The sequence below is a fragment of the Ailuropoda melanoleuca genome, chromosome 11 (genome assembly GCF_002007445.2).
Source record: "Ailuropoda melanoleuca isolate Jingjing chromosome 11, ASM200744v2, whole genome shotgun sequence".
Taxonomy (NCBI): domain Eukaryota; kingdom Metazoa; phylum Chordata; class Mammalia; order Carnivora; family Ursidae; genus Ailuropoda; species Ailuropoda melanoleuca.
The window spans coordinates 67393313-67504472 of record NC_048228.1 but is presented as its reverse complement, the minus strand read 5'-3'; the positions used below and the strand labels follow the sequence as shown (position 1 = coordinate 67504472).

At 36.8% G+C, this 111160-nt stretch overlaps 2 protein-coding genes across 13 annotated transcripts; both read left to right on the top strand.

Annotated features, from left to right (window-relative positions):
• Positions 1–15861: 15861 nt before the first annotated feature.
• Positions 15862–30117, top strand: EXOC1L (exocyst complex component 1 like). Its single transcript, XM_034671425.1, has 3 exons — positions 15862–15982; positions 24483–24613; positions 29851–30117. The coding sequence occupies exons 1-3, from the start codon at positions 15862–15864 to the stop codon at positions 30115–30117; spliced, it is 519 nt and encodes a 172-aa protein (XP_034527316.1).
• Positions 30118–48175: 18058 nt separating this feature from the next.
• On the top strand, positions 48176–107487 carry EXOC1 (exocyst complex component 1). Of its 12 annotated transcripts, none has more exons than XM_034671773.1 (23): positions 48185–48326; positions 48703–48862; positions 50048–50137; positions 52519–52652; positions 58135–58265; positions 61020–61179; positions 64083–64103; positions 65625–65812; positions 67671–67898; positions 68105–68237; positions 68886–68995; positions 69778–69831; positions 76392–76541; positions 82206–82311; positions 86610–86654; positions 87961–88124; positions 88690–88797; positions 90126–90202; positions 90753–90981; positions 98090–98273; positions 100687–100886; positions 104598–104792; positions 106443–107487. In XM_034671773.1, the coding sequence occupies exons 4-23, from the start codon at positions 52529–52531 to the stop codon at positions 106593–106595; spliced, it is 2760 nt and encodes a 919-aa protein (XP_034527664.1). In that variant the 5' UTR covers positions 48185–48326; positions 48703–48862; positions 50048–50137; positions 52519–52528; the 3' UTR covers positions 106596–107487. The 12 variants fall into 12 exon arrangements, with proteins under 12 accessions (XP_019653990.1, XP_034527668.1, XP_019653994.1 ...); XM_034671772.1 differs by having other exon boundaries at positions 50048–50141; XM_034671774.1 differs by lacking the exon at positions 50048–50137.
• The last annotated feature ends 3673 nt before the right edge of the window (positions 107488–111160 follow it).

Sequence of the window (111160 nt, the reverse complement as noted above, 5' to 3'; positions counted from 1 at the left end):
TTCTATCCATACTGTTAAAACCTGGAAAGCAACCAAGATGTCTTTCAGTAGGTGAATGGGTAAATAAACTCTGGTACATCCACACAATGGAATATTAATCAGTGCTGAAAAGAAATGAGCTATCAAGCCATGAAAAGTCATGGAGAAATCTTACATGTACATTACTAGGTGAAAGAAGCCAATCTAAGAAGGCCATATACTATATGATTCCAATGATAGGACATTCCAGAAAAGGTAAAAATATGGAGACAATTAAAAAATCAGTGGTTTGGGGTGGGTGGAGGTTGGAATGGGAGAGGAATAGGCAGACCACAGAGGATTTTTAGGAGAGTGGAAATACTGTGTATGATATTACAATGATGGATACATGGTATCCATCTGTCCAGATCTGTAAAATGCACAGCACCAAGGGTGAATTCTCAGGTTAACTATGGACTTTGGATGATTCTGATGTGTCAGTGTAGGCTCACCCTTGGTAAGAAAAAAAAAAAAAAAGCACCATTGTGGTAAGTGGTGTTGATAATGAGAAAAGCTATGCAGATGTAGGACCAGGAGTTCTATGGGAAATCTCTGTACCTCCCTCTCCATTTCATCACACACCTAAAACTGCCCTAAAAAAGAAAATCTTTTTTAAAAAGCAATCCTTAAAAAAAAAAAAAGAATAAGCTGTTCTTTTAAAAAAAAGAACATTCAGAAAATCAAAAGTTCTTGGAAATTACATGTGTAAGAGCAGAAATTAGAACTCAGTACAAGAATTGGGAGATAAAATTGAAGAATCCTTCCACAAAGTATAAAGCAAAGGCACATAGACTGCTCATTTCAGCAACACATATATTAAAAGTATTTAAATTTAAATATAGGGAAGATCAGCACAGCCCCTCCCAAACGTGACAACACATAAATTCACAAAGCATTCCATATAACAATAATAATAATAATAACAGAAACAAGTACTAGTGAGGAGGTGGAGAAATCAGAACACTTGTGCACTCCTGGCAGAAATTTTAAATGGTGCAGTCACTATGGAAAATAGTCTCGCAGTTCCTCAAAAAAGTAGACACAGAGTTCCCATGGGGCATCTAGGGGGCTCAGTCAGTTAAGCATCCGATTCCTGATTTCAGCTCAGGTTATAAACTCAGGGTGGTGGGATCAAGCCCCGCATCAGGCTCCATGCTTAACACAGAGTCTGCTTCTCCCTCTCCCTCTATTCCTCCTCCTGCTGTTGTTCTCTCTCTTTCTCTCAAGTAAATAAATAAAATCTTAAAAAAAAAAAAGTAGACACAGAGTGGCCATATGATCCAGCAATTCCACCTCTCTGTATACATCCAAAAGAATGAAAAGCAGGGACTCCAACAGATATTTGTATAGCTTTATTCACAATAGCCCAAATGTAAAAGCACCCCAAATGCCTGTTGGTGGATAAATGACAAACAAAACATTGTATGTACATGCAATGGAATATCATTCATCCTTAAAAAGGAAGGAGATCTGACACATGCTACACCATAGATGAACATTGAGGACATGATACTTAGTGAGGTAAGCCAGACAAAAGGGACAAGTATTATATGATTCCACTTACATGAGGCACCTAGAGTAGTCAAATACATAAAGACAGAAAGCAGAATGGAGGTTACCAAGGCCTGGGGGTAAGTGGTAATAGGGAGTTAATGAACCACAGAGTTTCACTTTGGGATGATGAAATAGTTCTGGAGATAGGCAGTGATGATGATTCCACAGCACTATTAATATCCTTAATTCCACCTCACTGTGTACTTAAATGGTTAAAATGGTAAATTTTATGTTATGTATATTTTACCACAATTTTTGAAACTAGCAATTCAAGTATATCTTAGAGATACAGAAGCAAATATTAAAAGTAACAATTCTGAGAGTTAGAAATGTTTTCCTCTGATCATAGGAAAATGATGGGGGAAGGGACGCTGATTTTCAAACAAGCTTTGTTAAACTACTTATCTCTTTAAGTTTAGTGCATGTAAAATTTTGATAAGACTATAAAAAACAACAATCAAAATACATTAGAAATAATTTAAGTCTCTCAATTTTATGGATAACTGAATCGTGGAGTGGGTAGGACTGCTGGCCAAGGTGATCTAAAACAGTAAGTAGCAGATTAAGAAGTCGAACCAACATGTTTTAAATCAAAGTTCAGCATCTTACCACAACATATTGCACCCCATAATAGCATCTTCCTGAATGTCCTAAAATAAACTTCTGGGAGTCCTGCCGTAAGCCTTCTTAAATTACTTTTCTTCATGTTTTATTAAATGCCTAATAATACTACAGACTTTTCCATTTTGCCTAGCACTATTCGTTAAAAGTGAACTTTTTTCTAATCCAAACACATTTCTGAAGTAACATACTTTTCCCAATTTTTTTCTCTGTCTTCATAATTCAAAGTGAATGGAATTTTTGAGGCAGAACTTACTGTCACTCCTTGAATAGTTGGAGAGTCTTTGCTATTGATGAAGAAGACACTGTCCTTTATTTCTTGCAGGTAGTATTTCGTATTGAGTCTAAAAGCCTAACCATGGTAACCTTTATGGCAACAGAAAGCATGTCCATTTCAATTCAATGCAAATCACCAATTTAATAGTAATTTTAATGTTATTTTTTTCCTTTAGAAATATGATATCATTATAAAGAGCAGTTAGACTAAGCAATGATATATAATTTACCATGCTTCAGACTTTAGAATAAAACCCTATGTGGACACTTCTTCCAATAATACCCCATTAGTTATCAGTTGAACATATACTGGGCATCTATAGAAGAATTTTTTAAAGAACTGTAAGGACCTGTCATAAGCATCTTCTTCAACGCTGACAAAGTGCTTTTTCCCAGAATAATGTGCTTGACAAGTCATCAATCTTAGAACTCTAAATGAGATTTGTTACACTTTATGATGCAGTGGTTCCATAAAGCCCATCTGAAGACATCCTATTTGACCAAGCACAAGCTGTGTTTTCTTTTGACGTTTTGTCCAGTGCAGTAACGTTCCACCCCTCTCTCTGCCTCACACTCCCTCTCCTCCTCTTGCTACCTTGGGATTACATTGCCCAATAAGACATTCTCATGAACACTTTGTCTTGGGTTCTGTTTTCTATCCAATTCATATCATAAAAGCTCAATTTTTGGAGGAATAAAACTCTTACAAACTCAAAATAGCCTTTCACAAATTCAGCTGGCAATCATTCAGATGAAGACTTTTCTGAGATCTCCTGAGTCCTGGCAATGGGGAGTGGAGACATACAGGAGGAAGGAGGAGGGGTAGAAGGTGGTGCTAATGCTTATCTCAAGCCTCACTTTACTTTCCACTTTAAAAGCAGTTAAACATCTCTGCTATCAGCAGATATTTGATATTTATTAATGAACCTAGAGCCTTGAAGATCTTCAAGTGAGGTGAGGAAATGGATGCGTACATTACTCTAAAATATCTAGAGTATCTATGCTAGTGTGAACTCTTTGGATTGTTGCTAAGTCCAATGACAAGGGCCAGAAACTCCCTTTCCTTTGAAAGCTAGATGTTAGCCACCCTCTCTGTGCTTGGAGAAGGAAAGAAGTTTAATCTATGGGAAGAAAGGCCCAGGAAAGCAACTGGCAACCCTCAGAACTCAAAAAACACCAGCCTAGCTATATTAATCATGGTTTTTATATTCTCTATGTTATAATGTTTTGACATTGTGGGAGACTTCAGACTTCCCTCCTAGCGTTAGCTGATTTCTAAGGACTATTTTTTTTAAGACTTTATTTTTAAGGAATCTCTACATTCAACATGGGGCTCAAACTCACAACCCTGAGATCAAGAATCGCATGTTCCACCAACTGAGTGAGCCAGGTGCCCCAAGGTTAGCTAATTCTAAAGATAGTAAACAACTCACCCCTGAGCATGCCCCTATATGCAAAGCAACCAACTCATAGCCCACACCCCAATCACTTTCTTTATCAAACTCTCACTCACCAAGCCAATAATTCCCCTGTCCTAAATCACTCCAGGGCCAGGTACTTGATAGCTAGAAACTACTTCCCGTAGCCCAGAGCCTATAAAACGATTCAAACCATCTAATCGTAATAACATGGCCTGCCTTGTCTTTCCCAAAGATACCACAGCAAAGGCTTGTGCCCATGGTTTCTCCTCCTCCTTCTGCTTCCTAACCCACCCTGGTGTTTCCCATGTTGTCCTGCACGGAATGTTCTATCTCCTTTTTCCAGAGGTCTGTGAATATGAACTTCTTCCTTCATGAAAGTCGTGTCTGTGTGTCTTACCGTACCTGATTAAAAACGATCCCGAGTACATTTTTCAAGACACCAGCCAAACAGTGCTACTCCTCAGAGACCTGATTTTCATTTGAATGGGGCCTTTCTGTAAGTTCCTAAGTTTTAATAATTTCAGCCTCCTTCCTTTGTTTCCCTAGACCTAGAGAGTGGTAGTTGCTTTCTGTGGCTGTTACATCCGGGACACAGTGCTTCTTGCAGCTTTTCAGCTAAAGATTCTTCTTACCTAGTTAACAATTCTTCATATTAAGTCTTCTCTGTCAAAATAACTGTGTTTCTGCTTCTTGACTAGACCTGATGAATACACAATTTTATGGTTAATCCTGGCACTTGGGTTTGCATCAGGTTAATAATTTATCAATAGCTCATGAGATATTACCAAGGTGGGCGGGGTGGGGAGTTGAGGTATGTGTGAAATAAGCCCAGCCAGTGAAAATTCTGGGAAATCAAAGAGATTCAGATCAACTTATGATGTGTCATTCTCAAGAAAATAATGCTAAATTCCTCATACTTACCAATTCCTCATCTTAGGCAGCAATGATATTCTAAGTCTTCACCTTCTATTAAATCAATACAGAGACATATCCAAGTCTCTATTGTCAACAGAGGTCGTGATACACTTCTAATCTTATGAAAATCAGGAGGGTTTCAAAAACAAATGCCTTTGTCATTGGGCTGCTATAACAAAATACTATAAACTGGGTGACTTATCAACAAACACTTATTTTGTGCAGTTCTGGAGGCTGAAAGTGTGAGCTCAGAGTGCCAGTATGATCAGGCTCTGGTAAGAGCCCTCTTCTGGGTTGCAGACTATAGAACAGACTTCTCTTTGTATCCTACAATGGAGGAAAAAGAGAAAACTATCTCTCTAGTCTCCTATTATAAGGGCATTATTCCCATCATGAGGGCTCTACCCTCATGACCTAGATAACCTCCAAACAGCCCCCCTCCAAATACCATCACACTGGGAGTGAGGATTTAACATATGAATTTGGGACATAAGCATTCAGTCCCCAACAGCGTGTATAATGCAGAACAAGATTGTGCCCTGACATCCTTATGTTCTAGCACATGAGAATCGCCCAGTTATACCACCAATTATTGTGTTCATGGGTAACGGGAAATACAGTTAAACCCTGCTTATTGAAAGTTTGCATTAAGCCACTTGGCTTTTTATGAAAGACCTACATTATTACCTGTTTCTGCTAAATGAGAGAAATCCAAAGAGTAGTTTTGCTTTTACGCAAAGGGGGTGAAACAAAAATAGCATTCAGCATTGGCTCTGCTGCAAGCCATTACAGAGGCAACACACACCCCAAGCAGCAAAAGTGGAACCACCAAGCTCCTTCCCCAGAAACTACACTCAGCATCTCAGCTTCAAGCTGCAATGGTTTTGAACTGTGCCTGGGAGCATCTGTGCTTTATCATGGCTTATTTTGTGTATCTGCCAGCAAGATGTGTCCTAAAGTATAAGAATGCCAAAGAGAGGTTATTTTGGGGGGTCTGAAAATGCTCAAAAATTTCTCCATATAAATTAAAAACTGCCTCACTGCTTTTCACCATTTTGGCTTCTAAAAGCTTTCATAGGAATATTCTAGTTTGAGACAGGCGAGGGTCGTACTCTGGAGCAGGTGGCAAAGTACCTGGGTTCTAATCCAGCATTACTACTGCATACTGACTTGATAACCTTGGGAAAAGCATGAATTTCGCAGAGCTTCAGTGTCTTTATCTGTCCAGTGGGATTATTAACACTAATTATTCCACCTACTTTATACGTTTACTCAATTCACTAAATATTTCTAGATCATCTATAGGTGATAGAAGTAAAACACGTTTCCTGCCCTCAAGGAGTTTATAATCCAGTATTTTTCTATCATTCAACAAACAGTTGTAAAATACCTCCTACCAGGCACTGTACAAGGAGCTAAGAATATAGAGATGTTTAAAATATGGTTCTTTCCTTCAAAGGGCTTAAAATCTGATAGATAAAATAAAACCACAGATATCTAGAACAAGAAGTAGAGTGGGCAATGAAAGGTTGAAATAAATCAGCGTGGCAGTTACAGGAAGAGAAGCTACACCTAGTTGAGAAAGTCAGGAGAGGCTTGGTGGATCTGGTGGCATTTGAACTGACCATGAACACAAACCGGAAAGAAGAGAAGATGAAGGGAATGACCAGAAGAGTGAGCCTAGTCAGCTGTCATAAGAGCCTGAAAAGGAGTGGAGGTGGTAGAAATCAGAGCTAAGGAATGAATATAAGAGATATTAGATGAACAATGCTTGGAAATCCACATGGGACAATTGTGATAGTAACTGAGAGTTATGGATGAGTATACAACAGTGTATAAGGTGGGTGTGGCCTCTGTTTTCAAGGAACTTTAAATTGAGTGGGAATATAAAAAATTTTTAAAGTTCCCCTAATACGGTCTCTGGTTTAAAATAGAGTTTAGAAATGGAACATTGGAAGTTCAGTAAGGCTGACAGATCAGAACACAATTGCCATTAAAAAGATGGTTTGTTATATTCACAGATGCCAAGAGAGGGGCCGTGAATGCCACACCACAGAGAGACACACAGAGAAGCCCCAGGGTCTGTTAAGAGGCAGAGGAAGAGGGGAACACATGGGCAAGAATCTTTACTATGATTTGCGTGGGGAGAAATCGGTGAGGCAGGGTAAGCAGGTTTGGGATTGGCTAGTCTGATTAGTTACAGTGGGCTCTGGGGCTTAGGTGCTGTCCCCAGATGCCTGGTACTCGGCCCTGGGTTGATTATGACAGGTGGCCTTGTGTAAGAAAGCCTGATAAGGAAGGTGATGGGGTTATGACCCCTCCAGGGCCAACAAGGCTCCTATGTCAATGGATCAGAATACAGAAAATAAAACACATGGTTCATACAATCTCTTTAAAAGTAGGGAAGTTTATTTAGTTTTGTATCCCTGGCATCCCCCACAATACTTTGTACATGATATGGAAAGACTCCATAAGTGTTGAATGATCAGGTTAATATATCCCTTCCTTGACTCTTTACCTTTGTTGAAGTTGAATAACTGTAACACATCCTTGGGCATCAGCTCGGAGGTCACTTTGTTCTGGAGCTGGAGGTCCTCTTCAGATTCCTCGGACTCAGCTGGGCACCCCTGCAATGGGTACCGCAATGCATTGCCCCAATCCCCCTCCAGCAAAGGAGGGCTGCTAGCAGACAGCCTTCAGAAATTGCCCTCAGGAGATTGTGAATAAAAGTTAAATAAATAAATGACCCTTTTAAAAATTAAAGATACTGTTAAAACCAAAAATGAAAAGTGAGTAATATTTCTTTTGTGGCAAAGCTACTTCATATTCTGGTTAGTGTTCTTTCAATTTCAAGAGACAGAAATCCAACTTGAACTTGCTTAAGAAAGAAAAGGGAATTTATTGGTAATATAACTGGAAAACGGTTTTCGGTCATGGCTGCTCTCCACTTTCCTTTGTCTCTCATATCTATTTATCTCTATGTATGACCTCATCTTTTTTTTTTTTTTAACTGAAAATAGCCTCTCTGTGTTTGGGGACAATGGCCTCACACAGCTTCAGCTTACCTTATACTTATAGCTCTTGATCCAGTAAGGAGAGAAAAATCATCTTTTTTTTTCCCCCAGAATCTCTACATAAATTTCAGAGGAAACTACTGAATTCAGTCTGGAGATAGAAACCATACCGGTTCCTTGAACAGGGAACAAATACAAAACAGCAATTACTAACTTTAGACTAAGGATGGGTGAACAATAAAATACTAAGAACTAAAGGGGTCCCCTCCCCATCAAGAATGAGATTCAGGCCTTTTGAAGAGGGCATGGTTAACACAGGAACCAGAAACTTACTGGTGGTAAAAGAAACTTGCCACAGGGTGCTGGCCAGGGCCAGTCTCCGGTAGCAGCTTGCCATTGTGGAAGGGTGTGGACAGGCGGCAACTGGTCTGTAGAAGAAATCAGCTGCTGCCAGAGGGTACGGGTGGCTGCTGATGGGGAGAGCATGGCCCGAGGGTATAGCAAGAATTCCCCTCCGTAGGCACTAGGCTTCCACCCTGAGTAACAGTAATAATGAAGAACTAGAACCCAGAAGGGACTTACCTTCCTGCTGCTATTGCCTTGCAGGGTCACTCCATGGCTCTCTGCTAATGAAGTTTAACTTTCCACTAGCTAGCAGGTGAAAGAGGTATGTTTACAGGGCCCAGCTGCAAGATCACAAAGCAAGGCAAAGAAGGATGGATTTGGAGCTGAGAGACAATCAGTGAGGCTCTATCCTGCTTGGATTATATGCACAGTCCTGAGCCAATCACTGTGACCAGGGGAAGGAGTATTCTCATTTGCTAAGAGGAGGCCAGGGTCATGCACTTTTGCCTGTGCAGTGGTCAAGCAAATGGCAGGGGAAGCCGCCCCACTGCCACACATGGAATGGCTTCTGCATGGAAAAGATGGATTCTTCTACTGGAAGAAAGGAGAGTGCTAGGCAAAGAGAAAAAAAATAGGTATCCTTTGTATGTTGTATGTTGACCTGTATGTGTCCAGTTTCACTCGGAGTTGTTGGTATAGGCAAGGGAAAACCATGCCCTTTTTCTAGGACTGATAACTGCATTTTAATTCATTTAAGAGACATTTATTAAGGACCTACTATGAGAGGAGCTCATCCTTCCTAGTCCCAAACTACTGGCACCTTTGTGGACACAGGTTGAATTGAAAGGCCTAAAAATGAAAAGGTAGTTAAAAAACAAGTTGAGACAAGAATATAATACCTTTATTTACAGATTAAAATGTCCTAAGATGTGTATCTACAACTTCATAGCAAAGTTTTTAAACACTACTCAAGGTTAAGTTGGAACAAGGCAGTATGACCTAGTGGTTCAGAGCACAAATGTACAGCAAGACTGCCTGTGTTCAAACGCAGCTCCACTACACTGTGAGATTGGGCAAGGAACTGGCAACTTGTGTGGAAGTTTTCTCATACGTAAAACTGGAATAACAATAATACCCATCTATTGGGAAGATTAAAATAAGCTAACATCTATAAAGTTCTTAGAACAGCACCTGGCACCCAGTAAGCACAATACAACTAGCATGCACTTATTATGAATTGGCCATTATTAGTTGGAGAAGAAGTAATGTGAGTTTCTCTCTATTAACTAATTTGAAATCCTCTTATCTGCAAAATATGAAAAAAACTTGCTTAAATAAAAAAAAAACTTGCCTAAAACTTGTTTAAAACATCTAACTGCTACACATATCTATACATATTTATTAGCACCCATTCTAGAGAAATAATTTCATTATTTTCACTACCTTATAACGTTGAGGTATTCTCCCTATTTCATGGAATAAATCATTTATTCCACGGAACCAAATAAAGCCAAACATAAACTTGTTCTTGGTGTTATTCTGAAGCATACAGAAGAAAATAGAAACCTTTTCTTTTCCTTTCTTTAAATGTTTGTAAAATTGTATGAAAAGACAAAATCTTCCCTGAAAGTAAATTTGTGTATATAGCTTGTCAAAAGAATATTTTTTAAGAGTACTTTTAGAATTTCTTTTTCTTTTTCGCTTTTAATAGGAAACTGCTTCTATAAATCCAATGTTTTAAAATGACACTAGAACATTCTGAGCAAGAAATGTACTCCACCTCTGGCTGAGTCAGAGAAACCCTTTCTTAATGAGGACTCTGGCACTGACTGTGAACCACTGAAGCCTTCCTACTGTGACATATTCTGCAATATTAGTGATAAACTGAAGTCCGAGATATCAAGTATCTCAGCAAGTCCTCATCAGTGTTACAGTGTCAGGGAAGGGCAGGCACAAAAAGAGGGAATTGCATTTCTTTTCCTTTCGGGATAGGGCCGTATTCTCCGGTAACTCTTACAACAGTGCTGTGGAACTATGAGGAGCATCCATAAGAGGAAGAAAACAAATGGAAACCAGAGAAAACACCAGACAAAATACATCTATTTGGTATTTATCCGAAATCATCAAAGTGTGTGTGTGTCTTAGTCCATTCAGGCCACTATAACAGAATACCATAGATTGGGTGGCTCAAACACAAAACATTTGTTTCTCACAGCTCTGGAGGCTTGGGAAGTCCAAGATCAAAGCATTAGCAGATTTGGTGTCTGGTGAAAGCCTACTTCGTGGTTCTTTTCCCTGTGTCCTCCTCATGGAAGGAACAAGGGAGTTCTCTAGCATCTCTTTCATAAAGATAATTCCATTCATGAGGACTCCACCCTCATGACCTAATCAACTCACAAAGTCTGTACCTCCTAATTCTATCACATTGGGAGTTAGGATTTGAACATACGAATTTGCGAATTTGCAGGGGAAGGACATACATTCTAGACCATTGCACACTCACATACATATGCACACACACACAAAGTATTTCTAGACTAGAAATACCAAGAACTGCAAGAACAAATATTTCTTGTATTAAGTAAAATATATGATACAGTAATAGAATTTTTTTATGTATAAAAAAGATTATTTTGATACCAAGATTGTCGTGATTCCTACAATAGAAGTTTAAGAAATATAACACAGATCGGACAATTTTCAATTTGCACGTAAACTAACATAAAAAGGCCTGTTCAGGGCTCTCATAATGAAAGAGATTTAGTTACAATAACATATTATTACTAAAGACATTCTTACCAAAGGTAGAAGTAATAAATGTGGGACAGAGATGCACTACTCTCCTTGTCAAGCATTAAGGAGGGCTACCATGTTTCCACAGAATACTGTTTCCTCCTAGAGAAAATGGGGATAATCATAGACCTACCTCTTAGCTTTGTTGGAAGATGAAATTAGACAATGTATATTGTAAAGGCCAACACTCAAGAGTCTGGCATTGATTAGTCCTGATAAATAGTATTTTCTCTTCTCTCCTGGAGGCCATTCCAGGACTTAGTGATATGAGGGCATACACAACCACGGCCTTTTGTTTAATCAAAGGGCTTCGGGATGTGGGTCTAGAAAGACAACACAGAGTTGGGGCCTAGCCTGTATCCACAGTGTTTACCACTACCTCATCATGCACCTACCGAGCAGCCTTGAGAAGAGCAGAACTTTGGTCCACAAACTCCCAATTAGGCCAACTCTGTAATTCCAAGGAACAATTACCTTAGCCCTGAGCTCTGTGCAAGCCAACACTCCCATAATTTGTGAATGTGCAAAAGGGAAAATAATATTATCCCTTGTACACATTATTATCCTGTTACTTATGGAAAGGTAGGACACTTACTCCTAGGTACCTTTAGCAAATAAATAATTTTATGGTTGCAAGAGAATGTAAAACTTTTAAAGACTAGGTTGGGAATTGATTAAAGCAAAATTTCAAAACTTAAAATTGAAAGAAAAATAGTTCCTTGATCTCTGAAAAAGAAAGTTGTGAGAATAAAATAGATTTGGACTGTTTATAGACTTAGAAATTATAGTCCACTCTTCTAGCTGTGGGTCGTGTAGAATACAGGCTTCAGTTCCTCAGTTAACACAAAAGTTAACAAATCTGTGAGTCTTATAGGACTCACAAGGAGGCCTTTTCTTCTGAGTAATTTGCCTCCCTGTACACCAGCTGGGCTATACCTACATAGACATAAGCTTCATTATTTTACCCAGGATGATGGACTGGCTGGACCTCATAATGAAAGAGTAGCTATTAAAAATTCCTTCTCTGGGGGCACTTGGATGGCTCAGTAGGTTGAGTGTCAGACTCTTAATTTCAGCTTGGGTCATGATGTCATGGTCATGGAATCAAGCCCTGTGTCAGGCTCCATGTGGAGTCTGCTTGGGATTCTCTCTCCCTCTCCCTCTGTCCCCCCCCCCCACTCACTCTCTCTCTCTCTCTAAAATAAATAAACAAATCTTTCTAAAAATGTTGCTTCTCTGTAGGAAATACATTTAGCTGATGTTGGAGTTTTAAAGATAAGGGTTTCCAGAAAAACAGCATTTTTTTCCAATGGTTTCCACCTCATCATCCCCACTGACAATTCCATAGCATTTCAGAAAATAGATTATAGACTAGTATAATCTTTGGCCATGAAGAAAGAATGTTTTTATAGCTCCATTAAATATGTTTTTTAAAAAAAATTTAAGTAATCTTTATGCCCAGCATGGGGCTTGAACTCATGACCCCAAGATGAAGAGTTACATGCTCTACCAACTGAGCCATCCAGGAACCCATTACAGTTCTCTTAAATATCTTAGAGAACACTTTCGGGGGTCTATTTGTTATTTTTCTATAACCTCTTCCATTGATGTTAGTTTCCAAAGGTTTAGTACTGTATTCCTCTTAATTGACAAAGAAATTAGGGTATCTAGAGGTTTTCCTTGTTTCCATTTTTTTTATGTATTGCCATTTGTAATTCTTTTAAGGTTGAATCCTTTGATTCTTTATAACTTAGATAATGTTTTGATAGATTGGTCTCATAGAATGATTTAGAATCTTTAAAAAGACATTCATTAGCACTTTAATGTGACTTCTCCCCTAGGACTGTCAAACAAATCAATACAATAAGAACATTCAAACCAATTGGCAAATCGTTCCTGAGCACGCTTGTTGATAGCAAACATTTCCATTTGGAACTAAAAGGTCACTATGTCAGTTCCTGAGCCTCTAATTTCAACATTACTTAAGACCATACAGGAATACACAGCTACTCTTCTCTTAAGAACTTTCACAGAAAGTTGTAGTAATTCCCTTCAGAAGTGCAGTTGAGACTCTCACAACTAAAGTGAGTGCATTCACGGCCACAAGAGCAAATGGATATTGATACAGGGTAAGTCATTGGTAAGACTAGTAACTGTCAAGACCAGCTATAAGAATAGTAACTGCAAAATCAGCTATGCAAAAAAAAAGAAAGTCATTATAAGACTGTTTGATTCACTTATTTATTCTTTTTGTAAATATTTACAAATAAAGAAAGAATGTTGAGATGTCTAGACACTGCAGATCACATATCCTGGTTGTATGGTGAGCAGGAAAAACGTGGCTCCTGCCCTCATAAAACTTTCAGTCTAGCAGGTGAGAAAAACATTTTTAAAAATCATGTAAGTATCTCATTAAATTTCAATGACAATGCTCTTGATGAGTGTTCTGACTGTCATACCAGTTTTTTTGTTCTCCATAAGAGGACTAAAACACCTGGGAAATAATTTTTCAAGTATAAAAGCTGGAAATAATGTCTTCTCTGAAAATCTCCCTCCTGTGATGTGGGTCCATTATCTCATGCCCTCGGTGGAAGAGGAAAGTTGTGTCATATTGCCCCTACCTTCCACCTTTCACATCCAATTAAGTACCATGGCTTATTGATTTTGTCATCCAAATATATCTTGTATTCATGCCCTCTTCTCCATTTCTTTTTAGAGAGGGAGGTAGAGAGAGAGGCAGAGAGAGGAGAGAAAGAACCTTAAGCAGGCTCCACACTCAGTGTGGAGCCTGATGCAGGGCTCAATCTCATGACACTGAGATCATGACCTGAGCTGAAATCAAGAGTCAGATGCTTAACCAACAGAGTCACCCAGGCGCCACACCCTCTTCTCCATTTCTATGTCCAAAAGCATAGTACTAATTCTCTGGTACTCTACCCAAATTGTTTTACTAGACTCACAAACAGAGCGGGAGATACAAAAGTAGGAAAGGACCGTAGAGATCATTTTTCAGATGGGGAAACTGAGGCTCAAAAAGACAAATGTCTCACCCAGGACCCCACAATTCAGCCTAGCCAAAGCCACGCCATTATTTTTTCTCTAGAGCAGCTAATATGGAAGCCATGGAACACTATTCATTGCCTGCTTACAGTCATTCTCAGCCTCTTCCTCCTTGTTAGAGAATCCCCTTTCCCATGGTGGGAAACACAAATGACAAGTACTTGTTTCCTAGGAATGGCCATGTGACCCAGTTTTGGCTACCAAGACATAAAGGGAGGTCTCTGGCTGATTTCTGAGAAAGAGTTTGTTTCTGACATAAAGAGAAGTCAAGAAGAGCTACCAACCCCTGGCCCCCTTTCTTCCTGTCGGCTAAACAGCAATAGCCTAAGGACAAAAAGCCAACAGCTAAGGATTGGAAGAATCAAAGAGCTTGGGACCCTCATCTATGAGCCCTGAGCTAACCTCGAAACTGCCTACTTGCTGCAGACCTTTTATTACGAGAGATGGTTGGAATCTTTCCTACCTACAACTTTACATCACGTGTTCTGTTACTTGCATCTAAGTGCACCCTAAATGGTCACTGGCTTATTTCTTTATTTTCCCTCTACCCCTCTAAGCTCTGCAGGCGCAAGGAAATGACCTATTTTCTTAAATTGTGCATTCCCAGTTCCTAGAACAGAGCCTCACAAAAAAATCAGCCCTTGAGAAATAGTTGTTGATGAATGAATGCCCTAAAATCTTCACTGGCTTTCTACTTCTACAGAGTAGAAGTCCAGAGAATTAAGTCCAAAGAATTAATCTGGCATTCAAGGCCCTTCCTGATCTGGTCCCAAACTATCTTTCCAGCCTTATCTTTTACTTTTGCACATGCTACCACTCAGGAAAACTGCCTACTTCCTTTCCTCCCAAAGGCCCCTGAGCTTTCTGTTGCAGGATTTTGGCTCACAGAGTCTGTCTGTGGATTTAGGCTCCTTCGGTTCCTCGGCTTTGATACTTTTCACTCATTCTTCAAGCTCCGGATAGATCTTCTCCTATAGCACTTCCTCTGGTACTTTTCAGGTACAAATATCTTTTCTATGTTCCCTTTTCTTTCGTGCCATTTATCACTTTTAAACATTCATGCTAATGATTATGGTGTTCTCATCTCTATCAGATTATAAATTCCTTGGGGAATAGAAAATTCACCCTCCCAAGAAACAAAAGAAAGCTTCGCCCCAGAAGATACCTAGTACATTTTTTTTTGTGAGTAGGAGAATAAACAAGATCAAAGTGAGCCCATCTAAAAAATAATTCGGACCCAGGAATTTGTGCTGACTCTCACAGAAGCAAAGGTCTGATGAATTGCGGGGCGGGGGGTGGGGAGAAGGAGGGCAAGAGACTTGTTGGAAGTGTCAGGAGCGAGCACTGGTGCTTTGTCTCCTGCCGATGACAGCAAAGTTCTTAATGGAAGATGATCCCAATCGATAGAGCCAGACAGCTGATTTATATAATGGAATCAAGCAGAGGCAGTGGTCTTCCTCTGCAGTGGGACGCGAAAGGGAAAAGGCTACTAGACTAAATAACCAAGGGACTCCCCAAGTAGAGCGGCTGCCGGTGTTCAGAATGTTCTCCCCATCAGCAAACCACAGGAGAGCTCCAGAGAGCAGCCTCCTTGAGCCTGGATGCTGAGGAGTGACCGCGGGGCGAGTGCTGCTGAGGGATTTTGGCCGCTGCCGCTGCCCTGGGCACGCAGCGCAGTGAGGGGTCTGACCGCGCAACCGCTCCTGGAGCCTGGGTCTGGCTGGGAATGAGAAGTTAAGGGAGAGACGGCTGGGAGGCGCACACCCCAACAAGAAATCAAGAGGGCTAAAGGAGAGCAAGGGTGATCTTGAGCCAAGACATCAGGCCAAGTGGAACTGGAGGAAATGTCATCGTTGGTAAAGGAGGACTTGGAGAAGAAACTGTTTAAGCCACTCTCGCAGAATCTGTACGAGTTTATTGAAATCGAGTTCTCGGTCCAGGACAGGTATTACCTCTGTGTGTCAGGTAATCTGTTCTTTCTGTTATCACTTCAAAATGTAAATCACTCCAAGAGGTGTGGGTGGTGGAAGGACATGTTTATATTTATTTTCCTGAGTAATAACAGCACGTGTTATCTCTGGATAGAGTTTAACTATGCCAAGTTTAGGAATTTGGATTTCGCAGGATTTTATTTTCAGTGCTAAAATGGAAGACAGAAAAATAATATCGTAGTAAGAATGTTTGGGTTAATTGTTCAGATTTTCCTGCTTTGATGATTTTGTCTCCAATCGTTTATTTAATTCACTTGCATGGTATGCAATCTTCATGTGTAAGAGCTCATTTTTAGAAATTCAACAGAGAGCTTTCTGTATATTTTTAAATACACTGGAGAAGTGGGTTATACAGCTCTATTCCCAACCAGCCTGGACAACTAGGAGAGTTTCCTTTTTCATGCTAGGAAGGAAAAAAAGACCTTAGATTTTCTTCTCCGGGCTTCTTTAGACTTCCTGGTGGTTTATTTTGAAAAGAGAAAGATCTTCTAAAAATTCTTTCTCTTCTAGGAAGTATGCTTACAGTAACAATACTTTAATCGTAGAAATTAGTTCATGAAGATGGAACTTTAAGGATAAGGGGCTGCTCTCTAAACTACTTAACCAAAGTACAGATTTTCCCTCATGCTCTTAAAATTCACGAAAATTTTCTGTACGGGGGAATAGGCTTTTGCACTTGATTATGATTTGCCTAAACTGCCATGTTTGTGAATTTAGACAGAAATGTGTGTGCCATTATTGAATTTAATATACAGCGTTCCCTTTTCCCAGTCTATGCCTTTTACTACTTCTCAGGGGTTAGGAGGAAGGAGCTCCGAAACTCTAAGTGTTCATTGTGGACTTTCTTTTCATAGCATTTTCAGAAAACAACTTATTATAATTCTCTTCCTTATAATTGCCTCAGAAGGACTCTCTAAAGTTGTCAAGATGGAGTACTATAAGGGAAGTAGACAGCCTTAAATAAAGTGCTAAGAATTTTTAAAAATTCTATCATTCCTAATAAGAACAGTATTTACTCCATAATAAGCATACTAATATTTATCTAATACTTTACCTAGCATATGTTGCTGCATATAAATACAAAGTTTGAGAACTTGGCATATCAGCAAGATAAAAAACTTAATTGGCCAGGAAAAAGAAAGAAATCAAATGGGAAAAAGTCAAATGAAATAATTTTAGAAACTGTATTGTATCCTAACCACAAAATCACTGTAAGTATTTTGACTTAATATATTAGAGATGATGCTTATTTCAACATTACTATTTAGTCATTTTATTCCTATCATGACCCTCTTTATAAAGTTAATTACTCATTATGTAACATTAGTATACAAGGATTTTTTTTAAAAACTCATAAAAATAAAATAATCTGAACAATGTCTAACTTACCAAATATATTTTAATTCCTTTCTCCAATCATATAATTAAGTAAACTTTTCTTATCTGGCATAAAAAAAAAAGTCCCCTAGAATTAAACTTTTGGAAATGGATAATGTCTTTTTTTCTATTGTCCTTGAGTTCTAAGAAAGGTACTGTGGGCTGGGGTTACCTGCTGTCTTTTTTCATAAATCACCTGAATCCTTTTAACAAGAATCAGAAGGTCAAGGGGTTAACATTCATAATATGTATGAAGGCGACCTCTTTAGGGTTCAATTTTCTCATCTGGAAAATGACCAAGTAGAGTAGGTGATCGCTTTCATTAGTAAAATTCAGTGATTCTCTTCTGTAAGAAGGAAGAAAAACAAAAAACAAGGTCCTCTCAGATGTGAAGAGAAAGCAAGACTGTGATATTCCAGATAAAAGTTAACATTATAAGTCATACTTATTCCTAATTTTTCATAACTCTTCTTTATATCACGTCCATCAATTTGAGAGCACTTTCCCTAAATATAACATCCCCTTATGACCCTTTCAAATACATTTAGTCAGAATGGTAATTTAAAATGAAGTCAGTGTGATGATTGATAGACCTTAATCTTTGATCATGCTTTACTCAGAAGATTTCTATTGATAGGAATCAAACAGGTCATATCACAATTATTGAGGCAGGTAACTCCAAATTTTGAATGTTGGACACCTTCACAGAATAGAGACTCTCTTTATATCCTACAATCTAGCAATTCTAAATTTGTAAGAATTAAAGGCTAGGCTGGCTGAATTCCATCAGGCATTTTTCAACTAAAGAAGATAAGTTTAGATAAGTTAAATTTTCTACTTATCTGATCAAAATCTGTCTTTTGCAGGGGTTGATCTCACAACCAGATGATTGTGATTTACTGTTAGCTTGGTATTTCACCTGATTGATGTCAAAAATCAGATGTCATAAACCCAATCTCCCTCTCTGTATTTTGATAGGATTCACATTGAGGATTTCCTGGCACCTTAGTCTCCTCCCAACTCAATTTGCATGGTCATTTCTCCTTGGGATTAGCTTCCCCTAGCCTAGAACATCATTATCCCTGTCAGTTAAAAGCAGCATATTCTTACAGAAGATAGAGGAGTCCTATTTTATGCAGGCACTAGAAAGGGATAAGTCACTGTGCAATGGGTGCAAATAAATTAAAGAAATTCTGGAGAACTTGAAATAGTATATCCAGCATTCACCATAATTGAATGGGAAGTAGCAGGGCCTGGTAGAATGGACCCTGGAATGTTCACAATCAGACAGATCTGTCTACCCACCAGCTGCGAAATTTGAGGCAAGATAATTAACCTCTCTGGCCTCAGTGTTGGCATCCCTGTAATAGAAGTTATAACACCTGCATTTGCATGTAATTCTCTCCTGTTAAATCCTAACCAGGAAAAAAACAAACAAACATGATAAATTATGTTCCAAAGAAATGAAATAAAAGGTATGGTTATATATTTTAAATGTATAGAAAAATATATTTACAGTGAAAACATGCTGAAATGTATTTGTATAAATTGTATAAATAGTATATGCTATAGGGGTGCCTGGGTAGTGCAGTCGTTAAGCGTCTGCCTTCAGCTCAGGGCGTGATCCTGGCATTCTGGGATCGAGCCCCACATTGGGCTCCTCCGCTGGGAGCCTGCTTCTTCCTCTCCCACTGCTCTGCTGTGTTCCCTCTCTCGCTGGCTGTCTCTCTGTCACATAAATAAATAAAATCTTTAAAAAAAAAGTGTATACTATAAATATTTATAATAAAAATAAAATAGACACTAAACATATATAAATATTATATTTAATATATAATGAAAATTGAGATATTTTATTACATATTTTATAAATATAAATTATGTGCATATTCAGATACAGATTATATTAAGTATTCTCATATATTTAAATATTAATTTTAAAATAAATGTTATTTTCTAGAATTATGAAAACTGTGTGTATAAATTATCCACACATATTACATTTAAATGTCAGAACAGAGCTTCTCTGTGAACCAGGGAATCTAACAATTTTGTCAAACCATTTACAGGGAAAATGATAACAATGAAAATATTAAATAAGAATAAATTAGCAAGAAAAAGAAACAAAATATTAGGGTCTTGGTGCCTTATAAACAACAAACATTTATTTCTCACAGTTTTGGAAACTGGGAAGTCCCAGATCATGGCCCCAGTAGATTCAGTATCTGGTGAGGACCACTTCCTCAGAGACTACCATCTTCCTGTAACCTTACATGGTGGAAAGGGCAAGGGATTTCTCTGGAATCTTTTTATAAGGGTACTAATGCTACATCACCTTCCCAATGTGCCCACCTCCTAATACCGTCACTGTGGGGGCTAGGATTTCAAAAATGAACTTTGGGGGGGCACAAATATTCAATCTACAGTGCTCAGTATAGCCCCAAAATGGATTTTATAAAAATATTTCTAGAAAAAAATATGATTTGAAAATTGCTTTTTTAATGAAATCAATAATAACATTCTCAATGACCCCAAGATATCATCAATACATTGAAACATTTTTACTGAGCCTTCCTATCTTTGATATCTCATGGTGGTTTTTTCATATTATTTAATTTCAATGATGAAAACAATTATGTAATATTAAGACTGTAAAATAGCAGTCATTTGTTTAAAGCATTTCTTTATAGTTTATTTGTGAGCTATTGTTTTTCCTTTATTCTGCAAAATCATATTGGTTCAATTAATTAGCCTTCTTTCCATTTAGTCTTAAGAATTATAGTGACTGTTTTATCATGGTAATAGAGGCAGTTATTAATGAGTGTTTCTTTTGAAATTAAAAGTGAAAATAAATGGTGGGCATGAAGTTGAGATTGTAATTCTGAAAATGCTATCTCAACTACTAATATGGGAGCAGGTTGTTTTGAAATTCCCTGAGTCTATAGATATTACTCACTAAATCATAATTATATAACGGCACCTCTGATGTTACTGAAACCAAGTCAAACACTTTGACTATATAAACACATTTCTGTTTTAAGACAATGTGATAAGTTTCCATTTTGCCACTGCATTAATGTGGACATGGCCATTTAATTTTAGCAGGCAGCAGAGCCCAAGCGTGAAAATTAGAGATTGGGTCCACTCCAGCGTGAGTAGACTTCTTTGACTCTTGGCTAAGGACAATTCTTGGAGCCTCCTTGACTCCAGAGGAGGCTGCTTTTGCCAAATTAAAGAGTCTGCATTGTCTCTGTGCTGCATCATTGTATCAAAACGTTGGCATTTAAAGGGTGTTCGTTTTCTTAGTTTGGTGTTAGTGGGACAGTAATCATTAATGTAAGAAAACTTGATAACTGGTAGGTCCTACCTTCTTAACATCTCTTTCTATCCTTTATAGAATTGCTTAAGAAATCTTCCTAGAATTTAAAGCTCAGCCTATTACTTAAAATCCTTCAGCAACAACCCTCCCCCCAAGTGACCCCTCCACACACACCTAACTTTTAGGATAGCATTTGAACTCCTTAGCCTAGCATTCTAGACCCTTCAGGAACTACCTCCTGCCTTACCTGCTTCCTACCACCTATCCACCCTCACACCTCATGCCAACAATACCAAGTACCTATCACGACTTAAAGGGATCAAGTACTCCATGCTTTTGTACACACGCTGTTCCAGAACCACCTCTACTCCTTTCTTTATCTGTTAACTCCCACTGCCCTTTACAACTCAGATTACCCTGTTCCAAGAAGCTCTCCCAGACCCCACCAGTTGGAAGAAGATGTCCCTTCTCCATTTTCCTATATTACCCTGTCTGTTCCTCATTCACAGCACTGGGATCTTGTGTTTTCTTCCTGAGCCCCTACTCCCTGTAATCTCGGTGAGAGCAGGAATGGTGCCTTATGGGAATTCATTGTTTTCCTGCGTAGCACAGGGCTTTGTACAAAAGGGGACCTCAAAAATTTATCAAATTAATGAAATGAATCAGTGGGCCTATAGGCAATTGGCTGACTACCATAACATGTAGATGAGGCAGTGGACTTTGCTTCAAATTACATTTTCATATAGCATCCAGTTATTTCTCTGCATACCCATCCTCTCCCACACCCGAAATAGCAAGTGAGACAGCGAGTCAGAACAAGAACATTGTCCTTTTGTTCTGGGGTAGAGCCTTTGTCTGAACAGACACAACTGCCTCCTGGTGGAAGGAACAGCCTCCAAGATCTTGTCCTTATGAAGTCTGACAGAATCAACTCTGCCTCCACGTCAACACACCATCCTAATGGCTTCCTTTCTAATCCTTCCTCTTCCCAAAGCTAACATCTAGCCCAGTGGAAATGGACCTTTCTTAGAGCTGGAGAAATGTGCATAAGCAGAAACTCACCAATTTTTGGAGGCTCATAGACTCTGAGCCAGTTTGTTGATGTGGAGTTCATATCTTCTGTTCTGTGTCCTCTCAAGAGCATGCTCTTCAATCACTCCCTTCATCTTCCAAAATACACGATCCCTCCTCTTCCAAACTCTTGGAATGTGTGATCTAACTCATGGCCTTTAGTCTCTTCCTGTTTCTTGTTTTAATCCTACCTAACTCAGGAAGTGGCACACAGTACGCACTCAGTATTAGCGCATGAAGGAGTCCTCTGCAAGTTGTCTTCTACCCTCACCATTCCAGAGAAACTGCCATCGAAAGAAATCAATGACATTCCCCAAGTCTGATTCAGTACCAGGTCTGAACTCTGCTTTACCCAACAAAGTGACTTCATGGGATGGTCTCCAATTTTTTAAATTCCCTGTCCTCTTGATTTCCATAGCATTGCATTGTTGGGCTTGCCTCTTCCCACGGCACCTTCTCAGACCTCTCTGCTCACACCTTTTTCTTCTCTGCTCTGTCTCGCCTCTTTCCTCTGCTCTTTTCCCTATAAACTTGGTCTTGGAAACCTGTCCACACAGAAAAATCCTAAGTCCGTATCTCCGCTCCTAAACTATACATTTCCATCTCCTTCTCTTCCGAGATCGTTTATGGACACCTTGTCTGAATGTCAAAAGCTAACCTCATTATTCTGTCCAACCAGCTCATTGTCCATACTCTCCTGTTCGGGTTTCCATCCAGTGTTGTCAATGCCTCATTTGAAATCTTACTTAGATTTGCCACGTCTATTCCATTGTCTAGGTACATACTGTACCTAGATTATAACAACAGCCTCTTAAAACAAACAAAATAAACTACTTTACCACTTACTGCAAACCAGGCACTATCCTACCTCATCTATATACTTTATCTTTAATCTTTACACCCCATGAGTTTGTAGAACTCTGATGTGCACTTTACAACTTGAGCAAATGGAAGTTTAATCTCTGGACATGAGGTAGTTTACTCAAACCACACTGTAAGAAGCGGTGTCATGATTTGAATCCAAACTGTCTAAAGCCAGAGCCCACTAAGCCACACTGCCTTCTGCAGGGATCTGCAGTGCTGCTTTTTTTCCTTCTCCAATGTATCTTGTGCATCACTGCTCCCAGAAAAATACTCCTTTAACAGGGCACCACCGTACTAGCCTCTGGTTCAAGGAGGAAAGAGACTTATTGAATATGTATTACTGTGTGAGCTTTCACTGAACACCTGTTCACAATCTTCTCACCCTAGTTAATCCTATTGCCTGCCGTATCCTATCACCAACCAAACCACACAGTTCACTTACTCTAATTCTATTGGTGAGGTTCAGTTTCTATTGTCATCCATTTCCTCATGCTGTCTTTCACCTAGAAGTGCTTTCAGTATCATCCCTGCCCTCCCAAACAGGACTAATTTAAATCCTATCTCAAATTCTATTTCTCCCAGAATTCCTTCCTTAACTATTCCAATACTCTCCCTCCTCAGAACTCCTGTTGAACATATAGTCTGCTGCACATTGCTTACCTAGAGTTATGATTATATTGTAATGTACTGTTTTATATCTTCTTAATCAAGAGGACAGGTCAAAGTGGCACTTTCTAGAACCAAAAGAGAGCTCCTCAAAGACAAATTCCAGTCTCACTCTGAAAGGACAGAACCAGTTTGCAACTTTCTAAGTGACGTCTTCTATCTTGAAAGAAGCTTTCAGATATTCAACTCCCACTGCCACCTCTTTATAACATACCTATATGCCATTGTATAATATACCTATATGCCATTATATACCATCACGATATATTTTATGTGACTTGTGTGTGAGCACTGTCTCCTCAACAAAACCATAGTTTCTAGAGGCCAGGGACCAGGTCTCATACTTGTATTCCCTCTGGCATCTGTGATAGCTCTATCAGATTAATAGCGGATACTCATCAAATACTCCTTTATTAATTCATTGATAATTTTCAATCCAGGAGCACTAACATAAAATGTTGATGCTTCTGATGTGTTCACAAGAGACAAAGATTTTAAGGCCAGGAAATTATTTCCCTCCTTTCATTCACATCAAATAAGCAATGATTCTTCCCATGCCCTAGTATCAAGGTATGGTACTAAAGCCTTTTGTCTTGATGGCACATTTTGAAAGCTAGAATTTGGAGACATGCTAAAGAAGAATAAAAATCTCAACCAGCACTAAACAGGTCAACAGTAGCTGTGATGCAAGCACTTCTACATGAAAAATCTCACAGCAACTTTAAAAGAAAGCATGCAGAGTAGTCTTCGTACTGGTCACTCATCAACACTGCGTTGCTGCATGAGCAGAACTGTTTGCTTTCCTGACCTCACTTTCCATATTGTCATAAATGCTAAGCCTCTTATTTCCTGCCATGAGTTGAACCCCACTCTCCACCACAAAGCTCATTGCTGAAAGCACAGAGCTCAGCGCTCCATCTGACAAGACATTTCCACGGCAGGATGTCACCACAATCATAGCAGAAAGTAAGTTAACGTGTGGACCAAATTAGGGGGCATACTCATGAGGGTTCAGATACATCAGGGTTCATCACTGGGGTACAGATAGAATGTAGGCTCAAACCTGTTCTATGAAAAGGAGGTACCTAAATACTGAAAAGTATAAAAAGTATAACTTGATGAATAATTTATTACCTTCTAAGAGTTTATGTAAATTAAATGTTTTTCTGCCCTGCAGTGACCAAAAAGGAAGAAGTAAAAATAATTATGGTGAAACACTACAGAATAGGTTTAGATGAAAAATATGAAGTAACAAAAAAGTGGTCTCTGAACGATCTGCAGATGATTGATGGAAAAGAAGCAGATACCGTAAGTGTAATGTTTTGTAAGGGAGATGTGGGATCAATATGCTAGAAATCTTTGTGTTCAATATCTTACTTCATATTATTCTTGGCATATACTAAGTGTTAAGATGACATATTGCTCTTAAGTGCTATGGGTTTTTCTGCTGGAATAATCCACTGGGGTTTTTGTTCCATTTTTCTGAGTTGAAGTTTGAATTTTTGTCTATTAAATTTAAAAGCATCTTTCCCAGGGGATTCTGAACAGATTAAACATGATCTGCCAGTCAATCCTAAAACTTTATGTGATGCTTCCACCACCATCCTCTCCCCACCCCAAGTTCTTCCATTAAATTTTGGGGATTCCTTCCTCATCTTCTTCAAACTACTGTTTGTTAGCCATTTAATCCTCCAGAAAAACCAGTAACTCTTGGAAATCCTACAACCTTAGAGTTGAAAAGGGCAGGGCGGAGGGAGGGTATATATGCCAAGCTCTCCACTTGACGACTTGACTAGTGGTTTTCTCAGTCTTCTCTTGAACTCGTCCACTGATGGGGAACTCATTATCATGTGAGGAAGTCGATTCAATTTCTGAATTGCCATACTTTATTTTTTAATTTCCTACTATGTTTCACCAAAAATCTGCTTCACATCCACCCATCAGTCCTGGTTTTGCCATTTGGAGCAACTTAGAAAAAAATCCAGTCTTACTTTCACATAGCAGCCTTTCTAATATTTGAAGATGATTATAATGCTCCCTCAAGTTTTCTCTTTTCTAGGTTAAATGTACCCATTTCTTTCTTTAAATAACTTTCATATGAAGATCAAATAAGATAATATGATAGAACAATACAAATGCTAAGAGGTAGTAGCATTGCTGTGATTTCTTTCCCATGACATTGCTTCAACACCCTCACTGCACTGTTTTCTCTCCCCTGGAATGCTCCAGCTTTTCAGAATTAAATACAATGGTTTAGAATTAGTGTGACTGGTTTGTATTTCCTTTGATCTGAGTTCTTTATTTCTATTAAACACTTACCTGAAACCTCAGGTCTTTTGTGCCGGTATTACCGTTTAATCTGATCTGCCATAGTCTCTACTTACATACAATAAAATTTAAATTAGGGCTTTTGGTGATCTGGCTCCTTTATTTCTGGTCATTCCCCCCTAAACTATATATATACACAATGTTTAACTACGACTCTTGAGGTTTAAAATGCCCAGTCACCTCTATCTCTCACCCCATTCCCAGATTCCCCATTGGGTAAAGTCCTACTCATGTTTCCCTTCCCCGAGACCCCCCCCATTGCATTGTGGGTGTAAGTTACAGACATAATTTTACAAATTGCAATTTTTGGCTTACTCTCTCTCTCCTCTGGATGGAAATGTCCTAAAAAACTGAAATGACTTTTCATCCCTTATTATAGCCTTCTGCCTTATAGGTATTAAGCATTCAGTAAGTATTTGTGTTTTTGATGGATCAATTAGAATTTAAGCTTATTTATTCTTTTTTTATTATTATGTTCAATTAGCTAACATATAGTACATCATTAGTTTTTGATGTAGTGTTCAATGATTCATTAGTTGCATGTAAACCCAGTGCTCATCACCACATGTGCCCTCCTTAATACCCATCACTCGGTTATCCCATCCCCTCACCCCCTCCCTTCTGTAATCCTCAGTTTCGTTCCTGGAATCCAGAGTCTCGCGTCGTTTATCTCCCTCTCTGATTTCTTCCCATTCCGTTTTCCCTCCCTTCCCCTGTGGTCCTCCACGCTATTCCTTATGTTCCACATATGAGTGAAACCATATGATAATTGTCTCTCTCTGCTTGACTTATTTCACTTAGCATAATCCCCTCCAGTTCCATCCATGTCGATGTATTTATTTTTAATCCTAGTGAATACTATATTCTTAGTTTGGCCTATTATTCCCACCTACCAGCTCTTTTAACATTTGATTTTTTAGTATTCACTGTAGTATGATGCAAATTTAATGAGCACAACATGTAGGACTTGATTCAAGTCAATAATAAAAATGATGAAGCAGGCAGAGCTAAGTGCCATCTGGGTAACCTCTAGGTAATTGGTAGCTTACTACTACCACCACTTGTAATACCTCTCCCTGCTACCATCTCACACTTAGTAAACTCTTATCAGATGCCAGGAACCACATGAAGCTCTTTTCATATATAATTTCACATAATCATCACAAAACCCTATAGGATTAGAATCTGTTATTACTTCCAATTTACAGATGAGGAAAATGAAACTCAAAGAGATTAATTGACTTGCCCAAGGTCACAAAGCTATTCAGTAGTGGAGCTAGACCTTACCCAGAAATCTATTAATTTGTCTTCTTTGGACTGCTTGTTTAACATCTCTACAAATTCATTCATTTATTCATTCATTCATTCACTCATTCATTCCTTCAGAATTTGTGGTATATCAGGTTCTGCTAGGCTCTGAAGATACGGTGGTGAAATAAACAGACATAAGCACTTAATTCTACCTTACTTACTTATTTACTTAATTATCTAGACTGAATACCTGAATTTTGCCCTTATGATCTTTACTGAAACCAATATATGCTATCTGCTATTACCTTGACATTACCTAGGAATCAACCCTATTTTAAAAACTTGGTATGTTTGGCATGACTTCTTGGTGAAAGCATGCTGGATTTCATTGCTTTTTTTCCCCTGAGTACTCACATAGCATTTTTCTGATAATATATTCGACCTCTCTCTCTCACTGTCCTGTTTAATAAATAAAAGAAATATTTTTTAAAAAAAAATCAATGTCAAGTTCACTAATCTAGTCTCACAAATTAACCATCCCTGTTTCTTTTTTGGCCCATTTTCCTTTTCTTATTTTTCTCTCAAGTTCTCAAATATTACTGATGTCATAATGATTTTCTACAAGCTTGGTCAGTGCCCGGGGTTGTATTCAGCAAGGCTGTCAACTTAGATTCCCTGGAAGCAGCTCACTGTGCTCTATTTTCTACTCACCTTCCTGGCCTTAATTCCATCCCAACCTTGTTGATTCTAGATACAAAAGAGAAATTGAGCATTTCTAATTTTCTCATCCCCACTTTAGGATCTAAAATACTAAACTGCCAGAAAAAAACCTATAATATCTAAAGTACAGTTCTTTTAAAGATTTATTTTCTGTGGATGAAATGAAAATATCCCAGTTGTTCTGGGATTTTCTGTCTTCTCTCTCTTGGAATTGAATCCTCAGAAGTCAGCATTTATTATATTTTTCTCAACAGCAAAGATACGGTTTTAAATAGAACAATTTTGAGCCAGAGAGTTGTCAACTTTAAAATGGAATGAAATTGAAATTGAAGTCAATCTATAAAGCAGAAATCAAAAGGACTGGGGACTTGGAGAGCCATGTGGTATACCAGGAGGGCAGGCAGTGTAGCAAAACATCGGGCTGGGTTGATTGAGATCTCGGTTCTTATCCTGGCTCTGCCAACAACTACACGTGTGACCTGGGCTCCACCTCTCTGGAAACTATTATCCCAGCCATAAACAAGAGGTCACTGAGTGATCCATGAGACCCCCTTCTAGCTCTAGGATTCTATGAAAGAAAGATCGAGAGAAGGGAGGGGGAGAGAAAGAGAGGGAAGGAGGCACTTGTATTCTATGTGCATGCCTGCTCAGGCTTCAATTATTAGTCTAAAGGAGAAAAGTAATCCTCTCTGAGTATCTCAAAGACATAATGGATATTATCTACAGGATAAGGAGCCAATGTTTTAGTGAGAAAACTATATAAAGAGCATGATTAATATGTGGTGATGGAATGGGTGTGATTTCCTTTTACTGAAATTTCCTGCAGAAGTGTCTTTCAAGCTGCAATTATGACAGCCAGGAAAAATTTTGTAAGGCGTGGCTCAAGGGAACACTGCATTTAAAAATCACATCACTTTTGTACATTCTTGTTTGAAAGCATTGTTGTTGTTTTTTTTTAATTTAATGGTGTGAAGCAAGGTAGTATTAACACCAGTATCAAATTTGGGGACAGATTTGGGGAAAAAAAGAGCTATTATTTATTAAACTCTACACATGCAGTTTTTATAATTAATCTCATGTAAATTTCATAGCAACTGTATCTAAAATGAGGAGGAAAGTGAAGGTCAGATCAGATAAGTACTTTGCCCATAGTTACATCAGAGATTCAAAATGGTTATCTAACTTCAAAACTCATGTTCTTTTTCCTGCATCCTGCAAGAATTTTCCTATTTAAAAGAGAAATTGCAAATGCATAAGCTGTTTGTGTAAAATGTTCACACACTACCTGGTAACAAATTATTAATAGTCTGGTTTGGTCTCTCTCCACCTCCTTGTCATTTAGGGCAATGTTTACCTCTACCTCTCTTTTTATAGGACGACTTCTGATCAGTTCAACACACATTTATCGGGAACTTAATAGTCATGGATAAGCACTAGGAACACAGAGATAAATAATTCAAAACGTCTACCCTCAAAAAGAGTTAGGGATTAGGCTGTTAATGAATGTAGAAGCATTTTATAAACTGAAAAGCATTTTATAAAAGCTAGGCATTGTTGTTACTGCTCTTAGTAACAGCAATTATTATTATTTTAACTTATAGGACCTTGATGAGGTTTGCTGTCCACTTTTTCTCAAAACACCTCCACTAGAAATATAGCAACAACCTAGAGCAATCAATAGAGGCAGTCTTAAGTAATTTGACAGTTTCAGTCAAATGATTTCATGATCTCAGCTATTAACATCAAAGATAATTCCTTGCTATTAACTTCAGAGTCAGCAAGCTGGTGATCTATAGCATGCCAAAAGCCGATCTTGTCATCTTGTATTTCCCCCTTCTACCATTGGAATAGCACAAGGGACCAATGTCCTAATAAAGAAAAAGAGAAATCTTTTCTCCCCTCCAGAAGTCTGTAAAGGGGGTTTATTCTTTTTTTCCATCCCTACTTATCCTCTCAAACTCACTACTGTGGGAAGACTTGATAACTGTGCATTCTGAGACATGTTTTATTTGAATAATTGAAAAATCACAGAGGCTTCCAAAATAATCTTCCATATTATTGTTCTCTTTAGAAGCAATTTGCTTAGAGCACATAGCTTTGGAAAGCTCATTTGTAGATTTTAGAAATATGTTTGATACTGATACTTTACAATCAATAAGCATATGTAAGAGAATATGAGAGAATCCCCAGGAAATCTAGCTACTTTCCTGGCTACAAACAAAAACATGTCTCTCTTTTTCTTCTAGGACAATCCGTTTTTTGATCTGCATTTCAAGAAAGTGTACAGTTTGGAAGCATATAGTTGTGCTTCTAAATATGCCTTTGCTCGAACTGTAAATAAGCTGAATCATGCATATCTTAAGAAGGACTTACAGATTGTGAACTTTGATTCTACTTACATTAATGATGATTCCATTTGGTCCTCCAACAACAAGGATTGCTTGGTTCTTATGAGAATATGCTTTTACGCTTTCAACCTAGTGTGCTTGTCCCTGTGTCCCCTGCCACTCTGAGGATGTATACCATGTTCCTTCAACAGTGTTCTATGAAAATGGTTCCCTAGGTAGATGTCAATAGTCGTGATTTTGTTTTTCCCCTTCATCAGTGACCATTATTTATATGAAAATAAAGTGATGCTTTGTGAATTGCAGTGAAATGTGTTTTAATTCAATCATTCAACATTTGGGACTTTTGCCTATGGGTTGGTTGGTAACTTTGGAAGGAGCTGGATGGTTTTGCCCACACTTGTATTCTACTAAAAAATATCAACAAGTATCTTGAAAGGCCTAAGCAAACGGAAAGACATCTGTGCTCATGGATAGGAAGAATTAATATTGTCAAGATGTCTATACTACCCAAAGCAATCTACAGATTCATTGCAATCTCTATTAAAATTCCAACAACACTTTTAGCAGAAATGGAAAAGTCGATCCTCAAAATCATATGGACTTGCAAGGGTTCTTGGATAGCCAAACAATCTTGAAACAGAAGTACAAAGCTGAAGGACTCACATTTTCCAATTTCAAAACTCACTACAAAACTACAGTAATCAAAACAATGTGGTACAGGCATAAGGATAGCCATATAGACCAGTAGGATGGAATTGAGAGTTCAAAAATAAATCCAAACATCTATGATCAACCTATTTTTGACAAGGTTGACAAATTCATTCAAAGAGGAAAGAATAATCTCTTCAACAAATGGTTCTTGGACAACTGGATATCCCCAAGCAAAGGAATGAAGCCCCTATCTTACACCATATACAAAAATCAACTTAAAATGGGTTAATGACTTAAATGTAAAACCTGACACCATAAAATTCTTGGGAAGAAAATATAGGAGTAAATCTTCAGGACCTTGAACTTGGCAATAGAGTCTTGTGAAATCAGAAGTATGAGCAACAAAAGAAAAAATAGATTGGACTTCATCAGAACTACTTTTGTATCGAAAGACATTATCAAGAAAGTGAAAAAAAAACCCTACAGAGTGGGAGAAAATATTCTCAAGTCATATACCTGATAATAATTTAATACCCAGAATATATAAATAACTCTTACAACTCAGAATCAAAAAGACAAACAACCCAATTAAAAAATGGCTTGAATAGATGTTTCTCCAAAGAAGATATCAGTAAGCATAAGAAAAGATACTCAACATCTTTAGTCACAGGGAAATATGTTAAAACCTCAATGAGAATACCACTTCACACCTACTAGGATGGCTTTAAAAACAAAAACAAAAATAGAAAATAACAAGTATTATCCAAGATGTGGAAGACTGGAGCCCTGGTACATTGTTGGTGGGAATGTAAAATGGTACAGTCACTGCAGAAAACAGTTTCACATTTTCTCAAAAAGCTAAACACTGAATTAATAAATGACCCAGCAATTCCACTCCTACGTATATACTCAAAGGAATTGAAAGCAGGGTCTTGAATAGATATTTGCACACTAACATTCATTGCAGCATTACTCACAACAGCCAAAAGATGGAAACAACCCGAGCATCCATAAACAGATGAATGAAGACACTAAATGCGATCTATTCATACAGTGGAATATTTTCCTGCTGTAAAAAGCAATGATGTTCTGGTACATGCTACAATATGGATGAATGTTGAAAATATGCCAAGTGAAATATCAGACACAAAAGAACGAATATTGTATGATTCTACTTATATGAAATATCTAGAATAGGCAAATCCAGAAACAGAAAGTAGGTAAGAGGTTATCGGGGCTAGAAGGAAGCAAAAATGAGGAACTGTTGCTGAATGGTCACAGAATTTCTGTTTGGGATGAAGAAAAATGTTTGAAATAGATGGTGGTCATGGCTGCACAACATTGTGCATGTGATTAATACTGCTAAATTGTACATTCACAAAATGGTCAAAAAGGTAAATTTAATGTTATACATGTATTTTATCATGATTAAAAATAACATGCTAAGAGTCACCGAATTATACATTTTAAATGAGTGAATTGTATGGTATGTAAATTATATATCAATAAAGCTGTTAAAAAAAAAAGGACTACGTTTAGTCTACTAGAAGTCTACTGGAAGAAAACATGAGTGAATTTTTTATAAACTGAGACTGGGAAAAACTGCTAGCTATCACTCAAATCCAGAAATAATAAAGAGAAAAAGTGATGAATTTAACTACATAAATATAAAAAGACTTTGCATGCAAAAATACTATAAATAATCAAATAACATACGACAAAGTTGACAAAAATGCAAATTATAACAATATACTAATAGTTTTCATAAATGGAGTTCTCCTAAACTTGAGGGGTTAAAAAGACCAACAATGCAGGGACACCTGGGTGGCTCAGTTGGTTTAGCATCCGACTCTTGGTTTCAGCTCAGGGCATGATCTCAGGGTCATGGAATCGAGCGCTACATCCAGCTTCACACTCAGTGCTGAGTCTGCTTAGTTTTTCTCTCTCTCTCCCTCTGCACCCCTTCTCTCTCTTTCTCTCTCTCTAAAATAAATAAATAAACCTTTAAAAAAAGATCAACAATGCAATTTGCTAAAAAATTGGAAAATGATATGAACCAACATTTCATTAAGAATTGCAAATGACACTTAAGCATGTGAAAAGATGACTAACTTCCTGGACTGGTTATTGCACCTACTAGGTTGGCTTCCCAAGCTGATTGCTGCAGGTTGTGGGTCAGAGTTCTAGTCCAGCACGTAATCTGGTCATGGTCCATTTGCATATTCAGAAATACCTTAATTATGGTGGTGGTCACATGACTATGTATGCTTGTCAAAGTCCACCGAATCTAAACCGTATTCTGAAGTTTAATTATTACTAGTAATATTGGTAATTTATTTTGACACAATTATGAAAGTATCGAGTATCGTAAGATAAAGCATATGTTATCATGTTAATGTCATTAGACACTGAGATTTCAAGCTTAAAAGAGAGAATACATAAGAATAAAATCAAAGAAATCAAAACCCTGAAGGAGAAATTTAACTGAAAATATTAATATAAACTCATCTTTTAAAAAATAAGCATGCATTTTCTAGATTTGTCCACTGAGACCTTGAAGCAAAGACATCATGAGCAATGATCATCTTAGCTTTTAAGAGTCACCTATAAATGCTATTTCTTACTGAAAAGAATACAGATTGCTTAAAGAAACTATTGATTCTAAGCTTAGAGTAGCAAATGCACAAGATGAACACGGGACATCCTCATACACCAGGAAGAAAGCAAGCTATCAAAGATGACTGGGATCAGCCAAAGGACAAAGGAGCCAACTTGATGTGGCTCCCGCTGGCCTAAGATGGAGAAATCTAAACATAACAAAGAAAATGACTATAATAGAATGAAGTGCAGCAAATATATATATAAGTCCATGAATTTCATAATACTAAAGATCTCATTTATCATCATTGGAACATCTGAAAATTGCCATTTTGTAATCTCTAATGAAATAATGGATTTAGGCAACAATTATCAGTGAATGCTCAAACCATTAGGGGAGAGTTTATGGGGAACTTTATAACAAAAGGACCAGACTGACACCACTTGAACACAATGAGCCATCTTAGTATCACTAAAAGTGGGTCAACCAGCCTTAAGTACTCAGGCAATGAAGCAAGTATGCAACACCACCAAAGAAGGAGTCTCACCTGAGAAATGAATCTGAATCTAATCCATATTCTAGGTCTAGCCACTGAGTTTCAGGAAATATGGAGAGCGAAGGATGAGTTAAATGACACCCAAATACAGAATGTAAAATTCTACACACCAGTGATTCAGTTTCTCTAACAAATCAAAATTTTTTAAAGCATGGGGGTTGGGAAGGAGCACTGTTTATTTTTATCTTATTTCTTAAAAGAGACTTAAGAAATCTAGTGTTCAAATACTACATGTGAACCTGGTTTAGGCCCTGATTTGAATATACCAATATAAAATGACAGTTTTGAAATAGGGAAATATGAATCTGTAGAGTATTAGATACTGAGGAATGGATTGTTGAGTGTGATAAGAATGTGGTGGGTGTGTTTTGTTAAAAAGAACTTATACATTAGGTAAGATAGTTAGATACTGGGGTATTTATTGATAATATGTCATGAAGTGGGGATTTCTTTTCAAATACCAGGGAGAAAAAAAAAATGGAAGATGATAAAAAATAGGATGGGCATAGTCATTATCAAAACTGGATGATGAATCCATGGGAGTTTATTATACCGGTCTCTCTACTTTTGTGTACATTTAAAATTTTCATGATAAAGCATTTAAAAATACCTGCATCTATCATCCTGAAACAAAGGTTGAAGATCATTTTTGAAATACCACTGTCCTATAAAAGAAGCCAAAGTTCCTTGAGAAGGGCCGGACAGGGAAAATACTAGATAAGCCCAGAACATCTCGTTATGCCAGAGGATGAGGAAGCACTCAAAAAAAAAAAAATGGTTGAGGAGGAAAAAAGACCCAGGAGACAACTTGAAATAGCTCCCAATGGCCACAGCTAGAACAATTTGAGCAAAACTAATAATGGAAGTATTGGAACACAACCCAAAGAATAAAGTAAATGTTAAAAAAAAAAATGAAGTAAAGATGAGCACATACTGATAGAAACGAAAGAGTGAGGGGAGATAGGACAATTCTTCCTTACAGTACAATTCCAAATAATAAAGGTAGAAGAAATGAAGGAAACTAATGAATGTAGAAAAATTAGAGAAATAGAAAATCACCAGTAAAACACCACACAGCAATAACTTACAGGCTAGATCAACAGATGAATGCTAAAATTAATGAGTGGAAGTGTGAAGAGAAATAGGATGTTTTCATAGCCTCAGAGTGTTTTCCTTCAGATATTTGTTGACTAAAAAAGGGGAAAATATAGTAACTTTACAGTGACAGATACCTGATATACACCCTCTTAACCAGGGGATCAAGGTTAACACCACCAGCAGCATGATATGTATCAATGTTATGTGTCCCCTGACATGATGCACAGAGAAAGACACATCATTTCTGTAGTATTCTTCCCCCAAATTCATAACCTTATTCTAACCATGAGAAAACATCAGACAAATCCAAAGTGAGAGACGTTCTACAAGATAACACTCTTCAAAAGTATCAAGGTCCCGAAAGGTAAGGAAAGACTGAGTGTGTTTGTTAGGGTTGCCATAACCAATTACCACAAACTGGGGGAAGCAACAGAAATTTATTGTCTCACAGTTCTGGAGGCTAGAAGCTGGAGGTCAAGGTCAGCAGGGTGGCTTCCTTCTGAGAGCTGTGAGGGAAGGATCTGTTCCAGGCTTCTGTCCTTGGGTTGTAGATGGCCACCTTCTCCTGTCTCCATATCATCTTCCCTCTGTGCACATCTGGGTGCACACTTCCTCTTTTCCTGAGGACAACAGTCATATTGGATTAAGACCCATCCTAATGACCCCATTTTAACTTAACTACCTCTAAAAAGACCTTTTCTCCAAATAAAGTCACATTCTGAGGTGCTGGAGTTTAGGGCTTCAACAAATGAATTCAGGGTGTATGGGGAGACACAAATTCAACCCATAATAACACTGACAAACAGATGGAGGAGGCTTAAGGGGATATAACAGCTCAATGCATTATAGGATCTTAGAACGTATCCTGGAACAGAAAAGGGATATTGGTGGGAACACTGGCAAAATCTGAATAAGATCTATAATTTAGTTAGTGATGTTGTCCTAAGGTTAATTTCTTAGTTTTGATAATTGTACTATGGTTGTGTGAGATGTTAGCATTGGGGGGAGCTGGACAAGAAATGTGGGACTCCCTGTACTATCTTCGCATTTGCTCAGGAAAGCTAAATTTTTTCCAAAATAATTTTTTAAAGCCCTTTATGAGTTGATTTCTATGCAGTAGCTAAAAGATGAAAAAGGCCATCATATACAGACAGCATCAAAATGTGGAAAAATGGTATCTCACTCCCTGAAACCAAGTTACCTAGTTATCTAGTTGCGTTGAAAATGGAAATGCCCTCTAGTTGAGTACAACCTTGAGTGTGCCTTTTAATCAAAGCAGGCGGTTCAAATGACGATATACTAGAAAAATCTCATATATCCCACGCCAAGTCTTACGTTGCCCTTTCCAACTAATAAAAACCGATCCATATTGCTCACATGTTTGCTTCTCAGGTAGAGAGTTCAGATTGTGGTTAACAAAAGTGACCACTTCCTACATTGGAGTGATGTCTTTATAGAGAGAATAAAGATAGTATCTCATTCACTTTTGGAATATACACAGGAGGCACTCAAGATGTATGTATTTATTTTCTTGACATGTAATCCTTATAAAGGAAGTCTGACTCTTTAAGTACTTATTGAAAACCTCATCATATTAGCATTATTTTGTGTCTCTTCTCTCTCCCCTTTGCCTTTCCTGTGTTCTTTTTTCCAACTCTTATCTAGTTTAATTCCTCTGCAAGCCAAAATATCTTATTTCTCTATACTTTGTTCTTAGATGTTTTCTTATATTCCTCTTTACCTTAGCCACTGTGAGCAGTTTGAAATTCCCAGAACCTAGTTGCCAAGACCAGCAGAGTCACCCATGTAGGCATTCAGGTTACACACTATACAAGACCACCACATCTAAAGGGGAGTTTCAGATCCCCCAGCCGAGTTCTGCAGCGGTGGGGGAGAGTTCCCTCCTCCGTAAGCCCTCATCTGCACGCATGGAGATTACCTACCACACACTCCACTCTTGACTATGTTCTGAGCATCAACTGGTAATAGCTATTTTCACAATAATGCCATATAACAGACAACTATGAATTGGAATGCCTTAAAGACAACAAGTATTGAGCTCTTGCTCATGCATCTTTAGGTTTTACTGAAATATGGCTGATCTAGGCTCGGCTTGTCTGAACTGGGCCGAGGTGGTCTCCCAGCTTAGATGAGTTCAAGTTTGCTCCACATCTTTCTTCCTCCTTGGACCAATGACGACCCAAACTTGTTCTTCTTATGGTCAAAGACATGAAATTTTTGGAATTTTTTAAAAAAGGGCAAGTCCAACTGTGCAAGTGCATTTCAAAGTTCTGCTCATATAATGTCCACTAGCAAACCATTGGTCAAAGCAAGTCACCAGACCAAGTCCAAAGTCAAAGTACAGGAAAGTATACTCCACTCACCATGAGATCATCAAGAATGTAAATGTATAATAGGACTTCAGGGGAGTAATAGAGGCCAATATCACAGTCTAACAAACCCCTCATGTTGCTTCTCTTGCTCACCTTCTTCTCTCAGAAGCCTGAGCCATTCTTGCGTTGTTTCCTTGCCTAGATAGATATTGGAAGGACGAATGGTAGCACGACATGCATTCTGCCTGTCTGGGCTCTGGAAATTTCTCTCAGGGGGATTTATTCAGGTTTTACAATAATATACTACCTTATTTATTTATTTAAGAGAGAGAGTGCGCAAAAGCAGGAAGTGGGGTGGGCAGAGGGAGAGGCAGAGAGAGAATCTCAAGCAGGCCCCATGATCATTGCAGAGCCTGACACAGGGCTCAATCCCACGACCCTGATATTGTGACCTGAGCCAAATCAAGAGTCGGACACTAAACCAACTAAGCCACCCAGGCGTCCCACACACTACTACTTAAAATTTAATTTTTTTTACTTAAAAAATTTTAAAGGTGTGCTTGATTAATTAAGTTCATATCAAGGCATTGTATGGATGAGAAAGTGATAGCCTCACTGGGTGGATATGCCCAATGGTCATCAGTTTTCATTCCAAGGTCCTTGAAGACATGATAAAAGCTGTTCATTTTTGGGTTCCTCAAGGCACATAGTACAGTGCCTGCTCCCGCAGATGTTTTATAAATATAAAAGCGAGCTTTTATTTGGAAAACCAGATTTATTTTTTATAATAAAGAGACCTAAATTTTAAAGGTATTTATTTGATTGATTGCTGTCATACTTCCCATTTGCAAATGATATACATTTTTTTTTTATCCTTAAGAAAGTAGCAAAGAAGTCTATGATCCTGCAAGTCTGTTAACATGTTACCCTTGAAGGCTGGTTGTGGGGGAAACTTGGAAACCTTCAGTTCTTGAGTAAGTGGAGCCAAGTCCTGATAAAAGAGAACTGATGGACACTTCAGCCCCTTGTTTCCACAGCGTCTGAGAGTAGCTTATTCGTGGTGTGAAAGCAGCCACTTTTCCCTTCTTGGGAAAGTCTGAACCAGAAAATTATTTATTAACATAATTATTTCCCAGATATTATATGTATGGGTGCTTAAAGAGACATATTTTTAAAATCTTACATAATATTTTTAATCATCTAATTCTCTATTTTAAAAAATCCTATTAAAAAAAACATTAGTGAGAATAATGATGATTGGGGCACTTGGATGGTTCAGTCGGTTAAGCGTCTGCCTTCAGTTTAGGTCATGATGTCAGGATCCTGGGATCAAGCCCCCCGCTGGGGTGACTGCTCAGTGGCGAGTCTGCTTCTCCCTCTCATTCTCCCTTTGTGCTCTCCCTCTCCCTCCCTCTCTCTCTCTCAAATAAATAAATAAAACCTTAAAAAAAAAAGAATGTCATGTGATTGCCAGGGACTGGGGGTGAGGGTGATAGAGAGCTATTGTTTAATGGGTACAGAGTTTCAGTTTTGCAAGATGAAAAGTTATGGAGACAGATGGTGGTGCTGGTTGCACAACAGTATGAATGTACTTAATACCCCTGAACTGTTCGCTTAAAGTAGTGAAGATGGTAAATTTTATGTTATGTATATTTTTACCACAGTGTTTAAATATTGGGAAAGAAAGAAAACACTGAAAATATTAAGAAAATGAGTAATCCACTGTGCTTTCAAAATTTTTCCCACCCTTAAGCAAATAACCAGACAATAGAAAAGCCATAAACTGTCCTGATATTTAACACTGATCAGAATATGAAGTCAAGTAAAAGTACTTGTAATTCTCCACCAGTGCAGATATTAACAAGCTCCATTTGTTTTACTGTCAAGAAAATAGGAAATAAATTTTGTAGGCATCCATAGATTTCAGAAACAAATCTTTGATTTCAACAATGCTGATGGAAACTTAGGCCAGGTGAGCTCACTTTCTAGTGATGGCTAGTCCTCGTACAAAGTTTTTGTACATTGTACTTATATAACCATTCCAGGCTGGACAACTTCCCGGAGGCCACTTTTACTGAATTTCTCATAACCGTTGTCTTTCCTATTTCATGGTTTGACTATCCCTTTTTTGCTCACTACCAATTTTAAATATTCTGCCTGAAAGACTGAAAATACCGTGAAAAAAATAGGTAATAAGCTTACTGCAGAAGTACCAGATTTTATGTACATTTCTAAGGGAAAAACAATCTTGGAGACTCATTTCATGCCTCTCCTAGGAAGTCCTTGATCTTCAAGAGACTTCATTAATGGTAAAAATTAATTATCTACACTTTCTGCCACTAAGTGATAACAGTAACAGCAGTCCTACCTTTGTACAGTGTAAGTGTTACTTACTAGAAAGTTATTTGTTGACTGTTGTTTAAACACATTACTTAGTATATGTGAAAATATATCTTTCTGTTGAATTTAATCCATACAAATGATAAACAGTTTAATAATGTCTTGAATTAAAGGAGGGATATAAGTTTGAAGCAGTTGGAGTACTCAATATTAAATCTGATTTTTAGCAAAAATTAATGTGGTCAAGCCCACGTATTCATTTATAGTCATCTTAATCTGCTTACACTTCTAGGATGCAGGTCTAGGTGGCATTGTTCTTGAATTCCCCAAGTGCAAAGAGAAAAATCCTATGTCTGGTGCTTGACCCAAGTATATTAACAAAGTCATACTGAGAATCATTAACTTCAACTTCAAGCCAAAACATGTATATTTTTGTCCATAATGGCCAATTCCCAGAAGAGATTCAGAATTAGATGAGAGATGATCTCTGCACTTCTGAGAGAATCCCTCTGAATGTGTACAGAGAACTTTGAACCATGTCTTTTATTGTAATATCACCCCACAATATGTACATTGAATAAGGCAGCTGCATTAAAAAAGCCTGAGACGCAATGTGATTCTGCAAGCCAAACTTTGCCTTCCTTGTATCTGTACATCTTATTGTATTACTTTCTATGTTGTTCAAATGTGCATCTGTTATCTAGCTAATATTCATTTTTTATATTTACTTAATTAATAGTGATACGGGGAGTTACCACTCTCATTTAGTGGCCCCCTGACTTCCTTCTATAAAGCTGCAAAGAAATGAAAAGTATTATCATGGGATATTGACATCTGTTTCTAATAAAGCCTAAAACAAACACCAATTACTATGCGCACAAGAGTAGACGCTATTCTGTCATCCTGGCACTCCTAAAGCCATTTATAAAGAAAGAATGTGGAAGGTGGAGCACTGTGATTCTCATTGTTCCAAAAAAAAAAAATTACTTGGTTTTCTTTATATTCATACTAATGATCTGACATCTCTGAGAAATTGTTCTTCCTTAGACAGAAATGTGCATAATTGAATTGTGAGAAAACAATGCTAAGAGAAAGAAAAGAGAAAAATCCAAGTAACTGCCATAATCAAAGTCCCCAAAGTTAGGAATAGGAAAAAATGAAATTATATAAACTCATATGATTTTTTTTAAACATATGAAGCGTCTTTGCCTCCTATGCAATTAAAATCAATCAAATTTAAATTAAGGGACAGTGGACCGCAGGATTAGCGGGGTATGTGAAAGTCCATTTCTGTGAGCCTTACGGTTTCTCACTAAACAAAGTCCACAGAGTCAGTTGTGCTATCCACCATTGGTGTGTCATCTAGCAGAGCCCTGGGGACAGCAGGACACTTCGGTTCTCCCTTCCTCAGGGTTTTCAGTCAGAGGAAAAGGGATTCCCCTTCTGCCTCCAAAAGGTGAGAAATAAGTAAATGAGTTACTCTGAGTGCTCCAAGATCATTAAGAATCCTCAAGCTCCACACCTCTGCTTTTTTGGAGCAAGGTAGCAAGAGAAATGTCTCTGAGGAAGCAATTAACTTCAGTAATCCTGCCAATGCTGTCATCATCAATATTCACTCCTCTCGGCTATTTGGAAGAAACTTCTCCCTCAGAGCTTTTTAACAGCAGAAAAATTATTTCATGCTATCCAAACATGAGATTGCCTCATATGTGATGTATATTAATATATGTGGCCTCCTGTCCATGAAAAGGAAGCAGGATCTCAGAGCCTGAGTGACTATCATACATTTTTCAAGAACATCAATCTACCCAATTGAATCTTCTAAACCAACCTGCACGTCATAGCAGCTATCAGTTAGTTATTGAGTGCTTACTATGTGCCAAGCACTGTGCCAAGTGCTTTACAAGAACTATCTCAGCAAATTGCACGAGAGTCCCAAAAGTTGGGGATTATTATTTTGAATTTATGGATGAGGAAACTGAGTCTCAGAAATGTTGAGTAACTTGCCCTGTTGCCATTGAACCAGTAAATACCAGACTTAAACCCAGTTCTGCATGACCCAGTGATGATATATTTCCACCATTTTATGTTTCAGAGGACTATAGTAACATAAAGAGGTATTCATTAAAATACTACCATGTGTTTACTATGCATCCTTGGGCTAAATAACTTACCTGTGCCTCCATTTTTTAGTCTTTAAAGTAAGGATCATGAAGATCCTTACTTCATAGGATTGTTGTGAAGACTGAATTAGTTAATACATGTAAAGTGCTTAGAATAGTATATAGAACATAAGTGCATTGGTATGAGTTCCAGGAACTGGGAATACATCTGTGAACAAAACAGATAAAAGTCCTTGCCCTCATAAAGCTTCATTCTAGAGGAAGAGAAAGAGCAATTAGACAAATACCATATATGACAAGATGTAACGTCATAGTATTCAGGATGTAATAAGAACCATGAAGAGAAAAACTAAGCAAAGACAGAAGATAGAGAATGCTAGGTTGGGACACTATTTTATTTTATTTTATTTTATTTTATTTTATTTTATTTTTATTTTTATTTATTTTTTAAGTAATCTCTACGCCCAATGTAGGGCTTGAACTCACAACCCCAAAATTAAGTGTCACATGCTCTACCAATTGAGTCATGTGCCCCTGGGACACTATTTTAAATAGGGCTGTTATGGAAGCCCTCACCGAGGTAACATTTGAGCAAAGACTTGAAAAGGATGCAGTAGTGAGCCATGCAGATATTTAATGGAAAGTCATTCCAAGCAGAGGAAAAGGCAAGTGCCAAGGTCCAGTTTGCTTGGACTTTTCATGGAAAAACAAGGAGGTCTAAGGAACTAGACTAGAGTGACCAAGCAGGGGTAGTGGACGATGAAGTCTGGTGGGTGGACAGAGGAGCAGATTCTGTAGAGACCTCTAGGTCATTGTATGACCTTTGGTTTTACTCTAGAGCTACTAGGTGATTCTGAGCAAAGGGTAACATAATTTAACTCATGTTTTAAAAAGGATCATTCTGGAGGCTGTGTTAAGAATGGACTGTGAGGAGGTAAGGGTAGAAAAGCAGAGCATAGGATGCTGTAAGAGTTTGGACAGCAGTAATTCAGGAGAGACATGATACTGACAATAATCAAGGAAAGAGTAGCCATGGAGATGGTGAAAAGTAGTCAGATTCTGGATGTACTTTGAAGGTAGAAGCAATAAGATGTCTTGAAAGATTTGATGTAGAATGTGAGAGAGAAGAAGAAGAGAGAGATATCATTAACCCAAATAGACAAAACGGAGGGAGAAGCTATGTTTAGAAGTCTTTCATGCATCATTTTGAATCCTTTCAGCTTCACCTCCTATTCTAAGTGTTGGGCAGGGACCAATTCCGAGCAGGTATCAACCAGCTTCTCTTGAGAGCAATATAACGGCACCTTGCCTTTCTCACTCCCTGCCTATGGCATGGGATGCCTGCAGAAACAAGCCCTCCACACCCACGTGCAACTAGAAGCATGCAGTGTAATCATGACCAATGACAGGTAGACAGGAAGTGATGGATAAATGCTTTCCTTTTCTCCTTCATTCCAGTGAAGAATTCTGAAAGACATTCTATAAGACTTCTCAGAAGGTACCATAAGATCAGTCAAAGTGGCCCATGGCATAGGTCACCTCAGTAATATACTCTTGTATTGGTTTTTCTCCTCTATTTTATTTCCCCTGTGCTCTCATTCTGTTCCTTGAACTCATATTCTCAATAAACTACAAGTACATAAGCCTTCATCTTGGGCTCTGCTTTCAGGGGAACCCTGGGCACTAAAATTGGCTCTAGAAAGGAAACCTTCAATATGGGATTTTGGAGGCTGATCCTACAACACTGATCACAAGACAATAAGGACCCCCGCTGGTGGTAAGTGGTTGGTGGTAAATCGCAAGTGGTGATAACCCCTGGCATAGAGTAACGTCACAATTACCAAGACTCTCAACTCTAGGAGATCAGAATGAGGGGCAGACAGAAAATGAAGCATTGGATTATGTGGTACATATGTTACATCAGAATTATGACAACAATAAGGATTATAAGATGGTCTGATGTCTGTCAACTGCTTTGGAGATCTTACAAACGAAAATGACAGGCTGTGTTCAGTCAATCATGGCTACTGTGAAAGCCACAAGTCCTCTAGGGCCGTGTAGCCACAGAGCCGACTATGCTAAAAATCAGCTCCAACATATAATAATCAGGGTACCAGAGCTACAAAGAAGTCTGAATGCACAGCCTTGAAACCACCCATGTCAAAGCCAGGACCCAAATAGGAAAATAACGGGACCTTGAGATCCAGAATGCGGACATTTGTGTGGACAAGCCTTCTACTCCTGAGCCTTCAGGTTTATTGTTATCCTCTGTGCCAACAGTCTCTCTTTCCTCCTGATAAAGCATCCTCTCCTTGTCCAGAAATTCTGCAAAGAATATATCTGAGGCAAGTGCCTCCTTATATAATCTTATTTCCCTCAATATCCACCCCTATTACCCTCAGTACCTCAAGCCTGTAACCACGGTAGGATCTCAGCACAACTTATGTAAGGGACTGCAATCCCTGCTCTATGGGTAACTAGACCAGGATTCCTCAATCTCAGCACTTGTGACATTTGGGCTGGGTAATTCTTTGTTGTGGAGGGCTGTCCTGTGTATTATAGGTTGTTTGTAGCAACCCTGGCATCTACCCGCTGGATTCTGGTAGAATCCCTCTAATAATGACAGCCAAAAACATCTCCAGACATTACTAAGTGTGCCCTAGGCATCAAAATCACCCCTGGTATAGAACTACTGGACTAGACTAACTCATAAGGAATTGCAAGACTGCTACAACATACCAATATGAACCAGGGGAATATCTGCGAGAGGGAATATCAAGAATGTTAAACCAGAGGGATCAGGTTATAAGGCTGTACAAGGAAGAATTTATATCATGGGACCATTCACCTGTGATTCTGGATTTAATGTTTTGGCAACAACACCTGGAGTCAGTTCTAATACACAACCTTGATGTCTCCTTAAAGCTTGGATGTGGTGATGGCCTGTGCTAAATGAGATGTTAGAAAAATTTTGAATGAGTGTTGAGAAAAAAATCAGAAGACAGAGAAACAGCAATGTTAGAATGAATTTATCAAGGTTCCTGGGTGGCTCATCTACCTTCGGCTCAGGTCATGATCCCAGTGTCCTGGGATCAAGCCCCGCATCGCTCTCCCTGCCCAGCAATGAGTCTGTTTCCCCCTCTCCCTCTGCTCCTCCACTTGCTTGTGCTCTCTTAAATAAATAAATAAATAAAATCTTAAAAAAAAAAGAATGATTTTATCACATGAGACTAAAGAACCACCACAAGAATATGTTTCTCAGAAGTAAGGATGTTGGGGGGCGCCTGAGTGGCTCAGTCGTTAAGTGTCTGCCTTCGGCTCAGGGCGTGATCCTGGAGTTCTGGGATCGAGCCCCACGTCAGGCTTTTCTGCTGGGAGCCTGCTTCTTTCTCTCCCACTCCCCCTGCTTGTGTTCCCTCTCTCGCTGGCTGTCTCTCTCTCTGTTAAAAAAATAAATAAAATCTTCAAAAAAAAAAAAAGAAGTAAGGATGTTGGAATGAACTTGTTGCAAAACTAAGTACCCATCACTTGGATACGCTCCCACAAGGGCTGTTATGCAAGTTACTTAATGCCCAGGTCATTTGTTTGACAAGATCTAACGGTGCTAGAGGGATCTATGATAGATTAAAAAAAAAAAAAACTTTGAAATTTCTGGAAAGCCCCCAGTAAGAGAGTTGCAGTACAGGTCCCTCATGTTCTGCAAGGCCACACCTTCTGAGGCACAGAACTAGGGACTGGGAAAAACGAGAGCTATTTATCATAAGCTGCGTAGTATCAGGTCCATCAAGTCATAAGCACGCAGATACAGCAGGAATGTACGAAGTATGGAAATGGTGTATAGAATTGAGCCTGAGCAGATCCAGGAGACTCAAGTAAACTATATGACTAGGTGAATCTGACTCCTGGCACTTACTTTTACAGCACTTACATCTGTTCATCAACTCACTCCTATGGCCTTTTGGAAGGTCCCTATGTCTACCTGACACAGAATAAAACATTTAAAGCTGGTCCACAGATGAGTTGGCATATTAGGTTGGTAGGCAGGCAAAACTGGACCGCTGTTGCACCCACAGCTCCATGCAGGAATGGATCTAAAGAACAAAAGTGAAGGGGGATCTTCCCAGCTGGCAGAGCTTGGAGGAGTATTCTTCTTGGTTTGCTTTTTAAAGAGAGAGAAGTGGCCTGAAATAAAAATCTTTATGGATGTCTAGGTTTTTCTGTCTTGCCTGCAGTGACTCTGCCAAAATCCATGATCAGCAGAATTACAACATTCATGATCAACATCATCTCAACCCAGGAATCCATTTCAGAGCAAAAACCAGACCAACCGCAACGTGACAATATACACATCACCATGGAATCCACTGATAATGAAATATTCCTCATCACTCAGAAGCAGTCAGGCTCATAAAAATAGTGGAATGGCTTGCTACAAACCCAGTTAAGGCGCCTGCTTGGGATTGAGGTGTTGTCCTACAAGATATGGTAAATTCTCAAAACCAACCAATAAAGAGTATCCCTGAACAGTTAAGAACATGGCTCCAAAACCCAGGAATTGGAGAAGGATTAGCCCATCTTATCAATGACTCACTTATGGATTTATGTTTCCTGACTCTCAAATTTAGGTTTTGCTGGATAATAATAATTAGTTCTACAGGGGTTGGGTGGAGAGAATTTCCACCAGAATACACAGCATGGAATTCAGTGAACTTGAAACTCTCACTATTACTTGGTCACTTTGGGCTCCATTCTTGCCTTCAGTGGGCAGTTTTGAGACTTATCTCATGAAACTTCTCAGAAGGTCTTAAGAGATCAGGAAAACATTCAAATGTGGTGATGACCAACTCAATAAAACATCATTATATTGCCTCTCCTTCTTCCTTGTTTTACTTTTCCTCCCCCTTCTCTTGCTCCCTGGGGTCAAAGTCCCAAATAAACTACTGTACATAAACCTTTGTTTCAGCCTTTACTTTGGGGAAATCCAAGAGGGGAGAGAAGAATTTAATTTTGGACCCATAAGGGTGAGGTGCCTGACAAGACATGCAAGTGGAAATATTGGGAAGGCAGTCTATACACAAATGTGGAGTTTAAGGAAGAAGTCCAGACCTCTGAAATGCAATTCACTTCCCAGCTTTGAAGAGGGTCACAAACATACAGTTGTTTAAAAAAAAAAAAAGCATAATAGGACAAATTAGCACATGCAATTGTCACATAAATAGTGTCCACGGTAAGAGTCTAGTATTGAACATGAAGGGCCAAATGGGTCTTTTTAAAGATAAGACTAGATACAGATCCTGCTCTTAAAAGGAAAATCATTTAATGAAATTGAAACACATTCCAAGTAGCATTAACTAGAGCATATTAATCTCCATAGCAAATAGGTCCTTATTAATTCTGATCTTTTCCAACAAATTATATATTCAGATAAACACTGAAAGATACTTTACACAGCTTATTTTTCTCTTTCTCAGTGACCCCATCCCTGACAGAATGAGTCACTTCTTTTGCAGTCCCATGGTAGTCTCTTCTGTCTACCTTTGTTGTGGATTTACCTCACGAAACTATAATTTATCCGTATATTTCATTCTGCTTCCCCAATGAGAGTGTGCTGTCTTCTGAATGAGATCCCTGCCTTTGTATCTCTAGCACCTGACACCATGTCTGGCATAGAGCTGGCACCGTTTGTCGAGTAAATGAATGCATACACGAATGAATCCCTGCAGAACGCCTGCAAAGGACAGTGCTGAGCAGAAGCAAAGAAGTCACACCTCTGAATTCCCAGCACACCTATGCGATCTGTACATCTCCTTGGTCACTTATTTTGTGTCTAATTTTATATGCATTTGTACCTACCAACCTGTGAACTTGTCAGCGGAAGATTTATGTCTGAATCACCTCTGCATTTGGGTCAAAGTGACCAGCATAAAACCAGAGTTAGGAATATGGAATGTGAATTATCTGTCTTGCAACCAGCAACCTTGGCTTCATCTGTGCTGTTCAAACTTAAATGTGCGTAGGTGTCATTTCGTTAAGACGCGGATGTGAATTCAATAGATCTGAAGTGAACCAGAGTCTGCAGTATCTAAAAAGCCCCCAGCTGATGCCCAAGCAGCTGGTCTGAGAACCACACTTTGACCGTCAAGGCCACTACATCAGCGGCTCTCGACCGTAGCTGCGTTTACGATATTCTCGGAAGATATTGAGTACTTAAGTTTGAGTCCCACCCCTCAGAAATTCTGATTTAAGTCATTTAAACTCAAGGACCTAGGATTAATAGACCTTTACATATACGAAAAAAGAAAATACTTAATCGAATAGCTTCTTAAATGAAATTGCAGAAAATATCTCCATAAATAACTTCTAAGTAATAGCACGCAACACCAAACTCCCGGGTGCCGAGTCACGTCTCCGAGCGCCAGAAGCCCCGCCCCTGCCTATCCTTGACACGCCCCTCCAGCCAGACTTGCCCGCTTCGCCACGCCTATCACCGCCTCTCCTTCCTTTCCACGGGGTTGACTTCCGGCGTGGAGTTTGTCACGTGCCCGGAAATGGGAAGTGGCGGCGGAACGGCTCAGTTGACGGGCTCATTCTAGTAGCGGTGGTCGTCCCGGCCCTGTCCGGTCTCTGTCTTGGAGGACCCGCCTCGGCACAGCCGGGCTCGGTCCGGCCTTGCGGTAAGCCTCGGGCCGTGGCTGCCCAGTAGTTCCCCGCGGCGGTGGACAGATTAGCAGACAGGCGGGCGCCAAGCTCTGCGGCGGCGCTTTAGTCCCGCTGCTGGCTCCGCGTCCGGGGTCGGGTACCTGTCTCTTCGCCGTCTGGCCTCCCTTTCCCCGCCTATCTGGGTAAGGCGCAAAGTCCGCTAGGAGCGTCCACCAACTCGTTGTCTTGGGGGCTGGGAGAGCGGTCCTCACACATCCCTTCCCGGTTTCACCCGTAAGAACCAGATTTCATTTGTGCAGAACGGCCCTGATCATTTGCTCTTTGGCGTAGACCGGGAGAGGAGGGCGTGACAGTGCCTTCTTCTTTGTCTAAATCCACATTTTCTTCTAGATCTCTGAAGCTCATTCCCCTGTCTCTGCACAGTTTTCTCCTCTGGATGACAATGCTCCACTTGCTGAGTTGCCTTGATAGCATACAGGGCCCAACCCACGCGGACACTCACATTGACAAGCTCTTTGTCACGCAGTGTAATGGTCCAACTGAGTTTAAGGTAACAAGAACCAGTACAGAACACAGTGGCTGACTACTACTGGAACGTGGTCAGACATGGATTCTCAAACCTGGAAAACAGTTTTAGAGGATCTCTAGTGATTTATTCACTGACTTGCACAAAAGTACCCTAAAGACTCGACCCTTAGAATGTAAATGCCATTGAGGCATGATGTTCTTGTCTTCCTGAACATGTCTGTCATATTCACCGCTAACGTAGAACAGTGCAGGGCACTTGGTAGGCATCAGTATTTGCTGAATGAATAAGGGTCGCATAGGCTTTACATTATGCCTAACTCCTTTATGAGGTATAACCAGTCCTCTCTTGCTTTACACTTCCCATACACTCATTGTTGCTTTTGACCAAAGAGTGACTGTGTGGGAAAGGTTGGCCACTCATTCATTTGACCAGTTTTTACTATTCAGTTCAGGTTATCTCAAGAGGTATTTGCTGAGTACCTGCTAAGAAAGAACACAGAGCTATACTGGAGTGAGCACCTTTTCCCCTCTTTCTCTCTCTTTCAAGAGAGTTCTTGAGATCTACAAACTTATGATTTCATGAACCAGTTGGACAGCAAGTGCTTGATTATTTAGTAAATACAAAAAGTGCTCTAGCAGTTGAGAGGAGAGATCATTTTGGATTAAGATCATTATTGAATCACTTCACATAAACCATGAAGTGTAATTAGGGTTTGGATAGATGATATTCCCTGCATAGAAAAGCACTAAGCAAAGATGCAAAGACTGCACTGAGAAGAGGGCTTGGACTGGAAGATCTGTATTTGGAAACCTTAGGAAAATGTTGAGCAGGGGCATGTTGTGATGAAAGCTATGTTTTAATATTATTTGTTTATACAGGGTTTGGGGATTGTGGAAATTTGCAAAGAGATAACCAGATACTGAAGTGTTAAATGAGTATAGTTGGTGTGAACCTGGATTAGTGTGTTAGCAGTGGGGACAGAAAGGGAGGGTAAATTATATGTAGATGAGGGGAAATCAGCAGAATGTGGCAGCAGATTTCATGTTGACAATGGAGGAGGAGAATCAAATATGACAGGTTTTGAACCCGGACATTTGGTTACAGATGTGAGAATTGGAAAGGGAGAATCAGGGAAACTATAGTTGTCATGTCATTTGGTGCTGTCATTTTGCTTAATTTTGAAATGCCTGCTGTGTCTTTGCCAAGTTCTAGGAATACAAAGATGAATAAGATACGGTCCTTTCTACAAAGAACTGCTTTTAATGGGAGAGAGAATACAGCTAACTGGAAAATAGGGTGGGTAAGTGCTGTGTTAGCAGAGTAGAGGGGAAATGTTTGAGAAGTTTAAAAGAATGATTCTTTTTGTGTGTGTGACTACTTCACAGAAGAGGTGACATTTTAGCAGGATCTTGAAGAATGAGCTGAAATTTCCTAGGGGGGGAAGAATTCCAGGAAAAGGAAATTGCATGAACAAAGCCCAGAGATAGAGAAGTAAAGTGGCCATGATCCAGTGTAGCTTGGACATAGGGTGGAGTAGAGCTTTTAATACAGTGTCTAGGCCCTAGAACATATTAAGTGGTTAGTAACATGGACACAAAATTTTGCAATAGGTGGAATGGACGTTAGGATGGGTGAAGATGTAAAGAGATGGAGAAGAAAGCAATTGAGGAAAAACGTATTCCATGGCTTCTAAATCTTCTGCAGCATAGATGGTGACATCATTTGCTGACACTGGAGTTGGGGATTAAAGAAGATAAATAAGGATTTGCAATACATTGATGGGGAATAGGAAGAGGAGTCATCAAAGGAAATATTAAAGGGTTGCTGAGCAACAGTGAAAGTCTAGCTTTGAACAGATTTAGATAATTTGTAATGAATGCAATGAACATAGATATATGGCCTTCTTAAATGGTATATGGTAGCCCATAAGAAGTGAAGAAATGTACAGTTCATGGAGATTGATAAAACATGGTGAACTAGTCTACAAACAGAGTAAGATAGTTGAAGGAGATAGTGTGGGTGAACACTGCCTGCAGGCTAGGTTGGAAAAGAAATTAAGCTTGGAGAGACCAGATAGACGATGAGAACAGGAAGGAGGTGGGGGGGAGGTCAGAAGACTAGAGGCTAAGATAAAGTGAAAGGGGATGGAAGTGGGAAGATGTGATTTTTTTTGTGAGAAAAGCAATTTTTTGACTTGGAGCAGACATCGAAGTTTCACAGATTGAGTGAAATATAGGAGATGCCTCGTTTCCAAAAGTGTCATTGTATTATAAAAATTTATTCTATGTCATTTATTTAAAATTTATAATTTCTTCATTTTCCCATAAAAAGGGTGTTAGAAGTTAATTTCCTAACCAAGTTCACATGTCTGAAATACCACACATTTGCGTTGGAAAATATATATATTTAAAAATAAAGTTGGAAAGAAATTTTTAAAAATATTTAAGTTGATATTTGAAAAAAGACATTGAATTTAGTGAGAAGAAGGAGATAAATGGAAACCTCTCTTTATAATAGCTTTATTGAGATATAATTCATATACCATAAAATTCACCCTCTCAAATGTATAATTTAGTAGTCTTTAATATATTCAAAAGGTTATACAACCATCACTACTATCTAATTCAAGGGCTTTTTCATGACCCCAAAAGAAACCCCATACCCATTAACAGTCCTTCTTGCCCCTTGCCCCTGCAACCACAAATCATTTTGTCTGTATGTATTTGTCTACTCTGGACATTTCATGTAAACAGAATCATAAAATATGTGGTCTTTTAACTGGTTTCTTTCACTAAGCATAACGTTTTCAAGTTTCATCAATGTTGTAGCATATATCAGTACTTCGTTCCTTTATTATGGCCAAATAATATTCCACTGTGTAGATATACTTCATTTTGTTGTATCAGTTTATTAATTGGTGGAATCTGAATTTGTTTCTATTTTTTGGCTATAGTCAATAATTCTGCTATGAACATTCATGTACAAGTTTTTGTGTGGACATGTATTTTCAGTTCTCTTGTGTCTGTACTTAGGAATGAAATTGGTGGGTCACATTTAACTTTCTGAGGAACAAACTGTTTTTCCAAAGTGGCTCCACCATTTTACAATCACCAACAATGCATGAAAGAGTTCTTTTTCTCCACATCTTTACCGATGCTTGTCTTTTTAATTTTAGCCATTCTAGCGGGTGTAAAGTGGTAGTTAGCGCATTTGGTTTTGGTTTGCATTTCCCCAGTGGTTAATGATGTTGAACATCTTTTCATGTGCTTATTGGCCATTTATATGTTTTCTTTGGAGAAATGTCTGTTCAAATCCTTTGCTCAGTTTTTAATTAGGTTATTTGTTTTTTTTTTTATTGTTGAGTTGTAAGAGCTCCTTATATAGGAAATTTATATTTAAAGATTGAGCATAGGTTTTTATTTTTTTTCTTAGAATTTTTTTTGTATCATAATATTTGGTAAGCACTTCCAAAGATTTTAGAGTTTGACAATGCTGGTTCTCTAATTTCTTTTCCAATCATACGACTTTTTATTTTTATGAGGTTGGTATGTTGATGTATGAAATCATTCTTCCTATGCTTATTCGCCATACATAATTTTTTAAATCATAAATGGAACAATATGAGATAGAGTGATTTTGAGAATGAGCTTAATATCTATACTCTCAATTTTTTTCAGCTGATTAAAAATGACAGCAATCAAGCATGCGTTACAAAGAGACATTTTTACACCAAATGATGAACGCCTGCTGAGTATTGTCAATGTCTGCAAAGCTGGAAAAAAGAAAAAGAACTGTTTTTTGTGTGCCACAGGTGGGTATTTAGTAAGCAAAAGTGCTTGTTTGGCATTCTTTTATTGTTTTATTCCCCAGAGGACTTTCCCCCTTGTTTTTAATATTCTCATTGTCTCGGGATGCCTGGATGGCTCAGTTGGTTAAGCGTCTGCCCTCAGCTCAGGTCGTGATCCCAGAGTTCTGAGATCAAGTCCTGAATTGGGGTCCTTGCTCAGCAAGGAGCCTGCTTCTCCTTCTGCCTGTTGTTTCCCCTGCTTGTGTTCTCTCTCTCTCTCTCTCTCTGATAAGATAAATAAATAAAATCTTAAAAAATATATATATATTCATATATTCATATTCTCATTGTTTCTATAATTGGAAAAACTGTTGGGCCAACACATTTATTTTTAAAATTGTCTTTAATTAAATATTGAGTAGATACAACAGAATCTATACTGTATATATATATAAGGTGCAAAGACTAACCATACAGGGAACACTCATGTACTTAACCACCCAGTGTAAGAAGATATTACCATTACCTTTGAAGTCTCCTGTGTGCCCTTCCCTAATCCCATTCTCTTCCCTCACTCATTAAGAGGTAACTAGTATCCTGAATTTTGGTTCAGTCTTTCCTTGCTTTTCTTTATCATTTTACTGTGTGTTTGTAATCTCAAATAACATATTGTTTAGATTTGCATGTCTTTGAAATTTACATGAATTGAATCATAGTGCATATATCCTTTTTTGACTTCTTCCATTCAACATTCATGTTCATGTTCGAGAGTTTTATTTCTCTTTTTTCGTATAGCCATAATTCTTTCATTTTCACTCCTATGGAGTGTTCTAATCTATGAGGGTACCAGTTTACTTACGCATCATACTAGTTAGATGAACATTAGGTTCGTTTTCAGACGAACTTTAGGTTACTGTTCAGACAGCACTTCTGTGAACATGTTTGTCCTTGTGTCCTCGTACAAAAATTTTTTAGGGTAGATACTAAATGTAAAATTGCTGGGTCATAGGCATATAAATGTTTAACACTACTATAATACCAAATTATTTTCAAAAGTAGTTACACTGGTTTTCATTCCCACAAGCAGTGTGTGTTTGGAGTTCTTTCTGTACATCCTAGTCAAAACTTGGTTTTGACACTTGGTTTTGACAGACTTAATTGATTCCAACCTGGTGGAAATAGCATGTAAAAAAGTATCTCATTGTGGTTTTAAATTTCATTTCCTGTTAATGATGAAATTGAGCATCTTTTCATGAATTTATTGACCATTTAGTTTCCTTGTTTTAGAAATTTGCCTTAAAGCCTTTTGCTCATTTCTCTGTCGCGTTGGTTGTCCTTTTACTGATTTGTACAAGTTCTACTTACTAATCCTGTGTTGGTTATATGCATCCCAGTTTGTGGCTTGTGTACTTTTTGATACTTTTTAATGAAATTTCTAATTCTAATGAAATCACATTAATCAATCTGATCCTTATGGCTTCCACTTTTTTATCTTATTTAAGATATGCTTCCCTAGAGGGGCGCCTCTCAGTCGGTTAAGCACTCGACTCTTGATCTCAGCTCAGGTCCTGATCTCAGGGTTGTGAGTTCAAGCCCCATGTTGGGCTCCATGCTGGGTGTGGCATCTACTTAAAAAAAAAAAGAAAAAAAAGATATACTTCCCTGGAGTAGCAAAAGTATTCTTCTGTACTGTGTTCTAAAAGTTTTATAATTTTGCCATTCACATTTTAGTTTTTAATTTACCTGTGTCCGTGTTTGTAGTGATGAATGGGAGTGTGCCTATTTCTGGGTTCTCTCCTATATCTGGTTTTTATTTTGTCTTGTTTTGGTTCTTCAATCTTCTACCTAAATTTTAGAATCTGGCAAGTGCCAGATTTTGTTGGGATTTTAATTAGAATTGTTTTGAATATGTATTTCAGTTCAAAGAGAACTTGTATTTTCATGATACTGAATGTTCTTGTCCATAGACATGGTGTAGTTCTCCATTTACCTAGGTCTTCTTTAATGCTTTTCAGTAAGTTTTACAGTTTTAAAGGCTTTCAATAAGATATATAGTTTTAAAGGTTTTGCACATATGTTGTATTCATTCCTAGATTTTTTGATACTATCATAAATAATAACTTACTAGCACTAATACATCTTTAAGATTTTAATTTTTTTTAGGTTTATTTATTTATTTATTTGTCAGAGAGAGAGAGAGCACAAGCAGGGGGAGTGGCAGGCAGGGCAGGCAGAGGGAGAAGCAGGCTCCTGGGTGAGCAAGGAGCCCGATGTGGGACTCGATCCCAGAACCCTGGGATAATGACCTGAGCCCAAGGCAAACGCTTAACCAACCGAGCCTCCCAGGCGTCCAAGACTTTAATTTTTTAGAGCAGTTTAAGGTTTACAACAAAATTGCAGAAGGAGGTACACAGATTTCCCATATATTCCCTGCCCCCACATATGTGTATCCTCCCCCTTTATCAATACTACTGGCAACAGTGGCAACAGTTTGTTACCAAAAATGAACCTACACTGACATGTTGTAATCATCCAAAGTCCATAGTTTACCTTAGGGTTTACTCTTGGTGTTGTACATGGTATGGGTTTCAACAAATGTATAATGAAATATATCCACCATTGTAGTATCATACAGAGTATTTTCCCTGCCCTAAAAATCTTATGTGTTCTGCCTATTCGTCTTTCCCCCAACCCCTACCCTTTTCAACCACTGTTCTTTTTACCATTTGCATGGTTTTGCCTTTTCCTGGATGTCATATCGTTGGAATCATACAGTATGTAGCCAACTCAGCTTGGCTTCTTTGACTTAGTATACATTTACATTTCCTCCATGCCTTTTCTGGCTTGATAACGCATTTCTTTTTAGCACTAACTAATATTCCATGCCTGGATGTACCACAGTTTATCCACTCACCTACTGAAGGATATCTCAATTGTCAATTTGACAATTATGAATAATGCTACTATAAACACCCATGTGTGGATTTTTGCATGGATGTAAGTTTTCAACTCCTTTGGGTAAATACCAAGGAGTGTGATTGCTGGATCATATGGTAAGAGTATCTTTAGTTTTGTAAGAAACCACCAAACTTTCTACCAAAGTGGCTGTATCATTTTGAAGTCCTACCTGCAATGTTTGAGAGTTCTTGCTGCTCCACATTTTTGCCAGCATTCGGTGTTGTCATGTTCTGGAATTTGGCCATACTAATAGGTGTATAGTGGTATCTCATTGCCGTTTTAATTGGCATTGCCTTGATGAAATATGGTGTTGCGTATCTGTTCATATGCTTATTTGTTATCTATATATCTTCTTTGGGGAAGTGTCTGTTAAGGTCTTTGGCCATTTTTTAATCAGGTTTTTTGTTTTCTTATGGTTAAGTTTTAAGAGTCGTTTGTAGGAGCACCTGGGTGGCTCAGTCATTTAAGCGTCTGACTCAGTTTTAGCTCAGGTTGTGATCTTAGGGTCCTGAGATGGAGCCCATGTTGGCTCAGCACTCAGCAGCACAGAGTCTGCTGAAGACTCTGCCTTCCTCTGCCCCTCCCCCACCATGTGCGTGGGCACTCTCTCTCAAATAAATAAATCCTAAAAAAAAATAAAGTCCTTTGTATATTTTGGATAACATTACTTCATTAGATGTGTCTTTGGCAAATATTTTCTTTTTTTTTTTTTTTTAAAGATTTTATTTATGTATTTGACAGAGATAGAGACAACCAGTGAGAGAGGGAACACAAGCAGGGGGAGTGGGAGAGGAAGAAGCAGGCTCATAGCAGAGGAGCCTGATGGGCTCGATCCCACAACGCCGGGATCACGCCCTGAGCTGAAGGCAGACGCTTAACCGCTGTGCCACCCAGGCGCCCCATGGCAAATATTTTCTTGCAGTCTGGCTTGTCTTCTAATTCTCTTAATATTGTCTTTTGCAGATCAGAAGCTTTTAATTTTATTAAACAGTACAGTTTAAAAATCATTTATTGTTAGGATCTAGAAATACAGTTGGTGTTTTATATGGATTTCCATATCAATCTTGCTAGACTTTCTTATTAATTCTAATAATTTGTCCATAGACTCTAAGTAGTGATATTTTCTTCCTTCCTTTATAGTCTGTATATTTTTAATTTATTTTTGTTGCTTTAGTCTACTGGTTAGGACCATCAATACAGTTTTGATCTCAAAGGGAATGGCTTCACTTTTTAGTATTGTAATTACTGTTTTTTGTTTACAGTGCAAAGGAAGCTCCCTTCTGTTCCTGACTTTTTACTTTTTTTTATTTTTGGTCATTGAATGGATGTTCAATTTTATCAAATGCTTTTTCAAATCATCGAGATTATCATTTATTTCCTTAATTTAGTAGTATGGCGAGTAATTGTACTTGGTTTTTCAAATGATAAGTTGAATTCTTGAAATAACGTAAATCAATCATGATGTATCATATGCCATCAATTATACCATATATTATTTTATGTAACACTTAAAAAAATGCTATGATATTGCATCAGTTGTTAAGACATATTCTGATTTCAGAGATGTTAAAATGTGGGGGGAAATGTACATCTCAGAATTGGTGAAATGAAATACTATCTTTTGTATATGCCCTTGGATTAAGTTTGCCAGTGCAGTATTTGTTTGTAGTATTTGTGTATTTGTAGTTATAAAATTTTTCACCCATGTTCATTAATGACATGGTCCTGTAATTTTCTTTTGTACACTATCTTTGTCCTTAAAACCAAAGCAATAAAGTAACTTGGGATTATTCCCTTGTTTTCTGTACAGTGGAATAATTATGTATGTTTGGAATGTTTCCTTGGAAAACTTGGCAAAAGATACCAGTAAAACTGTGTTGGAGTAGGTTTGGGGGAAGAGATTTTTCACTTACTAATGCAGTTTCTTTAATGATTATAGAATTTTCCGTATTTTCTGTTCTTAAGTGAGTTTTGGTAAGTTACATTTTTTAGAGATTCAACCACTTCATCTAAATTTTTTAAAGTACTGGCATTCACTCCAATCCATCCACTATTCTGCTGACAGAGTAATTTTTAGAAATAAATTAGAGCATGTCATTTCCCTAATTAAAATCCTCTAAGAACACCCCCACAACCTCAGATAAAGGCCCTTTGTGATCTGAAATTTCATCTTTTTTTTTTTGTAACTTCATTTCCACCCACTTTATTGCATGAACAATCCATACTGAATCACTCACCGCTGTTCTGAAATGGTATTAGGCTCTTTCAAGCCCCTTTGGCTTCACATATGTCAGTCATTTTAGAGCTCATACTATTCTTTCAACACTGGTCTGAAGTTTTACTTCTCAAGGAATCTGCCTCTGACCCTGTTGTCTGATTTAGATGTTCCCTTTGATGCTCTGTGCATTATTCAGTCATGGCATATATTAGGAAATACTACTTTTAGTATCACGTATGGGCACCTGACAACTGTATTTGCAATGAGTGGATGAATGGATGAAGAATAAGTGAGTGAATATTTCTGATGAAAGTGTGTTTTACTCAACAGTGACAACTGAACGCCCTGTGCAGGTGAAGATGGTCAAAGTCAAGAAATCTGATAAAGGAGATTTCTACAAAAGGCAGATTGCTTGGGCCCTTCGAGACCTTGCTGTGGTAGATGCCAAGGATGCTATTAAAGTATGTTTTTCTTAGTTCTTTGACCCGTGTTCAGAAAGTGTCTTTCATTTTCTAACGTAGTAGTATGTCTTCTAAGATGAGCTAAATGTCTTGTTTTGTAACCCTCTGCTCTACCAACTCAGCAAGAATTAGTCTAAAGTGTATTATTAAACCTTCCATTCTCCCACTCTTCAGTCTCAAGCTAAAATGCATTTTTGTTTCATTGTTTTTGCTTTTGTTTGAGCTATAGTTATGTTTGTGGGCAAGTTATATACACTAGAGCAAAATAACTGTATATTTCAGTATTTGGGTTAGGTGTATCTAGTCTAAAATTCATGTATTAGCACACATTTTTAAGTGTTGTGAGTAGTTTTTTAAACGCCTTCATTGTTTTGGTAAAACCTAGTTCAACATCATGTGTAACAAATAAACCAAAGTGAATCTTCCTTAGTTTGTCTTCACAAAGTAATGTAGAATCATCAGCTGAGGCAACCAGGCTGGCCTTTTGAGGCCATGGTTTCATATTTGTGGCTCAAGTAAAGGAAGTGATGGTGAGTTACACACCTTATTTTTTTAAGGAACTTAAAGAATAAGGTATAAGAATGTAAATATTCCACTTTTCACTGAAGCCACACTCAAACTTTAAGAAAATTGAATAATGTAATAATCATGTTAAAGGACCGTGTTTATTTCTGACAAGTCAAGGCTTTTCACAGCAATACCCTTTTTTCAAAGAAATTTAGTAGAGCTCCTCTGGTGAAATTAGGTGCTCCTTCCCCTCAGCCTCTCTTACCCTGCCCTTCATCTTCCTTCCGCAGGAATGTTTTGCATCACACCCACTTGTGATGGGGCTGATAGCAAGGCTTACCTTAATGTAACTGCAGGTGCCCTTTGATTTAACCCTTCAAGCCTCACGCGTTTACTTAAAAGGCACAAAGAAGTAGAGGCTACCTTTGTAGAGCAATCCAATAAAATAAAAATCTGACTTTCCCCTTACCCTGGTATAGACCTCTGGGGAGCTAAAGTCTGGACAAAATGACAGGCAGTTGTGTCAAGTGTGAAATATTTTTTAAATGAAGCCAAAACAACTTTAGGAGAGCTTTGCATATCTAGAATATGCAATTCAGAATTCCGATTTCTAACAAAGGTGGCCAGTGCTTTTCTTTAAGTAATTTAGGTGCACTGGGCCGCTGCTTTATCCCTAAGGGGCACCCAAAACACTTTAATAACTAATTAAATAAATTCTCTTACCATGGGAAAAGATCAAGAGTAGAGACTTTTCTGGGTAGGTTTCTGTTTAAGAGAAAATACTATAAGGGCTTTTTAGAAATGAGTCTTTATTAAAGAAGCTTTTTCCTTCAATAGTTTTGCACTTTATAACCCCATTGACTTGCATAATTCACTAACGTTGCTGATGCTTATTTGAATGCATTCTCACAGCTGATGCCTCATTGCTGACTTTCTTAATGGATGCTTTTTTTTTTCACCTTATGTAAGCACCTTGGCGTGTGCACACTATATATGGATGTAAAACATAAAATTTTTATACATAGCCTAACATTAGCCATTTAGTGTCACACATTGATTTGTGTGAGCGTTGCCACTGGAGCACTCAGCTTCTTTTATGGCATTATGGGAAATATTCCCAGGAAAGAGATCATTTCCCATCAAGTTTTAGATTAGTTGCCAATACCCTTAGAATTTTTTTATAAGTAATAATGCAATTACCTTTTTATTGGAAATGCAGATTTTTAATCTTTTGATGTTTCAGTTCTGCTTATTGAGCTAATTATAATTAGTAGATCCATGCTACTGTAATATGATTGTTATACCAGGTCAAATCCTGATTCCTCAATTATCCCAACCCTTCACAAAAGTCTGGTATCATCTCCCTTACCTTTAAGGCATTTATTTACATTTTTCCCACCAAATGACACTTTGAATGAATCGGATATATTGTTAGCTTTCTGTAGGACATTAAGAACATTTGAATCTATTTTTAATTCCTCAGATGTGAAGAAAAGCATACATCCATATATTTTCATGTTTTAGATAACAGGCAAGTGATTATACATTCACGTGGGAAATATTAGCCTGGTATGAAATCACGGCTGCAAGGTGGCTTAGGAGACAGGGTACTGCACTTCTCCCACAGACTGGGCTTCTTTGTCATTCAAAAGAACTTCAAGGCTAGCCAGCCTTTTTTATTTTTGAGGCACCTTTGATCATTCTCTGTTTTCAGTCCGTCCCTGCTTCCACCTCATTTGCTCTTGGAAACCACACTAGGATGTAGATTGTATTTTTTCTCATATGTTATAATTAGAAGACATATTCTTTACTAAGGAGTTAGTGTCAGATCACTATGAATAATAGTGCATTATCATCAAAGAATAGGTATAGCTCTAAAACCCCATAGGTAATTTAAAAAGAAAAATTAGGTGCACATCAAAACTGGAGACTGTTGTCATCTTAACTAGGAAGTCTGGCCACAGAGCTTTTACCTAGACATCCTATACTTCTACTCATATACTAAAGGGGCATAAGAGGAAATTACCAAAACATTTTGTTGTTTTTTCATCCAGCTTCTTTTGGGAAGAAAACAAGGTTTTTCCTACAAATTGAATTCTCTGAACCATTCTGTGTAAGTCACTTAGCTGATTTTTAATGGTGATTTTAAGAACAGCTTCAACTTCTTTTCATTCTATTGAAATACAGACTTTATAATAATGAAAAAGATATGATCACAAACAATATCTTTTGCATATTTTATTTCAGGAAAATCCTGAATTTGATTTACATTTTGAAAAAATATATAAATGGGTTGCCAGCAGCACTGCTGAAAAGAATGCATTTATTTCATGCATTTGGAAATTGAATCAGCGATATCTCCGGAAGAAAATTGATTTTGTCAATGTTAGTTCACAGCTCTTGGAAGGTAAAGTTAAATAAAAATGTTTATGTAAAATCAAATATATCTACAAGTGAATATATAATTTGACATTATTCAGAATGATTAGCACTCTGATTTACCTTATATTGCAAATGACTTGAAAAATAATTTTTCTAAAAAAATAATTTTTCTTATTGCAGAAGTGATACTTGTTTGTTATAGAAACTGATACTTTAAACTAAATAAATAAAAATCACTTATAAACTTAATCCTCAGAGATAACTGCTGTTGATGTTTTGTTAGTCTTCTCATCTTTTTCCTATGCATAATTACTTTCTTAAAATAAATTAACATTGTTTTCTAACGTACTTTTTCTTATAATGAACATTTTTCTTATAATGAACATTTTTCATGTTTCTAAATACTTATCCCAACATTATTTTTAGTGGTACCATAGTATTCCATTATATGAATATACCTTGATTTATTTAACTAATCATTTATTTTAAAATTTCCAATCTTTGCTATTTTAAATAATTTTAACATGAATATCCATGTAGTTACATTTTTGTGCAGAGTGTAGGTATAGTGGTTAAGAACATAACTTGAGTCAGACTACTTGGGTTCAAATCCTGGCTTTGTCACTTACGAGTTATGTGACCTTGGATTATTCTATGTTTCAGTTTTCTTTATCTCAGGAATAGAGATATTAGTAGTATCTACTCCATAGGGTTGTTGTGAGGATTAAATTACTTAGTATATGAAAGTGATGAGACGATGCCAGGTGTATAGTAAGTACTCAATAAATGTTAGCTCTTATATTATCAGGATAAAATCCTTAGACATGAAGTTAAATAGGATATTTTTGGTCATTATATCTTCAGGGTTGTTACTGTGGATTATTTTGTGTTACAAGACGAAAATTATTGTTATTTATTAAAAATGTACAATGAGATTTTATTCTTTTAAAATTTCTTTCATAAAGGCATAAACATTGTAAGAAAATGGTTCTGTATGCCTTGTGGATACAATTTGTGTTGTATTGTTTAGCTCAAAGAAAGCAGTTGAAATAACAGCTAGTATGTAGATGAATAGAGTTGTTGCTCCTCTTTATTAATAAAAAAACAGATTTATTCCAAATAATATATATTAGAAAGAAAACTTAGATTTGTCTTAAGTTGTATATTAGCATTTTAAAATAGGAGCCTCATTCTGTTTGGTTAAAACATCTGAAATAGCCAATATTCAACCATTTTGACCTATAAAAATGGCCGTTTCAGATGCTTCCAACTATTCATTTACTTAGCCATTTGCCTCTGTCCTTTCACTATTCTGTTTTACTTACTCCTTTTCTGTTTGCCTGTGGATATTTCCCTCAAATATAGTATTCCTTCCCGATACTTAGTAAATATTAAGCCCATTATTGGTTTTAGGTTTGATGCTTAAAACTGGAGAGGCAAGTCACATCTGTCAGGCCCTGTGCTACTCCCCTCAGTGCAGCCCTTGTGTAGGAGCCCTCGGGGCTGCGATCTGACCAACATTAGACCCCGGTATCTTGGCAACTGAGTATGTTGAGGGAATGACCTTCAAGAAATTGATGATAATTTTTCATGCCTTGAATAGTGGTTTAATTTGTGTTTTGAACGGCTTTTATTTTATTTATTTTTTTGACTTTTCAGGGTTGAATGTTTTGATGAGGGAATGATTGCTATTCTGTTTTTAAATATTGTGTATCTATGGATGTTATTCGTTGCCTACGATATGTTTTAGACCAATACATTTCATTGAATCAACTGTATTAGAAAATACATACCCTACCTAGCTTCCCTCATTAAGAAATATTACCATAATCAGTGAGAAGAATATTGCTGTCTTTTTAGAATGAAGTATCTAACTTAAAAAAAAAGAAAGACATTTAATTTTTTAAGACCTAAAGCAAAGTGAGACATTTTCATGTTTATAAAAGTTACCCCTAATTCAGATCAATTTTAGGAATACTGTGAAGATCCTTAAGGATCTCATTATGAAAATCGTTTTCTATAAATCAATAACTGTTTAGTGGAGTTCAGAGAATAGTTTCCTTAATGTCTGTAAACTTGTTTTAATGGATTTTGAAATCATAGCTGTTGATTCCTATTAAAAAAACAATAAATGTGTCTAAGTTTTGGGTGATGTTAAAAAACAAATAAGAAATTATCACCATCTACTTTTAAGAGATAAGTAATCATCCAAGTAAGACTTCACTGTGAATGCTAACAGTGGCAACTTGAGTGGTTTTTGTTGGTGACAATTGAATGTTTACGCCAATAAGGGGGGGGGGGGCTTCTCAGCAGAAGGCTTTTAAGGTTTTTAAAGGAGGATTTTGTTAGCAGTTGAAGTAGAGTCAGGTTTTTGTTTGACTTTTTCTTTTCATTCTTATAACTAGATTTTAAAAAAGAAATCTTTGGCTTGAATCCTTAATTTAGCCAGCTTGAACAGATATCTCGTGTGTTTTTTTAAAATTGTTTCAATCTCGTCCTTTCTAACAGTGTTTTATGACTAATCTATTATGAGGGAGTGTCTGGGTAAAGTTTGGGGGCCTTAAGTGAAAATAACTAGACTAAATGCATGAGTCAGAGCTGACCTAAAAATAATTCTCAGGAAGTGATCTGTTTCCCAGTTTTCTCCAAGGACTAGTCAGTGCTGTTTCTTAAAAGAAAAAATGGAAAGATAAATGTATTTTTAGTCATTGTCAGAAAAAGAATAAGAAAATTAACTCTGGAAATTTAGTTTCTGTGGATCTTTCCACTTGGTACTTGATTTGGACATTGTCTTTTAAACTTTGATATACCAAAAGTTCAAATGAAATATGGGTAGTATTTAAAAATTTTAAACCTGTATACTTTTCTACCCAGCTAATATTCTTTGCTTACTTTCCTCTGCTTTTTTCATACCTTTTTACACTCCAGAACTGCCTAAAGTTACAGAAGGTGCGTAACACCTTTTCTTTTTATTCTATTCCATATATTTTTTATTACTTGCCATTGTTATGTACTGTTGGTTGCATATTTTATGAAATTGTGCATAGGGACAAGTTTGTTACCACAAAATCCATATAGTAATAAAATTAATGGTAGGATTCATTATTGACTTACAAAGGACTGTTTCATGGAAGAGAAAATAACTTCTGAAGCAGTTATGATCGTTTAAAATATTTATTTATTTTAAATACCTGCATGTGTAAGGAGCTGTACAGAATGATTTGGGCAGTCCCTGCCCCCTAGTGGCTAATAAACTGTCAGATGTGACATTTGACATTTCCACAGTGAGCTAAAATGGAGTCGTTCAAAGGACAGGGAACTAGGTGATGCATGTCTGAAGAACCATTTATATACTGTAATCTGTAATTGCCTGTACCAAAAGTTTTATTCCCCTCTTTTTGTTTTTCTGGGACATTACTTAAATCTGCCTAATTATCATTCTTAAGAGTAAGTCATTTATTACTTTGAGTTAGTTATTTTTTTCCTAGAACAAATTAACATATGTCAAGTCATGCTGAATGTAAATATTTCATTTGCATACAAAATAATGAATATTTAAAGTGTCCAGAGGTTGTGATTTAAGTCGTGTCCGATTAAGTTTATGAAAATCAATAACTTTATTGAGAGTTTTAGTTAGGGGTAAAAAATTTTTTTTTTCACTTTACCTCTCCTAACCTCAAGCTTTATATAAAATCCCACAAGCTAAGTGTATTTTCTCAAAAAATGGAATTGAAACGTTTATCCAGAGGACACCTTACATTTGACCTTTTGGTCCTTTGTTAAGAAGCATGAAGACCAGTTAAACTTTTGTAATTTCAAACAGCCATGTTATTGTTGCTCTTGTTACTGTAGACTTGTTGAGAAAACCTTTATACCTGATCTTCAGAAATTTTATCAATGCATGTGAAATTGTTTTAAGCAAAGAAATGGAAATTTCATGTAATATTTTCAATACCCAAAATAAATTGTGACTACATTTTTCATATCAACTAAAAGTTATTTGGAAAAAAAACCATAACAAGGACAAAAAAGAACAAAGGAAAAACATTACCTGGGGGAAAAAAGGAAAGCAAATTATTTTTTATGTGTCCTAAATTCATACTCATTGTTTTATTAGAGCAGCAACCACCATAGGAAAAAACGATTAGGCTTGTTTCCACGTGTCTTGTTTCTGGTTTTGTATTTATTTTCGTAGTTTATGTTTTGGGAAATTGTTTGAAAGCCTGTTTTAATACTTAAAAGTGAGTGAATTAGACTGCATGTATTTGTATTTGTTATAATAAATGTTACAATAAACATATTAACATATGCAGTTTTTCATAAAAATAAGGTTTTTTTAAATATTTTGAAGCATTCTTTCCTATTTTTCAGCCACTAAATGTGACCTGTGCTTATAACTGACTATAAGTACCGTGTTATTGTCCTTCCTACTTTTTCACTACGTTATTTTTAATTTTTACCCTCTTTAAGAGTCTGTTCCAAGTGGAGAGAATCAGAGTGTGACAGGAGGTGATGAAGAAGTAGTAGATGTATACCAGGAGTTAAATGCGAGAGAAGAGCAGGATATTGAAATAATGATGGAAGGCTGTGAATGTGCAATCTCTAATGCCGAGGCCTTCGCAGAAAGGTTGTCGAGAGAGCTGCAGGTGCTGGATGGGGTAAGACCTTTCATAATCTGTAAATGAACAATGTGTAGTGGCTTGAGAAGACTGGTGATGTTCAGATTTTGCTGCCGCAGCACCTAAGCCTTTATAGTGTAATTATAGCCATCTCCCTCCGGAAGCACGTTACCAGATGCCTTATCTCTCACTGCTCTTGTTCAAAAGACAGAACCATTCCTGTTAATCAGGCCAGTGAAGGCAGTTGGCTGAGGTTGGGGATTTGGGGGGGGGTGGTTTTGACACAAAGCGATGGAAGTAAAAAGTAGCCGACCAGAAACCAACTTGGGGTTGCTTCCCCCCAGCCTCTGAAACACTGCAGAATAGTTTGCTGCAAAAGAATAGCATTTTTGTGGTTTGGAAAAAAAAAAAAAAAGGTACAAATTAGAAATAGAAAAATTAGTTTGAAATAAGTGAATCATTTACCCAAATGGAACAGAATAAATGTAGTGAAAACAAGGAGCCAGGGGAAAAGGATGTTTGGCTCCCCTGCTAAAATGTTTTGGGATAGCTCTTTTTAATTTGTATGCACAATTTCTAAGTCTGTAAACTCAATGCGCATCTTTAGAAAGTAAAAAGCTAAAAGACATAGCTAAAAATAACACCACTAATGTGAGAAAAATCTAGAGCAAGAACATGTGTTTTTTGTTTTGTTTAGACAAAATAAGCATTTAAGAAAAACCCTCAGAGAATGAGGAATATTTTAAAGACTTAAAAAATTTTGGCATTTTATACATGAAAGGTACAGAATTTATGAGGTTGAACTCAGGTCCAGAGATTACACAAATAGTTCAAGTTTACGAGTTTATAAAACTCACTGGAAGCTAAGCCTAGAAGAAACTTCAAGATGTTAACAGTGGAAATTGTCCTGGTCAGGATAGAGCCCCAGGTCTGCTACTTGAGAGATCTATTCAGTGGCCCAGAGTCCTGCTGGCTCTTACAGTTGGGCTATACTTACACTTGAGTTATTATGAATAGCATATAAAATATGTGTGAAATTACTGCAGCAGCTGTCCTTGATTCTTTTCATTCCTGATGCAAGTTTTTTCCTCATACCCTGTTACCTCCCTTCTTAGTGTGGCTTAGTGTTTTATATTTTCTTTTCTAATGAATATTGCATGTATGTTACAAGTTATCTCATTGCTTGCCAGTTTTATTTTGGATTTGACAGCTTCCATATTTCAGGAAACTTAGAATCATTAGTCAGAATCACTTAGAAAACAATGATAAGGGGATGGTGGTTTGTTCCCACTTTGCCTGGGAAAAAACGTGCAGTAGTTGCAAATGAAAGAGAAAAGAAAGAAGACGATAGAAGGAGCTGTTTTATGGATATATAGTCTGTGGCCATGTGGTCTTACGGTCGTGGCTCTTCCACATCATGTAAGTACCAGTTGTACTACAGTTATAAATTAGTTCAGTGTGTCCTTCAAAGACTGATCTATCACTGCTACCCTCTTGATTAAGGTATAGCACAGGTGATTATGCTTTTTTTTTTTTTTGGCATTTTACAACAATGTTAAGTATAGAAGATTTTTATAGCTGGTAGAATTGGAAGTGTCCGAAATGGGAATATATTAACACTGATGATCCATTGTGGGGCAGAACCCTACTTGTACAATCTGGGGAAATATGAAATACTGAGGCATGGTCTCTGACCTTGTTAGAGAGGCCAGTGTATCTTCCTGAAATACTGTGTAAAAAGGGAACATAAACATAAAGTGATAAACTAAAATAAATGTGTAGATGCTTACCAGTCTTTGTTACTCGGCTGTCAAAGGGATTTAGCAATATTTCATCTGAACACTTCTTTTATACATTTAAATAATATGAAGAGTTACTTTTGTTTTTCATGTTGTAGGCCAACATCCAATCAATCATGGCCTCTGAGAAGCAAGTGAACATCCTGATGAAGTTGCTGGATGAGGCTCTAAAGGAGGTAGATCAGATTGAGTTGAAACTGAGCAGTTACGAGGAAATGCTCCAAAGTGTAAAAGAACAAATGGATCAGATCTCTGAAAGCAACCACCTAATTCATCTCAGTAACACTAATAATGTAAAACTCCTGTCTGAAATAGAATTTCTTGTGGTAAGTATATTGGTAAATTGCTACCACCAACAAAAAACAGAAAAATATAATATAATATATAACACCCATTTGTAAACATTTTCTCATTTTCTTGTGAGAGTAAGATTTTAAATAATTCCAAAGACGTTATGATAGGATTGAGTAGCATCTTACCTGTAAATGTCCCAGAATTACATGTGCAAATGGTATATTTATATATATTCCAGAACCACATGGACTTGGCCAAAGGTCATATAAAGGCCCTTCAGGAGGGTGATCTTGCTTCTTCTAGAGGCATTGAGGCTTGCACCAATGCCGCTGATGCCCTTCTGCAGTGCATGAATGTAGCTCTTCGTCCAGGTATGTTCATTAGAAATTATAAAATCTGACCAAGAATCTGAGACTAAGCCTGTAACTTGGTATAAAGCTTTTAACAAGAAGTACATGGGGCAAGTGGTTTAGGGTGACTGTAGTATTAGCTCCTCAGACCAGTTTCACTTCTTTCCAATCATGTTTCTATTGGCACTAAGAACTTTTCCATTTTAGTTCCTGTGATTGATCAGCGGTGACTCTAGTTAACACCATGATTTTTCTCTAGTACTGTCTACAAAACCGAGCACAGAGTCGATGCTTTGATTAGACCAGAGAGCATGAGGTTTTGTTAGGCCAATGGTTCCAAAACTTGAGTTTGCTCAGAATCATGGAGAGGGTTTGTTAAAACACATATTGCCAGGCCGCAGCCCCAGATTCAGTAGGTCTGGGCCAAAGCTCCAGTATCCACATTTCCAGCAGTTCCCATATAATGCTGAGGCAGGACCACCCTTGGAGAACCATTATGCTATACTGTTTTTTTCTCTTGCTCACCTTTCTTTTATAAAGCAAATAAATAAACCAGTAAAACTTCGGGTTCTTCAAAACAGAGCTATGGATACTGTTATAAATGTATTCATTGAAGATCGGAGAAATCTTTTTACCTATTATATCAGTCAAGACATGTTCTGGTTTCAGGCCATGACATGCTCTTGGCAGTGAAACAGCAGCAGCAGCGTTTCAGTGATTTGCGAGAACAGTTTGCACGGAGACTGGCCAGTCACCTCAACAATGTTTTTGTTCAACAGGTAATTTTATTTCATTAACAAAACTGGCATGTTTCTGTAGCTTTTATATATATATATATATTTCCACAAAAATTGTAATGTGTTTAATTGGGATCACAGTAAATTCTTTCATATGTTTATTCACATGTTTATTTGAGATTTTTAAATAAGATTTTCAAGTATTTGCTCATAGATGTGTGTTGGGCCTCAACTGCCTCCTTAGGTAGACAGTCTGGTTCCTTTCAGCTAAAACTCTGATTCTAGAACTCAAATTAATAACTATGTTTACTTATTACACATACCATTTATATGTTCTTATCTATAAAAGTAAGTCCAAACTTGTTACATGTTTGCTGCTTGGCCTATTTTACTTCTCAGTATTTTGAGGTAAGAACCAGAACTTGACTCAAGTGTTATGTATGTTTCATTGGCTGTATATATTTTTATATAAGAGAAAAATGACTATAGCTGAGTTGTAAATTCCATTGGATTTAATTTTAATATAAACCCTTTGTCTATATTTTTATATGGAAAAGGAGGTTATAATTAAGGTTGTGGCAATAATATTAATATTAATAATATTAAGAGTACCTTAGAGGGATTTGAATAGAAGGCATTTTAATCTGGCGTAATAGGTTAGGTTTCTTTTGTTTTTCATCTCTTATTAGGGTTATTGGACAAAAAAAAAATTGAGAGAAATTCTGTTCGTCAAGAAATACTGTCTGAAACATTGGATTCTTACCTTGTTTTCACTTTGCAGTATTTGAAAACAATTGTATTTACTATATTTTATTTCTGATTAGTTTACTCAGGCCCTCCTTCAGCTCTATAACAGGTCCTACTTTCTTTCGGTGCCTGTGAGTACATCAAATTTGGCTCAAGCTTCTCTGATTCTTTTTTTTTCTATAAAGTTTGCTAAATTAACAGAAGCAGAATCTTTATAGATTATAACTTTACTGACTTAAGCTGCCCGTTAACCATATTTATAGCAGTTTTTTAATGTCCCAGAGCAAAAAGTTTAATTTGGCCAGAAAGGCATTTCATCTCCTTCTGCTTGCCTCTCTTCCTGTCATTCTTTCACTCTCTGCTCCTTCGTTTATTTAGAAACTTTTACCGGGTGATTGGGATGCATACCAGACATTTACTTGGGTTAGGTGAGAGGCTGATCCTGTCCTCAAGCAGCTCACAGTCTATGGGAAGGAGGTAGATATACTCAGGAAGGGTAAATGTTATCATAGCGGTCACACGTGTGAGCATAAAAGAAGACCATCTAACTAAGGGTGCGAGGGAGACATTGGGGACGACTCTCTTAATGTTTCACTTGACCTGAAAAGTAGCACGAACAAAGTAGATCTAGAAGTCACACAGGAAATACTCATCACATTTTTCTTACATTAGTATTTTAATATTTATTTCTGCCCAATTCCATGGTTTTTAAAAAGGACATTGTTGATAGTGACGTTATCCACATTTCTAGATGTGGATCCACGTTTCTAGATGGCATTGGAAATGTTGGAATGTTAGAATGTTACTGTAGGTAAACAGTTCTTTCTGCACCCTTCATTGTTTGTTGTAACATGCAGTTAATTTATGATTTTGCTTCCTTGCTTTGTAAACTAATGGCTTTGTTTACTATGAATGCTTCCAGTTCTGAAAATCTAATATGTATTGTTACATGTGAGTGATGCATGTTGAAAAACCAGAATGTTGCAATGACCTAGGATGTGCTGAAGAAAGTGGAGGAGGGTGTCCCAAGTACAGAAAAGAGATTTTTCTATGTGTTGAATTCAGTGCATCAGGTCACTTAGCGAAAGAGTTGGGGAACATGGGTATTTCTAGTCCTAGTTGTGGAACAAATGAGCTGGGAAAGTTGATTACCATATTATAGTATGTCTCTTAGCAGATTTTCATTGTGTGCCTCTTGAATACTTGTTGTTTCCATATATAAGAATAGGAAATGGCTCCTACAGTCCAGATGCTTCTAAAGAGACAATAAGACTAACGTATTTAAAGCTCTACAGCAATGCATATATGAAATTGTTAATTGTATGACTACGTATACATAGTTTATATATATATGTACAAGTGCTAAAAAGTTTTAATCAAAAGTGAGTTTACTGAGAATTAGTCAAGTATAGCATCGTGGATACGAAGACTTGAACAGAGTCTGCAATGCAGTTTTTGGCAAATGTATGTATATTCAACATGTGTAACTACTGTACAGAAGAATACAGTGGAAATAATTTGTTGATCACAACATACCAGTAATTTAAGAGCACTGATTCCCAGTCTTTTTAAAATTCACACATCCGTAAAATTAAAAGAAATAGAATTCGGAGACTTACTAAGTCACCAGTTTTTTATTTCACCAAATAAAAACTTTAAAAAAGAAATCCTTTCACTATCACTTTATCTTGGCACTAAAAGAAAAGAATATAACTTCAGACTTCCAAATTAAGCACATTTCCCTTTATGAGAAACTCTGCCGTCATTTTATTTGTTTCTTAGTGCCATAGGCCAGTAAAAAACATCTTCGCATTTGGGAATCACTGATCCAGAGCATGCTACCTGTGATAGAGCTTTCATAGTAGTACTTCCACATAGCTATATTTTAATGAAAACGTGAGATGCATTTTTATTTAATATTCACTTCTTACTATATATGCACATAATAGAGTAATATTTTTAACAATTGACTAGATTCTTTTGACTCTTTTAGATCTTCTTACACACTCATCTTCCATTGACATTGTAGACTCTTACCTATCATTTTTACATTTGCAAGGGATTTGTCTATCTAAGAAGATACTGAACTAGAGATTCAGGTCAGTTATGCTAATTGGGATTATGATACTGAAAACAGGCAGTCAGATTAAGGCTAATGAAATTAAGGAAGTACTTGCATAAAGTGTATGTATTTAAAAAATTATTTTGGTTGTCTTTTCTAAGATTCGGCTTGAAAGGATAACTCTTCTCTGCGTTTTTTGTCCCCCTTGAGTCCTGCAGGGACCTCATAATTCTATACATTGTCTTTTGCAGTACGATGAGAACTGACTATGCACCCAACTAAAACTACAACCGGGAAAAACTGAAATTGTGGGGGTTTTGCTATATGCTTAAGCTTGGGAATTTTTCTTTCAACATATATTTATAGAAACATCACATAGTAAAATAAAGCCTGTAAAATATACTGCCAATATTCAGTTCATTTCACAAAAATTGTTTCCTTAAGCATGTTTCACAGTTTGCTAAATATAGGTTAAATGTCTGTAATTGAAAGCTTAGAAAGACTTATGATCATTTAAGATCAGTTTTTGTGATGTTTGTTGGAACTTTGCTCAGACTTTCTTTTTTCTTTAAGAAAACAAAAATAAGCATGCCATAACACAGAAAGAAAGAATTCCCAGATTTTGAGAATTTATTCAACATTTGAAATGAGTGTATAATTTCTGTTTGAAAATCAGTTACAGTGGTTAAGAGTACGACGGTGGAGCCAAACTTCCTGGATTCAAAACCCTGACTCTGCTACCTCCTAGCTGGGTGAACTTCAGCAAGTTAATTAACCCCTTTGTGCCACAAATTCTAGTAATATATACACTAAGGAAAATTTATAATGTACTAAGTTTGTAGAAAATGTGTCTTAGATTAATTTGGACAAAACCTACTATAATATTTTTAATTATGTTAATAATAGAGTTTTGCTATTTTTTTAAAGGACTGATTGATTCATTCATTTGATTGAGAGAAAGAGAGTGTGTATGACTGGGAGGGAGAGGGAGAGAGAATCTGAAGCAGACTCCATGCTGAACACAGAGCTCAACACAGGACTCAGTCCCACGACTGCAAGATCATGACCCCAGCCAAAACCAAGAGTTGGACACTTAACCAACTGAGCAACCCAGGCACCCGAGTTTTGCTATTTCTTAAATGAGGAGGAAAGTAGTTTACAAGGTTATTGTGAACATCAGAATTTATGTATATAGAAAGAGACAGAGAGCACACCCAGCATGACAACAGGCATTCAGTAAATTGTTAGTTATTAATTTATTATTATTTATAATAAACTATTTTTAACTTAAATTCAATTTAATTAACATATAGTATATTATTAGCTTCAGAGGTAGAATTTAGTGATTCATCAGTTGCGTATAACACCCAGTGCTCATTACATCGTGTGCCCTCCTTAACCCCCATCACCCAGTTACCCCATCCCTCCACCCTCAATTGTTTCCTATAGTTAAGATATAAAAAAAACTAAACAATGTCTTAATTTTTTTGATATATAAAGAATAAAGTTGTGTGCACATGAGAGTTCTAGAAGTGCCCATAACTTGTATTAGTGATTGAATTAAACAGCTTAAATATGTAATTTTCCTATTTTCTATAATTATTTTAGAACAGTTTCTCTAAAATTAAATCTTCTGTTAGCACTAATCACATTTAATCTATCTTAATTGTAATGGTTTGAAGGTAATGATGTTTTCATATTAGAAGGCAATTTTTCAGGTATAATGATCTTAAAATGCTGTTTGCAAAAGAAAGCTTTGAATAGTAACATGTGAAAGAGCTTTATAAACTGTAAATTCCTCTACAAACAATAATTAGTTCTTCCATTTTTAGGGGAGGAGAAGGTTTTTATTTGAAGAACTTTTCTGACACTAAATTAAGTAATATAATGTAACATGTAATGGCCCGAGTAAACAGTTGCAGAAGAGCATAAACAATAATTTTGAGTCTTGAATCACTGAGAATTAATGAGAAAGATTGGGATGATAAAAGATGTCTAATATTAATAAAGAATTTTAAAAATTAACCTTTGGCAACTATAATGAGAGATGAAGTATAGTCCAGTGGTAATAACTGTCTGTTTTATTTAAAATGATTAATTTTGTTCATATTTATTATTAGTCTTTACTTCAGAGAAAACATGTAGGTGACCAGGCATTCCAAATATATAGAATAGTTGCTTTTTTCAACATGTAGCTCTTAGTCCACAGTGATTCTTTTGGAAGATGTGATTGTTTTATATTTAATCAACCATCCAAAAAAGAATGTTCACATAGGTCCATGCTCCCCTATCCAAAACTCTTAGGGTCAGCTATGTTTTTAGAATTTTTCAGATTTTAGTAAAGTAATATAGTACATATATATTATATAACCACTCCAGGATGGTTTGGAGCAGGGCCCTGTGATTAAGAGCACAATGTTCCTACAGCAAAAAATATAGTCATTCCAAACACTATAAATAGCCTCATGTCAATTCAGGTCAAGTTTTGCCATTAAAATAGATTTGGCACCAAATTTAAATGAAGGTTTTAGAGCTTTTTGTATTTTAGAATTGAAGAAAGGGATTGTGGACCTATATATACAGTATACATTGTATATAGCATCTATAATAGTTGTGAACTTGTGTGGCCTCGCCCTTTCTGCTGCTTATTTTGAATTGGTCAGTTCAGTTTTCTGATACTTTTCTGCTATCTCTGGTCCAATTTCCTAAGTAGGTATCAGTAATCTTAATTAAGTAATATCAGTATTCTTAATCTTAAATAACCCTTAATCTTAGAAATATATTGATTGTTGTGCCTAATTTTATATGGAATTTCTATATAATGGGTCCTTATTTTTCTTTTTATATCCATTTTAAATTGGGGATGTAATCTTACAAGAAGAAAATTATCCAACAGGCTGATTTGAAAGCTTTAATGAGAAGGAACTCAAGTAATGAGTGTTTTAGTACTTGGCATGTTTTATACTTCTGTCTTTCTTGCTCTAAAGGTACTTCTCAATTGCTAGAGAATTCTTCATTGCCTTAGACCAGAAATTTTTTCTGAATACTCTGTAGTTAAAAGAAATTATTTAAAAAATCCATAACCACTAAGTTCTTATTCTGTGTATATAGTAAAGCATATAAATTAGATAAAGGAAAGAAACCTCTTTTAAATTAAAAGAATTTAAATATAGGAGCACCTGGATTGCTCACTTGGTTAAACATCTGACTCTGATTTCAGCTCAGGTCATGATCTCAAGGTCTTGAAATCGAGCCCCACATTGGGCTCTGCACTCAACACAGAGTCTGCTTGAGATTCTCTCTCCCGCTGCCCTTCACCTTGTGCGCTCTAAATAAATAAGTAAAATCTTTAAAAAATAACACTAAATAAAAGAATTTAAATTCGGGATATTTAAAAGATAATTTATGGCAGCTAGTATAATACACATATAATTAGGTTTAGGTAACTTTACTAGGAAATGAGTTAACGAGCGCCAAAACTCAATCACTATATCATTTTAACAGAATGCTAACAAATAACTTCTGACTAAGCAAATTAGGTTGAGTCAGACTGACATCAAATAAATCCATCTTGTTTTTCCTTTTCCTTTTTCTTGGGAACTTACATTTTCAAGGGGAATCCACTCCTTTAATCTTTCAACTCCTCATCTCTTAGACACTGGCTTTGAGTTCATCACAAATATTGATCAAGTAGCAGAGAGAGCTAGATTGTTACCAAAGAGGGCTGGGAAGATTTTTATTGTGTTTGTTTGCTTGTTTTTTAGATACCAGTAACTAGTAGGCATTTGCAATTTTTGAGTCTGGTTAAAATGATTTTGTTACATATGTTTTTAAAAGGAAATGGAAGTCAGACTCACATGACTAAGGTTCCAGTTCTTCCTTCCAGCATGACCTGAGCAAATCACTTAATCCTTTGTTTCCATTTCTTTTAGAAAATAAGGTCATCGGAACAGATAATCTTCCAGGCCTATATTTTTCAAAGCAAAAGTCAGGATGCATCATCTAAGACTGACTGATAACTTATTAATTTATTTACATAAAAGCCTTGTCAAGGTTTTAAAACAAAACCATGTGTAGTTAATTAACAAATTACTAAAAAAAACTAAAATTACACTACTACTAAGTATTATCCAGGAAAGCCCAGGATATCATCATCTGTGGTTCCTCCTAGTTCTAAAATTTTATATCCTTTATGTCCTTATCTGTTGTTTTAAATATCGTAGACTCTAATAGTAGAAATACCATAGATGTAGACAATTTGTTTTGAATGACTTCCCTATTTGATGTGTTTCTCAGTACAGTTGTATCATGAGGTATATTTGCTTAATAAATAGTAAAATGGTATGGGAGAGACAGGCTTGATTAAAACATTCATTGTCAACTCCTTTAGAAGATGAGATGGGTAGGTGATTTATCCCAGAGGGCTATTCTTGCATGTTTATGATTATTTTATGGTGATGGTGTTTGGTAGATTTACACAGAATGATAAAAGAAGACAAGTAAGTACTCAGTTTTTATCCTTCTATCTTTTTTTGCTTTTCGTTGGCTACATGTGGTCGTTGTTTAGAATTTTCAATTACATGTTTCTTTCACTGTCAATGCATTTATTTACTTATTTACTCACTCTAGGGTCATGATCAGAGTTCAACTCTTGCTCAGCACTCTGTTGAACTGGCTTTACCCAATCATCATCCGTTTCATAGAGACTTGCTTCGATATGCCAAGCTGATGGAGTGGCTAAAGAGTACAGATTATGGAAAATATGAGGGACTAACAAAGGTATGAGTTTGATATCAATTACTCACTGAGTATGGAACATAATCTTCTAGAATCAAGACGTCATGTATTCAGTTCCCCAAGTGACGTTTGAAGTACTGTAGTACATTCTTAGCGAAGCAGAAACTAAAGGAGCTAAATTTCAAACTTCGGTTTAATATAGTAATAGGCTGTACTGTGGCCTTAAGCATCTTTCAGTTTAGTTAAATGCAGTAATTATTTCCTAAGTTTCTTTATTTGCAATATAGAAATAGAGACTAGAAGATATACGTATAAGTGAGGTATTTGCTCTCAAAGAATTGATAACCTGTTCGATTAAGCAAGTGCAGAGTGCCTCTTTATTAAGCAAGCATTTCACTATTCCAGGCACACGGGGCCTAACAAACAAGTCCCTCTTCAAAAGAGCCTTACATCTGACTGAGAAGAACAATTATACTTAAAACAATCAGCAAAACATTAAGTGCTAAACTGAAAATGGGTTTACATGTATGGCAGTTTAGAAAAGAGAAATCCATGTCCTAAAGCCATGGGGGAAAGCTTCAGGGCAGAAATTGGACTTGACTTAAGTTTTAAATCATGAATGGGATTAGATAAATCAGAAAAAAAGAGAAAGGGCATTCCAGGGATGAGGAGCAAGATGTGCAGACAGAGGTGGGAAAATACGCCCTTTCGTCAGGACAATGGAGAATGGGACTGGGGGAAGACTATAGTTTCAAATAAGGCACCATGAGAAGATAACATCTGAGCGTAGATTTTTAAAATGAACAAGGATGAGGGGTGTCTGCCTGGCTCAGTCGGTAGAACATTCGACTTTTGATCTCAGGGTTGAGTTCGAACTTCATTTTGGGTGTAGAGAGTACTTAAAATCTTAAGGGAAATAAAGGGTGGGTGAGCAGTGGGAGTTTCTTGGGGAAAGCTTTCCAGGCACAGTACAGGTATTCTATGGCAAGAGCATGCCTGGCGTACGGGGAGAGCAGCAAGGAAGGCACTGTGGTTGGAGCACAGGGGACCAGGGACAGGACCTTAGAAGGAAGGTAGGAGAGGTAAAGTAGGGGTGGGGTAGAGCAGGTCTGGAAGGGACTGTGTACCATGGTAAGGACTTGGCTTTTACTGTGAAGGAGATGGGGGAGGGGGTTTTGGTGGGCTTTGAGGAATAGAATGACATGATCTGATTTAGCTTTAATAAATGGCCATTGTGGCAGGAAGCCATGGGTACAATACTTTTCTGGCATTTCTGCTGTGACCTTTAGTATTGGAATTGACCATGTCACTTAGGGAGCTGAAGAATTGCTACCTAATTCCAGTATATAAACAGCTATATTTATATATCAGATATAAGAGCAGTTTACTTAAAATTCTGAAATACCCTGAAAAACATGTAAATCTTTTAAGTTTTTAGAGTTTAATTTGGAGTTTAAAAATAAAAAATCTAAGTAATGCATAAGTTATTTTAATAATTAGTAATAATTTAATTATGTGGACAATATGACCTTAAAAGATTTTCTCAAATTGGAAAGAGTAATGTGTTTTGTTTCTTGGAGTGAAAACAAAAATATTGAGATTGTTAATATAAAAGCTCTTCCTCTCAACCCATGTGCTTATGACAAAAAGGTCCTAACAGAATTTACATAGCTAAATCATCTTATTTTTTGCTAGTTTTGCTAGCCAGAGTTTTTCCTAGTTTTATTCAAAAAGTGGTGCTCTCTTTCAGAGTGTTTTATAATGAAGATTATTCTTCCTTGTTTGTGCACAAACCCATTTTATCTTCATACTTACTGAAATAATTATTACAGCTTCCTCTAGTGTTAGGTTCATGCTTCATGAGAAGGTAGATTAGGTAGAAATTTGTGAGAACTATGACAATAAGAAAAAAGCAGGTTGTACATTCCTATCAGTGTATCGATGGGAACACATTTGGCACAAGGACATTCTTATATATCAGTCTTTATGTGTTTTCTCTTCAAAGTGCCTTTGCCCACTTAAAGTAAGATCTGGCTTCCTTTACTTCTTAACTGAGGTCATAAGAAAGGGGACATAAACCTTGGTAAAATAGATAATATTTTTAAAGTATAATTTTAAAAATGCTTTTCAAAATAATATAAGTATCCTGAGGTATTTATATACTTCTTATCTGGCCAGCTATTTTAGGTAAGATTACTTTTGTTCCTCAGAATTAGTCTTTTAAGTGTTCTGCAACTCTACTGTTGTGTTATATTTTGTTTTGTTTTGTTTTCATTCAACAGAATTCTGATTTGGAGCTATCTTAAGGAAAAATATTTACAGTACTGGAATTCTTTGCCTTTTGAAGTTTTAGGAGGATTAATATTTTGAATAATTAAACATTATTATATCTCCTTAAGAGTTTTGTGCCAACAAGTGCTTTGTCCCCTAGTGAATATTCAAATAAGTAAAGTAATCAATAAGCTTTTTGCCTAATTGTGTTCTCAGTGAGTATTATTGCCCTATCTTTATATATAATGCAGTATTCATGAATGTAATTTAAGTGAAGAAACAGAATGATAGCCAACCTAGCAATGATTTATGGAATCATTCTCTGCTCACAGTATAGTTTTGATTGACAATATTAATGAGCTTTTTAAATGAAATTGACTTATTTCCCAGGAATGTTACTTGATCCTGTGGTTTGAACTTTTGACAGACTGTGTATTTTACCTCATAATCTAATTTGGTTGCTGAAGTTATCAAAAATGGGAATTTTATTAAAAAGGAAGAAGAAAAGAAAGAAAGAAGGAAACAGACTAAATAGTGCTTCTTCAGTGAGAAATAATTAAATGCAGATACTGTTTGCACTTGGTTGGGTATATGCAGCTTTCATGCTTTCTGGCAGCAAAAAGAAAAGCCTTTTTCCGTTCTTTAAGGTATAAGAATCACTAGGCACTGCCCTAGCTCTGCTTAGGCCTGAATCTAGCAAAGCCCAGTTTTTTAGTATACATAATTAGAGCTTAGGGAAATAGCTCAATTGCCCAGATTCCTTCCTCCCCAGGACTACAACCCCTGTCTGTGGCTCTGGGTTATCCATGTAGGGCAGTTAATAATAGAGAAGGTCCATCCATGCTTGGGGGAGGAAATGAGCTTTCCTCTCCCAGTAATCTGCTGAGTTTGATGGTCAGTCTTGAAGATTACCCAGACGTCTTCTCTCAACCTCAGTTCTACATTTGTGGAATTTACCCATTTGTGTAAAGAAAAAGTAAAATACAGAGATCTTGGTAAGACTGTACAGTCAGCACAATGTAAAGTTGAAAAGACTGCCTGAGTCAATATTTAAACTCATGATAGTTAAATGTAAGGTGCTGTATACAAGGTGCTAAGAGGTACCTCATAAGAGACATTTTTCAGAATTTGGTTAACGAATGAACTGATGGTTACACCTGTCTGTGGCCTTTCCCACCAATGAGTTCTGTTACATAGCTGGAAAAAAGGTATCCAGTCATTCAAGTTGCATTGGAAAAGGGAGTGATTTTCAGTAGTCTGCTCATGTCACTATTTTCTAGATACCAAAGGAGCTGTTTTGAAATTGTTTAAATTGCTTGGATAGTAACGTTCACTTTAAACAATTTGGGTATTGGAATGCCGTCTGTTATGTTGAATGATTTGAGTAGAAACCACTGATGAAGATTTCACAAATTGTGTGAAATAAATTTATTTGTCAACTGTTTACTGATTTGCAATGATCAGTATTTTTATGAGAATTTAAACTTGAAAAAATGAGACATTGAAAAAGTGAGACAGCCCAATGAAATAGGAATCAATTTTAGGGTGTGTTTTAATTTATATTTACTTTTAAATTTATGCACAGATCATGGGAAAGAATTGCCTATTAGACTAAGTTTTCTTACAGAGACTGTGTGGGAAATATATGTGGCCTACAAATTGAAAAACCAAGGATCTGTATATTATGTTTCATTTAAATACTATTTTATAAGGATATATCTATAAACTAAGAAAATCAGTGGTAACTATGAGTATACAAATATTCACATAATATATCCCTTTGAAAGGTGCACCTGATGTTTAAAGGAACATAAACCTGCTCTAAAACTGAATGTATTGGGGTGCCTGAGTGGCTCAGTTAAGTGTCTACCTTTGGCTGAGGTTGTGATCCCAGGATTCTGGGATCTAGCCCTACAACTTCTCTCTCTCCCTCTGCCTGCTACTCCCCCTGCTTGTGGTCTGTCTCTCTGCCTCTCTCTCTCTCTGTCAAATAAATAAATAAAATCTTTAAAAAAATTTTTTTAATAAAAATAAATAAAGCTGAATGTGCTAATTTGAAGTAATAAAGGAAGCTGAAGCTTAGATGCCATGATAAATTTAAGAGAATAGCCAAATACAGTTTTTCTCCTCTGGATTTATTTAAATTTAGTCAAACCGTGTATGGCATTTAACTTCTTAGGACTTGGCAAAATATGTGGTTTCCCACTGGTGAAGAATCCTTCCTGAGAGCATAAAATATTTTTATGTGCTAGTAAGCAGATATGACAAAGAAATGAGTTTCTCTGCTAAATTATAGATGTTTCCATTTGAGCTAGAATAAATCCAATTTGTTTTTTAAAAAATAGTTGTGAAAACTGTAAAGATGTACGAATTCTAATTAAATTCTTATTGAAAATCACTTATCTTGGTATACCTAAATACCCTGGGCTTATTGAAAGATTATTGAAAATAACCTATTTTGATATACATTACTTAATACCCCAAGTTGACAGGGGACACTGAAACTGAATGTGCTCCTTTGTTGCCATTGACACTGTCTGTTGGTATGATTGTTTTTAAAAGCAACATGGCAGTATGTAGGAACAGTTATAAAGATTCCTATATTCTTTGGCCCTGTATTTCCACCCTTAGGAAATTATTCCAAGAGAACAATTCATTGAATATGAAAAAGTTATTGTAACATTGCCTATCATAGCAAAACATTGAAACCACTTAAGTGGCGTCTGCTAGGGGATTGATTTGCTGAATTGTGGTATATCAACAAAGCATAACACTGTATAGTCAGTAAAGTGTGAGACTGGAGAAGCATGATTGCTTTGACCTAAATATCCCATACAGTATGATTGCAACTCTATTTAAAATATATGAAAGACTCTCATCTATGGAACATAAGAACTGGGAGGATCGGTAGGGGAAGAAAGGGATAAAGAAAAGGGGGGTAATCAGAGGGGGGAATGAAACATGAGAGACTATGGACTGTGAGAGGCAAACTGAGGACTTCAGAGGGGAGGGGGTGGGGGAAGGGGATAGCCTGGTGATGGGTAGTAGGGAGGGCACGTATTGCATGGTGCACTGGGTGTTATACGCAACTAATGAAGCATCAAACTTTACATCGGAATCTGGTGATGTACTGTATGGTGATTAACACAATATAATAAAATAAAATTAAAAAATAAATAAATAAAATATATGAAAGATAATACATAAAAATGAAAATGTAAGTGTGATTATGTTCAACTTCATATTTTTGTAAATTGCTGTTTTGATGCCTGTTCAATTTTTTTTTTAAGACAGAAAACAGCCGACTTTTTATTTCCTATGAAATACATCAGAATTTTAGTCCAGAAAATTTAAAGCAAGCACGAAGGATTTGGGGGGACTGAATTGTTAATATTTGTTTTATTAATAAGAAGTACTTGTTACTTTTATTTTAAGAATTACATGGATTATTTATCACGACTATATGAGAGAGAAATTAAAGATTTCTTTGAAGTTGCAAAGATCAAGATGACTGGCACAACTAAAGAAAGCAAGAAGTTTGGTAAGCTTAGACACCTCAGGTCATTGTTTTCTATTAAAAGTGGCTTTATTTATGACGAATAATTCTAAGACTTTTTAGAGGAGGGTGGAAGAAGATACAGTAGAATTGATGAAAAAGTAAGTCTGATGTGTTGGTTTGATTTATAGTTACTTCACAGAACAAATATTTACATCTGTAAATATATGACTTTTACTAAAATTCTGTAGTGTATGAATCTGACAGCCGTATTCCTGCCATAAATGAAAGCAGTTGACCAGAAAATGAAGTACAATATGGTAGAGGAGGTATTAGGCTAAGAGACATATTGAGAGTTGTTTCCGACTTCCTAAAAGGCCTTTTGCAGCAGTTGGTGGCAAGTCATTGATCTCTTAAGTCATTGCTCTCTACAGGGAAATGAAAGTAATTCCTGGCTTCTTACTTCTCACTGGCTATTTTGAATCAAAAAGTAATTTTGTGTTTCCTCCCCCCCCCAAAGGGGCTGTAAAAATGTCACCCAAATTTCTCCTGTGATGATTATACCTTATTTTTCCAAAGAGATATTTTTGAAGCATCTTATTTTTTGTTGCTTCTAAGTATGTTAAGTGGACAGAAACATGATTTGAAAAGATAACCAGTGAAAGTATCAAGTTGCGAGGAAGGTGATTTGCCAAGGCCACATTCTGCTCTTGCATGTACCCATCTCTGGAGTTCCTTTTGGATGGAGTTCTGTGCCTATTCAAGTCAAAACCTGGCCTTAAATGGCTACAATGTGTACTCCTCAGTGTGTCTGTGTAGTTCCCCTTTAGAATAATGAGTTTAGCATTTGCTTGTTGAAAGGAGCCTATGCTCTAAGCAACTTCTGGTAATCAGGAAACAGAATTGAAATTGATAGCACATCTTTCCATTCTTTTCCTTTAGGACAGAGAAGACTGTCTTTAGTGGGTAATTATCTAGTAATTCACTGTTGTTGTTGTTGTTGAATTCAACACTAATATATTGATCATACTAGTCCAGACTGTTGAAATGTTTTGAATCTGTGTACACATATGTTACACTGAGGTAAAGATACTGATAAGTATCTTGGGACCATAGGCTTTTGGAAACAGAAATGCTAACTCATCCTAAAGGTTAATTGTTCTTAAACAGCAGTGTGTTTATATCCTTGTTAATGTTTCACTGTGGGTATGTTATGCTTTTTTTTTTTTTTTTAGTAAGCAGCATATTAATTCAGTTACATGTTTAATGTTTTCATTTAGTATATTTGTCACCACTTGTTAGTGAACCATTTTGTTTTGAGAGAACTCTTCTACAGAATATGAAACTGGAGATAAAAAGGAAATCTTTCTAAAATTATCTCCTTAGGAGGTCATTAATCCCAGTATCATAATAGTTTATCAAGCCTAAGATTCACATTGAGGTAAATGACATACCAAAAATGTAACTGAAGACAAGTACAACAGTATCTTAATGGTATCATTGCATTAACCTGAAAATTAATTTTTTTTCTTTTTCTTCCTCTTATAAGGAAAGTTCTTAAATTATCTTGTTTAAAATAATTTTAAAATAAAGTTTAGAAGGCACTTTTATAGTTTTAAAATAGCATTAAAATCACATTTCTTCTTATGTATCAAATAATAACAAGAGAGTAATTTGTGATAGTTGATGGCACCAGAAAACCATAGTTTCAGTTATTTTGATGTCATCAGCTACAAGAGAAGAAAAACTAAATAATTAACAGAATTCAGAGGACAAGTTAAGTACAGATGACTTAAATTCTAAATAAGGTAGAATGAAAAATTTTTTAAATATCTTTTCAGTCATTCAAATTGTGTTTAAATCAACTTTTAATAGTAATGTAATTAAAATAGAAACCTGAAATTTTGGAAAGATAACTTGTCCGTGAATCAAAACAAAGTAATTATGAATAAAATTTAAATTTTTTTGTTTTTTACTTGCTCTGAAAATTCTGGGTCATAGATGCTAATAAGAATAGAAAGTCATATTGAATGTACTTTACAAAAGGAAATGTATAGTCGATATAGTCATTGAGATTTAGGGGACTGCTCTCTTTTTAAATCACTTTGACTCAACTTTAACATCACTTTAGCTCAAGTAATTCAGAATAATGTTGAAATACCAGCAAACACCTTTTTTTGTGATAAGGTCTTTATGTAGGTAACTGCCTTTTTTAATCAATAGTTTTTACTTTGATAAACTCAGAGGCATGGAATTTCCCCCCCCAAGAATGATATTTTGGTGGGGTTTTTTTCCCCTTGTGTTCTACAAATGTACTTAATGAAATGGCAGGTAAAGGAAATTTAGAAATTATTTTTAAAATCACCTATTTTTTCTTTCTATAGCTAAGATAACACACATACACATTATTTCAGTCCCTTAACATATGCATTTATATAATTACTGCCTCCCTTGTATTTAATGTTCCAAAATCTTAAAAGTGGTATGTCAAAATTATTTTTCATTATGTGTTTCTCCACTAAACTAAGAATCTTGATTCCAAAAGGAGTTTGAATATAAGACTGAATTCAGTACTGGCTAGAAAATTCATTTAATAAATACTAATTATTTATTATATAGTAAGTACTGCTAGGTACTGAGAATGCAGCAATAAGCAAAGACCCTACCTCATGAAATTTACAGTCTAATGGGGATTATTTAAAGATACTTAAAAAGTTACCTGAAGGGGTGCCTGGGTGGCTCAGTAGGTTAGGCATCCAACTGTTGATCTCAGCTGAGGTCTTAATCTCAGGATCGTGAGTTCAAGCCCCATGTTGAGCTTCGTGCCCAGCGTGGAGCGTACTTAAAAAAAAAGAATAGGTTGCCCGAATATTGTTTGTTGCTGATAAATAATATAGGCTTTGATGAGCCCCAAATTATAATTAATTGGCACTACTGGTAACTCTGTATTCCTTATTGGGTACTAAAAATAAGTGTATGAAGTGTCAGGCTTTGTTCTGAAACTGGTGAACTTAGTATAGTGATACCTTAAAGCCACCAGAAGGTACCATTCAGATTGGTCAGCTATTAGCTCCAGCACGATTCCTGCTTACCACTTTAATCTCTAGCCTTGGTGTTTCATACTCCCTTGAGCTTCACATAGCTAGGGCTGCGAAGATATACATATCCCTGGTATGATAAGTCAATAGCTTTTACCTGGGCTTTTGCCTTGAAGTTTGGTAAGGATAGTGACAGTTTGATACATTGTTCTCTGTTTAAAATGTTTCCAGGTTATAGTTATATTCTTTAATTTTCTCTTTCATTCTGTAATTTCTTTCTTTGCCTTTCACATTCACTTCTAATTTGAGTTTAGAATGTTTCACAAGATGATCTCTACAATTGATCTAATGAATATTATATAGAGAGAAGTTTTAGAATAAAATGCCAAATGGCCCCAAAAGAGCTCAGATTCCTATATTCAGCCTGTTCCTTTGGCTTTAGCCTTCCATCTACCCATCTCCTGATTAGTATTTTGATATATACTTTCCATTCTAGGTGTTCATAAAGCCAGTTACTAAGTAGTTTGGCTTGATATTTTGAAATGATTTCAAAGCCCCACTCATGTATAATTTTTTATCAAATGTAGTAAAACATTGTTCACTCCTCTCACGAGTTTTCAGGGATCAAGATTGTTGATGTGCTTAATGTCTAAGTCTACAACTTCATTCTAATAAATTTCCACTTTATTAAACTTCTACTTGACCGTATGATCTCACTCATATGTGGAATTTAATAAACAAAATGAACGAGCAAAGGAAAAAAAGAGACAAATCAAGAAACAGACACTTTTAACTATAGAGAACAAACTGATGGTCACCAGCGGGCTGGTGGGTGGGGAGGGATGGGTGAGATAGGGGTTGGGGATTAAAGAGTACACTTATTATGATTGAAATAAAATAAAATAACTTAAAAAATTTAAAAAACACTTTTACTTGAACTGTTTTTTTTCCCCAGAAACCAAAACTTACAAAATGTAGTCTTTTAAATTTTAAGCACACTAGCTCCATAAACTTAAAAAAAAATCATTTAACAGTGTTGGGGGAGGGGCTGACAAGTACAGATATTTTTCCCTGAATATTTGAGTAAAAACAATACATTAGACTAGTAAAGTTTTTTCTCTCAGAATTTGTCGAACAGTAGCTGACCAACTAAACATATGTTGCACCTCTTGTTACTTGATGCTCATGGTTCTTTGCATGTGTCTTTTAAACTAGAGCTTTAACTTCCTCTTGTGCATGGTTTGTGCAAATTGCAGTTTATTAACTTGTCTTTGTCTTTGATGCTTGCAACCTAATCCATCACAGCTACACTGCCTCGAAAAGAAAGTGCTGTCAAACAGGAAACAGAGAGTGAGTATGCTTAGTGTATTAGTAGGTATTCTCAATCCTTGTTTGTTTAATGTCTAGAAATTAGTTTTTTGTCTTGAAAAAGGTTATGCCAAAAAAAACTGATTACTCTGAGTTGCCAGGTTCGATGAAAGGAAACCAACATGGTGGTAGTGGTATGGCTATATTCAAGAAATGTAATTCAAAATCTATGGTGGATAGTCAGAAATTTATGGAGAGGCTTAACCATTAAACTTCTCTTTCCAGGCTGTGTTTCGAAACTATAAAAATTCTTTTAAAAAAAACTGTAAAAATTCTTATAGATATTGCATAATGAAACCAAAGTTTCATTATCTTTGAAATGTTTTGTCAGATTTTGCATAATGAAACCAAAGTTTATCTTTAATTGTCCCTATTATATCTTCATCTGTCCCTCTGGCCATCAGCAAATAATATACATTAAGTGAGAAATATTTTAGAAGATTAAAAAAATTATTTGTTGTTTATATTTAATTCTGAATAAAAATATTACATTTTCTTGTAAAAATGGAAGCCTTTAATTCCTTGATGGATGTAGAATATTGTCCAGCCACAGTTTTCTCATTTTTCCTCAAAGATGTCTCATATTTTGTAGTTCATGATGTATTATATTTTAGTTGTATTTTAAGTATAACAAGTTTTCAGGCATTTTTTTTTCTCTTCATTCTGTTTAGTTTTTAAAGAGCTGTAGTTAATCAGTTCACTTAGTGTAAAAGCAGAGTTTCTGGGTTCAGGAGTGTGTTAAATTGAAGCATATGTAATTGACTTTTTGTAGGGCAAGAATGATCAAGTATTGGCAGTTTCCTGTGGTTCAACCCAATATTTTCATTTAATGTAGAGGCGAGTAATATTGGGATATGGCCTTTTTTTCTTCAGAAATAAAAACAAGTCATTAAAAAATAAAAAAGTCATGTTAGCTAATACACAAGGAGTTATTGGCCTTCATCCATATCTATGTCTTTTGAGTAGGAAGGAAATCTTCATCTACCTCAATCTAGAAATATCAGGCAACTTGGGTGGTACTGGGCAGGGGATAGATTATGTGATCTTTAAGACCCCTTCAGACCTATTCTGTAGATCTGTGTGGTTTTCGCTACTCTACAATATACTCAGGAATAGCACACAAATGTTAGTGAGAGAGCAGGACACTCTCCAGCCCGCCCCATGCGGTAGACTTGTGCAATGACTGATAAGAGCACTGAAGATGAAGACAGTAGAAGACAGCCCTCATTTACGCTATGGGTCTTTTATTCATGAAGGTCACAACTTTCAAAGTTTTATTATTTCTTAGGTCTTCATGGAAGTTCTGGGAAATTAACTGGATCTACTTCTAGTCTAAATAAACTCAGCGTTCAGAGTTCAGGGAATCGCAGATCTCAGTCATCTTCTTTGTTGGATATGGGAAACATGTCTGCCTCTGATCTCGATGTTGCCGACAGGACCAAATTTGATAAGGTAAAATAAGATAACAAGTATGTCTTAAACTGTAACATTAGTTTTCTAATAGCAGTTTGTTACTGCTTTAAGTGTATTCAAGGATTTGGGCTATGTTGACTCTCTGAATTAGCCATCCTTTACTTTCGGATTCTGAATCTGAAAAAAATACTAGTCAAATGGCAACTGAAATGTGTATTATCAATTCATTGACATACAGCTTTATTAATATTTATTATAAATCATTAAGAGCTTGCATCTCTAAGTTCTTTGAGCCAACTACAAAGTAAAGAGGAAATAACAGCTTTTGTGAAGCTAAGTGTTCTCTGCAATGCATTAAGTTTAAAAACTTTATCTCTGTTCCTCTTTCCAGATTTCAAGTGAATAATCACTGTGAGTTTTATTTTAGGTATGTCTGGCTCCGTTATGCCTTGATACTTCTACATCATCCTGCCAATCTTGGAACAGTTTCTTTTGGGATTCTATTGCGATTATACATAAAGCATCTGTGGTCCCTACAGAAAAGTAAATTAAATGTAGAAGATTTTTTTAAGCATTTGGTGTAGTTCATTTTTGTTTTCTTCAGATCTTTGAACAGGTGTTAAGTGAACTGGAGCCCTTGTGTCTGGCAGAACAGGACTTCATAAGTAAATTTTTCAAACTACAGCAACATCAAAGTATGCCTGGAACTATGGTATGGCTCGCATTTATTTATTGGCTGATATTTATAATCTGTAGTATAATTAACCTAATTAATTTATTGTCACAATTTCAACATCAGAACAGAATAAGAAAAAATTTATGATGTAAGGATTTTTTTCAGTAATTTTTGTCATACCACAAGATAATAAAAACAGTGATAGTTGGAGTTTGAGCATCTAATTTAATACTCCAGATTGTCTTAGACCTAAATATCCTCTAAATTAGTAAGGGGGAAATGTCTGAATTTACTTTGTAAAAAATATTATTAAAAAAGAAATTTTAGCATTTTAGTAGTCACCAAGAAAAAACGTAATTTTGAAAAGAAAAAGATATTTGAGTATATATACCATGGTCTAGCAAAAGAGAGAGAGAGAGAGAGAGAAAGAAAGAAAAGAAAGAAAGGAAGGAAGGAAAGAAAAGAAAAGAAAAGAAAAGAAAGAAAGAAAGAAAGAAAGAAAGAAAGAAAGAAAGAAAGAAACAAGCTCCAAATCTGAACTTTTCCTATGCCTTTGTTACCAACTAGCTATGAGACCTTAAACCAATTATTTAATCCCCAGTTTTCCTTATCTGTACAATGAATATAGTAATGCCTGTTCAGCATGCCTCTCAAGTGGCATAAATGTAAGAAAATAAAATGAGAGACTGCTGCAATGTTTTGAAAAACTTAAAAGCACAATGCAAATAAAATGATTTTTAAATTAAGGTCATTTTGGGTGCCTGGGTGGCTCAGTTGGTAGAGCATGCGTCTCTTGATCTCAGGGCCATGAGTTTGGGTCCCATGTTGGGCGTAAAACTTACTTGAAAAAAAATAAGGTCATCTTAAAAAACAGAACCAACATATAAAAAGCAATCATAAAATGAATTTGTTGTTATAGGTGGTAATGATAGTAAATGTGTTTGTTAGCCTCTAAGAATTTTTAATAGCATTTTTTAGATGCCAGAGTTTTAAACGATTGATGCAATTTCTTTAATTTTTAAAATTCTCTCTTAAAAGTTGTTTCTGATTTTTTGAGCTGCCCCCCATTCCTACACCCCCTCTGAGCCTCCTGTACCTTTTCTGTCCCTGCTTTCCCCTCACATGCATACACACAAGCACATCTTCTCAGCCCACAATAATTCTCAGATAAAATCTAAAACATTTCATAACCATTCTTAAACAACATACTACATTATATAGTTTTATCAGTAGTACTACCTTTAAAAATCATTTTTCATAATGTATTCTCTCCTAGGAATTTTAAGACTGAGCAGGCTTTTGCTATATAAACTAGTCAAATTGTTGGTCTTTTATTATGTAAAGTACCTGAATAATTTTTGCAGACTGAAGCAGAGGACCTAGACGGAGGAACATTTTCCCGGCAACATAATGCTGGCGTGCCACCACCTGTCTCATCTGAGTATGCGTTTGTTACTATCTGTCATTTATCTGGGGAGGGGGGCACTTAAAATTGAGCCTCGAGGAGTGCTGTTCAGTGAGGAGCCAGATGATTCTGGTAATGTGACAGCACTTAGAGCACTGACACGTGTGCCCAGTGTCTTCTCAGACGTCTTACTGAGTTAAAATGCGTCCTGTTTTCTGACCCTTCAGCTCTTTCTGGCTCTGGTAATCACAAAAAAGTGCCATCAGTTGAATGTTTGCTGGTAAGAAGTAGCATTTGAATCTCACGGTATTTCTCAGCAATTACAAAGCACATTTCAGGATCCAGCTTTACAAATGACATGAAGTTATATTTTGAGCAATAAAACTCAACTTCAAAAAACATTCTTATGTTGAAAAAAGTATTTTTATGTTGGAAACTCCTGTAGAATAATTAGGTCATCATATTTGGACATTTTTCATTGAAATGTAAAATTTTAGTCATTTCGTATATATGCAGTGGATTAAAGTTAAAGATCGAGACGCGAAACCTGTAATAAATTCCTATATTTTGTATGTTTTCTGAACAGGAAAGATATGATCCGTCAGATGATGATTAAAATATTTCGCTGCATCGAGCCAGAACTGAACAACCTAATTGCATTAGGAGACAAAATTGATAGCTTTAACTCCCTTTACATGCTTGTCAAAATGAGTCATCATGTGTGGACTGCACAGAATGTGGACCCTGCTTCTTTTCTGAGTACTACATTGGGAAATGTTTTGGTGACTGTCAAAAGGAACTTTGACAAATGCATTGTAAGTTGGTTTTTTTTTTTTAATAACTTAGAATTCTGATCATGGCAAAAAACAGGTAAATGTATTTAAGTCAAGAAATTTCCGGTTTTCTATCGTGTGATCTACTCTTCACATCTCTCAAAGCCTGAAGCAGAGTGTTAGCTGCAATTTATAGGAGCGGAGTTAGCTGGATGCTACTGTGCCAGCTAGTTTCCCTTCTACACAGTGTGTGAGTCTTGGCAAGTTCTGGAGTGAGCGGCATAGAGGCAGCAGCTGCTTGAGAGATCCACTAGGTAACGAAATCTGAGTTAACTGATCAGTGACCATAGATCACATAAAACAATTGAAACTATCAGTTGGATTTATTGTTGTTGTTCTTTTTAAAATATGTTCTAATAAGAAAATTAATAATTGGATTATTTTAATTGATTGTTTAAATTATTTAATTAGGTTTATTTACTAATTTAATAACTTTAATTAATAATCATACTGTTTTGTTTTAAGAATACATTGTTCTTTGGGGTGCCTGAGTGGTGCAGTCGGTTAACCGTCCAACTCTTGCTTTCCGCTCAGGTCATGATCTCAGGGTGCTCAGTTGGAGCCCCACATCAGGCTCTGTGCTCAGTGTGAGCCTGTTTGTCTCTCTCCCTCCCCCTCTGCCCTCCCCCCGCAAAATAAATAAATAAATCTTTTTTAAAAAGTCTTTAAAAAAAGAGAATACATTGTTCTTATAATAACTTCCAGCAATCATTATGTTCTTCCTTCTAATAGGAAAGAAAAATCATTAGCAATTTTATTTCTGTCTGCTAGGTTTTGGTAAGCTTGTAGGTATGAATTGGGCTGGCCCAGGTTCTAAAATAGAGGTTCATTTTATTAATGTAGTTAGTATGTAAAAGTGGATGTCTGTCATTTGAATATTTCTACTATGTAACTTCTAAGTTATATCCAGCTCTTGAATATCCATAAAATAATAGGAGATAGAAATATTAAGGGCAATTAAAATCTACATCATTTTTGGAAAATAATATTTATTGGGTTTTTAAAGTATAAAGGCAATCTACTTTCACTATAGAAACTTAAATGTCGCCTCAATAAGCTTGTTAACCCTCTTTCCTTACCACATGACTTTGCTTGGTATTTGAAATACTATGAAATTTGACCTCTTTAAGGCTTATCCTCTTCTTTCTCCCACCTTCTCCAGCGGTGATGCTAAACCTAGAGGGTCTGACTGCAAGCTGAGAGCCAAAGGGAAAAGGAAGAGCTGCTAGCAGCTAAGATAATGAGCCCCATGTGACATAAATCATGAGGACACTACATTTCCAGACTATGAAGGCTTTGTTCCTTTTATTAGTAAAATATAACTCTATGTAAACCTGTCAATCCAACCGAACATAATTGTTAAAAGCATAGGATGTAGTTTCAGGTAAATATAGATGTGGGTTCAGATGAAGTGCTTATTAGCACACTGCCTGGCACAGAAATCAGACCTTAGTAACTGACGGCTCATAAAGGTGGTGGTGCTCTTACTGCTGCCAGTGGTAGTCATTAATAATAGTTTATTAAAGAACGTTCATGTTATTCCCAAGGCAGAATAGAAAAACAAAGTAAAATTAACTTAGACAAAGGTATAAACTCAATATTTTCTTATAAAATTACATGTATTTCCAAAGGATCTATCTGTTGTCACTGACAGGACATCTCTGTCTCTTACTGTAACTCCTATCTTCTCACAGTGTCTGGTGGATAGTATGTACTCAGTAAGTGTTATGTTTTGGTATTTGGGACAAGATTAGGACCTAAGGCATACCTTGAAAAGGTAATAAATGGGCCTGTTTGTATTGAGCCAAAAGCATGAATGTCAGATGGCTGCAGAAAATGGAACAAATAGCACCTGAGTTTGGCTCTTTCATCTCATGGCCAAGCTCAGAGTATCTGCTGTTCTTCAAAGAACAGGACTAAGAAAGCTAGCCTCGCCTGAGCTAAAACTAAAGTTAGAAAGTAAGTGACATATCAAGTACTACCAAGCTAGGCTCTGCAGTCCCAAACATTCTTACCTGCACTCAATTTGCTTTTCAGGATTCTTCACACTATAGTGATATGGACTTGCACTCTTAAACCTTTGAGAATGATATGATTTGGTTAAATTGCCATGGACAGAAAGGATGGATAAGTAATACAGCGATGTGTGCCTTTCATCCAAGTTGTAATCTTAATCATTGAATAACAACCTCCATGTCGAGCAGTCAGCTGCAAATAATGTATGCATTGAGCTTGAGAGAAATTTTTTTAAAGATTTTATTTATTTATTTGACAGCGAGAGACAGAGAGGGAACACAAGCAGGGGGGAGTTGGAGAGGGAGAAGCAGGCTCCCCTCCAAGCAGGGAGCCCGATGTGGGGCTCGATCCCAGGATGCTGGGATTGTGACCTGAGCCAAAGGCAGACGCTTCCACCCAGGTGCCCCAGAGCTTGAGAGAAATTTTATTTTTGTAAGATTTAGTTCATTGATGGCTTTGTTTTGAGAGAGAGAGAAAGCGTGCACGTGCGTGTGAGCTGGAGGGAAGGGGCAGAGGGAGAAAGAGAATCTCAAGCAGGCTCCACATCCAGTGCAGAGCCCAACACAGGGCTCAGTCTCACAACCCTGAGATCATGACCTGAGCGGAAACCAAGGAACAGTTGCTTAACTGATTGAGCCACCCAGGCACCTCTTAATGGCTCTTTTTTTAAACAAATGCGTTGTTTCTGTTCTACCAGTTCTAATCCCCGAAAAGACAACTGTCATTTAGAATATTTCCAGCTAATGTTTAAGTATATTCAGGCTATAATTATATCCTATGCCTTTAAGTGCCGCCTGAACAAAAATCTTCTGAAGCTTACTAACCACCATAGACCAGCATTCATAAGTTAGTGCTTACTGTGTACCAGGCACTGGTCTAAGCACCTTGCACACATTATCTCATCTAATCTTCACTACCTCCTCCCACCTACATAAGGTAGACTCTCTGAGAGGTTGTTTTACTTTGCCCAGGTCAATGGTAAGAAATGATGGAATTAGTATTCATACCCAGACAGTCTGGTTCCAGCACCTGCAGTCTTACACTCCCCTCTCTGCTGCATCCATTTTTACTTGTCACAATCATCAATACCGATGAAGTGGAATACAGGGGTACCTCAGAGATACCGCAGGCTCAGTTGGTCCAGGCTCCCTCAATAAAGCGAGTATCACAATAAAGCAAGTTATTGAAATAAAATGAATTCAGATGAATTTTTTGGTTTCCCAGTACATATAAAAGTTATGTTTATATTACACTATAGTCTCTTAGTGTTCAATAGCATTAATGTCTAAAAAACAATGTTCATAACTTAATTTAAAAATACTTTACTAAGGAGGGCACGTATTGCATGGTGCACTGGGTGTTATACGCAACTAATGAAGCATCAAACTTTACATCGGAATCTGGGGATGTACTGTATGGTGATTAACATAATATAATAAAATAAAATTAAAAAAAAATAAAAAATAAAAATAAAAATACTTTACTGCTAAGAAATGCTAACCATCATCTGAGCTTTCAGCAATCTGGGGATGTACTGTATGGTGATTAACATAATATAATAAAATAAAATTAAAAAAAAATAAAAATAAAAATACTTTACTGCTAAGAAATGCTAACCATCATCTGAGCTTTCAGCGAGTTGTAATCTTTTTGCGGATGGAAGGTCTTGATTCCATGTTTATGGCTGCTGCTGATCAGGGTGGTGGTTGCTGAAGTTTGGGGTGGCTGTGGCCATTTCTTAAAATAAGACAACAAAGTAGTTTGCCCCATAAACCAACTCTTCTTTTCACAGTTTCTCTATAGCGTGCAAAGCTGTTCAGTACTATTGTACCCACAGTAAAACTTCTTTCAAAATTGGAGACAGTCCTCTCAAACCCTGCCGCTGCTTTGTCAACTAAGTTTATGTAACGTTCTCAATCTGTTGTCGTTTCAACAGTCTTCACAGCACCTTCAGCTGGAGTAGGTTCCATCTCAAGAAAACACTTTCTTGACTCATCCATAAGAAGCAACTCCTCTTCTATTACAGTTTGATCATGAGATCGTAGCAGTTCAGTCCCATCTGCGGGCTCTACTCCTAATTCTAGTTCTCTCACCGTTTCTACCACATCTGCAGTGACTTCCTCCACTGAAATCTTGATCTCCTCAGAGTCCTCCGTGAGGGTTAGAATCCTGTTCATGTTACACTTTTGACCTCTTCCCATGAAGCACAAATGTTCTTAATGGCATCTAGAATGGTTAATCCTTTCCAGAAGGTTTTCACTTTATTTTGCCCAGGTACATCAGAGGAATCACTATTTATGGCAGCTTAGCCTCACAAAATATTTTTCTTAAATAATAAAACTTGAAAGTTGAAATGACTCCTTGATCCATGGGCTGCAGAATGGATGTTGTGTTAGCAGACACGTAAACAGCATTAATCTCATTGCCCATCTCCATCAGACCTCTTAGGTGACCAGGTGCATTGTCAATAAGCAGTCATATTTTGAAAGAAATATTTTTTTCTGAATAGTAGGTCTCAGCAGTGAGCTTAAAATAGTAAATCATGTTGTAAACAGATGAGCTGTCATCCAGGTTTTGTTCTATTTATAGAGCACAAGCAGAGTAAATTTAGCATAATTCTTAAGGGCCCTAGGATTTTTGGAATGGTAAATGAGCATTGGCTTCAACTTGAAGTCACCAGATGCATTAGCCCATAACAAGTGAGTCGGTCTGTCCCCTGAGGCTTTGAAGCCAGGCATTGATATCTCTCTAGCTATGCAAGTCCTAGATGGCATCTTCTTCCAACAGAAAGCTGTTCTGTCTACATGAAAATCCGTTGTTTAGTGTGGCCACCCTTATGAGTGATCTTGGCTGGATCTTCTGGGGAACTTGCCGCAGCTTCTCCGTCTGTACTTGCTGCTTCATTTTGTACTTTTTTTATGGAGATGGCTTCTTTCCTTAAACCTCATGAACCAACCTTTGCTAGCTTCACACTTTTCTTCTCTACCTTCCTCACCTCTCTCAGTCTTCACAGAATAAGAGTCAGGAGCTTGCTCTGGATTAGGCTTTGCCTTAAGGGAATGTTGTGGCTGGTTTGATCTTCTATCCTGACTACTAAAACTTTCTCCATATCAGCAAAAAGGCTGTTTTGCTTTCTTATCATTCATGTATTCACTGGAGTAGCACTTTTAGTTTCCTTAAAAAACTTTTCCTTTGCCTTCACAACTTGACTGTTTGGCGCAAGAGGCCTAGCTTTTGGCCTGTCAGCTTTTAACACACCTTCCTCACTAAACTTAATTATTTTTAGCTATTGATTTAAAGTGAGACATGAGACCCCTCCTTTCACTTGAACACTTAATTGGCCTCATGTCAATATTGTGTCTCAGGGAATAAAACTGTGTCTGGACTTAAGGAGAGGGAGAGAGACGGGGGAATGGCTGGTTGATGGAGCAGTCAGAATGCACACATTTATTGATTAAGTTTGCCATCTTATATGGGCACGATTTGTGGCACCCCAAACAAAAGATTACTGATCACAGATCACCATAACAAATACAGTAATAATGGAAAAGTTTGAAATATTGCCAGTTACCACAGTGTGACACAGAGGCATGAAATGAGCAAATGCTGTTGGAAAAGTGGTACTGACAGACTTGCCAATACAGGATTGCCACAAACCTTCAATTTGTTAAAAAAAAAAAAAATGCAGTTATCTGTGAAGTGCAATTAAAGCGAAGTCCAATAAAATGGGTATTCTGTGGTAGGAAAGATAATATCAAATGGTTGACAGTACTCCACAGGACTTTCCAGTACTAAGGTCTGTAGCCTACAGATAATTACTTTTCTAAGCCACATGTCAGAGGATTTTCAAGTTACACCCCAAAAGCATTTATGAAATTTTAGGTAGAGGTAAAAATGTCTACAGTATTTGGCGGTGTAATTTTTATCTAGATCCTCTGAGAAGTACACAGAACCAAATTGAATTCATGGATCTTTTTGAACCCAAATGTCTAGGTTTTGTCTATATAAGACATCCCTTTTGTACTCTGTCACCATCGTACACAAGCACTTTGCTGAAACAAGTAGAGAATAAGTAGAACAAGTACATAATAGATACATGGCAAACTAGATTGTATAAATCCATTGTAGAAATGCCTGTTCTCCCTCTCTGTTCTCATAAGCAGAAATTAAAGAACTGGTCTATCCAAACACAAATTTTAGGCTAATGAGAATTGGAAAGGACTATGATTCTCAAACTTGGCCACATGACCACCAACTAGAAATAACCTAGAGAAATCCTGTGCGTGCTCTGGTATCTACTCCGCGTCAAAATGAGCAGTCGCGTTATACTTACCTTTCGTGAATGATAGAGTTGTTTATTGCTTGTTTTTCCCTTTGAACAAAAACTTGAGCTTTACAGAGTTTGATTATATCTTGTTTTAAAAAATTTGGCTTTTTTCTTCTATTTTATTTTCTTAAAACATATGTACTTTTGAGCACCTGCGTGGCTCAGTTGGTTAAAGCTTCCGACTCTTGATTTTGGCTCAGGTCATGACCTCAGGGTTGTGAGATTGAGTCCCACGTCTTGCTCTGCACTGGGCGTGGAGCCTGCTTAAGATTCTCTCTCTCCCTCTGCTCCTCGCCCACTTTCTCTCTCTCTCCCCCCCCAACAATAAAAATATATATGTGTACTTTTTAATCTATAAAAATAGTGTTTCTTGGTTATCCCTGTTATATTAACCTGTAATTAGTAAAAATCCAAAATGTTCTAGGTACTAAATTATGTCCTTCCTCTATGATATATACATTTGCTTATGATTATATATTGTTTCTTTTTTTTTTTTTAAAGATTTTATTTATTTANCGACAGAGATAGAGACAGCCAGCGAGAGAGGGAACACAAGCAGGGGGAGTGGGAGAGGAAGAAGCAGGCTCATAGCGGAGGAGCCTGATGTGGGGCTCGATCCCATAACGCCGGGATCACGCCCTGAGCCGAAGGCAGACGCTTAACCACTGTGCCACCCAGGCGCCCCGACTATATGTTGTTTCTAAGTTGCTTGGCTATTTCTCTCCGTTGTTTTCTGCCTAACTGTAGAGTAACCAAATAAGGCAAATGGAAGAAGTAAAAATCTCAAAGAAGAGTAAAGTAGGAATTCTTCCGTTTGTTGCTGAATTTGAAGAATTTGCTGGACTCGCAGAATCAATCTTTAAAAATGCTGAGCGTCGTGGAGATCTAGATAAAGCATATACTAAACTTATCAGAGGAGTATTTGTTAATGGTAAGCTTTTGTTATGTTCTAAGGAATTTTTTGGTTGGTTGTTTTCACTATTTATGGTCACTCAAGTTGGGGGATAGATATGTTCATTATTTTCCGTATTCTATAGTCTTATTTAAGTTTTCTGAAAGTAGGTATTTCTTGAACCTGAAAAAATAAGAAGCAGTACATATAAAACCCATTCATATTCATCAGGAGCCACTTCTATTTTAGGGTTCATATGGGATTATCACTATGCAAAATTGGAATTCCTTTTTTAATCACAAAAAACAACCTTTTTAAAAAATTTAAAAATGAGATTTTACATTTGCATTTTAGCAAGAGTCTTCAGGGAGTGATAGGCAGTGATATCTGTGTAACAGTAAGCAAATCAGTTTACTTCTTTAGGCCTCAGTTTTCGTATCTGTCACATAAGGTAGATTAATGCTAAACTGTCTTCCTGTGTCAGATCCTACAATTAAGTTACAGAAACAGTATGATGTACCATTTAGTTTGAAATAAATGATCTGATTGCATATATTCAGGAATTTTAAAAGCTAAAACAATTGACAGGAAGTGGAATCATCTTACCAATTACATATCACATTTTCAGTGGAAACAGGTCTAGGGAAAGATAGAAAAATTACATGATTGAATGTTTGTATGGTTGATATTTCTTTTAAAATTCAAAGTAGCTTTGGGGCTCCTGGATGGATCAGTTGGTTAAGCCTCCAACCCTTGATCTCAGCTCAATTCAGGTCTCTATCTCAGGGTCATGAGTTTAAACCCCCAGGTTAGGCTCCATGCTGGGTATAGAGCCTACTTTAAAAAAAAAAGGTTTTTTTTAATTCAAAATAGCTTTGCTTAATATATGCTCATTATACACCCCCAAAAGTCTAAAAACAGATTTTAAAAATCAAGAAAAAAATAAAAATAATTTGTAGTTTCATCAGGCAGAGATAACATTTAATTTTTATTTGTCCAAACTTTTCAATATTTCTCCTTTATATGTATGTGCATATTGTGTGTATGTGTGTGTGTGTTCTTGAATGTAAGTTTTTATCATACCTTATACTCTGTTTTGGAACCTGCTACTCCATAATTCTAATGTCTTTCCTTGTCAATTTATATTATAACTGTAATCATTTTTAATGATTGCATAGTATTCCATGTATCATTATCAGGTTTCCTATTAATAAGCATTTAGTTTGTTTCCAGTTCTTTGCATATATATATATTTTATAAAGATTTTCTTTATTTACNTTAATGATTGCATAGTATTCCATGTATCATTATCAGGTTTCCTATTAATAAGCATTTAGTTTGTTTCCAGTTTTTTGCATATATATATATTTTTTAAAGATTTTCTTTATTTACGCGACAGAGATAGAGATAGCCAGCGAGAGAGGGAACACAAGCAGGGGGAGTGGGAGAGGAAGAAGCAGGCTCATAGCGGAGGAGCCTGATATGGGGCTCGATCCCACAACACCAGGATCACGCCCTGAGCCGAAGGCAGACACTTAACTGCCGTGCCACCCAGGCGCCCCTGCATATATTTTTTTATTCTTGTCCAATAATTTCCTTGGAGTAAATTACTAGAAATGGAATTACCAGGTCAAAAGGTTTGCATATATCTCAAGGCCTTTGCCAAACTGTCTCACAGAAAGTTATACCAGTTAAGTGTTCTGAGCAGTTGGTGAAAGTTTTTATCACATCTCATTAATGCTGAATATTAGTAAGTATTATCAGTCTTTTTATTCTTTGTCAACCTAATGGCTAAAATTGATTTTGTTTATGGTATTCTTTTTTACCATGCAAGAGCTTTGAAATTTCCTGTCAGATTTATCCATCTCTCCCTTTATGATTTCTAAGTTTTGGACCTTCTGTAAAAAGGTCATGCTATCACAACATTATTTTTTTAATTAGCTTTATTTTCCTTGTACTTGTGATTATATTTGTTTATTTGCTTTTTACATTTTTAGGTACTTGAGCAATTTAGAATTTGTTCAGCTGAAAATGGGAATTAGGAATCCAGGTTTATTAGTGTGTTCAAAAGGACCAGCTGGTTGTCCTCTAACACATTTTGAGTAATTCATCATTTCCCCCACTGATTTGAAAAGCCACCTTTATTACATACTGCATTTCCATATATATATATGTGTGTGTGTGTATATATATATATATGTATGTATGTATATGTGTATATGTATATATGTATATATATATACATGTATATATATGGATTTATATGTATATATGACTATTTTAGAGTCATTTTTTTTTGTTAGGGCTAGGTGGATTTGAAGACCCTTCAGAATGTCTTAAGTCCAGAGCTGTGCTTACTTACTTAAACTTACAAATGAAAAAAATTGTGTAAATATTTTTATAGCTATATATGATAATACGTCAGGATGTTATTATTTTTTTTTTCTTTTAGTGGAGAAAGTAGCAAATGAAAGCCAGAAGACCCCCAGGGATGTAGTTATGATGGAAAATTTTCACCATATTTTTGCAACACTTTCTCGTTTGAAAATCTCATGTCTAGAAGCTGAAAAAAAAGAAGCCAAACAAAAATACACAGATCACCTTCAGTCTTATGTCATTTACTCTTTAGGACAACCTCTTGAAAAACTAAATGTAAGTATATTTTCATTCAGTGTTATTTTCCTGATTTTAAACCTCTATACATACGTTTACATTTGAAAAACAACAACAAGACATTCATCCTAATTTGCTCATGTATTGATGCGAAGGATAAGGAAGGAGGGACTGACCCAGTTATCCAAGGTTCCAGTTACTAAGACACTGCTAGATGCTCTGTATGTTATTTCTTTTAATTGTTGTAAACAATGATGTGGGATAAGATAGTATCAACCCATTTTACAAATGAAGAAACTGAAAGTAAATGAACTTACTTGAAGTTACAGTAACTGGCAAGTAGCCAGCTGAGGGATGAATCCTAGATTAGGCTTTTCCATTATACCAGACTCTCCTGTTTCATACCTCACAAATGGCTCATCTTTAACCTTAGTTCAGATGAAGATTTCGAAAACTTTATCAAGATAAAAGGAAAACCAAAAATTGTTTTTTTCATTGCCTTTTTCTTTCCTTTCCTTTCCTGAACTGACTCATTCCCCAGAGAATATTTGATCATTAAAATTAAGAAAGGATGGTTTTGGGGCAGCTGGATGGCTCAGTGGGTTGAGCCTCTGACTTTTGGGTTCAGCTCAGGTCATGATCTCGGGTTGTGAGGTCAAGCCCTGCATCAGGCTCCGCACTCAGCAGGAGTCTGCTTGAGGATTCTCTCCCTCTGCCCCTCCCTCTGCACACTGAATGACTGAATGATTGAATGAATCTATCTTAAAAAAAATATATATCTGTTGTCAACAGCAAACACTTAAAAGATATTTAGTCAAATACAGAACCAATTCCTTCTGAAACTTAATTCCTTTAGGGTAAAAATTCTGTCTCAGACCTAAATCTTATGTGATACTTAACGGCAACATCAGAGCCATTCCCTGTGAAATCAAATTTAAAGCAGAAACATTGCTAGATCCTTTAATATTTAATATTGTTACAGAAGCCCTAGCATAAGACCTGAAACATAAAAGATATAAAAAGGAGAGTCAGCGGGTTACCTGGGTGGCTCAGTCAGTTAAGCATCCGACTCTTGATGTCAGCTCAGGTCATGATCTCAGGGTTATGAGGTCAAGCCCCGGCATCGGCATCAGGGTCTGTACTGGGAGTAGAGCCTACTTAAGATTATCTCTCCCTGGGGCGCCTGGGTGGCACAGCGGTTAAGCGTCTGCCTTCGGCTCAGGGCGTGATCCCGGTGTTATGGGATCGAGCCCCACATCAGGCTCTTCCGCTATGAGCCTGCTTCTTCCTCTCCCACTCCCCCTGCTTGTGTTCCCTCTCTCGCAGGCTGTCTCTATCTCTGTTGAATAAATAAATAAAATCTTTAAAAAAAAAAAAAAAAGATTATCTCTCCCTCTGCCCCTCCCCACCCTGCTCGCACGCATATGCTCTCTCTCTCTTTCTCTCTCTCTCAAGAAAAAGAAAAGAGGGTCAAGATTATAATTACCTATGGGGGCGCCTGGGTGGCACAGCGGTTAAGCATCTGCCTTCGGCTCAGGGCGTGATCCCGGCGTTGTGGGATCGAGCCCCACATCAGGCTCCTCTGCTATGAGCCTGCTTCTTCCTCTCCCACTCCCCCTGCTTGTGTTCCCTCTCTTGCGGGCTGTCTCTATCTCTGTCGAATAAATAAATAAAATCTTTAAAAAGAAAAAAAAAGATTATAATTACCTATGTATAATAGGTTGAAATTACTGATCTATGATTAAGTAGCAAGATTCAAAATAAATATATAAAAAACCTATTTATTTCCTATATGTCATAATAACCAATTAAAAGTTTATGTAGAAATGAAAATTTAAAAGCACCAGGAATAGACTTGTCAAAACTGTTATTAGCAAAAACATAATAATAATAATTTAATGAAGAACAAACAAATAGTAATTGCCAACAATATTTTAGAGAAAAATAATGAGAGGGGGTTGGCTTTTCAATATTAGATCGTATTGTATAGTGCTCAAGCAAAGGCATGCCAGTCAGTAAAACTGCATATTTAAAAAACAAATATAGTTCACAGACAACCAGAGATGAATATTTGTAACAATCCAGTAGTCAGTAATATAAAATATAAAATACCTTTTTAAAATGAATAATAAAATGCTAAGATCCCAATGTATAAATGGGCAAAGGTTCTGAATGTACTATGAAGCATAGGAAAGCAGATTAACTTCATTTTATAGCCAAAGAATTATGAAACAAATCTTTTTCACTCATCAAAATGCAATAGTTTCTTTAAATTGTGATAATACTGATGATAATATGTTAAACAGCAGTCTCTTGTAGTGTTGACAGAAATATAAATCAATTGAACTTTCCTGGGAAGCAGTTTATGTATATGAAGACTCTTCAGAGTACTTATAACTATACTCAACTGAGGAATTGTAGTCATAGCAAATTGTGCTGAAAAGTAATCAGCAATGTGGGTAGTTATGTATGAAAGATATTTATGACAATTGTGTTTATAATAAATTTCTTTTAATCTGAGTAGATTTTGCCAACTCTGAAAAAAAGTGAAAAATGGTGAATATCCAATACTGGAGGACTGAATTAGAAATTGTAGTTCAGTCATTAGATAGAATAATACGCAGCCATTAAAATTTATACTTTGGAAAAAACATTGAAATATTACATGGAAAATACAACATACAGTGTTATAATCTCATTTATGTACTCACATCAAAAGACTAGAAGGAGAGGCGCCTGACTGGCTTAGTCAGTAGAGCATACGACTCTTGATCTTGGGGTTATGAGTTCAAGCCCCACTTTGGGTGTAGAGACTACTTAAAAAAATAGAATCTTAAAAAAAAAAAAAAGACTAGAAGGAAATCTAAAGTGTTAACAGTGGTTATCTCTGAGTAGTGGAATAATAGCTGATTGTTATTTTATCCTTTATACTTTTATATATTTTCTGAGTTTAACACAGTGAATAAATACTGTTTTATAAATAGGGTTTTTTAATTTAAGTGATAATAAAAGCAGTGCTTAGCCATTATTTCTTTTTTTTTTTTACATTTTTATTTATTTTAGTGGTTTGTGGTTTTTTTTTGTAGTTTCAAGTTTTTATTTAAATTCCAGTTAACATACAGTGTAATATTAGTTTCAGGTGTAGAATTAGTGATTCATTACTTATATACAACACCCAGTGCTTATCACAGCAAGTGCCCTCTTTAATACCCATCACCCCTTTAGCCCATCCTCCCACCCATCTCGCCTTCAGCAACCTTCAATGTGTTCTCTGTAGTTAAGAGTCTCTTATGGTGGGGGCGCCTGGGTGGCTCAGTCAGGTAAGCGTCCACCTTTGGCTCAGGTCATGACCCTGGGACCCTGGGATCGAGTTCCAGATTGGGCTTCCTGCTAGGCGGGAGTCTGCTTCTCCCTCTGCCTCTGCTTGGCTCTCCCTCCGTTTGTGTGCTCGTGCGCCCGCTCTCTCTCTCTCTCTCTCTGTCAAATAAATAAATAAAATCTTAAAAAAAAAAAAAAGAGTCTTTTTATGGTTTGCTTCTTTTCTTCTCTCCCCCCCATTCATTTGTTTCTTCAATTCCACATATGAGTGAAGTCATGGTGTTTGTCTCTGACTGATTTATTTCACTTAGCAGAATACTCTCTAGCTCCGTCCACATTGTTGCAAATGGGAAGACTTCATTTTTTTGTTGATGGCTGAGTAATATTCCATTGTGTATATATACCACATCTTCTTTTTTCATTTCCTTGAAGCATTTCTTTGAAGGTGTGGAAGCTCGAGTAGCACAGGGTATAAGAGAGGAGGAAGTAAGCTATCAACTTGCATTTAACAAACAAGAACTACGTAAAGTCATTAAAGAGTATCCTGGAAAGGAAGTGAAAAAAGGTCTAGATAACCTCTACAAGAAGGTTGATAAACATTTATGCGAAGAGGAAAACTTACTTCAGGTATGCTTAGTTCTGTTGACTCTCCTAGATTGTACATCTTTACATATATTGCTTTTCTCCAGAAAAGTCCTCTGAAAAGCCTACAGATTTTTCTAATTTTAGTGCAGGAGGATATTTCCATAAAGTACCATAAAGTACAGGCCAGACTAATGAGTTGGAATAATAAAAGGAATAATATTTAGAATTTAGAATATGTTTATATGGCTATTCCTGTTTATTTTATATTTCTGCCTTATTGTTTTGAGGCATTAGTTGTTTTGCTTTTTGGGGGGTGGGGCAGTTTTTTTAGGCTTTTTTTTTTTGTTTTTTACACTTGAGGGGAATAACCAAAAGGATTAGAGTTTAGTACAGTGGAGCATGGGAGCCAGAGTTAGAAACAGGTTCATAATCTGGCTCCAGATTAAGCTGCCTGACTTTAGGCAAGTCATTTAACCTCTCTGAGCCTCAATTTTCTTATTTGAAAAGTGGAAATAATACCTCTCTCATATAGTGGACACTACTATTATTGTCACTGCCGTTTTATAGATGAGAAAATCAAAGCTTAGAGAGGTGGAGTAACGTGACCAAGAGACCACAGCTAATGGATGGTAGAGCCAGATTTAAACCCCAAATTAGGCCACTATTGTTTATGAACTGTACTGAAAGGCCCAGAGATGAGTGAGAGTCATTCTGACTTCAGCATCGTCAACACCTTTATGAGGGCTGTTGCATTTGTGTTTGCCTCTGAAAGTCAGATGGTTACAGATAAAGTGAGAGGAGTGGCAATAGAAGAAATACCATGAGCTGAAAGATGTAAAGCAAAAAGTGTAATACTGTTTAGTAAACAGACTTAAGGTGACAGGAATTCAGGGTTTATGAGATTAAGGGTTTATAAGGAAAAATCCTGGAAGAAAACATTCCCTCATCTGTTGGATAATGATGGTCAGAGCACCCACGCTCACCGGGTAGTCATGAGACTTAATAGGGTAATACCTATATAAAGCACCTTGTACTGTGCTCGTACAGAGTAAGCAGCAATAAATGGCCCCGGTTAGTATTAGCTAGTATGTCAATGTATATGTCAGATTCTGCCTTGGTAGTTGTCAACTGAGTAGTTTCCACTTGCTAAATCATAAATCCTTGGATTATATATAATCCATCTGTCTCATCTTGGTATCCTTCATGGCATCAGGCAATGTTTCGTATCATCAATTTTATATAAATGTTGAGACTTTCATCTGGAATGAAATTTAAGCATTAACTGCTGCATTTCATTTAATTACTAGTCTTAGTTCCAAGTATAATTGTGCATATACGCATCTCTATTGGATATTGTAATAGATATAATAATAGCTAAAATATATTGAGTGCTTACCGTGTCAAACACTGTACTAAGCACCTTACATACATGCACTCATTTAATCTTCACAAGAAACTTATGAGGAAGGTATCATTGTTACTACCCTGTTTACAGATGAGGAACTTGAGGCCCAGAGCAGTGATGCAACCTACTTAAGGTCACATATCTTGTAAGTAGAAGGAGCAAAGATGCACATTCTTAACCATTACACTCTGCTAAAGTCTTAGACTGTATCTTGACATTATTTCTACATACTTGATTATATATTTCTATTCATAATTTAATGACTTTTGTTTTCATTTTTATAATAGGTTGTGTGGCACTCTATGCAAGATGAGTTTATACGTCAGTACAAGCACTTTGAAGGCTTGATAGCTCGCTGTTATCCTGGATCTGGTGTTACAATGGAATTCACTATTCAGGACATTCTAGATTATTGTTCCAGCATTGCACAGTCCCACTAAAAAAGAAGAGATAGATGAAAGAAGTGTCTACTGTTTTATGTATATACATATATACATGTATATATATATGAAAAGGAAAGCAAAGATTTAGGTGCTAGGGAGCCCCCGTTGCTTTAAGTCAACAGAGTGAGTAGGAGGAATGGTTATATACAACTTTCCTTATCTGTGTAACTAATAACATGAGACCTAGCTGTTGGAGGTGGTCACTTGGCCACATGTGCTAACAGGCATTGAAAGGAAAAAGAGCAAATTCAGTGTCCCAGAAAGTGACAAAACCATACTTTTGACAAGTTTACTTAATCCATTGTGGTAGAAAAGGTACAACTCCAATAAATGTATCATTTAAATGTTTAAAAATTTTAAAAACTTCTGAAAGAAGAAAAGATAAATGAAAAAAGCACTCTGAGTACACCAGACATTATTCAAAATTGTCAAGTAACTGTTTTGAGAACCCAGACTTAAAACTTTATGTAATTTTAAATGTCAGATAAATGGGTAATACCATACTACAAATATTCAAGAGCAAAAGTACCAATTTATGTAGCAGTTTTATTTGCCCAATAGGTTGTGAACTAACTTAAAACATTTCTCTCATCATAAAATGCCTTTAGCATTTTTCTATGACCGAACAAAGTTTTCTTTTATTGCCTAGTTTCTTGTATTTGACAATGGTTATCCTATGTGTAAGGCATTGGGAGTTCTTCAGTTTTCACTAATTCACTACTGCCTACAAATCATGTAACTACTAAAATATTGTACAGAATTTTTTGTCCTCTAACTAATGTGTATATGGATAAAGGATCTTGTGATGATCAGTTGTAAACTTAGATTTTGAGAATTATGTGACTGTGTGTGGCAATGAATTTGAAATAAAGAAATTCTCAAAAAAAAATTTTTTCAGAAAAGTTAAAATTTGTTATCATTCTTAGATCTCTTATATGCTGTTTTTTATAAAAGCAAATTCTTACCAAAGCAATGTACAAAAATTAATTACATTTATCACAAAACACTTAAAAGTGTAATAAGAATAAAACCATTTATAATAGCATCAAAAATATTTAGTATTTAGGACTAAATCTAACAAAACATTGTACTAAGGACTGAATTGTGCCTTATCAAAATTCATATGTGGAACCCGTAACCACCACCAACCCCAACAGTGTGACTGTATTAGAGATAAGGCCTTTAAGGGTGTGATTAAGGTTAAAGGAGGTCATAAGGATAGAGCCCTGATCCAACAGAACTGATGCCCTTATAAGAATACACCAGAGCTCTTCACCTGCACATGAGGACACCACAAAAAGGCAACCGTTTGTAGGCCAGAAAGAGAGCTCACAAGAATCCAGCCACACTGGCACCCTGATCTTGGACTTCCAGCCTCCAAAACTGAGAAAATAAATTTCTGTTAGCCTACTCAATCTATGGCATTTTATTATGGCAGCCTGAGCTAATAAAACAAGATGTATAAGATCTTTAGGAACAAAATTATAAAACTATTGAAAGATATTAAAGAAGGCCTAAATAAGTGGAGGACTATTCCATGTGTCTAGATAAGAGCACATAACACAGTAGAAATATCAGTTATTCTCAAATTTAAAGATTCAGTACAGATTTCCAATTTCCATTCCTGTGCATAAGAAACTTGGAAGTCACCTCTCCATTCTAACAAGTGAAAAGCTGAACAACCTGAAAATCAACTCTTAGATCTGTAAGAGTAGTGAGGTCACAGGGCGAATCACGGCCACAATAGGAGAGACCCAACAGGAGAATACAGAGAAGCAGGACTTACTGGACCAGAAACCCACAAGCTGAAACATCCACAGGAACCAGTGTCCAGGTAGGAAAAACTGAACTATAATTGACAAATTGCTTGAGGCTGAGTGGGGGTTAAGTCTGAGAAATAACTCCCAGTCATTGGGACTCTTTGAGAGTTTTACCTCCTGTAGTTCTACCAGTGAATGTCAAGAGAAAAATCCCCTTGTGCTTCTGGCGGGGGGATGAAGAAAGGATCCATTCTGAAATATGGCAGAGTATTCTGCTCCTGACAAATTGTGCTCTCAGGAGAAACTATTTAACCAGAGCCTAAGTGAACTGGGAGAAGGGAAGTACCCAGTTGGCTCTAGCCAACATGGAGGAAGAGAAATACCCAACTTCAGTCCATTCTATGTCATCTTTTCCCGCATAAAGGAGGAAGGAGGACTGAAAAGCACAGGTAAAGTTGTGCCTGGAGGTATAGGCTCACTAAAAGACAGACCTATTCATAGGACTATATAGTTCCTCTCCCCCCACACCCCACCCCCACATTACTAATGGCCTATTTACAGCAGTTCCTTTTACCTAGCACATCACATCTGGCTATCAAGGAAAAAATTACAAGACATAATAAAGGCAAAAAAACACAATTTGAAGAGATAAAGCAAGCATCAGAACAAGACTCAGATATGACAGGCTTTTTGGAATTATCAGAGCAACAGTTTAAAATAACTATAATATGGTAAGTGCTCTAATGGATAAAGTAGAGCACATGCAAGAACAAATAGGCAACGTAAGCAGAGACAGAAATTCTTTAAAGAAACCCCAAAGGAAATCAGTGATCAAAGCACTGTAACAGAAATGCAGAATGCCCTTGATGGGCTTATTAGTACACGGACACAGCCGAGGAAGGAATCTCTGAGCTTGAGTATATCTCAAACCTAAAAAGTAAAGAGAACAAAGACTAGTAGGGGGGAAAAAACAATAGAATATCTAAGGACTGGAACAACTACAAAAGGTATAACATGCGTGTAATGGGAATACCAGAAAGAGAAGAGAGAAAGGAACAGAAGAAATATTTGAAATGATTGAGAAATTCCGAGTTAGTGTCTGACACCAAACCACAGATCCAGAAAGCTGCTCCAGGGGGCGCCTGGGTGGCACAGCGGTTGAGCGTCTGCCTTCGGCTCAGGGCGTGATCCCAGCGTTATGGGATTGAGCCCCACATCAGGCTCTTCTGCTATGAGCCTGCTTCTTCCTCTCCCACTCCCCCTGCTTGTGTTCCCTCTCTCGCTGGCTGTCTCTCTCTCTGTTGAATAAATAAATAAAATTTAAAAAAAAAAAGAAAAGAAAAAAAAAAAAAGAAAGCTGCTCCAGAAAACAAGCAGGATGAATGCCCAAAAAACTACACCTACACATATCATTTTCAAGCCTCAGAAAACGAAAGATGAAAAAAAATTCTGAAAGAAGCCAGAGTAAAAAAAAAAAAAAAGACTTCAAGAGGAACAAAGATAAGAATTACATTCAACTTCTCAGATAGGGCATCTGGGTGGCTTAGTCGTTAAGCGTCTGCCTTCGGCTCAGGTCATGATCCCAGGGTCCTGGGATCAAGCCCCGCATTGGGCTCCCTGCTCCGCTGGGAGCCTGCTTCTTCCTCTCCCACTCCCCCTGCTTGTGTTCCCTCTCTGGCTGTCTCTCTCTCTGTCAAATAAATAAATTCTTTAAAAAAAANTCTTTTAAAAAAAAAAGTATTACATTCAACTTCTCAGAAACCAGGCCAGCAAGAAGAGAGTGGAGTGAAATATTTAAAGTGTTGAGAGAAAAAAACCCACCCACCTAGAATTCTATACCCTGTGAAATTATCCTTCAAAAGTCAAGGAGAGATGAAGACTTTCTCAGATGAGCAAAAATTAAGGGAATTTGTTGCCAACAGACTTGCTTTTTGCAAGAAATATTAAAAGTACTTCTTGGGGTTCCTGGGTGGCTCAATTGGTTAAGCTTCCAACTCTTGATTTCGGCTCAGGTCATGACCTCAGGGTCGTGAGATGGAGGCCCACATTGGGCTCTGCACTCAGGGGGGAGTCTGCTTGGGATTCTCTCCCTCTGCCTGTCCCCCCACTCATGTGCTCACTCTGTCACTCTCTCTCAAATAAATCTTAAAAAAAAAAAAAAAAAACTTTGAAGAAAGGAAAAAATAAAATGAGACGAAACCAGAGAGGGAGACAAAACATAAGAGATTCTTAATCATGGGAAACAAACTGAGGGGTGCTGGATGGGAGGGAGGTGGAGGGATGGGGTAATGGTGATGGACATTAAGGAGAGCACATGATGTAATGAGTACTGAGTATCATATAAGACTGATGAATCACTGACCTCTACCTCTGAAACCAATAATACATTATATGTTAATTAATTGAATTAAAGTAAAAAAATGGAAAAAGAAAAAAACTTTTTTAGAAGGAAAATGGTAGTGAAAATGAGTGAGTTTTAGCTACACACAACAGTGTAGATAAGTACCAGGAAAATAATGTCGGATGAAAAAAAGTCAAGAAGAATGCACACAATATGATTCTATTAATATAGAATTCAAAAACCTTCAAAACTAAACACTATGTGGTTTAGAGTCACAANGTAAAAAAATGGAAAAAGAAAAAAACTTTTTTAGAAGGAAAATGGTAGTGAAAATGAGTGAGTTTTAGCTACACACAACAGTGTAGATAAGTACCAGGAAAATAATGTCGGATGAAAAAAAGTCAAGAAGAATGCACACAATATGATTCTATTAATATAGAATTCAAAAACCTTCAAAACTA

Excerpts from the sequence above, each read along its gene's own strand:
- EXOC1 (XM_019798431.2), top strand. The coding sequence starts at position 52,529 with ATGACAGCAATCAAGCATGCGTTACAAAGAGACATTTTTACACCAAAT. Across the intron at positions 52,653-58,134 it reads CTGTTTTTTGTGTGCCACAG|TGACAACTGAACGCCCTGTG; the intron begins GTGGGTATTTAG and ends TTTACTCAACAG. Across the intron at positions 67,899-68,104 it reads CTGAAATAGAATTTCTTGTG|AACCACATGGACTTGGCCAA; the intron begins GTAAGTATATTG and ends TATATATTCCAG.
- EXOC1L (XM_034671425.1), top strand. The coding sequence starts at position 15,862 with ATGTCATCGTTGGTAAAGGAGGACTTGGAGAAGAAACTGTTTAAGCCA. Across the intron at positions 15,983-24,482 it reads GTATTACCTCTGTGTGTCAG|TGACCAAAAAGGAAGAAGTA; the intron begins GTAATCTGTTCT and ends TCTGCCCTGCAG. Across the intron at positions 24,614-29,850 it reads ATGGAAAAGAAGCAGATACC|GACAATCCGTTTTTTGATCT; the intron begins GTAAGTGTAATG and ends TTTTTCTTCTAG.